The sequence below is a fragment of the Diabrotica undecimpunctata genome, chromosome 8 (genome assembly GCF_040954645.1).
Source record: "Diabrotica undecimpunctata isolate CICGRU chromosome 8, icDiaUnde3, whole genome shotgun sequence".
NCBI classification, from domain to species: Eukaryota; Metazoa; Arthropoda; class Insecta; order Coleoptera; family Chrysomelidae; genus Diabrotica; species Diabrotica undecimpunctata.
Window position 1 is genome coordinate 65,137,093 of NC_092810.1, and position 118,702 is coordinate 65,255,794.

General features: G+C 33.0%; 2 protein-coding genes across 6 annotated transcripts; one reads left to right on the forward strand and one right to left on the reverse strand.

Annotated features, from left to right (window-relative positions):
• Nucleotides 1–4,447: 4,447 nt before the first annotated feature.
• Nucleotides 4,448–92,699, reverse strand: Unr (cold shock domain-containing Unr). 3 transcript variants are annotated; one of them, XM_072540403.1, is made up of 13 exons: nt 92,622–92,699; nt 70,992–71,524; nt 66,318–66,640; nt 57,645–57,821; nt 44,911–45,113; nt 39,817–40,024; nt 38,303–38,619; nt 33,478–33,722; nt 25,734–25,966; nt 22,531–22,745; nt 21,040–21,349; nt 20,607–20,875; nt 4,448–10,166 (listed from the first exon to the last, which is right to left on the reverse strand). In XM_072540403.1, exons 2-13 carry the CDS (start codon nt 71,086–71,088, stop codon nt 9,998–10,000), a joined length of 2,766 nt encoding a protein of 921 aa, XP_072396504.1. In that variant the 5' UTR covers nt 71,089–71,524; nt 92,622–92,699; the 3' UTR covers nt 4,448–9,997. The 3 variants fall into 3 exon arrangements, with proteins under 3 accessions (XP_072396504.1, XP_072396503.1, XP_072396506.1); XM_072540402.1 differs by having other exon boundaries at nt 57,642–57,821; XM_072540405.1 differs by lacking the exons at nt 66,318–66,640; nt 70,992–71,524; nt 92,622–92,699 and adding an exon at nt 59,928–60,017 and having other exon boundaries at nt 57,642–57,821.
• On the forward strand, nt 79,326–108,439 carry LOC140447644 (ataxin-3-like). Of its 3 annotated transcripts, none has more exons than XM_072540406.1 (5): nt 92,695–92,795; nt 92,984–93,082; nt 93,135–93,258; nt 96,262–96,657; nt 108,094–108,439. In XM_072540406.1, the coding sequence occupies exons 2-5, from the start codon at nt 93,059–93,061 to the stop codon at nt 108,342–108,344; spliced, it is 795 nt and encodes a 264-aa protein (XP_072396507.1). In that variant the 5' UTR covers nt 92,695–92,795; nt 92,984–93,058; the 3' UTR covers nt 108,345–108,439. The 3 variants fall into 3 exon arrangements, with proteins under 3 accessions (XP_072396509.1, XP_072396507.1, XP_072396508.1); XM_072540407.1 differs by lacking the exon at nt 92,695–92,795 and having other exon boundaries at nt 92,802–93,082; nt 96,262–96,489; nt 96,568–96,657; XM_072540408.1 differs by lacking the exons at nt 92,695–92,795; nt 92,984–93,082 and adding an exon at nt 79,326–79,432.
• Nucleotides 108,440–118,702: the final 10,263 nt, after the last annotated feature.

Below are 118,702 nucleotides of genomic sequence, written 5' to 3' on the forward strand. Positions count from 1 at the left end.
AATGGGAGAGCGACTCACCACAGGAAGCACAGCAAATGGCCTGTATCGATCAGAAACCGCCAGGCTTTGAACTGACCCGGAGTACATGGACAACGCTAAACAGAATAAGAACAAGAAGCGGTAGATGTGCTGACAGCTTACATAAATGGGGAAAAGCCCTTACTCCGGAGTGTGACTGTGGTGCGCAACGACAGACCGTCCGTCACATTGTTGAAGAATGCCCCCGAAGGCGGTTCCCTCGAGTTTTTGACGAGTTCCTGAATGCGACCGAAAATGTTTTAGACTATATTAATGCATTAGATGTTCGTTTGTAATACTCCATGTAATGTTTTATATTGCTTTTTAAATATGTGTTCTTATTGTATGCCATACGATAAATAAATAATAAATATGTTTTCTTTCATATAAATATACTGTCTCACTGTTACCCATGCATGGGTAACACTGAAACAAATGACAACTTGACCTTATATATCAAATACAAACTAAACAAACCGAGCAATTTTCAAATTTGACTTTTTCTTTTGTAATGAACGCATGTGAGAGTACAATTCTGAAGAAATTTTGTTTATATATGTCATAGTAGTGGACTTATGGTTAAATGAAAAAAAAAACGTGACTCACTGTTATTACATATTTGGCAAATATAGGAAAAGGTTTCAGAATCTTAGAGAGAACGCCTCGTCGGCGCAGAGAACAGAGAGAGCGCGCATTCGGAGAGTAAAAGAGGGAAGACGTAAACGCTCGGTTTGGTGATAAGGTACAGTCTTGCTCAAAAATTATTTTATTTTAATTTATTATAACATCTCGGGTCGGTAGGTAGGTATCATTAGGAAGGTAATGAATTTATTGGGTTTTTAAATGCCAAAATTTAAATACTAAGAAACATTTGGATATAATACAAATTATACAAATACCTAGTATGGAGTCATTAGCAAGAACTATTTTGTTGAATTTGACGTAATCCATTAATGTCTTTTTAATCGTAATCAAGTTATACAGGAAGGTAGGTATTATTTAAAAAATACGTCAAACATTTATTTCTTATTCATTAGCTTTTTTCCCTAAATATATTTATTTTTACACTAAATAAGTAAACAATAATAATGAAATAAAACTATAAAGTAAATAATTTTATTAGAAAATAAAAACAAGTTAACATAAAAGAAGCTAATTATAACCAATAAATAATGTGAAAATATGACTGCTGTTATTATTGTTTTAATGATAGATTTCAAAGCCAAAAAATTACAATGTTAGTTACAAATTTACTATAAAGAATAATAATAAAAATTCTACAGTAAAAACAGATACGTTAGCTGGATTTAATAGTAATCTCATGACTATGGCAGGTTTCGTGGATATTACAGTGGCATTTGATAATGTTAACCTAGATGTTTTAACGAACAATTTAATTTTGATTGGATTTCTTAAACAATAATTAGCGAACTTTATAAATAACTACTAGCTGTACACAAACAGGAAAATGCATTTAAAAATAAATCAAGTAACGACTACATCTAGAACTACGAACCTTGGACTTCCCCAAGGCAGTATTTTAAGTCAAGTTCTGTTTTATTGCATTCAATGGATGCCAGTATTAAACTAGTAAAAGTATTATATTTACAGATTGTAAAAGTGTCGTAGAGAGACTAAAAAATATAAGTACGTCCAAGAACTTAAATCATCTAGAAGCCATCTAATTAAAATATTTATATATATATATATATATATATATATATATATATATATATATATATATATATATATATATATATATAAAGAGTATAGAGCCTTAGAAATGGACAGAAAAGAAAATTTTTAAATTTCGCGAAGATAGAGCAATAAGATATAATAATTAAGAAGAGTAAAATGTTTACAGAGGCTCAACTCCTGAAAAATCACTATCAGACTCAGAATTATCATCACTGAAATCACTACTACTGTCTTCGTCAAGATAAATCAATATTTCATCAAAAACTAAATCTAAAACAGGTTCTTTTTCCCTAAAAAATTGTTCGAAACTTTTAGCGTGTTCACACCGTTTTTTCCACTCTTCATTTGAAAAAATTCATAGCAAAAACGATCCAAAGAACTAAACTTAAAGTCAACGTTTTTATCTTAAGAGCGTTTCTTAAGAACTGCCCATACTAATTCTATGGGGTTATCTGGATGATACGAAGGCAGTCGTAATACCGAATGACCAGTATTTCCCAGTATTCTGTCAATTTCCTACACCTTAAATCTGGTTTTATGGATACTTTTACCATCTCTTCTGAAAAAGGCAGTTTGCGTTGTCTAAGCCACTCTTTCATTACATTTTTCGTTGAACTCATATTAGGACACTTTTTCAACTTGCACGTTGTGATAAGAAGCATTGTCAACAACCAGTACACTACGTGGAGGAAGATTGGGAATAAGCATTTGCTGAAGCCATTTTTTATAATTTTCGTAATTCATTTCACTGTGGTAGTCACCTGTTTTTGTGTTTGATTTAAATTTCAAATAAGCATTTTTCACAAAACCGTTTTTACCACCTGCATACACTATTATCAGTCTCTGACCTTTTGAAATCGGAGCACGTAATCCCTCATTGGAATTGTCACTCCAACTTTTCGAGTGATTATGGGAAGAATGAATGTAGGTTTCGTCCATGTATATGATCTTCTCTTCTTGGTATTTTTTAATATCTCAAGGAAAGTTACGTATCAACTGTTGGATTTCCGGTTTTTCCATTAAGTTTTTTATTAGTTTTTGTTTTTCTCCAACGAAACCCTATATCCCTCATTGCTTTTCTCAATGATTCACGTGAACCATTGTAGTTCTACTCAGTGGCAAATTTTCTATGTACTCGTCGTAAAGTTGGAACTTGTTTTTCGCCAGTACAAAAATTAATAATAAATCGACGAAGCACCCCTTTGTCGCACTCATCCAACTTAGATTTTAAAGCCGACTTACTTCTTTTTTTATTTGGAGTACTAAATGTTGATGCAGTACCATCTACGATGCACTTTATTTCCTTCGAAATGGCTTGTATGGCGGATAAACTTACACCTGTTGTTCTTACAACACGTTTTTGCACTTGTTTTAAGTCTATTAGAGGTACGTTGCCCCTTGCTTCTTGTTGCATAAAATGCATAACACTTGCTATAATTTTTCGGCTTTGACCGGACAAAACTGTCCGATTTAAATTCCATTTTACGTCACTGGGACTCTCTATTCTTTAAGAAAACTCTGCCGCAGACTGTACCGACCGAAGCACCCCTTTGTCGCACTCATCCAACTTAGATTTTAAAGCCGACTTACTTCTTTTTTTATTTGGAGTACTAAATGTTGATGCAGTACCATCTACGATGCATTTTATTTCCTTCGAAATGGCTTGTATGGCGGATAAACTTACACCTGTTGTTCTTACAACACGTTTTTGCACTTGTTTTAAGTCTATTAGAGGTACGTTGCCCCTTGCTTCTTGTTGCATAAAATGCATAACACTTGCTATAATTTTTCGGCTTTGACCGGACAAAACTGTCCGATTTAAATTCCATTTTACGTCACTGGGACTCACTATTCTTTAAGAAAACTCTGCCGCAGACTGTACCGACCGAACTTTACACGTTGAATTGTTGACTTCGACTGGTATATTTCCGATAAATTTAGTGCGCATCAGGTGGGCGTGGCGATTGTAAGATTTTCAAACTTCTTAATATGTTTGACAAATAATACCCAGTTTCCCCTACTCCTGGCGCACTTTGTAAATACTCCTTTCAGAAACACCACGCATTTCGGACAGAAACGTTATATTTGATAATAAATCATTACCACGGCGATCCAAATGATAGTTCGTAAGATTAATGGTTATTTGCTTTTCTGAAACGTAGCCTGCGTTTCCATGGAACAAGTACGTGCGCCATTACTAAATGTATTAAAACTCGTAAAAATAACACAACCGACACTATAGAAATAATCGCAAGTTACTGCAACTCTATAGATTTTAACACTATCAGATCATTATGGGAAACGCTATTAAATATGTTTTCTATTCCTAATAAGTAATTATGAACCGACTAAAATCCCATTATTCATTATGGTAGTCATTAAAAAGAAATTGCTTACTATCCATGTTGTTCGTGCAACTGTAGAGCTGTACAAACTGGTACGGGGTTCCAGAATCTTGGAATGGGTATCATGAATGAAAGAAAGATGAATAATTATCCAATTGGCTTCAATACGACCGATTTATAACAGACGGTCACATAAAAAAACTTCGGCCAAAAATTTGCCAAAGACTTCAAACGTTTTATGGAGATAATTTTCTACAGCTTCAGCGATTTTTTGTATGTAAGGGGCGCTTCTAGAGAGCAAAAAATCAATTTGAATTATTTTTTGAACTATACCAAATACTAAATAAAACTATACCAAATACCATAAATAACAGAAATAAAAGACATTTATAATAGTTCACTTATATATTTACTTCTTTCAAAATTAAAACAATTTACAAATAGAAAGATAATCCACATTGAATAAATGTTTTGTAATCATTTTTTCAAGAACTGCATCACAGTACCCACAGCAACGCAAGTTAAACAAAAAACGTAAAATTACATTACAAAATTACTTAACTACATTAAATAAAAAAAATAGATAAAAAATGGTTGAGATGAAGATTTTTGTTTATCGATATTTAGAAATGAGTTATTTTGGTTGGTAATGAATAATTTATCACAGAACAACGTAGCTTGTTTTGTTATCTAATAACTCACTATTATCCCATTCATGGATATATAAAAGTCAGTTCATATTTTACAACAAATATATTTCCATATAATATCCAAGAATGGTTCTAATTTACAAAGTTAATTTAAAGTTCATCGTGACATACTGAGGTTCTTAAAATTTATTTACACAACTCCAAATTGTTCCAAACTCCGCGCTTTTTGATTTAATCAATTAATATTATTAAACGAATTTGAATATTGTACTAGTTTAGATCACATATGTGTTAATAACAGCAAACACAACATAAAAAAGACGTCTAACAAAACACAAAAATTTCGAATGTATCACATTGCAAGAGCTGCATAAAAATAACATATTCATACAAAAAAAAACCCAATATAGTTAAGATAGACGCACCAACGTAATACTTAATAAATAATTTAATATTTGAACAATAACTTTGTAACTAATTAGTCGATAATATTCAAATTTGTTTAAAATATTACTACAGACCGGAGAATATTAAACTGTTTTAAACAATATGAATGATGACAAATATATGCGATTAATATTTTTAATATAGTTTTTAATCTATGAGTGATTTTCTTTAAAAGAATAGTGAAAATTTATAAATATCCCTAAAATTATCCGATGGTCTTCACTACACAAGACATAAGCCAGAAAAATATGGACATAATCAACTACAATAATAATTAATCTAGCCATAACAGAGATATCACGATACTTTTTGCCTAATTCTCTGAAAAACTTCCGATACGAAATGAAAATGGGCGATCGATAGAGAATTAAAAAGTACTCTCAATATTGTCAAAACCAGATTTGCGTCATTGACGCGGTTCATAATAAAGCTTATATGTATTATAATTTGAAGGTAACGGTTGTTAAGCGTTTTTTTATCAGATTTCTCAGCTAAACTGAGCTTTCATTTTCTTTACTGAAGTTAAAAATCACACTGGAACAAAGTGCATGATATAATTTGTTCGGCTTCATTGAAGCGCTTTTCGTCCAATCAAGAAGCTATTTTGCGACCCTTCAGAGAAACACCACACAGAGGTGAAAACGGTATAGTAACTAGACGAAATATATTGACATTAGAGATAATGTTCAAAATAAATATTCTTTGGTAACATAAATTGCCGTTTTCGCCATCAGATCCAGTAATATTTAGACCACTCATACGTAATGAGAAAGCTCAAATACTCTATTTCCATTTTTGAACACAACAATGAGAAAATTGTTTTAGGTGTCGGAACGGCCCACTTACCATTAGAGAAAATTTTTTTCCATACAAAGTAACAGTTGTGCAATAATTAAAACATACTGAATAAATAAGAGTAGTGTAAATGGATCAATAATTTCATTCAACAAATTGGAATCGATGTTACTAATGAACTATTTTGCGCCATATGGATGGTTCTATTTATCAAGGTAAACGAACAGGCAAAGTGTGTGGAGTACTGTAACTCCTTTGTATATTCATACGGAACCTCATTGGGTTCCTCATTCTTTGAAAATTTAAGTATATTGCAATTTTTTAGATGTGGGTTGTAATATCCTTTTGAAACACACACTATAATACTGTACTGCAATACTGGAGCCATTTTAGATTAACTTGATCAAATAATAAACGGATATTTTTAATATATGGCGCAGTCGCGCATTTATCACCTAACTTTTTCTTCTGGGGTGCATCAAAAATGAGAATGAGAAGAAATGTTACACTTTGAGTTTGGCAACATGATTAGAAGAAATTGAATTATGTATTCAGCAACAGAATAAACTTTTAACTTCGTATTTCACTACGTTTCATTATATATTTCACTGTATAAGTCATAGTAGAGAGATTTGTATATGCTGTATAAAGATACACACAAACTAAATTACGCCTGATGTAAATTTTGTTTAATTTCATAATATAGTAGTCCTAGTATATAAAGCACTAAATTATTTTGTATTTGTGATCTTTTACATCCTCTTATAGTACCAAATGCTCTTCCAGGCATAGACCTGCAACTGGGTTATTAATTTATTAATATTGAGACGACAAATATACACTAGAAAATTTCAGGAATATTTAAACTTCATATTTAGTTTGTTAATTGTAATATGTTAATTTTAAACAATAATTGTTTGGAAGCTTTCAATGAATTATAGGATTGAATAAAAAGATGATGTAACAAAGCACTAAGTTATCCAACAGAAAGTTCCAAACTGTTTTTATGAAAAAAAAAAAAATGTAAGTTTCCAAAAAAAAAAAGAAAGAAATTCATAATTATATCGACAGGAAATATTTCACACCAAGCAAACACCAAGTATAAAAATGGTTCATTGTAAAAACTTCTAAATCAAATCCTCTTTTAACATCTTAAGAGAATAATTGTTATCAAAGTCTTAGGAAGATAGTTGATGTATAACATATGAATTGAAAATAGGAAGGATCATAACTCAGCGGTAGAAAGAGTAGGAGGTGATTCGTAACTCAGTTTTGTTCTACAATAAGGCAGTTAGATAATTTATTTTAGAATTATAGATTCTAAAACTTCTGACTCACATATTATAATATTTGAACGAAATGGTCCTTATACGGCGACACATATATTCTTCTCAAATATGATTCTTATCTAATATGATTAGATGCATTATGCATTATCAATCATATTGTAAATATGCTGTTTTTGTCTGTCAAAATCTAATTACATTTGGCGCTTGCTCGTCTAATATGTTTCACAATCTCATGACCTCTAGAAATATACATGCGTGAACACTTAAGTAAGCATTAAAAACACTGACAGGCTACAGATTTCACGGTAACTTTTCCATCCCCTATGGCACCAGCGTCATGAGATAATGAAACATCTACAGCCATTTACACAGTGAATTTCTTCTGACGATCAGAAAGGAAAACTACATAAACATTTATAATCATATCTAATTTGCCTATTGCGGTGAAAATATTTGCAAATATATAGCGACCCTAAGTATTTAGGAATAGCTCCACAAATTCTGGCATAAAGAGCTGTTGCGGGTACTGGCAGACTGCAAACTAATATTACACCTAAACGGGTTCTAAATAAAAATTACAAAAGGTCTTATAATGTACAGTTTACTTATGGATGCAGTCTTCTCTAGATCATATTCTAATACCTTAACTCTGTATCCTAATAATAAATTCATTGTATTTAATATTTGTCAATGGATTATCATTTTTTTTTTTGGTTTCTAAGCAGTGTTTAATTTGTTTTAAGTTTTAAATTTTTATCAAGCACAGCATAACTTGTTTTTGTTCACAATTTCAACATGTATAAATATTAGCTACTACTATTGGTGTATATTTTAACCAAATTTGACCTTTGTTTAGATTTTGTTGCAATTGTAGTGGAGTATTTTTTTTTAATTCCCTTTAATAATCGACGAAGCAGATTGCCATAGTAAATTGTAATCATTCCAGTCTATGCTACTTTCGAGTAAAACTATACTGTACAAATTTGGAGATTTCTTTTATTGCGAGACTATTTAGAAACTAAATATTTAGTTAAATTTTTTTAATATTATTTGTTACTGATTTATGTCCATGGTTATGACCTGTCGAAAATTAAAGTTAATGGTAAAAAAATTCACATTTAACAGTCTGCTTATACTACATACAAGGCAATATCCACAGATATAAACTGCTTTTGTTTAGAAAACTTTTATTATTTAAACCTTTTGCTCTAAACTGGAAACTATGCACCAAATCTTCGCAAACTATAGGGAAAGTTGAGTATAATTCTTATTTTGGACTCCACTGAAGGAACTTCTAGGCAAGAATATTAAATAAATAAACCGTTAAATATCATTACGCGATTTTTGTCTACAATTTAAAAATTTCTGCAAGAATCTTACCAGTAGGTAACAATAATATTGATCTATGAATTACTCCTATTTCTTTTAAACAATATCTATCAATTATTGTATAAAAATGTTCTGTAATAATGCATCAACGTATTACACTTTTAAAAAGCTGTCAGTAAAAAGTCCAACATACTTTAAATTCTACGCCTTCAATATCGTTAGAGGTTCATTTCTTGATCAGGTAAACACTATAGTTATCTACCAAACATTCGATATAATAATACAAGTATAGTACAGGTTAAGATACAGTGTTCGTACGCTTTTCAAGGGTGTTGGCACGTGCCGATTGTGCTTTATAATAAGAATAATGTGGGGCCTTAATCAGCACGTGCTAGATTAATGGCGTCTAGCATTAAAGGGGGTTTATAGTTGTAAAAAGATTTAAAAGTAAAGGCCATAAAACACCTATCTTGGCATGCACTATACTGCACCGACGCATGGTAAGCAGCACACCTCTCGCAATACTAGTAATATATTTCAATGTGAGGTAATATACGAGCAATGTACTCGCTAATGCGTAATCTAAATATGAATCGCAGCATGCTGCGTTAGGTGAATTGTTCTACACTGGATCGTACATATATGTCCTATGGATGAGACGTTTTACACGTTGTTGGGACAAGAAAGTTATTAATAAAATTAAAGTGCATCATGCGCTATTATACAAAAACCAATTCAATTGGATATTTAAAGAACCTGTAAGACCTAAATAGCAACAGTTGCACTAACAAGAAACAACCGAAAAATATTTTACAGTAAATATATTCAATGAGGTATTTTCGAGAAACAGTATAAAGTATGTTTACCAACTAATACTAACTAATTTGGGATAAGTTTATGATTCACTGTAGATATGCTAACAGATGTTAAGCTAATAACACACTTGTTAATTATGTTAACCGATCCTATTCTACATTCATTTGTTACATTCCGAAGTGTTTCATTTTCTAAGTGATTATGATGAATATTTTCTAAAGGAACTACACCTAAATTTGTTTAAATTGTACTATTTAAATAATAAATGATACTTCTTATGATGAATTTTTACTAATGAAAAATATTAGACCTGCCTATTCCTACTAGGTAAAAACTATATACTATATTAAAATATTCTTTGCAGAAATCAAATTTAGTTATTATCAAAAAGGTGTTTAATTCACATATAAACATTTAAACTCGTATTATTATTCTTGCCTAGAATCGAAAAAAAAAATTGTTCTTACTTATATATGGCTTAATTTATATAATACATTACGTTATTCCAACTCCAATGCTACGAAACAAGAGTAGTTAGTTACTAGTATTTTTGTATATGACATGAATGAGAATGAATTAACCTTTGACTAAGCAGTGTCTATCAGAATTATTATTTAGGTACGGCACCAGGTATACGTTTTACACGTGCCTCTGTTAAGAATCCCTTGGAACCATCTGGTCCTTTCGGTTGACGAACCACAGTTAATTTAGGTCCAGTGTCATCTACTGATATGGTACGTAGTCTACTGATTAGTCTTTCTGGTCTAGCTTGGACATCGCTAAAAAAAAAATAACGATTGTTAAAATTATATTGTACAATATATTGTAACGAATATGCTTGTGCGACGCCGCTGGTGATCAGAAAGCATCACCAGTTCATCTAAAAAGAACAATATGAAAAACCAAACATCCATAGAAAAGTTATTATAAGTGTGTTACCTCAAAAAGATATGTAGCAGTCAATGATATTAAATATGTAAAGAAACTTACGACAATGGACATTCAGCCCTATTCTGTAACTACAAATCGAATAGAAATGAGTCAAATCGAATAGAGGTCAGCAAGTCGGATCGGAATTGTAGGAATCGGTATTCTGTAACTCATCTCGACCTCTACTATCGGAATGTTGTGTAGAAATTGATTTCGACTAGACAAGCTCTGTCGAGATCAAGTTTCGACATCGAAATTGGTCTTGACGTTTGTTTTGACATTTATTTGTTGACTTATTTAGTCTGACATTTTTTAATATGTGGTGTTATTTATTTAGATAAAGTTTACTAAATAATTTAACTGCTAAGCATATGCCTTTTTCTTTCGTGTTCCCCTTGCCATTTTGTATTCTTGTAACGAACTATTTAAACTTAACCAAAACAAATCAAAACTACTTGACGACAAGCTTGAAATATAATCTTCTTTTTTGATAAATTTTTGGCGCGCCTAGCCTTTCCAGTTACATAACGTCACAGAACACTTATTTCTCTTTTTAGTGCGGGGTTGCCACCAACTTCTGAGCGCGTCAAGTAGAAGTTGACGTTTTCGATTTACACCGATTACGATGTAAGTTACAGAATGCCAATCCAAACACAAAAACGACGCGATAGATATCCAACATTCCGATTTCAGGTAATTACGATTCGACTTGGTCATTTCTATTCGATTTGTTAAAAGTTACAGAATAGATCTGATTATAACGGACATGTGGTAATTGTACATGTATATAAAAAATATGTAAAAAACTTAAGTAAAAAACATTAATTTGCAGAGAACTAAAAAGATCATAAGATGCACTTCCAACAGTATATTATTAGTTAAATTTAATTTTAACTTTAGGTAACATTATTAAATTGATTAAGATTGAAATATAGTGATATTTAAAAATATAATGAGGTTACCACTCTTAGCTGCTGCCGGTTAAATGGAAGCAACAAGTAGAAACCACGCCAAACAACGAGAAAAGACAGTGGCCTTGAGGTCAAAATATGACAGAACAGCAAGGCGTATTGAAATAGTCTACGTTGTGGCTGAATAGCCAGCCAACAGGTGAAGATTGATTCAACTTCCAACAGTCCAAGGTTCATAACATTTGGAACTGAGACTAATAAAGATTCTATAAATCAATTTTAATTATAAAATTTTGTTAAACTATTTGATCAGAAACAATTATTTCACATATGTAAATGTAACATTGACAAAATAATCAATAAAATGTAAGTTGAATGAATCTAAGTTAAATAAAGTAAGAAAATATTTTATTTTATTTTTATTTGAAATTATTTAATATGAAAATATGATAGAACATACACCTTAGGGGACAATTTTAAAGTAAACAACATATTAAGCCTAATATCCGTTCTCTTATTAAGAGCGTTAGGGTGTTTAAGTATTGAACACATTTCCAAAAACTGCCTTTTATATATATATATATATATATATATATATATATATATATATATATATATGTATATATATATATGTATATATATATATATATATATATATATGTATATATATAAAGAAAAAAGAAGTACTTGTGACACGTTTGGAAAAAATATATGAATATGTTTTGGATGGGTTGGAGCCATATAAATAGCCCCTTTTATTGACTCCAACCCATCCAAAACATATATATATATATATATATATATATATATATATATATATATATATATATATATATATATATATATATGTATACATATATATACATATACATACATATATACATTTAACTAATAATTTAATTTTGTCTAACTTTTTAGGTTGCGTGTCTGGGACGACTTTATTGGATAGTACCTTTACCTCTTTGACCATGAAAATAGCTTATGTTCAAAGAAAAGGTGGGGACGGACTAGGATGAAGACCAGCTATCAGAAGTGAAACATATATCGTCTCTTCGTAAGAACGTAGGCTTCAGTCAAAATTTGACGAAATTGACTTATTAGTACAGATCTACTAAAAATCAAAGTATCTATCGCGTGAACAAAGATCTATTACGTTAATAATAATAGTCGCTAAGAGATGGCACCGAGTGACTATATTTGTTTGGCGCGAATGTAAATAAATACAACATTTTCGTATGAATACAGTCTGAAGTTAGTTACGCCGAAGACTGTGAAGCAATTGCGTGTTTACTTCTGGTCAAGGACGACCGTTCTTATATCTACGACTGGTTTTTGTGAAATTTCCCTCTAAAATAAGGACCCTTTTTTAATTAGGTCAGTGTTGTTGAGAAAGTAAGTACAATCTTATGATATATTTATATTTTACGTTAAAAGTGAAACTGGAACAAACCATGAAGTGGAGATATCCAGGAGTGGCTAGTATACCTGTTGAATACAAAGCACGTGGTGTTCGTGTGTATTAAGGTATAAAAAATGCTTATTAAAAGCTTAAAATTTTTATTTTAAAGAAGATCTTTTCGGAATTGAATCATTCCATCATCAGTTTAATAAAAAGTTGTTAAAAACATTGTATGGCCACATAAAAACATTGGAATGACATCCGTATTAAAAAACACTTAATTGTTTGAATACGAGTGAGACACAATCCACGCATGTTGGAGTAGCGAGTCTAATTTTTAAACAGTGTTGCAAAATTTCTGTTACATAATTCCTTCTAAAACATTAGTCGGATACAAGAGTGTTACATAATGTTTAAATCCACTACAGTTCATTGTAGAATGAAAATTAATATTGCCCCAACAAAACTTACATGAAGTAATCATGTAACTGTTATTTTTTAAACGATTATATAATTACTTGATTAATTAACAAAGAACACTGAATTGAGAAATTGAGATACGACAACAGCGTGAGCTAAATAAATAACGCACTTCAGTAGACAGACAAATAGTATAAACGGTTTGCCCTCTCTACGATTTCCCCTCAAAAGAATAGGCGGCGCTTATCTGTGCAGCAGGTTTAAGGTCAATAAGGTAAGAAAAAATTGTTCAACTTTGTAGTCGAGTACAAACAAATCAGCTAAATGCAATGAGACTCAATGCTAATTGCTGGATTCGGATTTTGTTTAGCGCAAAATGGTGGTTTGTTTGAACATTTAATTGGTTAGAGATTTTTTTAAAAATGCCCTTAATTTTAATTATTTAGAATAATTTTTTTCTTATAAAAATATTTCTGTTTTGTTAATGTTAAGTTAATTGTTTTATTTCCAAGCTACCACAGCTAAAAATCTAGAAGGATTGCATTTAAAACTCGAATATAAGTGTTCGAGTTTTTCTTAAGGTTTACCGACGGAAAGTTGGCGACGAAATAATTTTATGCAAAGAACTGCGCTCCCAATCAGTGTCCGATAATTACCGAATGCCGTCCGCGATGTATCGGTGTATGTGTATGCCGCTTGGCACTGTGAAAGAAGGCGTTGCTTAAAATTTTACAACTCGTCAGGGGAATAATGCGTTGTTGCCACACATAAATTCCTTAAATCAATGTTCTTTGTTAACTAATTAAGTAATTGATAGAATCGATTAGAAAATAACAATTACGTGGCTACTTTATTTGAGTTTTTTTGGGACAATATTAATTTTCATTCGACAATGAACTGTAGTGGATTTAAATATTATTTTAGACTCGTGTATCTGACTAAAATTTTAGAAGGAAAGATGTAACATTAATATAGCAACACTGTTTAAAAGTCATACCTACTCCATTGAGATGGTGACTGCCTCTCACTTCTATTCAAACAATTAAGTGTTATCTTTGTTCCACATACTGAATGACGTATACGGTAGTTGAAAACTTGCCGAATCTGTATACCTACATGTTAAGTTAGGATACAATATTTTTTGTGTGTTAGTAAATGCCTAAATATTTGTTGAAGTAAATGTTTCTCTGCAAAAAGGACTCAAATCTAGTAGGGGTTAACAATAAGATAAAATTTAACCATTTTTACACTTCATAAATTTATCTAGTTATCACAGTTTATATTTAAATATATTTCTAACAAAATTGTATAGGTAATTCCTTTAAAGTAACAACTTATTCGGAGTTATGTCCATAATCATATCTATAAAATTTTAAAATGCCTCTTCTCAAAAATCGTCTTTTTTGACTTAAGCCTACGTTCTTGCGAAGCAGCGATATAGGAAATGCAACGACGGAGAGAGATATCAGAGAAGGAGACTGGAAGGATAGAAAGCTGTGGAGGCTTAAAACGACGAATTCATGATGGAAAATGCCTAAGCAGAAAGAAGATATAAATTGTACAAATAAATTGAAATATTTAGGAACAATAATAACAAAAAAAAAACTGAAATCATAACAGAAGCTGTAAAATATATAAGATCAACATGGAGCCTTACATGGAGAATTATGGAATAAAAACCTAAGAATGATAAAAAAGATGATTTCATAGAAAGAAATGGAAGAGTTACAGAACGAATATGAAAAAATCCGTAAGGTAAAACTTAACTTTCTGAGACAAAGTTTGTAAATAGCATGAACAGATAAATGGAAACTAGCAAGAATATTGCGAAAAATATCCATCTAGTGGATATCTATATTTAGAGATACAGAAAACCATATATTACCATGGTATAATATAATGTAGACAGAATTTCCGAACCTAAATGACACAAGAAACTCCTCTAAAAAGGTCTCCACCGGGTAGAAGACTAGGAGGTACATCTATAAAAAGTAGTTCTTTCAGAATTATTCACTCATTTTAATTGGCAACGAATCTGGACCTGTAGCTTTTTCAGTAATTATTTGTTTAAATGTCCGTTTAATTTCTCTTGTTATTTCTGGTCCTGTCTCAATGTGAATATATTTCTTATCTGCATAATCTCATTGATCTTTAAACATTGTCCTATATAATCTTTACAACTTCTTAACGCGTCGTGTATATTATAACGTTTTCAAATGTCTACTATTGTCTTTTTTTTATTATTTTACTTTTTATGTGGGCATTAAAGCTCTTGATATATGTTTACAGCTTTTCAAAATCCTCTCATTTTCCCGTTGATGTTACACTAATGCGAAGATTGCATTTACACTCTCTCTCTCTCTCTCTCTCTCTGCTGACGTACTGAGGATTTGTATTGTAAGGGATTTAATATATATAGTTCATCCCAAACCCTTCTTTCAGTGCGTCATAGTTGATCGAATTCTCTCTAACACATTAAGCTAGAAGTGACAGAAAAAAACGTGAGTCTGTGATTATTATACATAGAACTTAGAAAATGATTTATCGTAAAGCTAATTCTATTCTAATATTCTATCGATGTATATTGGTTGGAGTTTAGAATACGCTAAATAGATATCCAATCAACAATGCGCATAAATATAATTTGACGCAATTGTCTCGATAGTGACAGTACTTTCACAATGTCAACTGATAAAATGATAATTGTCATTCCAGGTTAGTATTATCAGAGATTTTACAGTGAAATTTTGTATTTATTGTCATAAAAATATTTTAAATATACCGAAATATATCGAGAAAGAACAAGGACTAATATTAAAATTATTAAATTATTTTCAATTAGAAAAAGAGAGGTTACGATCCTACAACTGTCAAATTTAACTAAAATGTCATGCAATAATTCTCGACATTCTTAAAATCCTATATGACGTCAAAATTAGTGACGCACTGAAAGAAGGGTTTGGGACAGACTGTAATCATGGTACATTTCAGAAGACAGGCAATTTTAAGATTAACTAAAAGATGTAGAACTAATTGCATAATATATAGCCATTATTAAGTGCGTATATTGAACAGAACTTTTGTTTTTATTTTTCTTCGTTTAACCATCAAACTTACTATCGTATCTGTAATCCACTCTTTATTAATTATGCATTACATTGGTATCAGCTAATAAACGATTTCAAAACTGATAAAAGACCTGAAAATGATCAAGCATCCAGAAAAACAGCAGCACAAATGCAAATGCTAAGTAGCAGACAGAGATTGAATACAAATTTGCTTAATCAGTTAAAGAAGAACTTCTTCTAGTTTCATGACCGTTATCGATAATTGGATATCATTTTGGTTACCATATTCGCAATCGTGACTCTACTGACAGCAGGTCAAAATAATAATATAGTCGATTTTCTGTACCATTGTATTAGATTTTTCAGCCATGATGTCCTTCTTGTACCAGGACCACGTTAGCATCTTTCCCTGAATGATCAGGTGCCAAAGTTCATATTTTTCAGGATATCTCATAATGGGAGAGTATTCCAGCTTGCGTCTTTTTATTATATTGACCAATTGTGTCATTTGGTTCAGCGGTCTAAGGACCTCCTCATTTCTAACACTGCTTATTATTAATCGTGTCGTCTGTATACCCACATCTCAAAGACTTTCAAGCGTTTAAGCATAGCCTCACTAGAGTCCACGGTTCCACCGTAGCAATATGTCATTCGAAAACTAAAGTCAATACTAAGATCGTAGCTGCAAAGTATGTTACTTATTTTTACAAATGTAGCTCAGGTTCGTTCTCGAAAATTCGGCTTTTAATTTCTACGGTTGGATCCCAGCTCTCATTAATATTACTGCCGGGATACACGAGTTTCTCTACTTTGTCCAGTACGACATCTTCGACTTTTATACCGTCATCGTGTATATAATTTTGTTTGTTAACTATCATATGCTTAGTTTTCCTAAGTTCGCTCGTTTTTCTTCGTTGAGTTTTAATCGATACTGATCACAGGTCTGGTTTATTTTGTGCATTAGATTTTGAAGGTCTTCTCCGCAATAAGCCAGCAGTAAGATATCGTCGGCATATTTCACGGTTACACCATTCACAATAATATCTTATGTTGTCTTCACTATAGCTTCTTTAAATATTTTCTCTGAATACAAGTTAAAGAGTAAAGGCGAGAGTATACAGCCTTGTATCACTCCTCTTTTTATATTTATTTCATCTGACCGTGCTAGTGCAACTTTTATCCTTACTACTCGATGCCAGTAGAAAGATAGTACGAGAATTTATAGCAATGTGAGCTCTGGAAGTTATAGTGAGATGGAAATTCAAATAGTTTAGAAAAAAATATATAAACACAAAATATAGTCTAGGAGTCATTTAAATAGTGCCTTAAAAAACAATCTATATGTATTTTAAACAAATATCTTCAAAATTAAATGTACAAAGATCCACACCAATGCAACATTAAACCAAAAACCATCAATTGATTTAACTACCGTCTTAATATTTGCTTAAGTTAACCATGCCATTTAATAACATACAATTCGTCAATGAAAATCCGTAAAGGCGTATCTCGATTTTTGCAACTTTTCACTAGAGCGAAAAAACGGATCTCCGACTTCTATTTGCTTCCATTTCAGAAAAACTGGACTGAATATAAAGTTCTTTCTTTGTGATAGTAAAGAACAATGACTAAGAAATAGTACTCTATCATTTAAATATTGACTAAATTATTATTTTTTGGGGTTAGTTTGAGATACGCCCTTTTGTAGAGCTAGCAACAATAGCTTTGATGTGGGTTCTTAAGATACGCCTTCCGCAAACAACCAGTCGATTTGGATGTTTTTTACTAAAAACTGTTTTAGAAATGAAAAAAACTGCTAATATATTTTATTGAATAGGATTTAAGATGACTGAACAACAATAAAAAATTAATTTATTATTGTAAAGGAAACATAGTTGAAAATACATTCCAAAAAAAAAAACATTATAATTCACAAAAAAGAGTATCAATAATAAGAAAACTAAAATTTATATTTAACAAAAACTGTATCAAAATAACCATTATTAAACACTTGACTAAAACTAAAAGGACGAAGCTAAAGGGTTTCGTCTTAAAAACAAACATATTTAAAAAAAAAATTAGTTTTAAATTTTCATTCCGCTGTATGAGGCAGAGATTTATAAAAATTAATATGTTCTGGTAACCGTATCACTGGTGTGTTACCGGTACAGAGAGTGTTCAAATCTTTATATTTTGCCATCGATATAGGTCGGGGCTCTGTGTTTAATTTATTTAGTGGTTTAGTTAGGAAAGGAGTATTTTGTCGCTTTAGAGTGACTGATCGATAATTTTCTTCTAGGTGACTTGTTTTAAAGAAAATTTTTTGTAAATCGTTTTTAGTAACTTTGAACTCTGTTACCTCTGTCCATTTAAAGCCATTACCTTGATCATCTATTCGCAATGACCTTATTCGAAGATTTTCGCCTAAAGTTTTAAAATCCCAAAAGTCCCCAAAACTAAAGGTATGTACCTCATAGGGCTTAGCAAGTCTTGCAAGACGAATAACAGGTGTTAACTGGGACGGAATAAACAATTCGCCCGCTTTTTTTTTGCGACAATAATGCGACTCTACTCGCGGAAAACGATTAATATGATTTTCGATTAGTTTTCTTTTAGCTTCGTCCTTTAGAACGACGTTAGCACATCTAACACCACGATTGTCTTTTTCTATAAAGCCAGTACTATCCATTTTAGTTAGTACAGTACGAATGGCTTTTTCACTTACATTTAACGTATTCATAAAAAATGAACGACACACCTGGACAGTGTTTCCATCCAAAGGAAGAAAAAATAAGTTAGTGTTCTCACGCCTAGATTTGAGATTTGAAGTTGTGCAAATTTTTTTTTTAACTTGTTTAACGTGCCGCGCAATATATTCGCGTTGGAGTTGTACATTAGCCAATTTATAGAAGTTATCAAATATTGATTGCCTAACTTCTTTACTAAACTTACTGCAATTCCTACCGCCCTTTTTACACCACTCACTGTTACAGGATGAACCTAGTTTACGTCCGCTAACAGTCTTTTTGGTGTCTACTGAAACATATTGAGCACCACTTCGTCGTAAAACTTGAGCAACTCTCTTTTTATTTGTTCTCGTCAAGACTTCCCTTTCATATTCCTTTGATGCACCTTCTACGTTGTAATCTTCGGGCTTTCGATTATCGATCTTCTTTTTTTGCGATATCTCCTTTTTGACACAAACGAATCATCACTGGAATCTTGGTTGCGATGCTTATCACAAGTAGGCAAATCCTCCATGAAATGATTCCAGCAGAGAAGGATTTGACAACGGAATTGACAACAGGAACTGAACACTTCTCCTTTGCATTTTGGTACTTCACAGCACTGAGTATAAGTGGGATCGTTTGTATCGCTTAAGTCTATATCCGAGTAGGGATCGCCGTTGTTTAAATGGTCACTTGATTTTTTATTATTTTTTTCACTATTATCTGTATTATCTGATTCCGATCCAATCTCGGTGTTTGTCAAAGGTTCATTTTCTTCACTCGAACTGCCACCACAATATCCTTTCATATCAAGGATGATTCCAAAATACCACCTTTCATTATGTAGCATTTTAACACGTGTACCGTTTTTAAACGTATCGTCCTTGTTTACCACCTCTAGTTTATTTGTACATACCAAACATATTGAGCGATCCCTCCATTGCACCAAAACTTCCATCATAGTGTACCTGTAATTAAAATACGTCTATTAATCAATCAATTTTGTTTTGAATACGATAGTTTTAAATGTAGTTATTTAGATTTTATCTAGTTTTTAGTATTGTTTATTTTTAGCAACTTACAATGTGTAAGATGTTTTTATTTTTAACAAACCTTCTCTTTCTAATAGTCACAAATCAACTTAAAATACTAGGACTACAATTATTCAGCTAAACAACAAGTAAAAATACTCGTTATAATATTCATTCATAATACCTAAAAAAAACGAAAGTCATTTATTAAATAAAAGAACCACGTACTTACCAATGTTTACTTAGATTTTTTTGGAACACAAAACAAACGTATGAAGTTACACGAACAACCGCTCTGGATAAGTACATACGGTGAACTGTTCTTTTCTTTCGGTTTTAAACGGCCAATAGCAAAATTATACAAGCATAGACCTGCAAAGATCCGCCTGTATAAACATATTTACCTTTTCATGAAGTAAATACGATAGGGCGTATGTTAATATACGCCCCAAAATCGGTTAAAAAATTATAGTTTTAAGGCGTATCTTAAGATGCTCCCATACGTTTAAATTTTTTTTTAAACTTTTTAAGATACGCCTCAGTAAAAGCATTAGGTTTTAATGTGAACGGTATAAGATTTAGTTACGCCACTTCTTCACATCATGGGACCTATAGTTATGATATCAAATACGGTCCTAACTCAATTTCGTCAAATTTTGAGATACGCCTTTACGTGTTGACACCGACGAATTGTCATTGTATAATTAGACAAATTAATAAAATGTACATACTTGACTTTCACAACATTACATGCTGACGATTTTCCACTTCTATGGTTGGTGACAAGTACAAATTCTACAGTATCGCCAACTTGGAGACTAACATTATCTTTGACTTCTGTCATATGGAAAAACAGTTTTTTCCCCTCCTCTACTTCATACGCCAGAAATCCAAAATGTCCTTTAATTGCGTCAACAGTAGCTTTTAATTTTTTTCTTACGGCTATTATATTCGCAGCTCTACCAGTGGTATCTACTTGAAACTGAACATGATCACCAATCTAAAATTAAACATTAAACGAATTGTAATTACTGTAATATCTATTTCATTAAATACAACTACATCTCATATTTTAATTGACATTTGTATCTAGTAGCTCAGAAAGTTATTATATAGAAGGAATATATGTAAATGCATCCTTAACCTTAGAGACAAACCACTTACCTGAAGTAGTTCCCGTTTATTTACAAGTCCCATAATTCCAAATTCATATTCTTGAACTTTTTCATTTTGATTTTCAGCTTTAGTTCTAATTAGTCCGGAATATTCAGTCTGATCGGGATTCACAGAACGAAGAGGTCGTACCACTGTACCTTCTAGAATGTCTCCACGGAATTCTGGAAGAGCAATTGTACCTTTTGGGATTACTTTGACATTCTCTGCAGAGGAACAAGAACCAGAATTCCCACGGGTTCCCAAGTTATATTCGACTTCTGTGCCTAGATCTAAACTATTGGATTCACCCTCAAAATTACTAAAATTAAAGTTGGTATTAGTATTTTATATACATATTTCAGATTTTATCAAATTTATTGAAAATGCTGTTTTTCTATTAGGGAGGGAAACTAAGATAGGTTTTGTGACCTGGAAAAGAAGCCAGTAGGTTACCCACTGTAAAATATTAAGTGTGAGTGTGAACCTAGTTAACATCAACCAGAGATAGTGGGTATGGAGATAATATTTAATCTTGTAATGAATGTACTAACAGAGAAAGTAAGGGAGGGGGAAAACTAGGACGGGTAGGAGGCTTTAAATAACTTTGCTTCTACATAACGGAAAATGGTAGATTAGATTGAGAAATTGTCCACGGAATACTGGCTGGTTGTTTCAACTGGAAGCGAATGAGAGGGGTACTCGTGATTGAAAATCGGGAAAAAGATTAGGGTGACTACAGTCTCAAAAAAGGTTCAAGAACAATGATTGCAATGGTTTGTTCACGTCAGATGTTGAAATGAGAACTATTTGAGACGAAGTATAGAGCTGTTAGAAATTGAGGAAAAGAGAAGTAGAGGAAAATATAGAGATGTTAGAAATTGTGGAAAAGAGAGGTAGAGGAAAACCGAGGAGAAGATGACTGCGTGGCAGAGGACTTGAGAAAAAAGTTTAAATGAAGAAGACACTTTGGACAAAAAGTGAAAAAGAAAAGTAAGGAAGAGCGACCCCAGAAATGGAAAAGCTCAAGAAGAAGCTTGATTTTTATATTGTATAGATAGTTATATACCGACAGGAGTAAATTTTCAAATTAAAGTAATCAAGTAGTTCACTTGAGCTTGACCTACTTGATTCATGCATATTTTGCAAACACAACATGAAAAGGTAGATTGTACGTACAACAAAACAGTTACTATAATAAAGATTAAAAAGTATCACTACAAAAAAAAAGAAATCATGGCCTAGTACTGTACAAGTAAAAAATTATATAAGTATACAATTAATAGGAGTAGATACTACCAGCTACAGATAGAAGATAAAACTGCAGGTGCAGCAGAAGAATAAAAGGTTGAATAAAAAAATAACGAATTGAAGACAGATTGTAAAAGGAATTAATTCAGAAATGAAAGGAAGTAACCATGTGGAAGATGACCTCATGCAGCTAAAGTCGATTAAAAGTAATGCTAACACTCCTACAAATAGTATTCCTTTTATAATAATTACCTAAAATGGAAGAAAACCTCCTTGTCATGTTGTATAGTTTCTATAAATCCAAAACCATCTTTTAATGCAGCAATAAATCCTTGGTAGAGTGGCCCTCCAGAGGTTCTAGAGATGCTGTGCTTAATTCCATTTGTTTGTACAGCTGGTTGTATAACTTCTACATCTGTTGCAATAAATTCTTTATTTCTTTTAACTTGGTTGATGTTAAACTGAACCTATGAAAATAAAAAAAAACTTCACTTTGATGTTGATGTTATTTTAAAAACGCAAGGAGATGGAGATTTATTAGAATGTTACAGTTAACCATTTTTAACCATAATATTAGAAACATTCTAAATATTAAATTAACTATTAAAAGGGAATTACCTCTACGTTGCGTTGTATGGGCAATCCCATCTAAATGCAGAGGTAAGAATCGAAGCAGAACACCACCTACTGCAAGAATTAAGCGACACTGGCGCTAATAGTCGCCCCATTTAGACTTCCAGAATGCTGCCACCCAAAGGAAAACTATCTGCGATCTCAACTCATCTTGTTCCTGAAGCTTGCCCAAGTAGGGTGTTCATTGCGGCCAAAAGCCGCCGCACGTGATAAAGTACAAAGGTATATACATTATATTGTTGCTGATACACAAGTAGGTTTACTTGTATAAAATTGTTTGTTACATTATTATACAATTATTATCTGTTGCAAGTTTACAATTACAATTACTTGTTGCTGGACTAGTTTACATATTGTGTCGCGTTGTGAACATTATACCCGTTTAAAAACATTTTCTATTTACCGTTTACCAAGTATTAACTTTATCGCTTCTACGAATATGTATCACTGATTCTATTTTGATTTGGTTTTATTAGTAATTGTATTAATTTCATTTCACTTTAAATAAATATTTGTTGTAGTACGGGTCATGCCGCATATTTTAATTTTGTAGAAATTAATAAGTTAGAGTTAAATGTATATGTATGTAATATCTTCTTCTTTTATTTCAAATACAGTCCACTTGCTTATTTCTCTTGTATTTCGTAATATACATACTCAAGGGGAGGAACCAGCTTTGTTCTAGACTGCATGTATATACCCATACTACCTTTCTGATGTCCTAATATGTTAGATAGAGGCCACCATATGATCAGAAGGCCACAGAGAGAAAATTATAGCTTTAATCTACATAGAGAAGTGAAAAAATAACCGGGATAAGGAAAAACCAACAGATCAGTATCACAAATGATATAGATAGGAAAACTTATAAAATTACAGAATTAATTATTCGATGATGATAGGCCGAAAGAAGCCCTAAACGAGGTCATAAATGGGCAATCAGAAATTTTATATTCGAAAGTAGCTTATGGAATAAAATAGGAAAATAAAATTCAAAATTCTAAAGGAAGAAAATCGGCAGGGCCCGACGAAGTACCTATAGAGTTGATAAAACTAAATGACGATGAACCACTACATATTAGTCCAACTTTACAACCATATAATATATTCGACGGCCATAATACCTAAACAGTGGTTGATATCAACGTTTATTCCGATACCGAAAAAGATTACTGCTATTAAACGATTCTCCTTATGAATAACTTTCTGAAAACTTTTTTAAAATATATCCACAACCAGATGTACAATCTCAACTAGGGTTCAGCAATGTAACTGGAACAAGAGAGGCATTGTTCGACATGAATGTGCTAATACAAAGATGTTTGGATATGAATCTGGTTAGCGAAAGGCACTGAGCAAGCAAAGGAGATAAGATGCTCTTATAGAAATAGCACAAGCCACCTCTTGGAAATGAAAAGGGTAATAATCAATAGAGACATAACCTTAGAAGAAATGATTAAGAAAAACCTTATTAAGAAAAAGACTATTAAGATGGTATGTATTCTCCATATTATTGTATGGTGTTGAAGCATGTACGGTGAAAAAAAAAGGTCCTACATAAATTATAAGTATTTGAAAGGCGGTGGTGCTAAGTAGAATGTTATGTATACCATGGATAGACTATTACTAATAAAGAAGTGTTACAAAGGGTGAACAAAGAAGAGAAAATAACGCGAACAGTGAAAAAAATAAAAGGAGAATTTATTGGCTTAGAAATTCAAGGGAGTGGTTTAATATGAGTTCCCCTCAATTACTCAGGACAGCTAGGAATAAAGTTATAATCGCCGTAATGATTCCTAATCTTTGATAGGAAAAGAAACTTTCAGAAGAACATATTTATGGAATAAAATAGATAAGATTAAAAAAGACTGGGAAAAGCAAACACATCGAAGTGTCAAAAGCTGTTATTAAGATATCTTCTTCTTATTGCGCAATCTCCTTTCGAAGGTTGGCGATCTAAATAGCAACTGTAGCTTTGGAAACTGTTGCACGAAAGATTTTTGAGGATGAGCGGACAAACTATATCCTCAGGTCTTTCAGCCACGAGTTCTGGCGTCTTCCAACTGATCTTTTTCCTGAACTTTACCTTCCAATATGATTTGGAGTAATTCATATCTCTCACCTCTCAACACATGACCTAAGTATTGTATTTTTCTCTCTTTAATTATGCTGAGTAATTCTTTTTGTTTACTTATGCGCCGAAGTACCTCACCATTGGTAACTTTTTGTATCCATGGAATTTTCAGCATCCGTCTGTATATATACATTTAGGCATCTATTCTTTTTTCTGTTTCTCCAGCTTTCAGCTGGAGTCCATTGTCCAACTTTCACAGCCATACAGCAAAATAGAGAAAACGTTAACATCTGATCATTCGAATTCTGAGCTCTAGACTAAGGTCTGATCTTGTAAAAAATGTTCTCATGTTCATGAGTGCTTTCCTCGCCTGTTCGATTCTGCATAAGATTTCTTTTTTTGGATTACACTGGCTGTTGATATTTGCTCCCAAAGATTTTATGGAAGTTAGTTGTTCTATTGATCTAAGATATGCTGCATGATAATCAGCAAAAGCAATCAGTATTCACAGGATGGGAATTAAATTTGACTCATATAATCAAAGGATGTAGCCTTAAATAAAATCCTCGCAGGTGTACTGTCTTAAGTTGATACAACACTTGGAACGTAGTTGTTGAATCAATGTGACGTTTATTAATAAGATAAAAACCAAAAAAACTTTTACGCCAGTGAAAATATCAGAGTGAATTTTTTGAACATGTGTCATGACAAGGACAAAGCTTTCAAATATTTATATTATAATACTTACTTTATCCCCAACTCTTGGAACTTGCTTAACAGAGCAATCCTTGGCATAGAATGAAATAGTCTTTTTGATTCCGTTAATACAGTAACCTATTAATCCACATTCACTATTTGTTTCTCCAGTCACACTGCTTTGGCTCTTTGTAGGACTTCTGTTGTTCCAATTGCTCAATGGTAAGTCACTCGTTACAATACCCGTAAGCTCATTCTCTATTCTAATTTCAAACTGTACAGTACCTTAAAAAGAAAGTTTTGTTAATTAAAGATATTCATTAATAATATCAACAAAACATAATTCGGTAATACGTTTGACTCAAAAATAAATTCATAAATTGAATTAATTAAATAAAGAGATATTCAGAGATGTGTAATTTATCACGAAGTAGTAATCTGTCTATGGATTAAATTATGGATTAAAAAAAAATTTTAACAACAAGTCTAGTTACATAAAGAACGAAATTAGTGATATACAGAACTCGTATCAAGCCCATCCTCACCTACGCGTCGGAAACATGGACGATGACAAAGAGCGATGAAGAATCCTCCGGCATATCTATGGAGGAGTACAGGAGGACGGATTATGGCGCAGACGCTATAATTTCAAACTTTACCGCCTGTATGACAAACCTGATATTATTAGGTCCATCAAAATAAACCGGCTGCGGTGGTTAGGTCACATAGAGAGAATGAATGAGATGGAGCCGTTAAAACATATTTATAATCAAAGAATAGATGGAGTGAGAAGGAGAGGCAGACCCAGAGCACGATTTAAGGATCAGGTGGAGGAAGACTTAAGAATGTTGGGAGTACGAAACTGGAAAGCCAAGGCGAAGAATAGGAGAGAATGGAGACTTATCCTTGAGCAGGCCAAGACCCACCATGGGTTGTGGAGCCAATGATGATGATGAGTAATCTGTCTAATACAGTTTCTCTACATTTAGTCGTTTGGAATCGGCGTGCGACGTTAAACCTTAAGTCACACATAAGGGTGAGTCATGAGGAACTGTACATACTCCTACCTCGTATGGAGGCCTCCATGGGGATTAACTAGTGACCATTAAAAGTGCCTGTTTCTATTGTTCAATAATATACAGGGCGAGTTGTGAATTTTGACTGAAATTTCTATTCGTCATAACTTTTGAACAGTAAGTTCGATGTGTTTTATATTTTGGTCAAACGTTACGCTACTACCACCTAATCAACTAATTTATTCAAACTAAAAAAAATCAGGTCCAGTTTTAAAAAATTAGACAAATTATATACAATTAAAATTAGTTAGGCTGGCAAGGTGTATTTTCTTGACTCTGCTTTATGGGATAGAAGCATGAACACTTAACGCGTCGACTGCTAAAAAGTTGGAAGCATTTGAAATGTGGATGTATAGAAGAATCCTGAAGATATCATGGACCGAGCATGTAACAAACAACGAAGTCATGAGAAGAATCAACAAAAGAATGGAAGTATTGGAAACCATCAAGACACGAAAGCTGCAATACCTGGGGCATGTTATGCGTAATGAGAGATACAACCTACTTCAATTGATTATACAAGGGAAAATCCAGGACAAGAGAAGTGTAGGAAGAAGAAGAATCTCATGGTTACGTAACTTGAGGGAATGGTACTGATGCACATCAATTGAACTATTCAGAGCAGCAGCATCTAAGATCAGAATAGCCATGATGATTGCCAACCTCCGTCGCAGAGATGGCACGTGAAGAAGACAATTAAAATGGCATATTTATGTTTTTCTCACACAATAGATCACATGCATGTATTTGTTTTGGTATTAATACGTTAATCTTGCAATCTAGCACGGATGCCAGTTTGCCTTCTTAAAAGTGAAATCTTCTTCCGAATGCTGGATAGACTAGATACCGATTGTTCTAAGCTGCGTTTTTGATAAGCGGGCGTACACCACTTTAGTACATTTATCTTCGAGGTTTATATTTGACAACCAGCTGTCCAGGTCGTTTCTACCATTTCCGGACTTAACTCTGTAAAGATTTCACCCAATCATCAGAAGCATTTCACTTCTGTTTATTATTTTAAACATATCACTCTAATTGATATGACCACTGATGGCAGACAATTTGTATTTGAAGAACGATTTCTGAAGTGGAAATTGCAACATCAAAAAGGTATTTTCAATTAGAATTTTGGTTAATTCCCACGAAATAAAGTAGATAACGACAGTTAACAATAAAAAACACCTTAAAAATATCCACCTGAAACATTGGATCACGAATGTGCTCCTATAACAGCTGCACAAGAAGAAGAGATCAACAGGTTCTATGGTCAACATCATCCACGGAGATTATACACATGGCGCAGACCAGACGGACGAACAAGTAATCAAATAGACTACATCCTAATAAGATCAAGATGGAAGTCGTCGGCTGTCAACTGTAAAACATATCCAGACGCAAACTGTGGAAGCGATCATCAACGCCTGGTATTGAACGTTCGACTTCGTTGTAAAGTCCCCAAAAGAAGACCCTTAAGAAGTCATGTCTCTAAATCCATCAAAAATGAATAACTTTCAACAAAACCTAGAAGCTCTTTCTTTAGACCAAGTAAATAGTGACTCTGAGAGCACTTGGATCTATCTCAAAGATAAGGTAATCCAAGCTGCAAAAGACATTGAGGCAGCGGTTTCCACGAGCCGTAAGCCGTGGATATTCGATAATACGTGGACTGTGATTCAACGCAGAAAAGAACATAAAACTATAGATACGGAACAAACAGAGCGTTATCGAAAAAAATCAGAAAACAGTGCCGCAAAGACAAAGCTGATTACATCTCTCAAATATGCAGAGATAGAGGAACATGGGTGTCGAAATGAACCGAGGGATTTATTTCAGAAGATTAAACTCCTTACCAGAGAATTTAAATCTCAAACGTGGTCTGTAATAGATAAGGAAGGTAATCTAAAGACCGATACTAACGAAATATTGGAAACAGCAGAAAATCAGTGGCCATCTGACTATCCTAGGGAACCTACTGTCTTACTCGCTGAAGTCAAAGATGCAATTAAATCGCTAAAGAGGAATAAATCCCCAGGCATTGATTCAATAGCAGGTGAAATACTACGGTTACTAGGTATCAAAGGATTACATATCATCCATTCTATCTTTGTCGCTGTTTGGAATTCAGGAAAATGACCATCTGATTGGTGTACCTCAATTTATATGACGCTACACAAAAAAGGAACTACTATCAGATGTGAAAACTACCGCACACTGTCACTAATAACACATGCTAGTAAAATCTTGTTGCATATCATCAAAAACCGATTAAAAACCTATCTACATTACCAAATACCTCAGGAACAAGTGGGTTTGTAAAGTTTAAAGGTACATGGGAACAAATCCTGAACCTGAGAGAACTCATTGAAAAGTCTACACTTATTAAAAATCTTTACCAGTCCAATATAGCAATAGTACGACTAGATCAGAAGTTCTCAAACCAATTCAAGACCGACAGAGGTGTTAGACAAGGATGCGTGTTGTCACCTGACTTATTCAACATTTATGGTGATCATGTCATGAGGATGGCTTTAGATGGATGGGCCGGTGGAGTAACAATGGCTGGTAGGAAAATCTCCAATTAAAGATTTGATGATGACACTACACTTATAGCAGCAAATGAGCAAGAAATGTTTAATCTCATGCGAAGAGTTGAGTACGAAAGCAATAAAGTTGGTCTGAAAGTCAATAAAGCTAAGGCAAAAATAATGGTGGTCGACAGATTCCACACTATTCAACTGACTAACATGTTACAAGAATACCAGATAGTGGACAGTTTTGTCTACCACGGGTCTAATATAACTAATGATGGTAACTGTGAAGTAAAAGTTCGGAGACGTATTGGCATAGCAAAAAATGCGATTAGTCGCCTAACTAAAGTTTGGAAAGACATATCTATTTCTCAAAATTTTAAGATGAGACAGGTGAATGCCAGACGCGAGCGCCAAAAAATTGATACCTTTGAGATGTGGTGCTGGAGAAGAATGCTGCGCATACCTTGGACAGCTCATAGGACAAACGTTTCCATTCTAAACCAACTCGAGATTAAAAAAAGGCTGTCAATAATATGTCTGCAACGTAATCTGCAATTTTTCGGTCACGTGGTTTACAGAGGTGACGATAGTTTGGGAGAGATTAATTGTTTCTGGAAACGAAACGTTCCGGAGTAAAGATCAAGAGGATCATCACCAACTAGATAGTCCGACCAAATTAAGAATTCAGCTGGAAACTCATTCTGTGAAGCTCTCAGAGCAGCTGAAGATAGAAACCAATGGAGAAAAATTGTTAGGAATATTGGAAAAAATCACGATCCTCAGCAATGGGAAAACGACAAGAGAGAGAGAGAGAGAGAGAGAGAATGCCCTGCTAATAAGATCTAATTAATTCCGCCTTGCCGTGCCGGTCTTAGCTTGTGTAGAGGAGGGACGCTGCTGAACTGAGTAGGGGTCCTTCAGTACTTTGTGCACGACAGACTGGGCGGGGAAGTCCTCAACCCCGACACGGCACGTCCCAATTACTGATAAGGAAAGTTCCTGTAGATATGCAGGACAGGTATGAATAAGGCTTCGCCAAATAAGTACCCGCGGATCAACGGAGGACATGACACAGGTCAGCTGCTGTGGCATTAGTGGCCCGTGGCTAAGGAATACAATTCCTGACAGGAGCGGTACCACAAAGTCGCGGGCGAAAATCAAATACTGATTTAACCGGCTGTGATACTGCGTAACTCAGCAACCCGTCCGGAAAGTGTGGTGTTTTAATGCCATTATACCCCTCAAAAAACACAACATGTTGAACTTGAAACAAAATGGGACGATACCCCAGGTGGGTAGAGCTAGCAGCTCAGAATCCCACACCGGAAAACCGGTCAGCCTCACGGATTCTGGGGGAGGCACACACACTTCAAGAAACCAGCAAACCGAAAATGGACGTGGATATCTCCCGATAAAAAGACAAAAAACGAGATCGATTACTTTTTGTGTGGGAACAAAGACATTTTTGAAGATATAACTGCTCTCAATCGATTCACAACTGGCAGCAATCATCGCCTTTTGAGAGCAAGGATTCTTATTAAACAGACGAAAACCAGTAGAAACATGCCACATAATTATTGTAATGAGATAGATCAAATTAAAATACGACAGAAGGGAGATAAGTACAGAGAAGTTTTAAGAAAAGAATTTGTAGAACATTATTAACAAGAATATTCCGACATGGACACAATTAATAAAGAAATGCAACGAAAGCTCTTGAAAGCAGGACTGACTGTTGCAAAGAAAAAGAAAAATAAAGGAGACCGAATAAATGAAGGAACAAAACGGTTGATGGAAAAGAGACGCACATTTCTAAGCGAAGGAAAGAAAAACATCAATGGTTTCAAAGAATTGAATAAACAAATAAAGAAGGGAGTAAAGGAAGATTTAAGGATCTATAATGAAAACAAGGATATAAGGATCTTGGACCTTGAATGCGACATCAATGAAAAAACTGGAATCATTCGAACTGTGGGTGTACAGAAGAATTCTGAAAATATCATGGACAGAACACGTCACAAACAAAGAGGTTCTGGGAATGATGAACAAAGAAATGGAAATTTTAAATACAATAAAAACAAGAAAATTAGAATATCTCGGACATATTACACGTGGAGAGAAATACACCTTGCTCCAACTGATTATGCAGGGAAAGATCCAAGGAAAGAGAAGCATAGGGAGGCGTAGAATGTCATGGCTGCGCAACCTGAGAGAGTGGTACGGATGTACATCAAATGAACTTTTCAGAGCAGCCGTCTCAAAAGTCCGAATAGCTATGATGATTGCCGACCTCCGCCGCGGAGATGGCACTTGAAGAAGAATGAAAACAAGGTAGAAAAAATAATAGAAAGGAACCAATATCAAACTTAGGAAAGCCTATAATAATCTCACTGAAGGATAAAGATGGAAAAGAAGTAAGAGAAAAGAACGAAATCCTAAAAGTTACTCATTTTACATTTTACCATTAAGAAATAAGAGAAAATAACGAAATCCTATAAGTTACTCATTAGACATTTTACCGTGATTTATATTTCTCAAACAAGAACCCAGATAACACTGCAAAGGAAGACCTTAAGAGAAAGATAACGAATGTCAACTCAGAAATACTCCCTAACATAGAATCCTTCGAAATAAAATAAGCTATAGCACAACTAAAGAACAATAAGGCTCCGGGTCCAGATGGAATACTTGTAGAAATGTTGAAGGAGGGGAATGAAATTATTCTCGAAGAATTGAAAAAACTCTTCAACGAATATCTTCACAGAGGAGAAGTCCCAGATGATTGGAATGAAAGTTTAACAATGCTTCTCTTCAAAAAGGGAGACAGGGGAGATCTCAAGAACTATAGGCCAATCTCCCTGATGTCCCAAATGTACAAATTGTTTATGAGAGTAATAACTAACAGGTTAACGTCGAAGCTCGATATCTATCAACTGGTAGAGCAGGCAGGATTCCGAAAAGGTTACAGTACAGCTGATCATCTTCTTACAGTCAGAACTCTAATAGAGAAAGCCAATGAATATCACTTGAACTTATATATTGGCTTCGTTGATTATGAAAAGGCATTCGACTCCATAGAACTTTGGGCAATGGAGAGAGTTATGAACAACTGCAGGATAGACTCCCGATACATAATGCTCATACACAATATTTACAAGAAGGCTACAATGAAAATACAAATTGATGCGAAAACCAAAGCTATTCCAATCAACAGAGGAGTTCGTCAGGGAGATGTTATCTCACCAAAGCTATTCACACTTGGACTTGAAGACGTGTTCAAAGACATTAACTGGGCAGATAAGGGAATAAATGTTAATGGAAGAAAACTGAGTCATTTAAGATACGCTGATGACATTGTGATATTCGCTACAAGTTTCGAAGAACTACAGACCATGATGATGTAACTATTTCAAGCTTCGGAAAAAGTAGGTCTTAAGATGAACTTGGAAAAAACAAAAATAATGACAAATACACCGAACATTCCAGAAATAACATTGAACGACATAAATTTAGAAACAGTAAGCGAATACATCTACCTGGGACAGATAATGAAAATTAACAAAGAAAATCAAACTGCCGAAATTACCAGAAGAATAAGGTTAGCGTGGGCAGGATATGGAAAACTGAGTTGGATCGTAAAAAGCACTAAAATAGAACAGTATTTGAAAACCAGAATTTACGATCAGTGTATCCTCCCTATACTCACGTATGGTTCACAGACGTGGACACTCACCAAGTCCAATATGGATAAAATAGTAAAAGCACAAAGAGCGATGGAAAGATCAATGCTCGGGGTGAGACTTATAGACAAAGTAAAAGACGAAGGAGAACATGCTGCCAAATTAAAACGGAGCTTTGCAGGAACAATGCCCGACATGGAACCACGAAATACAACAGTGGAGGCCATGGTTAGGAAAGAGAAGCAGAGAAAGACCACAAATGAGATGGGCTGATGACATTAAGAAGATCAGAGGACACAACTGGAAGCAAGTGGCGCAAAATAGAAGACACTGCATTGATTTGGGGAAGGCCTATGTCCAAAGTTGGATTACTTAAGGCTGAAGAAGAATCCCGCCTTGTGCTGGTTCAAGAAGATAAACATGACATGCATTTATATTTTACTTTTATTAAAAGATATTTCTTGAGTAATAAATACATGTAAAAAAATAAAAATATAATTTTAACTTACCTGGTGGTAACCATTTCATTCTAATGGCACTTTGTCGATTGTTAGAAAACATGCTCGAGCTTGTTTGATCTTGAACCACAGTAAATTCAAACTCGTCGTTAACTTGCACTTCGTTAGTGCGTTCTACATCTAGTATTTCATTAAAATGGAAAAACAGCCTTGCCTCCCTCTCGACACATTTTAAGAAACCAAAACCTTCTTTTACGGAGCACACCACGCCCTGTTCTCGTTTTTCTCCAGATACCCTAAACATTATAAAAAATTGTTGATATTCTTCAAATTTGCTTCAAAATTAAACTGATTTGACAGTTACTATCTATACACTTCTTAATAATACTAAGTACTAAACATTAAAATGTTTATTTTTATCATTTTCACAATTGATAATCTCGATAACAATTTATCTCAAACTATTATCTGATAAAAAATCTTTTTATGAGTTTACGTTTTTTCTTATTGCTAAATCCTAATCTTTAGGATGAATATTTTATAACATGTTGAGAATTTTCGTAGGGCTATACAAATAATTATAATACGTAATATTATGCTAGCGGTTTCACATAATACTGAAAAAGTTTCAATACTTTTTTGAAACATGTCGTCTAAAAAATGTTGAAATTAATTCTGTGTTACTAGACAGTTACTTATATTGTGAAATATTGAAATAGTGTATTGGTTAAACTATATAACCATTTAAAATGTGTGGAATGAATAACCTTGTCAATGTTACCACCGTAATTTTTTTAATAATGTGCGTCATATAATTAGGACTGAAATTCTATGAATTTGTGCAATCGTCTGAATAGTTTGCGCTGTTCCGGTAGATAATCCACGTGAGCTAGGCACCCAATCAGGATACGAGATAGCGCTGTTACGACAAATTGTAAAAGAGGTTTCTTTTTATCAGTTGGGACCCAGTCTAATTATTTTTGAAAATTTGCTTTAGACAGCATAAATATAAAAATTGTTTAAACTAAGTAAGTGTTTTACACTTGGGAAGTTTATAGTTAGGTTAATATTTGAATATTTTTTGCAATGAAGTACTTATGTGAAACAAAACTTTACAAATAAGAATAAAAAATGTTCAAAGGCACTACCTTCCAATAAAGGACAGGTGATCATTGCAACCAAAACCCACCACCTAATCTTAATGGGCGATTTTAACGCTAAACTTGGATTCAAAGAAGATAACGCAGAAGTGGCTATGGGCTCATTTGGATACGGTGAGCGAAATGATATAGGAGGTGTGCTACTACATTTTTTGTTGCATCATTCAGCTCTATGTGATGAACACATTTTTCAAAAAGAACCAACAACGTAAGTACACGTGGGCTAGTCCAGATGGCATAACAAAAAACGAAATTGATTTCATCATCACAAATAGAAAAAATATTGTCCAAGATGTTACAGTAATTAATAAAATCACTGTTGGGAGTGACCATCGGTTGGTTAGAGCAAAAATAATGATCAACATTAGACGAGAGAGGACAGCAATGATAACAGAGAGGCATTTTAATAAATGGAAATCGATAGAAGATAGAGTAGCTTATCAGAATCTCATAACTTCAGAACTGAAAGAAGTAGAACATCTAAATGAAAATGCATTAGATATAGAGGTGACAAACATGCGAATAAATAGTGCGATTCGAAACGCTCATAGAAAATATAAGGAAAAAGGAAAAAACAAGATGGATAAACTCACTCAAGCTACTAAAGATCTTATAAACAAAAGAAGAAAATTGAAAGACAAATACACAGATAATTTTATAACACTTAGACAGTTAAACAAAGATATCACAAAATCCATTCGAAAAGATGTCAGAAATTACAACACTGATTACATAACTCAAGCCATTGATAAAAATAAAAGTTTAAAAAGGAAAATACAGTTAAGATTCGATTTCACGTACAGGGCGCATCCGTTTATACGTATTTCGGCCCAATAGGCCTCATCAGAACGGCTTTCGCAATCGCTCTGAACGTGAAATAAATCTTTTCTGTCTTAGGAAGCAACTCTAACATGGCTTCGTATAGACGCAATGTAGCGACATCTGATAATAAAATCGTAGACTAATTTTCGAAACCAAATTCAAGAATTCCGGTTTAATCTGTGCCTTCTAAGAATTGCAAGGCAAAACAGACGTTGATAAAGATGTTAAGAGAGACATGGGGAATCTAAAAATTGCATTCCACAACATATCTCCTCAACTAAGCAGAAAGTTCTGCGCCGACAAATGACTGAAGGATCGAAAAATATTTGTAACCTTGTAAATAAAAAAGGAGTAACTACAACAAATAAAGAAGGTATTTTAAAAACTGCCCAAGATTTTTACTCAGAATTGTATAAGCGAGAAGAACTTCCAGATCCTGATCAAAATCAAATACCAAAAGTTCAAAATGTTAGCTCAGAAGACATCCCAGATATAACAACAGAGGAATTAAAATCAGCTCTCTCGGAGATGAAAAATAATAAATCACCTGGAGAAGATGGGATAGTCATTGAACAAATCAAAGAAGGAGGAGGAACGTTAGTAAATGTGTTGAAAAATATGTTCAATACTTGTTTGACAAAAGGCGTAACCCCCTCCCAGTGGCATAATGAAATAATAACCATAATGCACAAAAAAGGTGACATTTCAGACCTAAAGAACTACAGACCTATTAGTTTGCTCTCCCATACATACAAACTATTCATGAAGATAATAACAAAACGGCTTGTGAACAAACTGGATAGTTACCAACCTTGTGAACAGGCTGGATTCCGCTCCAGATAAGGAACAAATGATCATCTACAAGTTATAAAAACGTTAATAGAAAAGTGTACAGAGTATAACAAGCCTATCTTTCTTATATTCGTAGATTATGAAAAGGCGTTTGATACTATAGATCATCATAAAATGCTTCGAGCATTGGCTGACTGCCGCATTGACTACCGATATATCGCATTGATTAAAAGTATTTACGAAACTGGTACAGCTTGTGTCCGCCTTCATGAAGATACCAAGAAGTTTCGAATAGAACGTGGAATTAGACAGGGTGATACTATCTCCCCTAAATTGTTTACAGCTGTTCTTGAATATATGTTCAAGCAAACGGAACGAGAAGATAGCATGAGAATTAATATAAATGGGGAAGATCTGAAACACCTAAGATTTGCCGATGACATTGTTTTAATATCTGATAGAGTTGATAAAGCTACAAAAATGCTGCACACGCTCTATAAAGTGTCAGAAACAATTGGTCTTAAAATTAACACCTCAAAGACAAAATTTATGACCAACCTTGTAGTCAGCGGTAAAATTCTAATTGAGAGCCATAGCATCGATCAAGTAATAGCTTACAAATATCTAGGGCATGAGATTCGCTTAGGCCGAGAAAATCAGACAACTAAAATACAAAGAAGGATAGGTCTCACATGGGCTGCCTTTGGTAGACTGAATAACATTTTCAAGTCTGTTATCCCAGTTTGTTTAAAAAGAAAGGTTTTTAACCAGTGCGTTTTAGCGGTTCTTACATATGGTGCAGAAACACTGACTCTGACAAAAAGAACAATAGATAAAATAAGAGTTACACAACGCGCTATGGAAAGATCAATATTAGGTATTACCATCAGAGATAAAGTACCAAACCTAGAAATAAGAAGAACAGGAATCACAGATGCAGTTGAAAAAATAGCCATGGCTAAATGAGTTTGGGCCGGACGTGTTGCCAGATTAACGGATGATAGATGGACTAGAAAGATTCTGGAATGGCGACCACGGCAAGAGGCATATCGAAGCAGAGGTCGACCACCGACTAGATGGACGGATGATATCAAGCGCATCACCACAAACTGGATGCAAGAAGCACAAGATAGAAATAGGTGGAAAATTTTACGGGAAGCCTACGTTCACCAGTGGACAAATATAGGCTAATTGATGATCATTATTTTACATTGCGGTGGAGAAAATATGGGGACTACTGGTGCTCTCTACTCTGCATATCTTTATAAGGGGGAGGCGAGAATGGAATCCAGATACAGATCTAAAATATATGGTCTAAGTGGACATATGCCCAAGAAAGAGATAAGACAGAGAAAACACAATTCAGGCTGCAGGGTTATACTTGGTACAAAGGGTACTTGGGTCTAAAACGGTAGGAAAACCAAGTGTAAGAATATTCAATATGGTGGAAATATAAACATTTCTATTCCACTACTAGAACTACCTCTGTATTCCAGGCAGATATTTATGTTTGAAGTTTTATTAATGTTTGAATTTTGAGAACGATTTCCGAAGTGGAAATTGAAACTTCAATAAACTTATTTTAAACTTCGATTGTATCTTATTCTCATTAAAATAATAATTATTGGGTAAAAAAGCCTGGATCCGCCGCAACATAATTCGCACTGGGACATACTCCCGGTCAAGCATATAGCAAATTGTATATTGGAGGAAAATGTGCTAATAGGGCTAAAATATTGCAGAAAACAAGTAGATAATCTAAAACAGTCAACTATATCTTGCATGACAGCGAGGCAGTAGATCGCAGCCTGCAAACACTTTTTGAGTACCTCCAAAACATGTGGTACCCATCCATTAAGGGGTGTAAAAGCTGTTACAGGGTTCCAAAATTCTGAAATGTTGTTAATAAAAGGTGTAGGGACATTTTTAAGATACAGATTTTAAAATAAATGACATAAAAAGTCTTCTATAACACAGTGCCAAGCCAAAGGTTAAATGGAACCTCCTGCATTCCACAATGAGCAAATTGAATTTCACATGACTACGTGAAAACTTATAATGGAATCATTGAAGGTATTTCAAAAAACTGTTACGATACTTACTTAAAACTTTCGTCCAACAACAAAATATGAGTTGCCCTGTCTAGAGCATCCCTTCTATCAGTTGCAATTTGAAATTGTACCCAATCACCGTGGCGAAGAGTGAAATCACCCATTTGATCTTTTTCACTAAATGATATTTCGACTTCAGAATGATCGGGAGCTCTATATCTAATACGGCCCGGCAATGCGTCATTTGGATTTCGTGGACCACGATCTATGGGTTTTAATACTTGGCCTTTTAGTATATCGGGCTTCAGATCTTCAAAAATTACTGTACCGGGAGGTAATCGAGTAATGTTGCAAGCTACCTCTTTTCCCTAAAAAATATAAACTGTTAAGAAAGTATCACATAATTGAAGAATTTCAGTTGGAAATATGTTTATTTTGGCGTTTCAATACAATTTTATCTGCCTCATTCATCTTGACAATTCAGACATACATATTTTAAAGTATATGATTTTAAAATGATATTGCCATTAAAGCCATTTACTTTAAAATGTATTAATGTCTGACTTGTCAACATGAATGATGCAGATAAAATTAAATTACAAGAAAACATCGACAACGACCTGAGCACTGTGAGCAAAATGCTCACGCGCAACAATCACGTTACATCTTAAGGTGCATTTAAATCAAAGCGAACACAAAGGAACGAACGAATTCGTTCCTTAAAATTATTTTAAACGGCGAATCAAACACGACCGAATGAAGTCGTTCGCGTTCGGACATGTTCCAACAGATGTCGGTAAATCAGCGAATCATCAAAGGAAATCGGTGTTCAGTGAGTATAGTGGATGGATAGAACGTAGCGAACGAATTCGTTGAGAAATACTGTTTTAATACTAATTTATGCACAAATTAATTTGAGAGGGCTGTTTGTTGTGTAGTGCTGATTACTTATATCCGTAAATAATTTTGCAATATGGAATGGACGAATAAGAAAGACAAAAAGAGGGCTCTTTAAAAAAGTCAGGTTATGGGACTGACACAATTTATAATTTTATACTACGTGTTTTGCTTTTCAATTTCATTTCAAAATCATCCATAGACATTTGTATCTTGAATTGATACAGATATTTGCCCCTTGACCTAAATTGTCAGTCATTAAATCAATTAACAAGTTATCATCTGGTTTTTTTTCTCTTTTGTAACAAATTTAAACACCACACTCTTCTTCCTTTTTGTTTCGCAAAGTCCTGCAGTAACTATAAAACTAGCAGCGCTAATGATTACATCTTCGTCTGTATCCGACATTGCGGACGGATCATCAACGAATGCGAACGTTCGCTACAATGTAAACCGTTCTACTTTGTAGAGAACAAATGACCAAGAAACATCTACGAATTCGTTTCTTCGTTCGTTCGTTTGTGTTCGCTTTGATTTAAATGAACCTTTAGATAGCGAACATTGACAAGTTAAAAAATAATTAAAATAGAACAATTTCTATAGGGTATATTTTAGGACTTTAATAATTTATAACTTTAGACTGTTTTTAATATATGGACAATACTTACATTTCTTGTTTGAATAATGTATTCAACGTCGTCCCCTAATCTTAATTCTTCTTTGGTTTTTGCTTCAGAGAAATGAAAAAATATTTCTTTCACCACATCTGCTCTTTCTATAAAGCCAAAGCTCTCTTTCATAGAGCAAACGACTCCTTGATATTTCACAGGATGGGCTGGGTTTTCTAATCTAACATGACAGGCACCAAGGTTTCCACTAAAAATGAAAGATATAGAGGATGGAGCACCGAAATCAAAACAGAGGAATTCTCTCAGAAACGCTCAGACTCGTCGATTTTGTTTTCAAAGTTAACAATCATAACTGCAGAACCCGATAATACCTGTAACCCATCTAGGAGGGTGTATAACACCAGCCCTAAAATCTTAATTAGAAAGGTGGGTCGAGTGATACTTCATTTTAAAGGTTGTTAGATTCTCTTTATATTGATATCATATGATGTATTTACGATAGTTTTTGAATTTTACGGACTTACGTGCGGCGACGTTGTACGATATATGGACTCCATTTTCTTCGATATTTTCATTGTAATCCTCAAACTCATTGCTTTACGAACACTCTCGTTCCTTTCCTTGTTTGGGAAATATGTTCTCGTTCATTCTCTGAACGTATCCATACCAGATAACTTGTTTCCTTTCAATGTCAGTACTGATTGTGTCCTGAAATTCCATCTGTTCCCGATATTTTTATTTCTAACTCTCTCCGTTGTTGATATTTTAACCAACCTTATAAATTTATCCATTTCGGTCGCTTCCATTATTTTTTACTTTTTTCCGTTAATCTTTAAGTTTCTAAACCGTGTAAGGGACTACTTAATTATAGTGTTATATATTGCATTTCATACGCGTTATATATTTGCTGTTTTGTCAATTGTAATGAGATTTTATAAAAGTTTTTGACAGCATTGAGTCTGATTAATGGGTGTGATTTGTAATACCCCATAGCTTGCTAGTTGGTATATTATCATAGACGTTTGAGAGATCAATGAATAGAAGTTAACTGCAGACCTTTTCTTTATTATCTGTTTTATATATAATATATTGTCGGTGCATAATCTTCAGCCTCTACCACTAACCACTGTTCTTCTGATACGTTGAACTGATACTTTTTCAGAACCCGTTGATCTAACTCTATTAATGAGTTGCCATGCTTCTATGTATTTTCTTCCGACAATATATCCGTCTATTTACTGACATTTTATATCCCACATCTCATTTTTTAGGTATTTTATTTTATTTCTTACTTCTTGTTCAGCCCTGTTATATGCTTCTTTGCTTTGAATTAATTTTGTATTTAAGGCTGTTTTAGCAGTTCAAGCATACTGCGATTTGAAATGGGCGTATCACTTACTTTTCTACACTGCTTACGCGAGACCATCTTTACTCAGTGCCGCCGGCCGACGGGTAGTTTAATGACAACAAATACATTATTTGCCATTCAAATTAGTTTTAACACGAACTAACTGACCGTACGTTCATGAGATTTGACGTCACGAAGGCGATAACGATGAAACTAAGCTCCAATGATGAGTAACACGTTTCACTATTAGATTTCAGTACTTTTTAGTAATTTTCTTTAAAGTTGGAACACGCTTTTCTCGATTATTACTGGACACAGAAATGTGAAACAAAAATCAACGATTACAGAAAAAAAACTCTTTCGAGTGATGGGCGTAAAAAGTTTGGTTATAATACAACGTTAAACAGTATATTCCAATTTTTCCACAGAAATTTCAAAAAAATAAAAAAAGTAAAACCATCAGTTTAAAGGCAACATAATTTCGAATAACGTGTCCAAATTTCGAGACATTTTATCGGTAAATAACAGAGAAAACACTGTCCCTAGGTTTTGGTGCACCGATAAAACAGCCTTAATCACTTCAGGTAATGCTCTTAGTTTCTGTTTATTAATTCTTCAACTTTACCTGACCAACAGAAATGATTACTTTTTGTAGTTGTTTAATACCTATAATACTTCCTGCGCTGCTTTATGTATTCGCTGTGTGCAAGTACTTGGAGGGGATACGAGAAACGATCGTGTGCGTGCAGCGGTGAAATCTTGCAACTTTCGCAGCTAACAAAACAGCATGTTTCATAAGCAGTTATTGAAAAAAATGGGATTTCACAAATGCTGTGTTATAAACTTTAAAAATACAACAAAAAATAGTAAATTCAAGTTCTATCGGTTTCCAATTTCTAAGCACAAATTAATACAACAAGAAAAGTGGATTTATAAAGCAGAAGTAAGTAACATAACCCAACTTTTGCATTCTTACGCCCGATTTCATAATAAGTTTGACGTGAACATTACATTAAAGTTTATTTTAAAGTTTAAATACAATGGATTTAATGGTGATGAAATCCGTTTCGAAGGGACTGTTACAAGTGATGAACAATTAACAGATCTTGCTGGAGTATCTTTTGATACTTTTAACTATTTATTAAATAAAATAAGTATTACAAAAAAGGTTCAGATATCCAAAAAAATTAGGCTATTTATCTTTCATTTAAAAATAAAATCATTTGCAGCAATAAGTTTAATGTGTTCTATTCATCGAACAACAGTATCCAGGATCTTTTATTCAACTTTAAATAATTTAGCTGAAGTAACTGCAACATTAGTGTTTTGGCCAGATAAATCAAGTGTCCGAGTAACAATGCTATATTGCTTTAAACCAAAATGTAGCAATATTCGTATCATTATTATTGTACTGAATTTAAAATTGATGTGCCTTCTGCAGTAGATGATCGTGTGTATTGTTATTCTCATTACAAAAAAGGGGTTTACTCTCAAAGTATTAATTGGTATCACTCCCAGCGGTTTCAAAGTCACCAGCAGCGGGTGGTAGAAAAAGTGATTCTCAAATAACAATTGAATCAGGTTTAATTGATTTACTAGAAGAAGAGGATGTAGTATTGGCAGATAAAGGATTCCCAGATATCCAAACTATGATTGACAGTCAAGGCAAAAAATTCTTCTTGTTATGCCACCTTTTTTGGAGAGGAAAAAAGAATTTTCTCAAGAAGAAACTGAGCAAACTTATAATATAGCTAGAGCCAGGATACATGTTGAAAGAATAATGCAACGTCTGAGGACTTACAGTATTTTAAATAAAATACCTGAATATTTATTTGACAAAGTTGATGACATAATACATATATGCTGTGTATTAGTAAATATACAGCCTCCAATATTTGCTGACAAAAGTGAAAACAATGATTGATAATCAGTAGAAATTATAGTCTTTATGACAATTTCATAATTATATTATATATATATATTTTATAAATATGATTGTGAATAAAAAATTAGTTATGATTTAATAAGTAATAATTATTAATACAATAAATATTTGTTTAATTAATTTTATACATTATTAAGCTCTATATTATTTTATTTCACTTTATTTGTAGCTAATATAAGATAAGACTAACATATTAATAGTGCTAACGCCTTCGATGATTTCTGCCACTAGGTGCCGCTCTTCGGAACTTGCAAATAGCGAATACTAATACTTTGTTGCTATAACTTCCTTCAAAGGACATATTTTCAGATCATTTTAAGTACTCATCTTAGCGTTTTTGGTACAAGTACTTGGTAACATTTAGAAGACTTTCCAGGTTGTATTTCAGGTAATTTACACACTTGTTGCTTCTACTTTTTGTGTTAGTTGTCCATCTTGAAATTTGTATTTTAGCTAGTAACAATTTATGGTTAGTTCCACAGATTGCTCCTCTTTAATGTCCTGTAAATGTAAGTGTGTTGACTGTCTCGTAATTACGTAAAATATTATCGACTTCAGTTTTCTCCTTTGTTGTTCCCATATGAATTTATGGATCAGTTTATGTTTGAAGAAACCATTTGTTATGTATTTGTTTATATATTTATTTTTTTTGTACAGAGGTTGATCAGTCGTGTTCCGTTATAATTTATAGTTTCTTCTCCATGGGGACTGCCTACTTTATCATTGTACTTTTTACCTATTCGGTTATTGAAATCGCCTAGAATTAAGATTTCTCTTGTGTTTCCAATGCTTGACAACACTTCAATCAAATTTTTCCAAAAAAAGTCCTCCCTTGTTATTACAGGTTCGTTGTCCGATAGTGCGTATACCCAAAGTAACAAATTAAATATATTTGTCTCTATAGTAAAATGTAGAGCGACACGACAGGAACTATTTATATTGGCGTTGTAGTAATTTTTTTAACGTTAGTTGTTAATAAATTTATTTCAAACTATACTCAATTTTTATTTTTAAACATTTTATTTTGTTTATATAACAATTAAATTTACTATCAAATGATATTTATATATATTTTACTATTAATTTAATATTTAGTTTGACTTTGAAGAGTCTGTCAGAAGCAAACAACTTATGCTTGGCAATAATACAGACGAAATATACGGCGTAACTTTGTTGATACGTTAGCAGGTGGTGCTGGGAGCAAACAATAATTTATGGAATTACTTAATTAAATTTTAAGAAAACATAGTATGAAGCTTCACGCTAGTCTACAGTGTACTGTACCACCTTTTTTATTTATCTTTAGAATTTCAATAAATTAATTTAAAATTAGTGTTCAATATTTATTTTTACGATACTTGCTTGCCAATGTATGCTTTAATAGACCTCGTGTAATATGAAGTAAAGTAACTACTTCAAATGAATTTTAAAACTTTACATCCAAAAAATTAAAAAACTATTGAGCGTAAGTACATCATAGATATCAATGTAAAAAGAATCAAACAATTTTTAGAATGAGGTATCACTTGCCACCCTTTCTATTTAAGATTTGTTAAGTGGTAGCACCTCCTTTTAACAAGCAGCAGATAATTTTTCACGTAAATTAATTAGCTTCCCGAAAATAGCTGTTTCGTTTTCGGTGCACGGTTGTTATGTGTAATATGTATGTTTCATTACTATGCATAATAAAAAAATATAAAATACATTTTTTAATCTTTTACTTAATTAAAAGCAATCGACTGATTGTTCAAATATAATTAAGAGATACGTAGATTGATTTAAGCAGATGATTACTTTTTAAAACGAATAATATAAGATAAAAATATAAATAACTTTTTACCGGTTATTAGTAGCAATTTGGAAGCTAACTTTATCGCCAGATCGTAAAGTAACATTTCCTTCAACATCATCTTTGGTGTAAGGCAAAAAGAAGCATTCTCCCCGATTTTCGTAACTGATTCTCCCTGTGGTGTCTCCAACTGAACCCTCTGCAGCCCTCAACTCAGTGGTAACCGTTCCTGTCACACGCTCTTCACTCATAACCTAAAAAAATTAAAATTCCTAACTCGAAAGAAACAAAAAAAGTTTTATTTAAAAAAATTTAACTGTTGTGCTTAGAATTTGGCAAATGTTTAAATTTAAAACAATTCCTATATTATATTTATGATAAACCAATACAACGAAGTATCGAAGGTCCGACAGAAAATTAAGCGCGAAACAACTTGTCTTAACCTGTGGAATACTGGCAATGTCGGACGAGTATTTTAACATATGTACCTTTTGACCCTAAGTTTTTACACCATCTATCACGTTTAAAAATCTATGTCGTCCCCGTCTGCATTTATCTGTAACTTTGGTGGACTTCGATCTATTGAATCCAAATTCAATAGAGCCTGCACCTTGGACAAAGAGGAATCTATGCACCTCAGACAGAGACACAATCTCAGAAAGGACCTATCAAGTTCTTAATAGTGTTCAATATTAGATACTGAGCTAAAAGAATATCTTGTAGTTTGGGTAAACAGTATTTAATCATAATACACAACATAATGTATGTACCTTCTCTATGAGTATTTCTTATAGCTAATTATGGGCAGAATTTATATTTTAATAAATTAATTATTTATATAGGGACGAGTACAGATTTAACGATTTTTTACACCATCAGATTATGCAACCAAATTGTACAAACAATTGTACTGTTTGGTGTCAGGTTGTGTAACTAGCTGTTAAAATTTAAAATGGTTTGAAATTACTTGCCCAACTGTTGCACCAAGTATGGAATTCAGCGACACGCGCAATATATGCAGTTTCTTTTGAGCAGATATCGCTGTTTCAAAAGCTGTAAACCAAAAGTAAATTCAGACGACACATACATGCAAGGAAATAGAAGATCTGGATAAAATGTATGATATTAACTTAACTGCTTTAATTTACACAAAAAATCATAGTAATGATGCACAATCCCTAGATAATGGCTGCAATCGATCTTTGTAGCAAAACCCAAAAAGTCAAGTGCAACAACCTGCTCAGATCACAGAACAATAACTTTAATGAGTCACACACTTGAAACATTTTTGAAAATAATACACAACAAAATTGTTAAAACTCTTGAATATGAAATTACTGACACACAATTTGGCTTTAGAATTAATGGTGTGGACACAAGAGATGCTTTGTTCAACTTGAATGTGCTGGTAGATAAACTAAAAAGCAAAAATATTGACAGTCGTGATATGAAAATTATATCTAATCTATATTGGAATCAAACTGCTAAGGCAAGAAATGACAACCAGAGCACCCGAGATATCAAAATACAGAGGGGAGTCCGCTATGGTTGCGTGCTGTCCCCACTACTCTTCAATGTCTACAGTGAAGCGGTATTTACAGAAGCACTCTCAGATCCAATAGAAGATATATCTATCTATCAATGGAGAAGTTTTGAATAACTTATGTTTTGCAAACGATACAGTAATAATGATTGATTTAATGAGCAAATATGATTAACACAAATAGAGAATCTATGGTGATCTGAAAGTCATTGCTGTTCTCTTGTGAATGCAATTAGACTACACAAAACATTGCAATTTTTTAACTATGTGATATAGAAAATCTCATTCTATAAAAACAGACTTTCGTGGATTCGGAAGATATTTTACTTTCATCCTACGGCGTGAAATGGAAATGAACGAACCAAGGCCAGGCCTTCAAATACCTAACATTTAAAATACCTAACAAAACAAATTTCCTTCACTCAGTGATGCACAATTCATAAGGAAAAAAATGGTATTCTTGTAGGACCCCAAATTCGTTAACTCATGAAGGATGCAGAATTTCAGCATTTGATAGTTTTGAAAGTTAAATAAAAAAACTTGGGAATCTCTGGAGGAAGATATTAGTGGGTTCTTAAATAACAAAAGTGATGATAACTACCCTAATTTAGTGATAGCATTACTGGACAAATTCCAACAACTCGATGTAACATGTCACTTAAAATCCACTGTCTTCATTTTAACATCGACTTTTTTCTCTAACTGAGGAGATTTGAGTGATGATAATGGTGATGTTCTTACACTTAATAATTTAAAAAAGTTAACAATATTGGAACGAAGCTAAGCTTGCAATTACTGCTAGTTTGTATGTAGATATACCCCGGAATTCAGAAAAGATAGACTAAAAGACGGCGATCAAACCTATAAAAACTTTGCTTATCGATTTAGAAATTCAAATGGACTCTTTTACATTATGTAAAAAAAATATGTGTTTGATCTCTCAATATTTTAAATATAACATGTCATATCTATTGTATATAATAAAACCCGAGTAAACAATTTCAGATATGCCGATGACACCGTCGTTTTTGCCGACACTGCTCAAGGATTTTTAATGAACAAAGTAGCTTAAGTAAGTAAGAAATATGACCTAGAAGTTAAGAAATATGACCTAGAAAAAAAAACGATAACGCAAAATCTACAACATCAATATAAAAGTAGCAAAAACTTATTTAAAAAAAAAAGACAAGTCATTTTTGATGTTTTAACAAATGGTCAAAACAAAAGATATTTGTGGAGGTACAGTGAAAATTCTTCAGTACTTCACTCAAAGATCACATAACTTTGTTGCAGGAGTATGGGAATCCCAGCAGATAAATCATCCATAAATACTGTAGATTTGATCTCTCCATCTCTGATACTCTTCATAATTTGATTTCTCCTCTTTTAGATTTCTTTGGCACGCTGAAAAAGTCACACTACGTTAAGATCTTCTTCTTCTCGCATTTCTTATGCCCTATAAGAACGTCGCATCTTACATTTGTTGGACTGTTTTCCCTCTCTTGGTTTCGATTTCCTGGATTTGTTGCATCCACCCCTTTTACGGTCTGCCTTTCTTCTTCTTGCTTGTCTTTTTTTACTAGTCTGTTCTTGTCCATTCTAATTTTGTGTCCACACCAATAGAGTTTTCTTTTTTCTATTTTTTTCTCTATTGGTTTCTGTTTTAGCTCGTTTCCGATGTTTTTGTTTCTTTCTCTGTCTCCCCGCTATCTTTCTAGATGCTTCATTTCTGCTACATTTATGGTAGTATCCTTTATTACTAATAATTGCGTTATATACATGCATATTAGTTTCCTGTTACTTTCTGGATTATTTATTGCACAGTATATTATACACAGTATGTTCTTTTTTTGCTTATTTGCAATTTTTAGGTCTAGCTTTCCATCATCTGATATAATCGTGCCCAGGTACATATATAGGCAGTCACCATCTCTAATTCTTGTCCTTTACAGAACATTCATGTTTCATCTCCAACATTCTTCCCCTGGTCAGATATTTTCATAGGCTTACATTTTTTCATGCTTATATTATAACTTCATTTTTTCTATTTCCTCAGTCACTATGTCAATTAGTCGTGGCATCTTTTGCTGGTTCCACAGAGTGTAAGTGGACTTACACTCTGTGGTAAATTCTTCTAATCACATGTAATAATTGCCCTGACATTCCTAGCTCCTTCATTGTGTTCCACATTACTTTTCAGTCCACTAAGTCGAACTCAGCTTTAAGATCTATGAATCTATATGTTGTCTCCCTAAACACTATTTTTTCTATTATATTTCATAGTATGTTTATGTCTCTACCTATTAAAACTATTTGTCTCTTGGTTCTGAAAGCTGTTTGTTCGTCTTCTAATTTTGCTTGTACTTCTATTCATAGCCTTTTTTCTATTATACTCATATAGGACTGAAACTCAACTGATGATAGGCAAATATCTCTATATTTCCTGTATAGGGTTTCTTCTCTTTTCTTGTATATTGAGATCAATAAGTTGTCTTCCCATTCTCTCGGCATTCTATTTGCTTCTCTCAAGATTTCCTATATTAATATCAGATTTTTATTATCATATTAACCACAGAATTTACTATTTCTTTGTTTTATATACTTAAGTCATGTCATACAGCCTTTTAAGCACAGGCATGCAAGTTTTATTTACTCAATTTGTTTAGGTCTCCATTTATTTATTGTGAATACGAAGTAACACAATGCAATAATAAAAAAAAAACATATTCAAATATTTGGGACAATATTATTGAAGTATAACATAAGATAATCTTTAGGAAAACAATATATGGAAAAGTAAATAACCTTGATGAATCACTTACCTGAAGAGGAAGGTACCTTCGAAAATACATTGAGACTAAATAAATGCGAACCAGAATCAAATAGAAGAAACCCAAAATAACTGATGTTATAGATTAAATACTATACTAAAATGGCGATTACCCTGATAATGATCCCCTAGAAAAGACAAAGTAAATTAAAGAGTGACTAAACCCAAAAAAATATTGAATTAAAGAAATACCATAAATACAAAAAAAAAAGACTCTTGAAAAGGGAAATCTATCCATACGAAGAAGGTCCACTCCATTAGCAAGTCTGCAGAATACCGCATTTCTGCATTATTTTAACATTAAAACAGATTCACATGTACCGAGTGGTCCAATAAGCCGATCTCTCGGCTATATATCAGAAACTACTCATGTTATACCTTTAGGGGAAAAAATTCCTTAGTAAAAGTGGCCAAGAGAAATCGCTGGAAATAACTTCCAACTTTCTGGGTTAACCGGTAGGTTAACCTGTGAAGAAAAATTTGAAAACCAGTTTTTCGTGAAATATGCCCAATTATACCAAGTGTTAAATAAGTAAACTAGAAAGAGGCCTAAATTCCACACAAAGTTGTTCAAGTACTTTTTTTTTATTTTTTCAAATAAAGAGTGGGGGAGACTGGGAAAGTAGTTGTGGATAAATACCTATAACTTTGGTTTGGATCAACCGATTTTAACGAAATTAGTGTCATTATAAAGAGTGTGGATGATTTAATTTACATCTACTATAAAACAATTGCATTTAGTTTTAATTGTCATGGGTACTTTCGAATAGAAAAAATTAAAATTTGTTTTTCTTCAAAATGTTTAATGGAAACACCTATTTATTGTAAATTATAATGGAACTGGATTAAATTCGTAACAAAATGGCGCAAACTGCATGTTGATAGCTTTTGTCGAACTAGAGATATGAATAAAAACGCATAAACATAAGTAAGTATAGTATTGACTCACCCTTTATTATAACTTAAAATTAAATATGTGAAAGATCATACAAATATCTTGATCATTAAAACTTAATGTCCAATTAAATGTTCAAATTGTTTTCTATCGTTCTCCACATAAAGATGTAATCTTTCGCGCGTAGACATAACAGCTGCTTCAATCTCTGATATATTATTTATTGCGTTTATAATGCGCTGTTTCATGTCGTCTCGCGTGGTTGGTCGAGTTTGGTACACTAAGTCCTTCAACCTTCACGAATAAAAGTCCAGACATGTTAAGTCTGGAGATCTAGCTGGCCATGAAAATATGCTTCCCCTTCCAATCCATTTATTTGGATAACTCGCATACAAATAATCTCGAACTCGTCTGGAAAAGTGCGCATCACACCCGTCATGTAATATCATATCTCTTCTTGTTTGTAAGGAAATATCTTCCAATAAAACAGGCAACTGATTTTCCAGAAAATCCAAATATTTTTCGGCATTTAAAGGTCTATCAAAGAAATATGGACCTACGATCATTCCATCAACTATACCACACCAAACATTAAGACTCCATCTACCTTGAACCTGCACCTCATGTATCCAGTGCGGATTTTCTTCAGCACAATAATGTATATTATGCAGATTAACACCACCCGCACTATTAAACGTAGCCTGTCCACAAAATCTTTGACATGATATGCGGTTGTTCTTCTAGCAGACCTAACGTCCAATTGTAGTAATCCAGCTTTGCATCAAAATCTCTCTCATGTAAAGCTTGGTGGAGAACTACAAAATAAGGATGCAGTCTAAAAAACAGAACAACAAATATTGGTGAAAAAGAAACCACTATATTTACTAAAACTCAAAAAATCTTGAAAAATCCACAATTGTTTCACAAGATAAATCGTGCATAAGTATTTTTAAGAAACGGATAAAAGGATAAAAGTGCCGTTTTGCCGTTTTTATCGGAATATCAAAATAACAGTAGAATCTAAAGTTTAAAGGGAATTCCAAGTTTCTGACCTAAACGTTCACTTTATAATATGAAAAACCAACCTGTGATGTTTTAAAATCCTTAGAACAGTAGTTTTGGGTATGTTTAATTCTATAGATATTTGCCGACTACCTATAAGTGGATTCTGTTGAATTAAAGCAAGAACATTGATTGAATTATCTTCGGTCATACCTCTACTACGTCGTTTAAAACAAGGACGATGAAAACTACCAGTTTCTCTTAATCTTCTTGCCTTTCTTTCAAATACTTCTTTGCCATAATGTCTTTGCCAGGATATCTTACAGAATATATACGTGAGACAATAGCGTCATTTTGGTGACATTCGAAATAAACTCCAATCATATCATACAATTCTGCATTTGATATACTCATCACGAATTATTAGTACTAATAATGATTTACAACTAATATTACCAATATTAATATCTATTGAAAAAAGTGCAATCCTTAATTCGAATTTGAATATAGCACTTCTTAACAATGTTTTGACTGCTGTCAATAAATAAACAATATGAACTCCCCGTCAAATTCATTGTCGTAGCATACCTACTTAGTTTCGAAAAAACTATTTTTAATCATATGAAACAACAATGGTCAAAATAGTATCAACCTTAAGATTCTTCTGCTATAAAAAACTTTGAAAGCACCTACTGACCTATTTTTTAATTTAATTTATAATACAGGGTGAGTCAATACTATACTTACCTACTTATGTTTATGAGTTTTTATTCATATCTCGAGTTCGACAAGAGCTATCAACATGCGGTTTACGCCATTTTGTTACAAGTATAATCCAGTTCTATTATAATTTACAATAAATACGTGTTTCCATTAAACATTTTAAAGAAAAACAAATTTTAATTTTTTCTATTCGAAAGTACCCTCTAGCTATGACAATTAAAACTAAATGCAATTATTTTATAGTAGATAGTAAATTAATTCATCTACACTCTTTCTAATGACACTAATTTCGTTAAAATCAGTTGATCCAAACCAAAGTTATAGGTATTTATCCACAAATACTTTCCCACTCTCCCCCACCCTTTATTTGAAAAAATAAATAAAAAGTACTTGAACAACTTTCTAGTTTACTTATTTAACACTTGGTATAATTGGGCATATTTCTCAAAAAACCGGTTTTCAAAGTTTTTTTCACAGGTTACGCCCCCTGGCGGTTAACCCAGAAAATTGAAAGTTTTTTCCAGCGATTTCTCTTGGCCACTTTTACTAAGGAAATTTTTCTCCTAAAGTTATAACATGAATAGTTTCTGATATATAGCCGAGAGTTCGGCTTATTAAACCATCCGGTACATCATGCTGTAATACATTTAATACATATACATATGTACTTTTTATGAGTAAAATTAAGTGCTTTATCTGGAAATATCCGTTGACAATAAAATCAAGTCACATATAATAATTTTCTTTGCAGCTAGTTTCATCCTAATTTTTCATTTTTCTTTGATATGGGTACATGTGGATATAAACTCTATTAGTAGTTTCAATTTTCATTGTTTCGTTGGTCTGTTTACTCTTTTCATGTATCATATTTTAGTTTCGTAAACTTCTTACACTATATGTTAAATTTTCTGATATTATCTGACGCCGAGTTTCTATGTATTACGATATACAGATAATAAACTACTTCCTGATTTTAACAATTTCAACAATCACAATACGAAAACACATAGTGTCAATACGTATCACAAAGGATTGTAACAGCAAAGATAACAATAGAGAAAGAAAGCCTAAACATTATCAGAGCACAGGGCTCGAGAAAATAATAAGCCTCAAAGAACAAGGGAAATGTTTGACGACGAATTACAAGAAGTAGATGATAATCAAGGGGAAGATGATAATATGAGGGATTTTAATGCTCGAATAGGCAATCAAGTAATACCCGGAATTCAGCAAAATCATAACGAGAATGTTAAAAATGAAAATGGAGTACTGATGATAAACTTCTGCACAAATAACGAACTTAGAATAAACTACCCATTTTTTGACCACAAAGATCAATATAAATATAAATTCAATAATACCCGTGATCAATAATCAACAAAAATATACATCCATTAAAAATAATCGATGTAAGATGCCTAAACTCAGCAGATGTAAGTAGCGACCATAGCTTAGTATTATGTAAAATAAGAATAATCATGTAATAGTTCACAAGCAAATGACGACAAACGAAGAAATAAATAATGAAGAGGAAGAGGTAAAGGAAGCATTAAGGAAATTTAAAAATAGAAAATCATCAGACATAATACGACATAATAATGAATTCTTAAAGTATGAAGGAACAGATCTGACCAAACAACTATTAAAACTAATCCAAGAAAATAATAGAACAAAACAGAATACCACAATGGAGATGAAGCTTCCTATCACCTCTCTTCAAAAAAGAAGGCAAACCGGACCCGGAAAATTACAGAGGAATTTATTTATTAAACACAACACTAAAATTAACAGTGGCAGAGGAACAACAAGGTTTTAGGTCGGGAAGATCATGCACCGACGCTATATTAATAACAAGGTAAGTACAACAATAATCGTCAGAATAGAAAAAATCGACATGTCTTTATTTCGTGGACCTTAAGAAGGCATTTGACAGAGTTAAATTAAAGGACGTAGCCCACTTATTGTACGCAAGAGAGATACCTCTAGAAATAATCAAAACGATCGAAAATATCTTCCAAAACAACACAATCAAGGTAGAAGAAGAATTGACCCAACTGAAGCTGACAATGGGATAAGACAGGGAGATTCTCTGAGTTCTCTGTTGTTCAACCTGATTATGGGAATAACGAAAAAAGTAAGAACTAAAAAAGGATAACAAATTGGAGAAAAACAACAATAATCTGCTACGCAGACCACACAATACTCTTCTCTCAAAGTGAAGATGATTTACAACGTATGCTGCACCAATTTAATATAACCGCCAGTTAATTTGACATGTTAATTTCCCTACAAAAGACAAAATTAATGGTTATAACAGTAATTTACTAAGATATAATTTAAGAGCTGGAAGGCAGATAATAGAACAAGCGATGGGGTTTAAATATCTGGGCGTCACACTACCTAACTACGGAAAGATCGAAACAGAAGTGGAAGATCAAGTGAATAGAGCAAACAGAGCCGCAGGCTGCCTGAATGAAACCATATTTATGAAGAAATAAAAATATCAGGAACGAAATGAAAGGCAGAATTTACAAAAGTCATCAGACCAATAATGAAATACGCGGCAGAAACATGACACAGACGACCTAACATAGAGAGGACAAAAAGAATGTTACAAACAGCAGAGATGAAAACTCTTATAAAAATGGATGGTGAGACACTATGGGACAGCTAGAAGCATAGACATACGACACAGATGCAAGGTGGAGAACATCAAGGACTGGGTAAGAAATAGAAGAGTAGAATGGAACAATCATACAAGCCCAATGACAACAAATAGAGTAGTAAAGATGGCGAGAGACGCTTTCCCAATAGGAAGACCCCGAAAATGATGGAACGTCCTGGAAGTATATTGGAAAACAGACAGTGATGTCTACATAAAACGAAGAAGAAGAGGAAAGATAGAAGAAGAAATATATATATATATATATATATATATATATATATATATATATATATAGCATAAATGAGACGTAACTTGTTAAACAATAATAAAATTTTGCCAATTATTCAACTAAAATTTCTGTCTTTTAAACATTTACAAAATTTATTAACTAAAATATTAACATATTCTTTTCAAGAAATTTATCCAAACAGGAATATTCTTCAAAATTTGTTCATATTCGAAGGAGAAGATTCTAGATCTGAGTTGTTTATTAAGACTAGTGTTTTTTAAGTAGATACAGGTAGTAAAATATTCTTCCTCTTAGACTATATTCCAAAAGAATGTTGACAATTGAGAGTCTGCTCTATTCCAATAGTCCTACTTTGCGAAGATTATCCTAATCTAGATCCTTCTAAAAAGTATGGAAAAAATACTAGGCATCGGAGACGGCATTATATAACACCATTTGAATCTATTAACGCTACCTCGGTAAGAAAAGGTATACCCCCTATATCCGAGATCAGTCAAACGTTAAAAGAACCGTAAAAAGTTATCCTCAAGGTTATCTTATAACCTCTGCTGTTCAATATCTCTTGAAATATGTTTAATAGGAAAATTACTAAAATGGACACCTTGACACTATAACCGCTAAAGCAACAATACTATAACCACTAAAGTAACAAGAATACTATGGACATGTCGTAAGCTTGGTGAAATCAAACAACGCAGCAAAGCGCAATAAGACAGTCGTAAAAAGTGCAACGACTCTTTTGTGTAAAAATCGCGGGTACAATGACATTGTGCTTTATTGAAGCTAAGAAGGGTCGCTCTACAAAGTGTCCATATACAAACACGGACACAATATATTTAACCTGGCGACTTAATATCTGAAGGTTTTAAGGATTAGAACAACGCAATCCATGAAGATGTCCATAGTCACTATGACTGCATAAAAAATTTCGACATTACATAGTTAACCCTTTCGATACTGTTGCCGTAAAAGTACGATTTTTATTTGCAGCTTGCAAATTAATCTCCATTGTTCAGGTTCTGTCACCGTACATTTTTAATTATTTACATCTTTGAAGAGCTATAATCGTAATAGTACGTTCTACATTGTCCATCTTGCTTACTAGTACCGTTAATTTACGTTACGATCCGCAAATACACCATACTGATGCCGTACATCACTCACCCTAGCGCCGTACTTTCTGAATTTTTTTTTTTGAAGTTTTACGAAAAAAAATTTCCAGTACTACGATAAAACGAATATAAACAAAATGTCGACAAACGAAAAACGATTTAACCACTTCAATATAAAGAATGTAAACTACGGAGGGGCCGTCTCTATCGCGAAGTGCACAATTTTCCCGGCGCCGTATATGAGCAACGCGCAACCGATACTTGGCCCGTAGCGAAAGGGTTAACACAACCAAAATCACTCTCCGAGACTTTCGATGAAGCTTCAGAAGACAACTAAGATTTATCCCAAGTGGACATTGCTTTCTGGAAAGTGGAAACATAGTGAGCTATGGATGTAAAACTTCAATATAATTGTCAATGTAATTATTGACCAATGCTATAAATACCCGGAATATGTCTTTTTGAAACCTAATCAGGTGGCAAACGTATCTCCAAAACGGCTAATAGGCTTTCGTAGAAGCCAAGATATTTTAGACATAGATGTAGAGTAGACAAAAAATATCATTCTGGTCTCGTGGAAAGGTCTACGAAGCCAAATATTGTACTCGAAATTTATAACCAACGTTTATATTAACGGACCTTAGCTGTCAAGGTCTGGTTTTCATATTGGAGAAAATTCATTCAATCTCGAAAAATAAAGAAGTACCTTGGGTAAACTATATATAGGTAAGTGGCTGCTGTTTTTCATACACATTGCTATTACTCGCAAGCTACAATATTCACGATCTTTCATCATATACTAGAGAACAACATACACCTGTACCGGTTTTAGAATGTGAGGCGTAGCTTTAAGCAGATCCGCGAGAGATAGACTTGGTTTCGAGGATTTTATACCCGATACAGCGCATCCCGGTAATAATGGCTAATAGGGAAAGTCATATGGATATATAGAACATCTGTGAATAAAGTACAGTCAATTGGACGCCGGCGGATCAACTGAGAACATGGCATAGGGGCTGCAGCTATGTCATTTACAGTAGATTTATTGATTGGAGGTAACTCACACATAAACACATGCAAAATCAAAAATATACATATATAAATATACACACATACACCATGATAAATAGACAAATTCTGTCTCAGAGCTTGTGCTGCTTGCCTATCATTTCCACTCGTGGAAATATAATGGACAAAGAGACAAAAGGAAATAGAGATAACCCAGAAGAGGATTCAAAAATGAGTGACTCGCGAGCCTTCAAACAAAAATATAAAGGGAACGGGCAGAAAGGCGACCTGGTGGTACACTCCGTTTCTGCACTAAATAGCACTTATAGCCAATCCGGGGCTTACAGACGAACCTTCAGCACAGTAAGGCAGCTTAATCAGAACTTAAGTGCTCTGAGCCCTGCATATGGGGCGTATAAAAAACGAAAATAAATATTCACCCGCGAGCTCGAAAAAAACAGCTATGTTATGGTTATTTTTAAAATTCCACGATATATACTCCACATATAAAACATTGCCCTTTAATAAATCGACAAACCTAAACCTTAATAACCAACTTCACCTCAACTAAATTGATTATTCACCAACAATTTCTAAAGAATAACCTTTCGAATTTGATCGCTTGAGAAAAATGATTTGTCAGTGAAATTGATGGTTTTTGTAAATATTTAAAAAACAATAATTTTCAGTGTTTTATTTATATAATGAAACGCCATACAGAATTCACATGCATCAACAGTATGGTGTTACTTACTACCTCTGGAGCAATTTTAGTAACAGCACTGGCAATTGGTTTTCCAGTACGTCTATCATAGGTCATTTCAAATTCAACAGGATCTCCAATTTTTAAATGCTCTATATTACCACTAAATTGGCTGAAGTGAAAGAACAAACGGGCCTGACGTTCACAACATTGTATGAATCCATAGGAGTGCTAAAACAATAAATATAAGTTATAAAATCATTGTTTTTAATTAATTCCATTTTAATATAACTGATACTGGGGGTAAAATAATTGCGTTTTATTTTTAATACATTTTTAGGTTTTATTAGGCCAATGTTGCTAAATAGAAAGCTATTTCCATATATTGTGTTTCTCAGGCTAATATTCTTACACATATAGGACTTAATATTACAACCAGACATGGAATCAGTCTATAAATGCTTAAGTTAACCAATCAACATCTGCTTACCTATTTTTAAAAGTACTTAATTCAGTTTAGGATACTGTATTTAAAAATGTTGGTCATATTACCCGTTCGGTAATTACTTACAATTAGTGAGGATAGTCGGATTAGTCTGAAATTTGGACAGTGGATTATGTTTTATTTTTTATTCACTTTTCAATCTATACATTTTTTTACGCTGAGCTATAGGTTTTCTGTATTTCGCATTTAAAAAACTGATATTTTGACATAAACTTCAAGATGCCGCCGCCATTACAACTGCTGTCAATGATGTGCGTGTGCGTAGTACATACTTCTTGATCCAATGTTGCCACAATTTTTAAATATAAATATATTGTTTATTGTGAAAATAGTAATTCTCAAGCTTCTCAAGTACAATCATAAACGAATAATGATAATGAGTATCATTTCCGTTTTCTGTTTTTAAGGGATTCATATAACTGTATTTCATTTGTTATTCACTTATGTTATTACATATAGATTATAGTTTATTTCGTTTTATGTTGTATGTAGTTGGATGCATTAGTTATTAACTTCTTTATTAATTTACTTAGTTAGATGTGATTATATTAGTTATTAGTTAAGATTGGGTTTTAATTTGTTTTTTTATTGGTACCCCATTTTGCTCATTTAAAGTACCTACGCCGTAGCGTGTTTAAATTCAACTTTCAAAAACGCTCGTGTTTTAAAGTTACCCTGGCAACATCAACAGTTTTAAATATTTAGATGACCTGACAGGAGTTCATAACTTGTAATGTTAAACAAATAATATAGGAATAAAATATTAGTAACAAATATTTCAAAAGCTTTATTCAAATATTTGGAAATCTCAATCGTCCCAATCTTTTAAATGAATGTGAAAAGTGCAGTTGGTATTCTTTGAAATATTTATACTACTGTTTTTTCAATCAGCGGAAATGCTGTTCAAATTTATACTACCGACATTCTCGGAAGCCAATAGGATTGTTCTTCCATTAATGGCACTCTCAATCACGGTTCGTAGACTTACTACGGTTAATATTAACTCATATGTAGTATACTCTTATTAAAACTTAAATTCAATATATTTACTCTGCAAAAAAAAACAATATTAAGCCGTATGGAGTCTCTTATTAAAATTTAAATTTAATATATTTACTCCGAAAAAAACAAATGTATATGTGGCAACATTGAACCTGCGCAGAATATTGCATATTGTGCGCAAACGCGCTTGACTTGTTTTTCCAAATAAATGAATTTTGGCCATTTTACAATATTTTATATTTTTTAATAATTTAACGGGGAAAATGATTGGTATTTACAATTGATTTATAAATTTTATGTAACTACTAAGGCTATTTCGTATTTTGATACTATTTTTCTCTTGTTAATTTTTGATTTCCTATACTTTTTATGAATTTTTTTCAATTTTTGTTACATTTTTTTACTTTTTGTATGTTTCCGTAGACATAAACATGAAAATTTTGCCTTTTTTCTATTTTTCAGGCTAAGTCCAACAAAAATTCGCATTTTTGGGGACCCTCACTAATGTAAACAAATACCGTTCGTTCTAGATGTTCATTAAAATCTTTTACCATACTAAAGAAAATAGATATAGAGTGACAGATTAGCATAAGGTCATGACAATTGTGGACATTTGATATTTATGGGTGCTTAAAATAAGAACAAATAAGTAATAAAAACTATCTATACAGCCACACCGGAACGATTTCCGAAGTGGAAATTGAAACGTCAATAAACGTACTGTAACCTTTAATTGAGGCTTATTCCCATTTAAATAGTAATTATTTTTTTAAATATTGTAGCATCTCAAGAAATTTATAAAATATTTACCAAAAACAAATTGAACATACCTATTAAAATAATGTTTTAACACCAACAAACAATACATTCGAACACGGCATTTGCTTTAACATAAAATATTGTGGGCGTGTTTTTCAGAGCACTTTAAAAAACATAATAAATAATTATCCGGTCCTAGTCAATAATTAGGCCAGGAAGAAAGTGTATATAAATAAATTATGTTTGAATAACATCTTCGATCAAATCCCGACGACGCCGACGATCAGGACGGGATATTCTGTAATTTGTGATATTGCTTTTAGTTAAAAATATAGATGTCAAAGAGTTAGCTGCTTGTATATATATATATATATATATATATATATATATATATATATATATATATATATATATTTATATGAGGGTTGTCTTTTTAATTTTTCATATAGCCATAAAGACTAAAAATATATAGACTTAAAGTACTTTATTGCTTTTCAAAATATGTCCCACCAAGATCGATACACTTTTGAATACGTTCAAACCAATTGGTAAAACAGTTATTCCAGTCTTCCAGTCCAGGTGACAACTGAAAATCGTTGTTTTAAAGGCGTCGATGGCTTCTTCTGGCGACCGGAATCGCTACCCACGCATTAAATTCTTGATCTTTGGGAAAGTGAAGAAGTCGTTGGAACTTAGGTCGGGGCTATGCGGTAGATGGTTTAACAATTCGATGTTTTGAAGCTACAAAAACTGTATTGTTTTTTGGGCAGTGTGAGCACTTGCATTTCCTGATGTAGGTTGATTCGCCGTTGTGTGTTGCTTTGTCGGAGTTTCGCGATAACTTCTAGTAAACAAACGGTTATATACCAATCAGAAGTAACCGTTCTTCGATCTTCTAAGGCAATTCTTGCCACATGACCACATTTTGACACAAAAGTTGCGACCATTTTCTTTGACACACTTCGAGAACGGATCATTTTTGTTGGATTTTTTACATCGTGAAACACCCACATAGCGGATGGGAGTTTATTTTCCGATTCGTAGGAGTAAATCCAAGATTTATCGCTACTAACGTTTTTTGAGATTCCTTTGTTGAACCGTTCCAATGTTTTTTGACACCAATTGACGCGAACCGCTTTTTGCTCTTCCGCGAGCGAGCAAATGCGGGTTTCAACGAACAACCAACTTCGTAACACCCAGTTCTTCATGTAGGATCTTTTGGATCAAGGTCTTTGAAATGCCCAAAGACGCTTCTAACTCCCGGTATGTTACACGGCGGTCATCCTTAATTAGCTGACGAACCGCATTAATGTTTTGCTTGCCGTTTTTGTAGACCTAGCCTGGATTCGCCGCTGAGACTAGAGCGACCACGTTACCAGCGGGAAATAGTTGACTGGTGTGATGCTTCATTCCCAAACACAGAAACCATTTCAGCGAGACATTGCTGTTGGGATAATCCTCTCCGAAAATTGTAAAAAATTATTGCTCGAAAATGTTCTCGGCTAAGATCCATTTTTAGAACAGACTTGCTAATTTCAAAAATTCACTGTATGTACACGACTGTGTATTGTATCGCAATGAAACTCTCGATTTATGTCAACAAAGATTGCGGTTACATTTGGGTCGGAAGGTTTTATTGGTGGCGCCCTCTAAGCGGGTAACTATATGCAAAACTAAAAGGATAAACCTCAACGTAAATATGTCAGGCACGCGAGAAAACAATTTGGGATGCATTATTTGCAACGTTTTATGAGTAAAATGCAACAAAAGTTGCACACGACATCATGGGCAAACACACACCAATGAAACCGTGCATACGAAATAAAGAAAAACTATTATTTTAAGATAATTTTAATAGGCTTCCTTGGACCACCAACCGCTCCATTTTGTGATCTCTTCGATGGATATGACCAAAGAACTTTGAAATCTTGGAGTAAACAGTACTATATAGACGCTGATTAGGTTTAATTTCATCTAGAATCGAGACACTCGTGCGGTGAGCCGTCGATGGAATTCGAAGCAGTCGTCTCCATGTCCACATTTCAAAAGCGTCTATGCGTCATCTATCTGATTTTTTGACTGTTCATGTCTCGCATAGTAAGAAAAGACTAGAGTTAAAAAGAGTCTCTTCTTGTTTGTCATAGTAATGTGACAATCACGCCATATCCCGTTTAGTTGTCATTGCTGCTCTTGCTAGTTGTATGCGTCTTCGAATTTCGGGTTCACAACTGCCTGTGTTGTTAACTAGGGCTCCAAGATATATCATAGAGGAGACTACCTGACACCCCGCAATAGTTCAGGTTTAAGGAAAGTGTTGTTGGCGATCAATGGACATTTAAAAACTTTTCAAAAATGTCAAATAAAAAATACACCATATTATATCGAAAACAAACTATTTCACTGTACCACCGGTACTACAATTTTTAATATTTTTTCAGTCATTTTTTACGTACGTTCTCAAGCGTAAATGTATTCCGTTAATAAAATATATAATCCTGTCATTGGACCAATTATTAGCCATTTTATTCCTCCAAAATTTTCCAAAATAAATAATTACCAAAACAAAGTTTCAATTTTTTGAATGGTACTACCACCGGTACTACCATTTTTAATATTTTTTTCCTCATTTCTTACGTACGTTCTCAAGCGTAAATGTATTCCGTCAATAAAATATATAATCCTCTCATTGGACCAATTATTAGTCATTTTATTCCTCCAAAATTTTTCAAAATAACAAATAATTACCAAAACAAAGTGAATATTGAAGTATTTTCGCTCAGCAAGCGATCGTCAAGCAACTATTGTAAAACAATACTGGCGATACCAAATCTGCGTGGCTGTTACTGGCTGTATGGCAGGTTATTGTCAGCAATATTGCCAGCTGCTGTCTTGCAGCCACATATTGTAGTAAAAATATTACTCGTTTAGACGCACCTTTAATAAAACACCCTGTATAGAAATTGTTGATCTATCTAGGAAAATCTAAAAATAAATAAATTTTGATAATTTAATTTGTTGCCTTGATAACTGCACCATATAATCATGTATTAGTAAAATTATACAAAATAGCTGCAGGTCTTCTTATTTGTTTCTTTCGGAGCAGCGAAGTTGAACGACTGCGTCGCCTCGTGTGAGTACCGATCCCAAAGGACACGAATACTTCTGTGGCTGGAAGGCAAAAGGGGATAAGTCGATTTTTTGCAAAATAGTGTTATGTATACCATTCGACAGCATTTTTGATTCTTCACAATATTGGTAAAGAGAGTTAAGTGAAAGTTTACTAATTAAAATATTATTATTGATCAAAAAGGGGTAACTTGGCTACAATTTAATCGTTACGACTGTTTTAAGGATATAACTCAAGATATCTTCTGGAGAGCAAAATAGTAATTACTAGTAAAATGGTATATGTGCACATATTTTCTAACATTATGAAATTAACTGAGAAGCAAAACGATTTAAGTCATGTTAACTTGAGAATTATTCGAAATGTGTGCTAGTAAAAGGCATTAAATCAAGATATCCCCTTTTGCCGGAATGTGATAGAAGAAATATATATGAAAGTATTGCTAGGATATACAAAGTTATCCCTTTTTGCAAAAAAAAGGTGTCCACGCAAATCATATTCGTATCAGTTTCTTGTCAGTACCTGTCTAGATTGTGAAGAGAGCACCCGCAAATTTTATCAAAGAACCTTCACTACGATGGCAACTCGAAATAACAATTATTATTCCTCCACGTGTGGTATAATTGTTGATTATTGATCACTACATTCCATATTTGTTTTAGTAAAAGAAAATGTACAGCAAGATTTTGACTCAGACGACAGCGTAAAAGACCCGGCCTATGATCACATTCAAGAAGACAACCATAGTGATTCTGACACCGAACAGGAGAAAAATGGCTCAGATGAACCAAATTTTGAAAACAATGAAGAACATGGCCAACCAATGTACAAAATATTGAAACGAAAAGTAGGAAAAAGAAAAAATAGACAGGTTTTACGAAATACTGGTAAAGGATATGAAACAAACAAAGGAAACGCAATAAAGCTAGGCAGTCACGGTCACTGCGAGATTGTAGAAGAAAGTGTAAAGAAAAAATATTTGATAAACATAGATTATCTCTGTTTCAAAATTCCTGGGGAATGGGCAACTACGATAGGGGGGTAAGTTGTATTGCCTAATTAATTTAAATTTCTGACAAGAAGATTACTACTAACAGAAGTGATACTGATAAACCTTCAAAAAATAGGGAAAAGTGTTTTACATAATTTATAGAAATCCAAGGAGAAAGAATCCAATGCTGCAAGGTATGTTTTTGTGCTATTTTTGACGAAAGTAATAACTTTATAGAAACTGTTACAAAAAAGAAAATGTCATCCAACTGTGGTATTCCTATGGCTGATGGCAAAGGCAGGCATGAACCAAAAAACTAAATTTCCGAATCTAGAATGGAACTCGTCTATAGCCACATATCAAAATTTCCTGCCTATGAGTCTCACTACTCACGAAAACATACTAGTAAAAAGTATCTAGTAGCAGAATTAACAAAAGTTAAGATGTATCAATTGTATACTCAGGACATAACATCTGAACCGGTTTCTTATAAAGTTTACTCTCAAACAATCGATAAATTAGGCTTAAAGTTTAAAAAACCAAGCAACGATACCTATAACAATTGTGATATTTTTCACAATCATATTAATATCAGTAAGACAGCTGATGCAAGGAAAAAGTATGAGAGTTTATTAGCAGATCATCATATAGAAGCTGAAACTGCTTACGAGTCAAAGAGATTAGACAAATTAAAATCTATAAACAGCAAAAGTCAAAAAATATTTGTATTTGACTTACAACAGGTTTTTCCTACTCCTTACTTACAAACTAATACCGTGTTTTACAAACGACAATTAAATACGTATAACTTAACAATTAATGATTGTTCTGCAAAGGTCTCTACTCATTATGTATGTCATGAAGGTATCGCGGGACGAGGTGCCAACGAAATTGCTTCTTCTTTATTTAAGAGTTTTGCTAATTTACCTTCTGAAATAGAGCACGTCATTTTATACAGTGATACTTGTGACGGACAAAATAAAAACTCAATTGTGGCAGCAATGTTTACGCTTTTATTAAGTCAAAATAATAACTTAAAGGTAATTGATCATACATTTTTAGTGCCTGGCCTTACTCCCATGGAGTGTGAGGTAGATCACGGAACAATAGAATGATTTAAAAAAAATGCCCATTTCCTATCCATGTACCTAGAGATTGATATAACTTAGTAAGATCTGCAGGAACAAAATGTACAACTACCGCTAAACAAAAACAAAAAACAGAGGAAACAAACCAAACAGAAAAAAATAAGTTTACGGTAGTTGAAAGTACCCCAATTCTTTTTTTTTAATTTTAAAAATTTATTCAAAGGAATGTTAATAAAGAGAAAGAAGAGAGACAATAAGACTGAAATTTGCTGGAGAAATATGAAATGGCTAAGATACACTAAGGAATTTGGCATTATTAATTTTTGCCATTTCAAGAAATAAATTTTAGAAGAAAAAAAAAACAAAAAAAATACACCCATCGATATCAAGAACATTACTTTAGATAATTTGTATGATAAGCCAAGAAAAATAAGTGAAAAAAAAAGTAAGCGATCTTTCAGACCTTATTGAGTTAGTTGATGAGAGTGCAAAAGAATTTTATCGTGGACTTGCCCAAATCCCACTAAATTTACAAGATCTGGATAATACTGCTGACACAGATCCAGACATAGATAATTATTTTAGTGATGACGATTTTTAATAAAATATTCTAAAACAAATATTTGTGTAATTTATTATTTTAAAGAAACAGCTTCCGAAAAATATTTGTGTTCATCAAATTTTTTTTCTTTCTGCGAAAGCTATTCTATTCGTATTATATAAAACATATGTAAAACATTTCAACTATAACTTGACTTATCTCCTTATGCTTTCTTGAAATAATTAAAAATAATAAATATCCTAAAATATTTTTTTTAATTTATCAAAATATTGGACACATAGATATTAATTTAAGAAAAAACACTTAAATATATCTAACAGAATGTAAGTCGGGTCTAGAAATATACAAACGTTACTAATATTACGTCTATAAAGTAACAAAAAGACCATATGAACTAAAAATGTCTGTAGTGAAAAACTTCCAAATGAGAGTTATCCCCTTTTGCCTTCTAGCCACAGACTTATTTTTAACACCTCGACCGCCGAGATTGGCACCGCGACAGACCAAGTTATGATTTGAAATTAATACTCCCCTTACGCTACCGAGGTGGTAGTTGTGCGGTAGTTTAATAATTGAAAATTAAATGCAAAATAATTCATACAGACACTGCGAACATCGACTTCGAAAGTCAATGTTTAATAATACTCGTTTTTAAACAATGGTGAATTATATCCAAGAAAAAGTTTTACTTACCAACAACTTTTCAATGATTCCAGTTTCTCTAGTACCTAAATTCGAAGAGTTAGATGAGTCATTGTTGTAGCTACTACTACTGTTATTGCCATTTGAGAAGATGTTAGTGTTGTTCAAAGAATTGTCGCCACTGCTGTTGAAGACGTTATTGGTACTATCTATAGAAAAAGTACCAATAGGAAAACGAGGCGATGTTTGTGTAGTGCTTGAAGATCCATACAGACTATTATTATAATGCAACGATTTCTCTTGTAACAAAGGAAAATCGCCAAAACGAGATGATGATGTTGAACGAGTGAAGTTAAATGTTTGTGAAGGTTTCCCTGTGGAAAAAAAGATAGTGTTAATTTTTAGAACAAGAATATTGAATGTGTAAAGTTTGTATGAATAAATAATAAGTGCAATAATAATTATACATCGTTAAAATTAAAAACTATCAATTAAAACGTTTGTTATAACGTAAAAGTTAAAACGAAAGTTCACTAAACAAAAAGACGTCCTACAATGATTGTTCGATAACTAGGTACTGTAAAAAAGATGGTACGAATTGCAGAAAATTTTAAGTTCACTAAAAAAAAATAACAAATAGTTCCTGCGATGATTATTCGATAACTAGGTTCTGTAACAAACATGATACGAATTTCAGATAATTTTATTTACCATTCTGTAGAATCATCATACTGCAACCAGGTCTGTTACTAATAGTAGGCCAAAGTGAACATCCAGCTTTATTTTGTGAAGAATGGAAAAAAACCAAGTTGTGAGTAATAAAGATATTCCAATTTGACGTGGTAATGGGATCTACTGCTATGGATAAATGAAGATAATATTACTGGACTAGACTTTAGGGAATGTGAGTTAATTATGGCTATACCAGTTACTACAATTAGGGTTTAGAGGTAGCGCCTCATATAATGAGACCTGTACACTAATAGAATATGGCTCGGCAAGCCAAGATACTTGATTGTATAAAACGCTGTTATTCCTGATTTAGACATCATACTGCGGTTTGAAATAGAAAACTTTAAAAATACGATATCCTAACGATAAGTGATAGATCGCTCGATACTCAAATCAGATATAATTTGTAAAACGCTACATATATTGCAATTTTTATGAAGTTGAAACGTGGACGTTGAAATATAGGTACATAGATGATTATTACGAAGAACATTTTATCTTTTGTTTATGACTGGAGACAGAGGATCGCAGTCACTGAATCCTGGCTGAGCCGGCTTCTTTGTTTCCTCATGGTCAAGATCATTTCTACTGGGACAGACGAAGATGGAATTGATAAGATATCCATGGCCAAACGAGCCATGGCAGGAAATTCTAGTTATCTTTCCACCAAGATAAGATGTCCACGTTTCTGTCTTCTCGTTCATCTACTAGAATATAGATCCAGTTCGTCAAAACGCACCCTTTTCTTGAACAGTGACAAAATTTAGAGAGAGAAATATAATACACCCAATTTGTTAGTATTTGATAATCTTATTTCTTGCTGCTATAAAAGAGTATTTCAAATGAAATTCCTCGCCATTGTTTTGGTCAGTATTAATTTCTAATACTTTTTTGTCGAGGTAGTTAAGTAATAAATTTATGTACATGACCATACTCCTAGTAAGTCTGTAACTTTTTTGCAGTCTTTTAGGAACCTTCTGTTGGTTTTAGTAAATCCCATTCTGCTTCTTAGATTCTGAATGGTATTAATTTTGAATTACTGACACAGAAAAAGTACTTTTTAGTTATCGCGTTCACAGTTAGATTCACAGGTATCATATCAAAAGGTATAATGTCGGGTGACCGAGGTATAATGTTGGGAGGACCTATACCAAAACAATTTTTTGGATATCAGGCGTGCATCGCAATAAATCAAAAGGAATTGTCGAAAACACTTATAAAGTTTCTGTTATTCTAAATTATGTTTTTCTCTTAATTATGTTTTATAAATATAAATTATTAAAACAGAAAACCTTTTAACTTGTATAAATATTTTTACCATTCTCATAATAATAAAAGTATAGTTTTTGCGGGACGTCCCGTGGGAGAAAGCGCCAATCCCGTCCGTGCATCCCTAGGCTTGGGCTTAAACAATTTGTTAAGGAAGATCCTAGACATAGGAGAAAACTCTCGAGCGCTTGACCAAAAACTCGTAAATAATTTTTTCAGCGGTTCTTGGACATTCGGTACACATTGAAAACAAGGAAAATGGCAATACAGATGTGTATAGCCGCTTCTCATCACTCTAGAAACTTACGGACTTCTCCCAGTAGAATTACACATTTGGGCGGTAGGCGTTTTGACTATCCTGATAATAAAAGCTAACAACACACGAATACCCAATTATGTATTGAACAGTTACACAAACCTCACTGGCACAATAATTGCAGAAGTCGTCTTTAATGAAACAATTAACATGATCTTACCATCTAGAAAATAAGTAATTTCTTATACTAACGGATATCAAATCTGGTTCATTAAATGGCCAAAAATTGTTCATAGAACCGGATCAAGAGGTCCTTGGAGAGACAAATAAATTCAGCGAATGCTACAGTTTGGGTCAACACTCTTAATTCACGGCTAAGTATTTACACTGATAGCCTGGATCGATTAAATCGTTGGGAGGAAGGAGGATAGATGCCAAAAAAATAAAGATCTAGCAATTGGGCATCATAAGTCCTAGATTTTCACCCAACGTGACAGGAAGTCGACATTTGAACTCTTCGTGTAACTTTGCGTCGATTGATATACGATTTCACTAATTTTATCATTTTTGCCAAACTTCCTGTCATAACTTTTTAATCAGAAATGATATAAAAACCTGAACTATATATTTTTTCTCGTCTTGCTAAAGCGCGTCGAATAATATATCGCTTTTACTATTTCGGCGATTTCAAAACAGTACTTCCGGTTGCAATTCTGGAACCGAAAATCCGAGGTCAAATTTTCCACGTTTAATACCATATTTGGGTTATAAGTTATCATTCGACATCTCATCTGTCATTTTATCTATTTTAGTCACGGAGTTGTGTTCACGGACAGAAAGACATGGATAATTCAAGGGTTTCAGCATTTTTTTATTGTTGTATAATGGTTGAAAACAAAACTAATGCTCCTAATAAACTAGCAAGAGATAATTAAGTGTCTATAACACAGGTCGCATAATATACGTGGCTAGATACCTACTGTTAACTGAGGAAACACTTGTCAGCATTTGCCTAAAAAACCATGATACAGGAAATACGAAATGAAGGAAGAAACAGCGATCTGTGTGCTCTATGAATGTAAAATTTTTAGTGACATGGGGCGAGCATATATTAGCAAAACAAGCATTTATCCTGGAAAATTTCTTTAAAACTCCTTATACGATAGGTGCTTTACTTTATAAAAATTTTGATGAAGTTTAAAGAAAGGATTGGGTTTGGTAAAAATGTCTCACGCCCAATTTCCAGATAAGTAGTGCCGTCATTGATTTCAGCGTGGTCGTATGAGTGCTAATAGTGAAACCTTTATTTTTTACGACGTTTCTTAAACGCCGATAAAACGTGCATTCCACTACATTCCCGAAACTAAAAACCAGTCCCATTTTCTTCGAAATGTTATACAGTGAACACAGGGAAATATATTGAGAAGCTTAAAGTGTATTGCAAAAATATTTAAAATTATGCAGACTGTTTCAAAAATGAAAAAATTCTAGATCCTTTGGTTTGCAAGATTCACTGGAGTAATATGACCCTAAAATTATTTTCATATGGCATCTTATGTTGTACTTAAAAAAGACCGAAAAAACGATTTCTGAGCTAAAAGTTGAAATGTAAAAAATAAAATATTTCTAATTATATTTGTGGTTAATTCTCTGAAAATATAGTAGTTTTCACTCGATTAATATTATTGAACTAATTTTAGAAATGTTTATGCTGTTTCTATTTTGATAGATAGCAAAACTAAAAAATATGTAGTTTTCATTTCATTAACACGTTAAGCCCCATTTGCACGAAACTGGTGGACAGCATGTTTTTCCTACAGACAATCGTACCGATTTGGACACAATATATTATCGTGTTTAAGCGACTGTTGCCACGTGAGGGATGCAGTTTCTGTATGGTAAATATGATTTATGGTATCATACCTGAGAATATTATGATAAATTAGAAGGATCTAGTTTACAGAAAACGGAAATCTGTCTTAGTTTAGTTAAACCTGCCTCTAGTTTTTGTATGTTAGGATCTTTGTGACATTTTTATTTTACTGTGGTATCATCGTGTGCAACAATTTTATTTATTTCCTGCAGTAGGAAAGTATTCATAGTTCCGTAAAATGCACAAAGAAGTATTAACAGATGATGAACTTCGTCGAATATTAGAAGAATATTTCAGTGAAAAAAAAAAAGGTACATACAGGTTGTCCAGGCTGCCCCCAACTACGTTTATAGTGTTTTTTTGATGCCCATTGCAAGTACTTTTAAGAAGTAAATGTAATAGAATATCATATGTAATATTTGTTGCAATATATTGTTTATAAATTACAGAGTGTGTGATTTGGTGCGGTTTATGTATTACAGCTTGGTACACTGTCTATGCTTTGGTGCTTAACGTGAGTTGCCTTATATTTATAACTATAAAAAAACTCAATAAATGCAAGAAATCACATAAAAATAAAGAAGCACAATCTTACCGGTACTGGTCATTGATTTAAAATCCATGATGCTTGTATCCTGAGTGAGAGTGTCAGGGGGCGGCTGGAACGTCTTCCACTGAGGATTCGTGGACATATTTGGTACAATGATTTTTCCTTATTTTTCGCACTTTATCGCTTCTTAAGTGTAGTGAATATCACAGAACGGTTAAAATCGGTATTTATTTAATAAATACACCCTAAAGTCAATTATGGCAGCCGAATCAAAATATTACCCACTTCAAAATTATTTCGTTCACAGTATACAATAATTATACTTAATTACCAACAAGTTCACAATATATCAAGTGAAAAGACAATCCAATGATATATAAAATAAATAACAACTCACAGTCACTCAAATTTTGTATGAAACGTATGAAAAATTAAATAAAAATCCTCAGATGTCTTCAATGCGTGCTGGGTGCGTATTGTGCTGTAATGCTCATAATTTTTGCAAGGCCCGTAGTTGCGCTAGATACTTGTTACTTCAAATTTTCTATTCTAAATTTTGAGGTTCTTAGTTACACAAGCTGAAAAAAATAAAAAGAATTATAAATCTTGTTTAAATATTATATCCTTCAATAATAATAAATTCAATCAAAACTAAATTCCTCGTAGTAATCTAGATAAAAATGCTGAATTTCTATTTCTAAATCAAATGCAAAGATAAAGAACATTCTTCTGTATCAAAACTAGTTAAAACATACGATTTAAATCTCAAAATGGGATGAAAAATGAGAAAAGCCTAAGGCTTCTCATTATTTCTCCCTATGTTGTTGAAATATGGATCCATAAAGGACCAACAACGAAAAAGTATTTTATAAGTAATAAACACTGTTATTATTACACATTTAATTTTCACTACAAGATTGTAGATTGTAGATTGATTTGATATGTTCCTGTTTCATAACGTCTTAATGTCTTCTGGTAGGGATCAATGAATGTGCGTCACCGAGCCACGAGACTATTTCTTCCACTTTTAATTTTATACTTCTGCGTTTGAAAAGTGTTGGCTGGAGGGTGGCTCAAATCATGAACCTAGTATATTATTCACTTTGAAGTGTAGCTAGGTAGCCAGCCGTGGAATCAGTAAATTCTGTCTTGTCCACTGGTTTTTGACAACAGGCACAGCGATTACAATACTAATAAATGTTGCTCAATCATATAAAGCTATACTAAAATTCAATAAGCTATGCAGGACACGTAAACATTATCAGGTGTAGGCTTCTAACAGGACCGCATTTAGGATTATCTTTTAGTTTGGCCAGAAAAATGCGAGACAAAAAACCTGGTCGTTTTTAGTTGATAGCGGACAATAGAAACCATTTGTACAGGGCGAAAAACCAAGAAATTATTTTTTATCTCAAAAACGGCAAAAAAATTTTATATACAGGGTGTTTTTTTGTTATAGTTGTTTGTATGATTCCAAAAAGGTAAAATATTGCAAAACGGTTAGTTTTTCGAATAAAAATACAAAGTGGTTCACAATTCGTTTGAGTTCGGCGTAAATATATGGCAGATATCGAGACCTCGGCTACTTTTAAACATTATTCTGATAAACTGGATAATATGTCACTATCGTCAACATTTATAACAAGTGGTTCAACATGTGTTTCAATTATATTATCCAACCGCCAAATTTCCTTTTCTACTTTTTCTTGAACATGTAAAAAGCAGTTCTTCCATATTTCTGGTGTATATATATATGTATATAAATTTTAAGGTAGTGTTTTTTCCTGTACTATAATTTTTAATATTTGCCCAGTAGGTTCCATGGGGTTTAACTCACAGTGATACGGAGGAAGTCTCAATACCAGTTTATTCTGGGTTTTTGCCATTTTATGTTTTTTACGATTAAAAGAAGCTATACTTTAAGCATATGTTCATCAATTTTTATATTTTTGGAACAGGGCCAATTCTGGATATTGTTTTTTTTTAGATGCAATTGTTGGTATTTTATCTATTTTACGAGAATGGTACGGTGCTATGTCAAGAACAATGATATATTTGTGTTCTAATATTTGTTAGACATTGGAAATTTTCACCAATTTTCAAAACATTGAGCTGTCTCTGAAGCTGGATCTGACCATCTATTCATGGTAATCACCAGACTTATTTGACCCATATGTCCAAAGGTCATTTGGAATAAACCCATTCTCGTTGCTAATGTGACAAATATGAAAGTCTTTTACCTTTTCCCCTTTTCCTAAAAATTTAAAGTATTTGTAAATTTTAAGATTTGAAATATGTAGAATGTAATAAATTACTTGAAACGATTTTTAATACAGTTGGTTATACATCCAAAAAAGCTTGGTTAGATGATTTGCCAGATAAGCAGATATGATTTGACAGATAATAAAGTCCTCGTCGCCACACCACAATGTCGTCTCTGTCTAATAAAAGGCTTTCCGCGAGTTGATATTGAAAATTAAGTTTTTTAAATATTCTATAAAATCTGGTTGTCATAGAATTTGGCAAATCAGTTATCGTTCACCTCCTTTAAAACCGTATCCATGGTAGGTATTTCGTTTCTCATAAAAAATTATCAACCTGTCTTCTAATTGCGTTTTTGGTCCAGCGAACTGATGATTAGTTTTATATTCCTTAATCACCGTAAATACACTTCGATCACAAGCTCCTCCAACTTTACTCGCCACGTTTTTTTACAATATCTTCAACCACTAACCTGGGTTACACTAATACAACACTTCAATACCAAAATAGTAAATCTGGTCCGAGCCTGTATTAGTTGCCGCTGACAACGAGAAGCAATATTCATTAAAAATTTTAAAAATTGGCTACATTTAAAATAAATGAACGGAGCAGAACTGTTCATCGGATTTTTAAGAAATTTATATCGACTTATCTGGCCGTTAAGATGGTCTCAAGAATGGAGACAGGAGGAGAGAGCAAAAGAGAGATAGGAAGGGGGAGATACAGCAATAACACGGAGGAAGCCTTAAAATAGAATCATTATTTATATTAAATAGAAAAATTATATATATATATATATTAAGAAGTTGTATATTAATAACATTCGTAATTAACAGATTGGCCAACTTTAACAACCCTCGATTATATCCTATCACTCCACCATGATGCTTCTTCGACTCCACCCTAATACCCACCCAGCACCCGCCCACCCTATATTGGCATAATTTGTAAACTGTAACATCTTATTTTTAGTGATTAAGTAACCTTATCGGGGAAGTGACGATAGGCTATAAATTGTAAAGTTAGAAGTATAATAAAACCAATTTATAGGGACTCATTTAACCAACAGAAAAGGGACTCACATGTACAAACAATTCATCAATTAAAATTACAACTATATAAAATAATCTGAGTTAGAAAGTCATTTTATATTAAAAGTAATAACCTATATTTTTGTGTCTTTAAATAGACGTTAGGATTATAATGTAATATTTGTTTGTTATATTGATTTTATAATAGTAACTATTAAAAAAACCAGATTAAAGTTAGGTCGCATTGCCTTGAAATTATTGATGTTATGGTTTACATGTAATCAATCCAATTGTCTTAAACATCAAATCATAATTAATGATTCAATCTCTCACAACTATATACTGGGTTGACCACTCAAAATAGTCTACCCTGATATTTGGCAATATTCATTGGATTTTGTGAAAAGGCTGAACAGGTCGATTTTATTCTAAATGGTTCATCTTTTAACGATGTAGACATCTGTCATTTGTCAACCCCTTCCCTTCCAGTATCATTACCCTTAATTTTTAAATAGGGAATAGACCATCATTAGACAGGTATTTCGCTGGAGAATTTAGGCATCACATTTTTCTTTCATGTTAAGTCTATTCTTGTCAAAAAGTATCAATTTATTTAAAGTATTACACCTCTTAAAAACCAAACGTAATGCTCATGTTAAAAATTTGCCTTCACGCCAAAAACTACATTGAAAGAAATTTGCAAACAATTTAGTTATTTGAACAGTTTTTGGTAGCGTTTAAAAGCGACATTAAATGAATATTTTTAATATTTTTCGAAATGGTCTATTCTATCGAAGAACGAGTGGAAATTATTTCTTTATTTTTTGACAATGGAAAGTGTGCAAGGAGAAAAGCCAAACCAATTAGTTCGAACGAATGTACCAATGTTGAATCCACAATAGAAGGAAGTGGACGTACATAAACTTCCACTACGAGGTTGATTCAAAATAATAATCTTCGTCATCGTAAGGTTTGCTTTGAAGGGGCTAATTGATAATGTTTACTGTACTTGTAATTGTGTACTTGTACTGTATACAATTTTATTTTCTTAAATATGCCAAATAGGTATTTTCTACACTATGGGTTTTCACAATAAATCATATTAAAATAAACTCCTTTTGAATAATATGGTTCTGAAACTATTTTCTTGTGACATTTTTATGTTATCTAGTATATTTACTGTGAATAAACCACAATTTTTATTGAAAATACTACCCTTGGATATAGGGCTCCGCTTTAAATTTTCAGTGCCAATTACTACCCATCGTTGCTTTGATGTTATCCAATCTCCTTGTGTCTTGGCGTTCGTGGTTATACCGATTACACTTTTCACAATTTTCTCCTTTGTTATGTCCACATTTCATGTATGTTCTCATAATTTCCAGTTGATTTAGCAACCCTCTAGTGGTCCTAATCTCTTAGTAGGTGTTTGTCTTAACATACCATCAAGAATCCTTTATTCCTTCTGTTACAATCAATAATTTAAAACACGCTTCGATATCATGTTTGCCACCGATATATAAAAATCGGTCGAAAGGTTTCGTCTTTACAAGATTACCTGGTCATAAAATATTTCTTCCTCATATCGGACCCGCTTTGTAAATTCTTTAGAAAAACAGGTATTAATGTATTAGGAATTATTCTTATTTAAAGGGTAATAAATCTTTCAGATTATTGTTTTATTTATGCATTTTCTTCGTAAATATATGGCAAGTTTATGTCAAGAAATAACACACTGTATGAAAGTTCGTTGTAAACCATTGAATTTGACGGTTTGCTTTCTTCATGTAAATTGTTGGATTGGAGCGGCATTTTGGCATTCTATAACCGCACCTCACCACGGGCACTACGCCCCAAAAAGAATTATATGTTCACGACTCAAACGAGACACTCTCTCGCCAACAAACATGTAACGTCGTAACATGTAAATTCTCGGTCGTTTTGCAATTTATACGCGTAATACGTAAAACTCTTTTCGTACATAGCAGAAAAATAAATTAGAGTTAAAACTTATCAAACTTTACTACCAATTCAACCTATAAACTGTTTCGAGGAAGGATTCTTCGTCGAGACTTCAAATCTTCATATTCAGCCAGTTACAACCTTTGGCTCACTACTCATGTTGTAGACAAGAGACGATTCACAACAGTAGGCTTCCGGATTTCCATCCCATAAAACACATCTATTAGGTATCATGATATCCATGCCATATATCACACCTAACTGGTAGAATACATGTATTGTATATGCACTAATTCACTGTTATCACTAGAGTCGTCATCTAAATTAACTATCAATGAATTAATATCCCCAATAATATCTGTTTTGCGCAGATCGTCATTAATATCTAATTGCGCAGACAGTCACATACTTCTTCTCTTAAAATGATCAAGTAGTAATGTTGAAATTAAGAACAACTCATAGAAACTTAAATATTATGCTCCAACAAGTTGCAAGTCTGAGTAAAAAATCAAAAAATTTTACAACATAGATGAAATAATGCGACTGATAAAAAGGGGTGAGATAACGATGATAATAGTTGATTTTAAGGCCAAAATTGGTCGTGGTGCTGAAACAATAGGGAAGATAGACTTGTACAATTATGCATAGAAAATAACCTGTTAATAGTCAACACCTTCTTCAAACAACATTCTAGAATGCTATGCACTTGGAAATCACTTGCAGACAGAGAAAATAGAATTGAAAAATCAAATTGACTTCATTTTGCTCGATCACAATTTTAAGAAGTACACAAAAACTACTGAAACATACACTGTAGCTGACATTCATAGCGATCACGATCTAGTTATATTGGATTCTAGACTAAATATTTGTTAAAAGAAAAAACGTGACAAGAGTAATTGGCATCCACAAGAAAAAGGCTGAAAGGAAAAAAGAAATAAATATCAAAGTAGAGACCGAAATAGAAACGATGAGAACTTAATACAGACAGACGTTAAAGTAACATAGACTGCTCGAAAAAGGAAAATAATAAAGATACAAGAGGAAGACATCGGGTTCCACGAAAAACAAGAATGGATAACGCAAGAGATCATGGACCTCATAAACGTAAGACGAAAACATAAAATAAACTCAATAGAATACAAACGAATCAATAAAATCACTAGAAAAAAGTTCAGAGGAGCTAAAGAAAACTGGAAGACAAAGAAAGAAAGAGACAAGAAACAATATTAAGAAATAATAACGAAAGAATTATAGGAACAGAAGACAAACTGGAAAGATGGACAGATCCTCAGATGATTGAATAAATGAAAAAGGTACTGAAATGTTATCGCAAACCAAAGAAGTTATCCACGCAGACAACGAAAGTAAAATTCTAGAGTTAAAAACATCACTATTCAATAAGGTATATGACACAGGTAAAAATACTATCAGATTAGCTAAAATCAACATTCGTAACATTACCAAAAAAAAAACCAAAATCCTCACAAAGCGATGACTGTCGAATATTAATCTTGATGACTCATGTCCATAAAATTTTTCTTAGAATCATCCATTCATACATGAATAAACAAGAAGTGTGGGTTTCAAACAAGTGACACTCAATTTTGATGCGGAAATGGATTGAGAACACAAAAAGCTCTTTTTGCTTTAAATGTGTTAACACAACGTGCAGAGACATGAATGTAGTTGTATGTGCATGTCTTATTGATTACCGACTAACATTTGATTACATTAACCATCGAAAGATTTATTCTGAGAACAATTGGAATTGATAAACAATACCTGCGAATTATATCAGAACTACATATATTGGCACCAAACAGTAACAATTGAAATAGAGCACACAATATCTGAATATATACGAATCCGACGAGGAGTACGACACGGTTGCGTCTTGTCATCGCTATTATTTAATCTATTTTCGGATCTAGATTCAGAGAAGCATTAGAATAGGTCCAAGGTGGAATCACGAACAGCGGAATCAGCATTGATAATATCAGGTACACTGATGATACCGTCCTAATATAATCGCAAAATCTTTGGTTTAAATCTAAATGTTTCCAAAACCAAAATTCTAGTATTTTTAAATATATCAATAAACATAAATTTGTCGTGCAGCAGTTTCCAAAGCTACAATTGCAGTTTGTATTTCGCCTTCTAAATATTTGTCTTCTACTTTGACAGTATGATTACATATGTTTCCATTCATCTGCACTTATATTTTTTATATCGTCAAATTTAAATGTGACATTCTCTATTCTATTTACCCCACTATATCATTATGTAATCGTCCAATTTTTTATTTTCTCGAAGATTCTTTTTGAAGCGAAGATTCCTTTTTACTGACGCTGTATTACTTTTTTCTCTATAATAAAATGTCGATTCACTACTCTTGATCAATTTGTTTCTAGTCATCATATATTTATTCTAAGTAGGTTTTTTATATTAAAAACTGCATGAAAATAACTAAAAAAAAAAAATGCAGACACTAAATGAGAACTAAAAAATTACAAGAATATATATCAATGACATTGGATTCGTTACGATTGTCAAAATTTAAAAGTCATAAATGCCATCTAATTAATAACAATATTGAATCATCTGTTTAATTTTTATGACATTTCTCGTATTACAATTTCATATAAATATATTATGATTTTAAAACATCTTAAATTAAATTTACTAATAATTAATGACATTTATTTATATTTTATCATTAATTTAATATGTCGTCTGAATTTGATAGGTCTGTCAGAAGTAAACAATGTATGCTTTGTTAATACGTTAGAAGGTTGTGTTAGGAGCAAACATAATATTTTTAAACATATAGCTAATATATTTAATTTTAAAAATAAAGAAAACATAGTATGAAGCTTCGCGTTAGTCTATTGTACCGCCTACTGTATCATCTGTTTTTGTTTCCGTTATGACGGCGAAGTCTATCTTAGGATCATTATTATCTAATGTTACATTTACCTATCCGTAACACTAGATTAATAAATGCAAGCTGATAAATAAGCATAAGATTATCCAATTTTTATTTAATTTAGATAAGCTTGATAGGGAACTAGCTGATTGATAAGAAGCTTATCAACTTAATCAAGAGTAGGTTAGGGGTTTGCCAAGGTTTATAATCATATTTATTTGTAACGAGCCAAGAAGAAAGTATTATGGTGCATTTTATTTTTATCATATTATAAGTATTTTAGAGTGCTAGTAATTTCCTGGGTAAGTGTTTATAAATTACTAGTAATATACTATTATTAGATTTACGTATCATCTGAACTATTATATGGTTAACTGACCTTTCTCAACTTGAAGACGATGCTTTAATGCAAGTAATAACTTTTTTACCATAAATTATCTAAAACCAAGGGTTTGGAAAAAATATTTAATTTTTTACTTAAATATTTTTTTATTATTTAAATATTTTTAACTACATATCACACTCAATTATTAATTTCATTTTTATTATATTTAAATTTTCGTGCATAACGCAGGAACTGTTTAGATTACAGACGCAGCTTGGGCTTGCATTAGATCGGCATATGACCACATTCAATTATTAATTTCATTTTTATTATATTTAAATTTTCGTGCATAACGCAGGCACTCTCTAGATTACAGACGCAGCACTAAGCCACTATACTATATGCCGCCTAGACATTTGGAGGGCTCGCATTAGGTCGGCACAGAACGGTCGGCTCGGCTAAGAGCAATCGGCAGATTTTGCTATACACTAAAAATGAAAATAAGAGCCAACGCGCACCGCTTAAGAACTTTCGACTTGGACCGGTACGATCGTATCGGCAGAGGACGCTAGGAGGGGCAAAATCTGCCGAACGGTTCGATGCCGTTGTCGGCGTTGTTGTCTATTTTTAGTAGTATTTTATGCATAGAAAGGTAGACGAATGAATTTTAATAAACGCACTATTATGGCCGACGAACTTCTAATAGAAGTTGTGAGGGAATATGTAATACTATATGATCCCCAAAATAGGTACTATCATGACAGCAATCGAAAAGAAAACGCTTGGAATGAGATAGCAAAAAAGACAGGAAGCTCCAGTAATATTTATTTATTTCACCACATATTTATTTATTTCACCACATATTTATCCAATTGTTGCCATGCCACATTTCCTTGGATGGATTTGATGCAAAATATTGTTTAAATTTTTGTGATATTAAAAGCTTTCCGCTGAAAATTACCACCGATATAAACCAGATTGTCAAGACCTTTAGGCACCTCCTCATCCTCAAGTTCTCCAGGTTGCCAAGCACAAGAATCGTTCCTTAAAAAGTTGTGCAATGCAGTACAAGCTAAAGTAACTGTATCTAGATGGTCGGGCGAAATATTAAATAAACTTCTTAAAAAAAATTCGTCAAAATTCCAAATGCGTTTTCACTTACACGCCTAGCTCTGCAGTGGCGATAATTATATATTCTAATTGCTTCATTATTGCTTACTTGGCTTTCTGGATACGGTCTCATTACATTAGGCAATAAGGGGAATGCTTCGTCCCCGACAATTACATGGGTTAAAACAATATCTGTTTGAGACAACGTTTTATCTGTAGGTAAATTTAATTCATTTGTTAGCAGTTTTTTCCCAAGGTGTGATGAACGGAATATCCCCACTATTTTGGCCAAATGACCCAACGTCTACAGAGATAAATATGAATTCCGGATCCACTACGGCTAGTAAAACGATGCTAAACTCCTTTTTATAATTGTGGAAAAGAGAACCTGAATTCGGGGTTTTTTTTCAAATACCACGTTTGCCATCTATTGCCCCAACACAGTTAGGATAGTTCCATTTTGTACGGAATCCTCCTTCTATTTTTCGCCACTGTTCAAGTCGGGGTAGGCATAACAATAGTGCAAGAGTAGTCCATATTTTTGACATGTATCATAGATTATTTATTTTACTGTTGTTTCTCCTAATCAATAACTAAAGCTAATTGTAGAAATTGAATCGCCATAACCCAAAAACCTACAAATAGGAAAATATATTAATTGGTAATAAAGAATAATTACAGTCTTCCAATGATATGGAAACACCACTATAAATCTTAGAATAAGAATGTAGGTATACATTATACATATAAAATTAGTTAATGTAGACTTTTTACAGTTCCAGCTTGCAAAGAAAGGTGGACAGCGCTTAGAGATGCTTTCTGTAAAACAATTAAAAACAGTCAGTAGTCAAGGGAGTACCACAATAAAAAAGTGGAAGCATGAAGATATGATGTCTTTCATAGTCCCCTTTTACTCAGGAAGAGAACAGAAGTTAAATCTGTCAGAGACCCAGCCAGAAGAGCATTGTTCAAATAATTCCGACGATGAAACAGCCATACATCATGATACTGAGAATTCTACGAATTCCTCGGAACATCCTCCTCATGACAACAATGTTATGTCACCAGTAACTTCAGAATTCAGGGCTTCTACATCTAAGCCTCTGAGGCAAACACCGAATCAAATGGCGCAAGTGTTGAAAAATTATTTTGAAGTTTATGCTGCACCAAAAGTCGCTAGAAAAGCAGATCATTTACAAAATTTTTTTTAAGCTATGCAGGAAACTGTAAGTAAGGAAATTACAAATAATCATCCAGTATATCCTCAAGTACTTTTAGTAGACTCAAATAGAACATCATCTTCTGTATCCTGTTCACCTCTTTTAAGTCCAATCAATGGAGACAATAATACAAGTCAGCGGCAAGCTCAATCCAATATACTTCACCCCAAAGACGAACACCTACTCCACAGTTACTTTTTAGCCCAGAAAATGAAAACTCCGATATTTATCAATTATAATTTAATTTAAAAAATTTTTTTTTCTGTAAATTATGTATTACCTATTTATTTTAGTTGAAAATTAGGGTAGTTACTTTAGAGTAACCTCTAGCCTTACTTCAGGAGATATTGATTTTCGAAAGTTTGTTTCCTGCTTCCTAAGGGGTAATAGCTCGACCAGTTCATAAAATTTAACACAAGACATTCGAAAATACTTGAAGAACTTTTCGTCATCTTCGAGTAGGTCGGGAATAACATCTTCTTCAGACTATTATGAACTAGAATTCATTTTTAAAATAATTTAAGTCTGTCCAACGGTTGCCGATACGAAACTGCCGGTGTTGAGGAGACCGAGTCAGTGCGTGGTACACTTTGCCGATCTGATCGTACCGTTCCGAGCCGTCCGATCTAATGCGCGCCCTCCTTTATGCGTGAAATCATTAATTTTTACCCCAAAACCTACATTTGACTGAAAGTAATTAACTAAAAATGTAGTAACTGTACATAAATCGCGCATGGTATGTACTTATACCTTTTATATTAGGACTAGTGATTTTGTCCGTTTCATGTGACGGGAGATCCAATCAATTGACTACAGTCACTCATTCACTTAAAAAAAAAAGAGCGTGGCACTTGGTGAGTACCGACAGAAGTGAATACTTCTTATAGCGTGTTTTGGCTATATGTATGTAAGTTAATGAAATTTTGTCTGCTTATTACTGAATTATTAATATTTTTTACAATTACACTACACATCTAAGTTTTTTAAAATTTAAAAAAATCTTAATTTTTTTCTATAAAAATTTTGTTTAATCATTATAGTAATTTTCAAAATTTGTTATAATTTTTTTTACTTTTATAAATTTTTAATAATTTTTGATATTTTTTGTTAATTTTTAATAATTTTTTTAAATTTTTAATATTATTTTTATTTATAATTTAATTTTCTTAATTTGATTTAGTTTAATTTAATTTTTTTATATTTTTTATAATTTTATTTAATTGTATATAATTTAAGTTAATTGTATGTATTTTTATTTCATTTTTAAAATTTTTTATAATTTTATTTAATTAAGTATATTTAATTTTTTTATAATTCTATTTATGCTACACCAGTTTCGATTTTTCGAATTACTCAAAATAGGATTTTGCGCAATTCCAAAACATCATACTGTGCGATAAGAAGTATTCGCTTCAAAAAATAAAAACGGCGCGTGGCACTTGGGGAGTTCCGACAGTAGTGAATACTTTTTATAGAGCGTTATTACTGTGGGTTAATGCAATTTTACGTCTGCTTATTATTGAATTATTAATTTTTTTTATAATAAAACCACACATTTAAGTTTTTTAAAATTTAAAAAATCTTAATTCTTTCTTTAAAAATTGGGTTTATTGATTTTCGTAATTTTTAAAACTTAAAGTAGTTATTATATAGAATTTATTCATCATCTACATTTTCAGTATTATCTTGTATTTATGTTTCATTTATTTATATTTCATTAGGATTATCATTACATTTAATTTAATTTTGTTTAATTTTATTTAGTTTTAATTAATTTTATTTTTTCTTTATTTTATTTATTTTACTTAATTTTGTCAAATTGAAGCAACCGATACACAAATTGGTCATAAACAATTTTAATGCGACCATTAAGTTTTGGGAGGGATTCCATGAAATCCCATTCCACAATAAATTTTCAAATTCAAATTCATTTATTGATGTAATTTTGCCAGTAGCCTAACACATGTCAAAATAAAAGCAGAAACAATAGTTCTATTAAAAAAATCTTAAATTCTAATTAAAATTTCCTCAATTTTATTTTTAAACTGAGTTTTGCGAAAATCTTTTACGTTATCAGGCAATTTGTTATAAAATTTAATTGCCCAATACCCTGATTCAGTTTGACACCTCTTTAGCCTCCAGTAGGCAGGACCAAGATCACATATGTGCCTAGTGTTATGATTGTATATATTGTCATACTTTTTATTTCCCAACCAAAGAAAAATAAATAAAAATATCCATCGGAATAAAATTTTAAGATATCATTATAAACAAAAATGTATATAGTAATTTAAGATAAGATTTAGTGTAGATAAGAATAGAAATTTGTTTGGCAAACGACCTTTTTCCGTTTCAAACAAAATTATCAAAAAACCTTTGTTTAGAATTAGAAGACATTTTACCTGTAAGTTAATCTTTTCATTGTTTGTATAGTCGAGTATTAAATGACCATATTCTAATCTTTTGAAATATGTATAAATGATGTATTGACAAAACCAATTTTAAAGTAAGCTATTTAGTTTTTCTCTGAAACCGAAATTAGGCTTTTCCAAAATCATGGTAAACACAATTTGAGCTTTTGATTGGACGGTCGTTTTTAAAATGGGAATTTGTGAGCCGATCAGGAGACCGGAGGGGTTAGTGATAATTTGGTCATTGACAGAAACAGTCGTTTGTCTCAAGATAGGGTGTGGTTCGTGAGTTTGGATACCGGCGTAACGAAAAGAAGTGAATAGTTTGCAGAAGGAGATAACAAGTAGATTAAAAGAGGTCCTTGTATCTACCGTGGGCATTTTATAAAATATAGGTGAAAGTATTCTTACGGCATCAAGTTGACAAAAGGAGGTCCTGGTGTCATAAATAAGTAGCTGAGTTTGGAGAAGTGAATCAGGTGTTTTTTGTGTAGTCTGCAGGAGGTTTGCAGAGACGTTAAGAAGGAGCCGAGGTGCCAAAGAGGAGAGATCACATCGTTGAGGAGACTGGACTTTTCTGGGTATGTTCCAACATACAACTCAAGAAGAAAATAAGCTGTAAGTGTTTGTACAATTGAATTTTGTATCTGTGAAGGATCGGTTTGACATCATGGTCATTAGCATTCAAATTTAAGAACTGAGGTTTTATTAGGCTAATCAAAAGTTTAAAGTTTTGTTGTTTTTTGTTTCAAGTAAAGAAAATTTTAAGTAAAATTGGTTTTCACGGAATATAAATGTATGTAGCTTTATAATCTTATTATTATAAAAATTTGATTTATTTTTGTATGCTGATTGATAAGATAACGACAGAATTTAATAATTGTTTTATTCGTTCATATAAAATAAAGAAACGTAAATCTTTGTAATATAATATATTTGTATTCTTATCCTTTCTTCTCTATCCCGATAAAAGACAACTAGAAAATCTTTTGAATCCATCGAACACAGATAATATAAGGATTATTTTACTTTTGATAACAAATAAGTTATAATTCTTTTTTATTGGCTCAATAAACTAAGATTAAAGTCAAAATAAACAATCATAACAATATATATATATATATATATATATATATATATATATATATATATATATATATATATATATATATATATATATATAAAAGCACAGTAAGAATTCCCAAAGTCTCATAGGCCAATCTGCAATAGTTCTAAAACCCAAGACCTGCAAGAACTCTTATAGCCTTAAGTTGCAAACCAAAGACTCTTAGCATTCCCGCCAAATGCCCCTAGACCAAGATTGCATATGTCAGATGAGAGTGAAAAATGGCATAATAAGCTGTTCGTAAAACCTTGTGTGAATTGCCTGATGCTAGATTTCTGAGCACATATAAGTTCTTTGATAGATTTTTGCTTAGATAGTCAACATGTTGACCCCATTGAAGCTTGGGGTCTAGGTGTACTCCAAGGAACTCCACACTTGTCACATTTGCGTTTTTAGCCTGGGTGTCCCTAAGAGCAAAAACAGCCCTGTTGGTTTTTGCTTCATCAAGCAGGCATTAACACAGAACCTTTAGTATCTGATAGTGCAGACCTGGAACCCCTAAGGGAGTCCTCAAGTGAGTCAGCTGTGAAGGAGACTGTGGTGTCATCAGCAAAGAGTGTGTATGTAGCATTTGATTCAATACTTGTAAGGTCATTAATATATATTAGAAATAGTATAGGTCCAGGGACGGAGTCCTGAGGAACACTAATCTATGAAACTCTGTGGACAAAAGTTGTACCTCTGTAGTTTTTTCAGGAGTATCCCATGGTCCATACAATCAAATGCCTTACTCAAGTAACAAAACACAACAGTATTAAATTGCATTCTATGAAAGTTTTCCAAGATGTGGCACACTAGGTCAAGAATGCCAAGAGTTGTGCTCCTTTCCTTCCTGAAACGTTCTCAGTTCTAGTTCTCAAGGATGTCAATTTCCCCTTTTTTAAATATGAGTGTTATAATCGCCCTTTACATTGATTTATTTTAATTTTATAAATAAATTTTAAAAAGTCTACAGCCAACCATTTAGAGGTTGTAATATTGGCAGCTTGTAAATGTCTTCTGAGCCTTCGTATTTCTAGCAGGAGGTCTGCTTCTGATACCCATGGTAAAAGTCACAAAATGTTAAAAAAGCTAATTTTAACTGTTCACTGAAAGCAAACTATATGTCTGCACAACCTCGAATAATGAAGCCATATCATGAATGGAATTTGATCTGGTTTCAAGTTTCATTGAATCAGTGAAAACATCCGAACATATCCTTTTTAAGTTTGGCTCAAAGTTTGTGTCCTGTATTAGTAGCTAACTCACTATCCATTCGCTTTTTATGTCAAATTCGTTTTTTGGTGGGAATGCCATAGTCTTCACATTCTTTCGTGGCAAAATCTACTGCTCTATCTATAATATGACCATGTTTTTCTTCAATACTAAGACACATTGCCCCTATTTTGTTCGCTGATTGATCAACGGTTATGTCTTTACTTTGCAATTCAATCTAATAAAAATTTATTTCTCTTAGTACACTATTCTAAAAGAAAGGATAACAATGAAAGGTGAAAATATACAGAGCGGGCCTAAGGTTATGTGCAGCACCTCTAGTGTCTAAATTTTCTTGTTGATAACATAATTCCTCAATTGCAGTAACAACACTATCAAAATGTTCTGTCAATACTTTAACTGCAGCATAGTGACCACTCCAATGTGTTGTAGAAGGTCATTGAACAGATGCTTTGCTGTGTTTAATAAGCATTTCCTAGTGGCTAGTGGAAGCAGAAAAAAAAATTAAAAATTTCAGTTTGGTGTATTCAGAAAATTGAGTAAAGTTACAAATTAACAATTCACTCTTTTGTGATCAGGTCTCTTGGGTGTCACCTGAACAGGTAACACCCGGTGTGGACCTCCCCTTCTGCCCCTCTCTAGCTGTGCAAATGGATGACAAGCTTTCAGTATGGCATTATCCTCACATTGTAAATATAATCATATTAGAAGACTGTGATTTCTCATGTAATTGTAGTAGCATTCCCTGATGATGTTGGTAACCATCAATGAAATATTGGAATTAAAGAATAAAGAGTACACGTATAGCCTATATTCTTTTCCAAAAAAAAAGTCATGTCAATTTGTTGAAAACGTACATATTTATAAATGTAGATACAGAATTAAAAATATTATTTAACTAAAAAAAGTAGATTACCAAAAATAAAAATAAATTTCAAAAATAAAATAATACACTCTTTTTAATTTGAAATTATAAACAATATTTGGAATAACAAATGTATTTAAGTATAAATTTAATAATTCAAATAATACCTATTGAACACAAACAACATTGATGTTAATAAAACATTATTTATTATCTGCACAAAACCGGACTTTCAGGAAAAATCGGTAGACGGAGCAACACTGTCGGCGTGCCACATATGCTACTACAAACCACAGAGCGTCGGCTTAGTGACACAAAAATGTATCTCAAAAATGACTACTTTTCAGGAGAGCTTATTTAAGGTTAAAAAAAAATAATTTGCATTTTGTAATGACGTGTAGTTTATTCTCAACTTTTTTGTTCCGAATTATTAATCTTAGAAATGTATTCTTTACTATAATACAATCATGCGCAACAATGGATAAATTGTGTTTTTAAAAACATCAACAATTAGATAAAGTAGATACATTTTTGTGTCCCTAACTGAAAAGTCTCTTATTATAGAATAGAGACTTACGTAGGTATCATTTTATTTTAGAAAACTATTACAAAGTCATTTGTATTTGAGTAATATTGATAAATTTCGAGAGATGAACATACTGAGTGGCAGGTATAATAATTAAAAGTACAATGGATTAAAATTTATTAATCTATACCTGGTCCGAAAACTTAACCACGCCATTTAAATACAAATGACTTTGTAGTAGGATTAAGACTAATCTTTTCTAAAATGAAATGGTACCTACTTGAAATTCTTTGTTGCTGTAGCATTATAATCTAATTTCACAACCGAGGGTTACCCAATTTACTAATAATAATAATAAAAATAATAATCATAATTCATTTTATAACTTTATATTGTTTTGAAGCTATTTTCTTGTGGCATTAAATACTATTTAAACATCTAGATGGGATAACCACAATATATTTATTAAAAAAAGAAACTTTATAAAATGTTTAGACAATGATTTCTGTTTCAAATAAAGTTTCTTTTTTTTAATAAATATATTGTAGTTATTCCCATCGAGACGTTTATAACTTTATTTAAAATCATAAAATATATACATATTTTTTAATTAAACGTGAACTTTAAAAACATTTTCAAACAATAAATTTAATTATGTCAATCACTTTGCACATCTGATTGATTGTCCTTATTGTTGGTGAGCAACAACTTATTGAAAGAGATGATACTGGGAAGGAATAATGCCTTTATTGCACAGCTCTTCTAAATCATTATATTTTTCCTCTTTTATTGGCCATTGTCCTTCATATGCCGTTGTTAAGTTTGGCATGGAAAATTTCCTATTTTCTTTTCGGATAACCTTAAAAGACCCGAAATTTTCATTTTCTTTGTTTTATTTAAAAAATATATGTTTATTATCGTCTTTTCTGTACTGCAGCCATGTTAATCTTAGCCAATTTATACTACTGCCATCTATGTCCACCTTTTCGTTTTTTATTAGAATTGTGGCAAAAGCTTTGAAGTCATAATTTCTTTCTGTCCAATCTCGTGTACAGTGTGCTTTGATTTCTTTGACGCAGTGGAGTCAAATATATCCACATTTTTTATACTTTCTCAATATGACCATGGACCAAGTCACATTCCATCATCGAATAGCCAGGTTCAAAAAAGCAATGGCCAATTTTTGGAATCTCTAATGTCTGAACAGCGTACAGCAACATAGTAGGTACATTTACATTGCGGTTTTGGCCACCACACGTGTCGCTTTTTCTTAATCACCACCAAAATATATCCTCACATTGTTCATATCCTGATACACTAGGTTCACTGGTAGAAACATGGGTTGTGATGAGAGTGGTAAATTATGACTGTGTTTTATCATCTCCTACTGACTTGTTAAGAGCTAACAAAACTAACTTCTTCCTTCTTGAATCCATTATAGTGTAATATTAAAATTATAAAACAGTATTATAACGATTATTATAACAATCTCTACAATAATTAACTTAAAACTGATTTACATCTTCACAGTTGCAACAGAACTGGAAATGTAACGGACCACCCTGCTAAATATAATAAACAAATTATCAACTGATTCACGTGTTTCACAACTGCAACCGAACTGCAAATACAACGGATCACCCTGCTAAACATAATCAACAAATTATCAAATCCACAGTTGCTACCTGCAATCACCATTCAGTGCAATAAAATGAATGCCACAAAAATGTAACTCAATATCAGCTTATTTATAGTACGAGAACATAGTAGCACAGAAATGTAACAGCATTTCTGTTAATAACAGTTACATTTCTGTGACACTAAAAGATTGTTAAGAAATGTAGTTACGAAAACTCTTTACTGGGGTTTTAGGTGTTCGGAAAGATACAATTTTGTGTCACTCAATAGAACTCACTAAAGTAAGTTCAATGATGTAGATATCTCAAAATGGAAAAAAATGTAGCTACATTTTTGTGTCACTAAGCCGACGAGAGGAAAGGCAATCTAGTGGAACAAATAAATTAGTTATAAAACATCACGACGTTATATATAAATTTACACTGGTTAATTCCAAATCAGGGGATCTTAGTAATTGTATTAAAAATCCTATGTTCTGTAAATAAAATTCCAAATATGTATATATATATATATATATATATATATATATATATATATATATATATATATATATATATATATATATATTAATGTAAACACATACTAACTATTTTTCTGCAACAAACAAAACACCACTTTTGTAACTTTTGTGAGTTTTTCCATGTTGTGAAATGTTGATGAATAAAAGAGAAGTTTTTTAAAAGACCATGCAAAAACATTACATATGTTTAAGTATCATAATTAAATATCTAGTTAAAGATGTGATATAAAAGCTCCTATTTGTTAGTCTGCCATCAAAAAATCAAAGATATTGAGTCTTTATTCTGGTTGTGTGTTGTTAAACCATCATTTCCATTTTGAAATTCATACTGTTTTGTGACTAGCTGTTTACTTTTGCATCTATACTTATATGTTATATTGCATCTGCTACATTGTTATAAGATGGTGTTGTTTATCCTCGTTTAATCCATATATCTTGTGATTCAGTTTTTTCTAATTGAAGAGATGCTGTTTGGTTTGAGTAGAGTTCTATGATAAGATGTAAGTCTTGTTAGTCAATACCAATTGATCTTAAAATTTCTATCATGGTTGATGGTTAACGCAATCAAATGATTTTCAATAGTCTATAAAAACTGCATATACATCTACATTAATGTGTCCGCATCATTGTGAAGTACATTTAAGTAAAAAAAGAGCTTCTCGTGTTTCTAATTCATTTCTAAATCTGAACTGAGTGTTATCCATCTGATATTAACATTTCCTGTAAATCCTTATATGGTTGATTCCAAGAAAAGTTTAAAGGACACGAAACATAAGACTTATTAGTACATAGTCCTCGCATTGTGAGGAATTAGGTATTTTTTGGTACTGTTACAAATGTTGATTTTAACCAGACATTTTCTAGCTGGGTCAGTTTGTTCCATCGGCATTACCCTACATGGCTTACCTACCTCAGACATTTTATCTTAATGTACAGACATAAAATATATATTAATGGAAGGTGTGCAGTAAACTACTTACCTGAAGTAAGTATGACAGGTACAGAACAGATAGCTTCCAAAAAAGAGAACTAACCAATACTCTGTCCACCATCAATAAGATAGGTAACACAAGCAAGTGAGCAAAACAATGTGAATTTGGTTAAAAAAGATTCAAATCTACACTTCCTGGTATAGAAGCAGAGGTTTTACAATGATAGTTTGAAAACAAAATCTCAAACTATTAAGAACATTTTTGTGTATTCCTTCCATACAAAATCATTTAAATTATGGCTTTTGATCCAGAAATCCAGAAAGAGAATATGAATTTAAAAATTTTGGACAATTTCCATCACTCATGGAAGGAAATATCATTAATATAGCAAATAGCAATGGTATAAAAGATGATTCAGCTACAGAGTAAGCTAAAATGCAAAATAAGTATTTTTTTTAAGTTCTTTTTATCTGAATTTAAACTAACAGAAAAATAAGTGTCATACTTATGTATATATATAATTAGTTATAACTTGATCAGAATAAACCCAAATCAAATTATATTTGTAATGACTTAAATTTGATTATAAATAATTACTATTTTAAGTATCTATAATTCTTTATTTAATATTATGATTATGATTTAAATAATGCTGGTACTATTTTTGGGGTACTTATTTTGGTTTTACCATAGAATATAGTATGAAAGAATGTAATAATTCTCTTGTTACAAGACACAAAAAGTTTCTTCCAAAATATTTGCAACAGAGAAGACTTCTGTAAACATAAAAATGTTTTTATTATTATATTTAATGAAAACAATCATGAAGAATGGATTTTGAAACAGTCATTTTTTAAAACATAGATACTATATAATAACTTTATACAATATCCTAATGAGTGTTGATGTATATACATTTTAGATAATTACTTATATATTACCCAAGGCTGTAAATAATTTTTTACAATGAGAAAATGTAATTGTACTGCAGAAAATAAGTTTGAATACAGTTACTACTAGGAGTTAAACAATTATGTAGCACATAAATCATTACACATCTAATATAAACTATAAAACAAATATAATTCAGTAGTAATAATGGAAATAATATCTAAATATTCAATTAAAACCTAAGAATTTGTTATAGTTTTTATGTCCAATGCGAAATTATAAATATACCAATTGTTTTTTTCATATTTTATTTTACAAAAAATTAAACTCAGGTTAATAATCCTCTCTATATCTAAAACCGAGAGTAATCCCAGTAATGGAGATACAAATGTTCCTGTTATTGATTTATTTGTAGTTCGCATTTTTTACTTTTCTGTTTTATTCAATAAGCCATATCTGAGCCGTTTCTATTTAAACCTTTTATTAATTTAATGTTTAAAAAAACAGGAAATATTACAACTACGTCGAGACCTGCCGCACAAAAGAAGCAATGTAAGAAGCGTTCAGGGAATCGGTTTATCAGAATACCAAGTCGTCATTTTCCTTAATTATTAGTTTGAACGGTTTTCTTACAACATAAAGAAAAAACGTACGTACGATTTAATGAAATGTTGGGGGTTTTATACAAAAATTTGATAAAATTTTAACTCACCACGACACAGCACAGCACTGACGACATGCCGCCATGTTGAATGTCAACATGTTAGGAGAAAAACAAAAACCCACAAAATCCCAAACTGTCAAGATATGCAAGGAAGAGCGAAGTTGCATGCTCACAGTGTCAACAGCAACCATCTTCATTGGTTGAAGTTGAAATTTATGTATGGTATGACAGTGACAGTTTCTTTTAAGATTAAAATTTGGGTTAAATCTTTTAACATTAAAAAAATAACAGAAATGAAAATAAATAAACGTGGACATGTGTAAATGATAAAAGTGAAAAATAATATATAATTTTAATAATCATGTATAAATTTATTATTCATTTACAATAACACATATATATTCTTTTAGGTTAATCTATTTATAATTTTGAGTCAGAGGAAATAGAAACAAAAGTTTTATTTAATTTTGCATTTTAAATTTACCATGGAAGCAATATTTCATGAAAAGGTGGTTTAGTTAATTTGTAAATGCCTATGTTTAATGAAAGTATAAATTTTAGCAAGAGGGTTCTCTATGTGCACAACACTGCTTGAATTCATTATTACAAGGATCATATTTTACAGCTGTAGATCTAAGTACTTTAGCCGAAAAGTTAGATGATGAAGAAAGACAACGGATGGCAGGTCAGTAAATAAGAAATCTTAAATAAAGAATAAACAATTGTGATATAAAAAGGCAGTGGATATAATTTCTTTGAGGCAAGCAATATTTGAATGAGATAACAACAAATTCTTTTTTATATCTTAACCACCTTGTCTGACGCCATTTAAACTATTCTAACTAACTAAAAATCTGTTATCTTAATTTGAACTATGTCAAATTTGAGATTGCTAGATTTTATTAGCTGCATTTAGTGGTGGGATGGTGACTCAGTATTTGGCTTTTTTTTCTTTTTAATTATACTATGCCATAAAATTCTGATCTATTCTATCAATATCCAGTGTTTGTAGAGGCCATGTGAACATTGCACTTACATGTGAATTGGTATTCTGACCAGCACAAGTATGAGAGTAGAAGATGCTGTGTTTTACATTTCTCTATATGGGGGTCTATAGATGTTTATATAAACAGAATGCAATTTGGTTAGCCCTTTGAGCCCCAATTTTTTGTACTACACATACCTCACTGTTCTTCTGATTTTGTAGTAATATATATTGTTAGGTTGGTTGTAAGTCCATACTTGCCTTTTATAATAAGCAACTGAGGAACTGTCTGATCTCCTAACATCTTATGCCTACCATGTTCACCAACAAGTTTGGCTTCAGATTGTTTATCTTTAGAGAGTTGTATTTGCAATGAAACTTATTATAAGAAATGATAGTTTCATTTTGTGGAATTCTTGTCTAATTTGTGGAATTTTATAATAGTCTACCATCTGACATTCGACAGGAAATACACTACAGAGGTTTTAAAAGAAAGATTTTTCAACACCTAGTTAACATTGAGCCCTATACTATGGGGGAGTGCCTGGCCTATCCTTCTTCCTGATCAGCATATTTAATTTGTAATGTTAATATATTTTAATGTTTGATGTCAATATATATATATATATATATATATATATATATATATATATATATATGCATATGTGTATATGTGTATGTATGTGTATATATATGTGTATATATAATTTTTTTAATCTGTGATTAATACTATGATGTTATTTGCTCAATTATGTTTAAAAATTTATGCAAATAAAAATTTACTTTACTCTACTCTACTTTAAAATTAAAAATCAATATAAAATGTTACATGAAGTATTACAAACGAACATCTAATGTATTATTAATATAATGTAAAACATTTTCGGTCACATTCAGGAACTCATCGAAAACTCCAGGGAATCGCCTTTGGGGGCATTCTTCAACAATTTGATGGATGGTCTGTCGTTGCGCACCACAGTCACACTCAGGAGTAAGGGCTTTTCCCCATCTATATAAGCTGTCAGCACATCTACTGCTACTTGTTCTTATTCTGTTTAGTGTTGTCCATGTATTGCGGTTTAGTTCAAAGCCTGGCAGTTTATGATCGATACAGACCATTGTGATTCGCCACTGAATATGAGTGATGTTTCATGGAGCTCTTATTGTTTTGTGATATGCAGTTTTTCCTTCCCTATCAGATCTGAGTTTCCGACGCTCATGACCAATATTGGCTAGTACGTTTATTATTGTTACAGGGATAACATACGAGTGATATCCATAAGGATCTTTATTGTAGTGGTTTCCCAGTGCCTTCTACATCTCAATACCTTTTGACTATTTTTGTTCTTCTGACTTTGCAGTTTTACAGCTCCAGGGAAATGAAATGCCCTGCCACGTGTCAGTTTTTCCAGCCGTAGCTGCTGAACAACTAGTAGGGGATTAATTATTTCTGTAATCATTCGATTAGGGGGGTTAGGGTATGCTTATTTAACGGCGGCAATACTCACCATGTCTCGATACTTTCCCGGGGCTGTTGTAGCATGTTTTAAGTTATGCTTTCCTAATTTACACCCACTACTCTCTTCAGTATCGTTGCTGCTTGATTAGGGACTGCTTATTTAATATTGTCGCAGTTAACATTTATACCTGAAGGCCATTGAGTATCCGCCGCCTGTGGCCTCGCTGGTAGCCTGCAGCTCAGCCTCAGTATAAAAGTATGACAAACTAATAAAATAGAAATAAACATGTAGGTACAAATATTTTGTACCTCAGTTAATGCCTATTTTCAATTAGGCTGTTTTTTAATTATTATCGTTCAATTTTACCAGGTAGCTCCAATTTTCTCTTTGTCATAAACAGAACATTAGTGGTTATGATTGAAACTGATCAAATATGATTATTTGACTCGCTGGTTTTTCCCTTGGGGAAAAATTTGGTCCTTGGATAAATAGGTTCACTTTTTTATACTTTTTTGAAGGACCACCCAGAAAACTGGGACAAATGAAAGTTTCACAAAGAACATTTTAACAAGTCTATTTAAACAATTACCACAACGTATTTTGGACGCCGATAACTGGCTTACGAGAGCTGATTTACGAAATTTAGTCGTCTTGAATTTATGTGCAGAAAAAACTAGATAACTTGTCGGTGATGCAATATTGACACGAACTGAGTAAAATTATTAATATTCCGGCTGTGTTAAACTTTCTGAAGTGCTAGCGCGAACAAGAGCTTGGAGCTCACCCAATGCTGGATTCGAACTGATATCAACTCGCCCCCTTGAATCACACTCGGCTCATAACGGTTTCTTAAAATTAAGAAATCGCCCCTCTGACTCTCGACGTATATAAAGGATCTGTTTACATTTACATTACCTTCAACTCTACTTTCATTGGTAAAACTACCTGAGGTTATTTTTAAACTTTCCTTTCTGTTGGGATTTTTCGAATCACTCAACCAATCATTTGGAAATTACTAATGATCGTTTCATTGTTATACTAATTAATAAATAGTACTAATTAATAGTAAATAATTGGTTAACTAATATACAGTGTGGTATGATGATATGATACAAAATTTAATAAAAATATTAAATGTTGTTGTTACGCAACATAGCTCACACATAATTTTTATCTTTACAACATTTACTGATTTTTTAAGTCAACATTTTATCACCATGTAGTAATAACGTGATTTTTTTAGAATGTGGCGAAGAAAGTGAAGAATATCACAAATTTCTTCAGCAGCCTTCAGGAAATATGGATGATAGTGGATATTTTTCTGTACAAGTAATTAGTAGTGCCCTTCAAGTATGGAATTTAGAATTAGTGCCTTACTCTAGTACAGACCAAAGACTTAATAGTGATCCAAGCAAAATGACAGCTTTCATATGTAACTTCAGAGATCATTGGTTTACTATACGAAAAATTAGTAATTATTGGTTTAATCTTAACTCTCTTCTCTCCAGACCAGAACTTATTTCTGATACTTATCTTGCTTTGTTTCTAGCCCAATTAAAGAATGATAGTTATTCTATATTTGCTGTACTTGGAGAACTGCCCCAATGCACTGCCGAAGAAGCATTAAAAAATAAATCAAGTAAGCGATTATGAATTTTTTATTTTTCTTAAATTATTTATTGTATTAGAATGATGTTATGAAAGAATTGAAAATAATCGACCTAACAAGATCCATTGTGATACCCTAAAATCTGTCAGATCTCTAAGAAGCCAATACTTGCTGTTGTTAACTAGCTTGTTAGTACTAATATTCCTTTTAACAAATGGAAATAATAAGTAATCATAGTAACAAATTTTCTAGTACTGTGCATTACCTAGATCTAGATTACTGAGAAATAAACCTAGAACATTAATACACTATTTGCTCGAAGGAACCAATTTACCGTTGCTCTGGTAGATTATGGGCGGGGTCAGAACAATGGGGGGCGTAGAACAATGCAAATATTAAAATAAAATATGGTAAAATTCACTATATCAAGATATATCCAAAAATACAACGAATATCACAAAGTAATCAAGTAGAGTAATTAAATACATCAAATAAAATTATATATCACAAACAACATGAGAACCGCCTTACTAACTTAAGTCCTCTTTCCGATTGTATTGAACTGTAACTGTATTGAAAATAAAACAGAAAATGCAACTAAATGATAGATACGCAAAAAGAACTCTGGTAGCTTGTAATTTCTTAACTGGAAAGTAACATCACTTGAATCAGCTGAGAATAGAAGGAAAGTACTTAGAAGGAAAATTATATATAAAGTTGTTAATCAGATCAACTGGATGTTGACCTCGACACTAGCCGAATCTTGAATAAAAGGGACTCTATGCGTAGACCCTGGAGGAAGTGAACTCCCAATTAGGAAAAAAAAATGGATTCTCAATGGAGTAACCTGGGACTAAATACGGAAAAAAAAATGGATTACCAATCATAACCTGGAACTAACTGGGAACCTTAATTAGATGGAGAAAATACAAAGCCAAATATGCGAAGAAGCAAAAGATACATATACAAAGAAACAAAGGTATAAAAAGGATCTTATCCTTTGACAGGGCTCTCTAAACACACTTAAAACTCTCATTCATTTTGATACGTTGATTCTGCACAACGAAAAATAAAATAAAATTGAAAATGTATGCCGTTTTGTACAAAAATTTTTAAATATATAAAAGCATACTTGGTGTTTGCTGTGTGATCGCAATAGACAGAAATTTAGGGTGGTCTTAACGGAATATTTTTTGGTATTTCGATAAAAGATTTGAAGGGAAATGGAAATAAGCAGATTGTAACGGCATTTCATGATCGTATTAAAGCAGCAATTTGGTACAACCTTTTAAGGGATTAGTTTTTATGTTTGCAAACAAAGGCCAACGGCAAGTTAGTCAAAGAATAACGGGAGTTTTATGCAGAAGATTCGCAATACATCATAGAACGTCATAAAACGATAAAGCACAGAATATTTGTGTAAAAATTATACTTAATGGTAACAATATAACAGGAATTTTATTAGCATGGCCAACAAAATAATTTCTTTAGAAAATTTTTACAAAACTAAAGTCATGTACATTAATAAAATAAACGAAAATTTGCACAAGATATAACGCACCGAATTTTTGATACGTTATAGTACTACTTGTTGAAATTTTTGTATATCACTTAATAAAGACGCCGGTCGTGACAATATCAGTAACTCTTCATCCTATCATGCTCCTTGCCAAGCGAGGGAAGGTAATATGAGATCAACTTTTTTAAATTGTGCAATACTTTTGGTATACACGTGAATAACAAAATTCCACAAGGAAACTAAGTTCCTGTAACTGGCTGTATACCATGTATCACAAAAATTTATTTAAAAATTCCTTTATAAAAGGTATATATTAAAACACCCTATCGGGCTACATCACAGAACGTTTTCGGAATTAATATTCCATCATCAGTGCTATCTAGATGTACATGTTTGAGCCTCTAAATACTTGGGTAAAAACCCGTTAAATGTTGTTAAATTGAATTTATACATTATTTCATCTTATATACTAGGATGTTTAAGTTACAACAGGAATTGATAACATGGCCATGTTATCAATTCCTGTTGTAACACTAAACTCTAAATGTGGTTTGTATCAGAGAGTTCTAAACACATTCCAGCATCTGGAGAAATTCTGAAAGCAAAAGCATTCGAATCGAAAGCAATAAATAAATTACAAAGAAATATAGATTTTCGTGTCGGTGTTGTGTGGCTGGAGAAATTTAAAGAGCGATTAGTCTGTTATTTTCAGGCGATTCTATATCGGGTGAAAAATTGTCAAGCAATGAATCTGCAGTGTAGTCATTTATACAGCATTTTAAATACAAAGTGGAAGAATTGGATCTTCTTCCTGACCAAATCTATCGTGCAGACGAGAGTAGGCTGTTTTGGAGACTGCGCACAAAAATTCGTATCCTCTTAAAAAGCGAGTGCGTCAGGTAATACAGAGAGTAAAAGATAGAATCAAATGTTCAAATATTAGTGGAACACACACATTCGATTTGTAAATGATTGGTACAGGTAAAAACCCCAGAGCTTTTAAAAACATTTGCCGGCCAGTCTGCTACAAGAATAAATTTAAAAGTTGGGTCACGAGAGAGGTATTTAGTAAAATGGTTCCCTAAGGATTTTGTCACAGAACTAAAGAAGTTTATGAAATGATCCAACTTGCCCACAAAAGCTTTACCCGTACGCCATACTCCACGCCAACAAGAACAAGAACTTAGATCCAATGATGAGTATATCCAAACCATCTTCCTACCACCAAACTGCACACTTTTATTGCAGCCGATAGATTAAAATTTTATCTAAAAAGTGAAGTCCTTGTATAAAAATAAAGGTCATCCATATTATTTCTCAGGATGGTGACATAACGCAGAGCCTCAAACAAATTAATTTAAAGGATGTTGTATTATATATTATTTATTATACAAAAAAGCTATGGCCTGCAATGTATGCTGTATCACAAGAAAGAGAAAAATGCTATCTTGACGATATAGTCCAGTTACTGAGGCTTAAAATATGGTAATACCTCTGAATTTTTTATAACTGCATCGATTTCTTTAAAAATTTCAAATTAAGCTTATCTTACCCTCTACTTCAAAAGTTGTATACGCTCTAGGTGCGCTTTTTGTTTTTAAGGGGTGAAAACTACCCCTTATTGAAGAAACTGGGAAAAACACGGATTTAATTATTTTATGCACTTAAATCTAGTTTATTCGCATAAGGTAAATATTGTAATGTGGTCTCTAATATGAAAATTAATTATTCACAATTTTCAACCCTTAAAAGCTAATACTTTTTATAAAAATAATATAAAAAAAAAGTCGTAGCAGCTTGAGACATTTCAATTATGTATTTAAATACAAATAAAAATTAATACCCTAGCTATACAATAATATTTTATTTATTGGAAATTTTCAACCCTTACAACCACCCTTATGACAAAAATGAATTAAAAGTGCATTAAAAAATATTTTTATCGGTTTGAAACATTTCTTGAGTGCATTTTATTTAACGAAAATTAATTTTTTGCATATAAAATAACTTTTTATTATAATTTCAACATTTCAACCCTCACAACCAACCCCTTTTTTAAAAAATTAATTTAATATATTTTTATTGGTCTGAAACATTTCCTGAGTGCATTTTATTAAACAAAAATTAATTTCTTGCTTATAAAATAACATTTTATTATAATTTCAACATTTCAACCCTCACAACCACCCTCTTTGTCGAAAATGAATTAAAAAATATTTTTAACGATTTGAAACATTTTAGAGTGCATTGTTTGTAGACAAAAATTAATTTTTTACTTATAAAATGAGTCTACTTTTTTCAACCCTTACAAGCACCCCTTTTGATGAAAATAAAATCCTTAAATCCCTAACTTAGACATGGACATAAATAGAAAAAATTTAGTTTATAATATATTACAATTTTTTTATTTTCCAAAAAACTAAAAATATTTATATAAAACGAGGTATAAAATCAATGAATAAATGTTTCAATATATACTGACGAAAAAGTACATAAACACATAGAAAAAAAGCCGGTTTAGTTATAGCAGATGTTCCAAATAGAAAGATCCCTACCTGTTTCCAAAACTTGTTTTATAAATATATATATATATATATATATATATATATATATATATATATATATATATATATATATATAGAGAGAGAGAGAGAGAGAGAGAGAGATACATAGATGCTTATGTATTTTAAAAAGTACAGTATACTCCCTCTATAACGAACACGGTTATTACGAGGTTTCGCTTATAACGAGATACATTAGATGTCCCGTGAAATTTCTATTGAACTATAACCGTCTATAGTGAGGCAAATTTGGTTATAACGAGAGATATATTATAAATAAGATCCAAAAACGTGTTTTTTACGTTTTTAGTCCGGTCGTGACTATAAATAAATACCTTTTCAAACAGCCCCTCAATAAACTTAACTGCAGCCCGCAATAAACTTCTTTACAATGAATAAATACAACTGTTTCACATCTTTAGAAAATATATGATAGAGTGATACTGGACCATTTAAAGCAGTTAAAAATAACAGAGTTCTTAAAATTGCAGAAGCAATAGTTTATGTTATCCTTGAAAATACGATTTATACATTATGTAGTTGGCAAAAATTTAAGTACAGCTTTTTTGTTCTAACGTATATCATTGATAATAAAAGTAAACAACTCTTTTATGTTTTAATATATTTCATTGACAATAAAAGTATAACTTTTTTTCAAAAACGCCATTCAAACAATATTTATTAGCATCTTATACTTATTGCTCCGAATGGCTTCACTATAGAAAGTTAACGGTTTAGAAAACTACTAATTTTTCGAAACATTCAAGAAAAGGTTTTTAAACAAGGACTACAAAAACAAACTTAATTAAAGATTATTTTAAACTATGTCAACTGTGTAATTAGTTAAATGTGACATATGTTAAAGTTATATATAAAAAAAGATGATACAGTAGACGGTAAAGTAGATTAACGCAAAGCTTCACGTATCAGCAAAGCATACGTTATTTACTTCTGACAGACCCGTCAAAGTCAGACGAAATATTAAATTAATAATAAAATATAAATAAATATCATTTGATATTAAGTTAGATTATTATATAAACTAAATATGATGTTTAAAAATAAAATTTGAGTATAGTTTGAAAGGAATTTATTAACAAATAACCTTAAAAAACTAATACAACGCCAATATAAATAGTAGTAACGTTTTCGTGTCATGGTGGATCGTCACGACACAAAATAGTTTGTGTCGTGATGATTCGCTTTGCATTTTGCTATAGAGAAAAATTAATACACCCGTTTAAAAGCTTCAACACTTCAGAACATGATCACAATTACATACGTTGTACCTATTCCGTTTATGAAATGCTTTATTTTATTTATTAGGAATTTTTCAATACAATCCAGTAATCCGAACGTTCCAATAATCTGGCGACCTCTGGTTTTTAATAGTGCCGGATTAATGAGATTCTACTGTAGTTCTTCCTGTAATTTGCCATCTATAATCCTTTATATCCTGCACATCCTGTAATGTGCTATTTTGCCCAATTCTAAATGTTCTCTTTCCAATGTGTGAAGCAAACTACAAACTCATAGCCTAATATGCCACTGCAGGATCACTACGTTCATAACGTAGTTAATCAAACTCACATTTTTACATACGGGAGACCGGGGCTAGTTGACTAAAGGGGTTAGTTGACTAATTGCCTCTAGTTCCTCTAATATGTAACAGATGTCGAATGTAGACACAATATCTGAACTGCAAACTCTTGCTCCATTTTACAATATCGCTATTATGGTTGCTTATGTTTTGTGTCGGTGAGAACGAGAAATCTAGAATAAGCCTTCGTAAGTAATTACTTTGATTCCCAACATTTTCGTATTATTATCTATAAAATCTTTCGTCACAAATTTCACGAATATTTTGAGAAGTAACATACATTGACTATGATTTAACGTGATTTATTCGTATCTAAGTTAACGCGTGTCTATCATACGACCCTCGGAATGACAGGGTGATGCATGGCGCTTGTCGACTAAGCCGTGCCGGGGTTTATTGACTTAGTCGACAAATCTCGTCATGTACTCAAATTTGAAAACTTTTGGTAGGCATTTTACAATGGATTAATAAGTTGATAGTGATATCGAGGCATTTTGAAACTATTAGCAAACTGTTATATTGCATATGTTTCTCCAAATGTAAATCTATCTGAAGCATTATATTTGGAACGTTGATGAGACGGGTAGCCCAACTGTTTAGAAGCCGAATAGAATAGTGGCACGACGTGGCTTCAAGCAAATAGGCAAACTCACGTCGGCAGAAAACGGAACCCTTGTATCCCTCACTGTTGCAGTTTCAGCAAGTGGTAATACTGTTCCTCCGTTCTTCATTTTTCAGAGGGTAAACTACAGGGACCGCTTTATTAGAGATGCTTCTGTTGGAAGCCTAGGCGATGCAAAGCCATCAGGATGGATGAAAGAACAACATTTTGTGAAATTTCTCAAGCATTTTCTGTTTCACACAAGATTTTTTAAGGAGCGCCCTATACGTTTGCTGCTCGACAACCTTGAATCTCACCTGTCTGTCGAGGCGTTAGATATATGTAAGCAAAACGGAGTAACAGTTTTTTCTTTTCCTCCGCACTGCTCGCATAAATTGCAGCCAATAGATAGGAGTGTTCACGGACCCCTAAAAATACTACAATTCAGCTATGGATAACTGGATGGTGAACAATTCAGGACATTCAGGTAAGGCATTTTCCAAATGTGACGTTCCTGGCATTGTAAATTTGAGTCTGCCTCCAGCTGCTACGCTAACCAATATAATGGATGTGTCTTCTGAATGAGGGTATCTTCATAGAGAGTGACTTCTTGCCATCATATGTTACAGACAGACCTACACCAGCAAACGAAGAAGGAAACCTTACCGAAAACAACAGAAACATTTTAACAGTGGAGCAAGCTAAAATCATGAAGAATCCACCGAAAATTCTAGAAAATTTCCCAGATGTCAACGACAATTTGTCTGCAAAAACAGACGCATAGAGAAAAATAGAACTTGCAAGTTCGATATTACTTTCTCCTGCAGAAATAAGGCCGTTTCCAAAACCAGATCTTCGATAAAATTGGAGAAAATCACGAAAGAACAGACAAACTGCTATTTTAACCGATACTTCGATAGAAGACGCTCTCACGGAAGAAATGCAGAACGCGAAAGAAAAGAAAGATTTACATTAAAGAACAACATGCTACCAAAACAAAGACATCAAAAACACGAAAATTAGAGACGGTCGAAAATTTCTTTTCCGGGAAGAAAGCCCGATTCCATCTACGTCTGCAGCTAATCATGACCTAGATCCTCGGAATCTGAGGGTGAAATTGAGTGCTTAGTATGTGAAGAACCCTATCGTGATGACGGGGTGCAAAGATAAGCACGAACAAAAGTAATATCACTTTTTTCATATGCATCAATTGTGATTCAGATGATTATTTTTGAGTTTCGATTTTAATTGTTGGATTTTTTTAATGTCAATGGTCAAAGTAAATATAAAAAATTGAATCTTCATTTGTTTTTGGATTGTGCCACTATTATTACCCTTATGATATCACTAAGAAAATATTGACTCAACTAACCCCAGGCCGTTAGTCAACTAAACCCGCACCCGGGGTTACTTGACTTATTTAGCAAGGCAGTCAAAATTTGTTTGAAACTTTTTTCTACGGAGAACTCGAATTGATTAAAAATGTATGTACAATACCTGAAGGAGTATAGAATCAGCTGACATACTTGAATTTAACAGTATGCAAAAAATAAATCAGTAAAAATTAATTATTGAAAAAATAAGTCAACACACCCCGGTCTCCCCTACATTTAAAATTAGGAGAACACATTGATAATAGGTTGCTAGTCAAAAGGTGACCGCAGATATTTTTAATCCATTTAATGGTAATTCATTTTTGACAAAAATTTTATCTCGTTTATTTATTTTTTAAATAAAATCCGTTGCTCATGATGTATATGTATGTTTTTTATATTAAATTAAAGCTAATTTTTTTTAAAGCTAATATGATGATATAAGTTTGCCTGAGAAAAGATAGTCGAAAATTTCTAATTACAAATTGCCCGCTGTTAAAAATGCGAGATATCAAAGATAAAATAAAAGACAACTAGCGCGCAATGCGACTGGTTTGAAGTGTCAGTTGTATGAGATTTTAAAGTATGCGTCGATAGATACAATATATATTTATAATAATATACATATTATCACTTGTCAAATCAGTGTTGTTGCACCCTAACTCTATTTGACTTTATCTTTGATACCTCGCGTTAATAACAGCTGGCAACCCTTATTTTCGACTATTTTTTCTCAGGCAACCTTATATCAGATTAAGAAAAAAATTAGCTTTAATTCGGTATAAAAACATGCATTACGTAATGAGCAGCGTATTTAATTTAAAAAATAAATGAACTAATAAATAACTATGTTATGAACGTAGTGATCCTGCAGTGGGATCTTGTACTATCAACACGTTTTGTACGTGGAATCTCTTTCGTGAGAGAGTTCAACTACTTGTATAAATTCTCATTGGACCTTGACTAATAAATTGATCTGGTTTCATAATGATCTACAACTCTACTGGCTCTCAAAACTCATTTCAATACTATTCCATTGCTGTAAACATGATGATGAATTTGTGGTGGAATAAAAAATTAACCTAAATAAAATACTGTGCCTTTTTATAGGTAATTTAATAACTGCCAATGTTCTGCAGAGCTATAATAACAACATGTTTTCTATCTATAAAACCCAATCATTTGTAGACAATTCCTGTAACAAAAATAAAAAAAATTAATGGAATAATTTATTTTATAAGTTTGTTAAAAACCTAACAGATTTTTCTTCAAGTCATTTCGTTGTCTGTCCGTCGCACCAATGTGACAAAAACTTTGAATCATTTTCAAGAAGAAATAAGAGGAGAAAATTTATCTGAAATAAGAAATCTCATCCAAATCTTATACATCAGCAAATCTTACTGAAGATAAATCATAAGGATGAGTTTTTCAAATACCCGTTCTCTTATCAACAATAATCCCAGTTCAATTGCTTCATTTGCGGAAGGCCATTATTCGGTTTCATTTGGGTACTAATCTTGTGGCCCATGATTACTTGGAAACATCTGTTGCATAGTATACATAGCATTAACGACATCAGTTATCTTTCTGCATGGAATCGCTTGCATTCATTTATATAATAGTACCTCTTGTCTCCACATGGTATCGTACGATGAAAACGGTTGATATTTTTAGTTGGTATTGAAATCCCGTTTTTACATAGTTAGTGCTAGTACTTGGCCAGTGCAGCTGCGGTTTGGTAGAAATCTTGCTTGTTCCACAGGTATATGTTGGAGTATTGCTTGGCTAATTATATAGCTTTTTTTTTCAAAAAGCTTGTAGACCATACTTAGAAGTGCAATTGGTTGGTTATTTTCTGGTAAATTGTTAGGTTTTCCTGGTTTTTAAATGGCAACAATTTTTGCTCTTTTTAGTTGATTTAGTTGATTTCCCGACTGAAGAATGTCTGAGAAGAACTTTACAAGCCATTATCTAATAAATCTGCCACTGTGTTTTAGAAACTCAGCATAAATTCCATCCAAGCCAGGGGCTTTTTCCGTTTTCATTTCATTAAGAGTTTCCGTGATTTATTCATAGGTCAAAGTGTTGGAATACTCTGTTTCAAGTGTACAAGTGGATTTTAAAGCCTTGACATCTTTTTTAACTTGAATTGTGTGTAGGCGGTTTTGGGGTGAAGTGCTCTTGTGATATACATTACATGGGACGCCACTTGATTTGGTGTTACTAGATTAGTTGAGCGGCTGAGTGGGTTACTGCCTCTTAGTTTTCTCAACAGTGACTAGACTTGCCTACTCGAGTTTTTAAAATCTAGATTTTCGACTGTCTCGGTTACAATTCACAGAATTTTTCAAACAGTTTTTCGCTCTTCTGAGACCATCCAGGAATATACTCTTTGCGGTACCCTCTAGGAATTGCTTCGTTTGATAGCCATTACTACTCCCGTCAATCTGTCGTAGTTTTTTTTTATCAAGATTACTAGAGGAAGCAGGCTATCCTGAAGTTAAAACCTGGAGCGTGAAAACGATCTTATACCTGTAATGATAATGCCGATTTTGATCAGAATAGGACGGTGCTGGCTATGAGGAAAATCAGACATACCTTTCGTGGTGCTGGTAGAGGTTGGTCTTCGTCGTCAGTGATACGAAAACAAAGATCGGGGTTATTCTCTTTCTTTCAAGCTGTGGATTTGAAAGTGCCTATATCCTTGGCTTCGAATTTGCATGTTATTCTGACTACTTCAAAAGGGACGAGTCATTTTTGTTATTGTCAGATTACTGCCACATCTCATGGTGACTGGTAAAATCCTCTACGTATATGATTGGGTGTTCGTAAGAGTTGACATGTGCAGGTCAGGTGAGAGCAGGGGGCTTGTAAATATTAGCTATTCTTTGTATAGTATATATTAGCTTTCATAGTTACCTCGTGGATGTTGTTCTTGGTAGAAGTACAAATTAAGGCTACATTTGCTGTTTGTGCGTACATATGTTTTATATATAGCATAGGATTTTTCTTCTTGCGCTCAATTGGATAATTTTCCCCTTGTATAGCGACCAGGTCAATACCGTTTTCTTTTAATAAACTGTGCAAAATTTACCATTTTGCTTTGCTTAAGTCTTCTAAATTAAGTTGGCGAACTCGTACACTGTGTCCGGGTTCTTTTGTAAATAGGTCCTTAGAAGGTCCATCTTTGAAACGTATAATTTCTTCTTACCAGGAGATCTTGTGAAAGATTGTCTTGCGGCTCTTGTGCTAGTTCATTTAAATTACTTAGAGTGCACGTGCAGTATTCTACTACGGATGTGAACTAACTGTATACCCCATTTACTTATTACTAAACATTTTTAATAAAATTAAAAAAAAATATTTGTCAGGTACTAAAAAACACAAGTCTAATACTCGTACTATATAGTTTTTGCAAAGAAACCATATTCCAGGAAGCTTGTCAGACAGAAGGCATTAACAGGCATCAGGCTTTAACAGAAGGCATCATAAGATTGGTTCGAATAGCAATGAAACCCGTCCTTTGTATTGCCCTCGACATGCACATTACACGAACTCTGTAACTTTTTACCTAATTAAATGTTTCTTTAATATATTAAGGGTACAGAATAACATTGTAAATTAGGTTTTGACTTAACATTGTGAAAATTAGATATGAATAGACAGATTCTATGCAGTTTTTCAGATAAATTGGTGTAGAGACAAATTATGTACACTTTTAGTATACAGCATAAAAATAGTGTACAGCTGGGGGATAGTCAATATCAACGAGGTTGGCATATTGTTTAACTAATTCATTTTTAACTTTTTAGTTGTACATGATCCTTTACCCAGACCTCCATTAAGAAATATTTCTTCAAATGAAAGTGATCCCGACCTAAGAGCAGCGCTGGAATTAAGCATTGCGGATGAAATTAATTTTATTTCTCAAACTCAAGAATCTGAGGATAATGACCTGCCAGAAGCTTTAAGGTTAAGTATGCAAGGTTTTGCGACAACTTCCGAAGAAGACGATGAAGAAACGCTCTTAAGAAAAGCCATTAATATGAGTTTACAGTGTTAAATATGGTTAATATGATTGTGACGATATGTTCTGTAAATAATATAAATAATATTTTGTTGGATAGTAACTTGAATCATTAAATTATTTTTATACATTGTCTTATTATTATTTGATAAATGGAAATATCTGACATAACAGTAAAACTGGCACAATTTGTTAAAAATATTCAACTCTAAAATTGATCAAAAGAACAAGTTAATCGCAGTAATATTTTTGTATGTTTAATATAAATAGTTTTTTAATAAATGGAACATTAATCCTTCACTCACTAGGTCACTGGCTAAACTAATAAAACGACCATTAAGCAATTTCGACCTTTGATGTCTCCTAGGGCGATACAGCGATTGTAATGCTTCTCTAACAACTCAAAGCCTTTTTAGTAGAACAATTTATCTTTATTCTCAAAATACAAAATACGTCTCCGTTTTCGCAATAGCATCCTTATTTGATCAAAATCTTTTTACCTGGAAAATTCTTTTGAAGTCTGCAAATACTCAGTGGTCACTGGAATCCAAAGGAAATAGTTGTGTAATATATAATGAGTAATAATAAGGTGTAATAAATATTGAGACTGTTTAATTTTATCAATATCTTTATTTTCTAACAACTACATCCTAAATATTTATAATTTATCATAGGCAGTGCTACTTTCTACATAAATATTGTCAACTTAATTTTACTGACGGAGGCGCACAAATATCCATATAAACGTTTACTACTACACATTATGCAATATACAATATATGTACAATCAGTTGCGCACCCGGGGGGGGGGGGGGTTGGGGGTTAACCCCCCCCCCCCCAGGACCCTATTCCGACACTGTTATTCACACATTTTAGGACTCAAAATGGAGGTAACATCATAAAAAAAAATTCGGTGACCAACCAAAACCCCCCCCCCCAGAGGCAAATTCTAGGTGCGCTACTGTGTACAATAATTGTATTACATTCCCAACAATAGGTATATGGTGCAGGCTGAAATAGTTCAAACTAAAACTCATGTAATTTTCTCGTCATTACGATCAAATCGTAAGATACGGTGCATGGTCTCGGTGAAATACCATTTTAAACATAACTTTCTGATCAGTGGCGCACTTAGAATTTTCCTGGTGGGGGGGTTGGTTGGGCACCGAAATTTTTTTTATTCTACCTCTTTTTTGAGTCCTTAAAATTTGGGATCTAGTTTAATTTACAGTACTAAAAATAGCAGTGCGAAAGATCCAGGTATCTGTTATCCTGCCTACCAACTAAAACCGCCCTCTTCTACTCGTCGCAGTTGACTGTTGCATGTACCGTACTCCGACAGTGGGATGGCCGCTGTAAGGCCGACTACATTTTTGGAACTCTCCCTTCTCTTATCTAGATATTATCTCTGTGTCCGGTTGATGTTTCTTCTTGTTCTTTCTTGTTAATTACTGTTCTTGAACTGCTGTCAAACAATAATTATCGTTTATCATTTATAAAAAAATAACTTCACAAAAATAAAACCCCTGGGGTAAAAGATTCTTATAAATAACTCTATATTATGACAGAATAATTGACGAGTTTGCAGAATTAAAAGTGAGAAAAAGGCAATATAACTAATCAATCTGAGTTATGTTGTTCAACTATTATTGTTTGTTTTAATAAATTAACTATGTTAATTTAACATGTATATTATTGTTATCCATTTTTTTTGGAATCATACCGTTAAATAGAACTATATACATGCTATATGCTTTAAAACCAAACTAGCAAACGCAAAGTGTGTTTCATCTCATCACTAAAAAATATGCACGGAATAACAATGTTGCCTAGGGCCCGCTTTAGCTTTAGTCCGCCACTGGGCTGAGACCAAAGGTCTTCCAAATCGGGGTTTTTAGTGTCAGTATCCTGCGATATATAAAAAAAGGATTAATTTAACACAAAGTTGAATAAAATATATTAATAATATAGTTCCATAGACGGTAATTCACACCTCCAAAGGACTGAGCCCTGTCGGATACGTAGAGAGCACTTCTACTTTAAATCAAAGAGTATAAAAAAAGAAAGACTCTTTACTTTAAGTCAAGGAGACTCAATCTTAAATTTAAACCCATGCAAAGAGCCGAAAAGATTTTCTTAAAAACAGTACAATCATGAAAGCCTAATGAACAAATATTAAAATTAGCTATGAAGTATACGGAAGACAAACGAAATTCAGGTCCGTATTCGGTTAGTGATCGAGTTTAAAAGTAAATTGTATAAACATATTTTAAATAGTCAAACACGCTAAGTTGTTTCTAAGGTGTTTAAATATATGGAGGAAGAAAAAACGTCTGGGGTACTGAATGTTCCATTAGATCAGTCGTAGAAAGAGTGATCGCTGGTGTTTCAGAAAGAAGTATTAGAAGAATTGTTACGAAGCAAAGGGATATAGAACGTGGTGCAAGTTCTACTTTTAAATCGCCAACTAAAACGAAAAATAGGATAAAGCCTAAAGCCGATTTATACAACGCAGATAAAAGTTTGATACGTAGAATTATTTTAAATATTTATACCACTGACAAAACTGTGCCTAGAGTGCCGAATATTTTAAGAAAAATATTAATGGAAAGGCATGATATTCGTCACTTAAAAATAGCTTTTGTTCATGCCATGAAATCGTACAGTCAAATAAAATAAATTGTATATATGGACGAAACTTATATTCATGCTTCGCATACCATTGCTACTTGTTGGAATGACAATTCCAATGAAGGACTAGCTAGGCCTATTTCAAAAGGGCAACGATTAATTATTGTTTATGCTCGCAGAGAGAAGAGCTTCATTTCCAACGCCCAATTGATTTTTAAATCCAATTCAAATAGCGGAGACTAATATCACGAAATGAATTTTACAATTTACAAAAAATAGTTGGAAAAAAAATTAATTCCTAACCTACCTATAAAGTCGGCCGTGGTTATTGACAATACGCCTTATCACAATGTTCGAAAAGATAAAGCACCGACTTCTAACAGTAGACAACATGATAGAATGGTTAAGGTCTAAGAATATTTATTTTGACACGAATATGTTAAAAGATTTGTAATCGTAGAACATTATTAAACTTCATAGGCTAAAATTTAAAACGTTCGAGATATATGAAATTTTAACCCTTTCTTTACCAGACCTCATCAGAGACGCAGTGCCACCGTTCCCAGGGTTTTTGAAGTGCCAACAGTACCAGCGACGTATATATACGGTTGCTCATTAAATGCAAAGAAAAACTCAGAAAATGCTCTTTATTGTTCACAAAAATATAAAACGAAAGTATTTTTAATAACTAACTATAAACTAAATATGAAATGAATACGAAAGTAGTCAATAGAGTTGTTCCTGGGTATGGTAAATGCCAAAGCAAGGATGTGCGCAGAGACCCACGTCACATTCCCGACACATGTACCTTGATTCGCGCCGTTTCTTTGCTTGAGTCTTTGTTGCTGAGCAACAATAAAATTCATGTGAAACTGGGCCAATGGTGTTTTCTCTGGGTGTTGTGTAAGGTATATTTCATGTGCATTTAGAATAGAGAGGTCCAATATGTGAAAGAAGAGCTTTTTTATACCATTTGACGGTTTTCCTGACCCTTTCTGTGGAACTTGATAACATGTCAGTCCTGTCCACTGCTCCCATATTCATATTGTAATCTATTACACAAGCTGTTTTTTTAATGAATTCGTTTGTCTTTCTGTCTTTTTTAGCCAATTCTACCATTTTGTCCTGATGCATGGTAGAAAGCATAGTGACCTCTCTTCTATCCTTCCATTTTAGTGCCAACATATTGCAACTCAACATTAAGGAAGTTGCACCTTTTTGTAGTTTTTCTGCTAAATTAGGCATGTGTTTGCTGTTGACCCTGACTGTTCCACAAGAGTTAGTTTTATGGTCAAATAGGTAACTTGACAAACTAGGAGACGTGTACCAGTTATCAGTAAAGAGTGAGTGACCCTTGTCCAAGTAGGATTACATAAGAGTGGTAACCACAAATCCTGAGAGGCCGATAAACGATAAAGTCTAACACATAACCCGTTTCACAGTCACACAGAAGAAACAATTTTATTCCAAATCGATGACGTTTGGTTCTTATAAACTTTTTAAACTGCATTCCGTGCTTTGAATAGAACCAAACTTTCGTCGATTACCAGATTTTGGAATGGCGTAAAATTATTAGCAAATGAGTTTTTTACCTGCAAAAAAATGCCTCGCACCTTGTAATAAGAATCCGCTTGGGGTTGATAAGCATTTTCAGCGAAGTGTAACATTCTCAGTATAGACTGAAAGCGATTCTGGGACATTACACTAGAAAATATGGGTGTATATAGCAAATCGTTTGTTGACCAATTTTCTGTAAGTTTGGCTTTTCTATGGCGTGCTGCGAGCAATAGCACAGCGATAAATGTAAAAAATTCATTTTCTGTAAGTGGCGACCAAGCAATCTTTTTATTTTTTAAACTTCCGATGCAGCAAAATTATTTGTTTCATGTATAAAAAAATTAACGGTACCTGGATTTAGAAAGGAAAGAAAACAATCTATTTCCCTGGCAGGATTCTCAATATTGTTTAAATGGGCACCTGAATTTGTGTCATCAAACTCGTACACAACAGGAACAAATTGCTGTTAATCCCACTGTATACTAAAATCATCCGCTACAGCTCTTTTGCTTTCCTTATCAGCACTTTCATTTTCAGAAATAGCTTCATCATTCACATAAATAATATTAACAATCTCCTCCACTTCTGAATCATCGCTATCTGGTACATAATCGCTTTCACTTTCTAGAAAGGCTCTTCATCGGAAACCACGCATGCCAGTTTATCATCATATTCTTTTTGCGTTAGTCCACATAAACCACTTGTATCGCATGAGCGTCTTCTTTTTCTCGAATCAGACATTTTCATGAAATTTCACAATACATTTGCACTGCAACAGTAACAGCAGAATACTGACGTGCTAAAGAAAGACGCATGCTAAAAATAGATCAAAAACCCGACCATATCCGGCAGTTACCGAAACGCCGTATGTCAGAAGCTGCCGTATCAATCGGCAGTGAGTTCATCACAATGCATGTTCGAACGTACCAATACGGGATTGGGGCTGATGGCACTGTAATAATACCGGATAAATGCGGCAATAGGGCTGGCAGAGGTGAAAAAAAAATTAATGCCGTATACAAACGGCATGGTATTAAAAACGTTTTCACTCGAGAACGTATATATACGTCACTGGGAACAGTGACACTCTTCCCCAAACCGTATATATATGTCGCTGGTAAAGAAAGGGTTAAATAAACATGGTCACAATGCCTTACGATTACTTCCCTACCATCCAGATTTGAATCACATCGAATTCGTTTGGGCAACACTGAAGCAAAACATGGGACAAAGAAATTTATTTTCGTATTATAAAAGTTCAACAATGATGCAAAACTTTTTTTGACGAATTTAGTGCCGCAGATTGGAAAAAACGCTGTGATCACGCAAAAAGTGGGAAGGAAAATTCTTGGAAGCGGGACCTTTCATTGACGAAGTAACCGAAAATCTTATTATAAATTTAGATGAAGATTCTAGTTTCGAAACTGAAAAAGAAGACAGTGATTTCGATTCTGACTAATTTTTTAGGTGGGTATAGTTATATTTATTCCGAGATATTCCATTAACTCTAAATTATTTAGTGTATACAATTATTATCATTAATTTATTTTTATTGGTCATATTATTAAAAATTATTTTATTATTAATTTATTATTTGCAATAAAATTTTATCTCTTTATTTACAAAAACCCAAATGGAAGAAAAGTCGTTTATTGTTCACAGGAAAATATAATTACTGTGTTTGTTCTTAGAATGTTTAACTCTTCATCAACTGCTCTTATTATATCTACATGAACCCAAATGGTATTTTAGTATCCATATATTGTTTACCCCTTAATCCGTCCTATGTAAAACTACAAGCAAAATATTCATAATTTAGCCAACATGTGGGTTTGGGCATTGATGTGGATAGTGCTCGGGTCTCGAAGTCTTCCATCAACATATTGCCACTATCCACATCAATGCTCAAACCCACATGTTGGCTACGATATGTTGACGATACATTCGTTATTCGGCCTCATGGTAGGGATGCTTTGGTGTATTTTCTAACCTGTCTGAATGGTACATATCCTAGTATCCAGTTCACGATGAAGATGGAAACTTATTCATCCCTACCGTTTCTTGACGTTATCATAAAGAAAAACTAATTCCAAAGTTTTCATCACTCTGTATGCTATACTAATTATACTAATCGTTAGTTGCATGCCAACTCTCATCATCCACGTTCACAAATTAGGCCTCGTCCAAAATGGTTACTGCGAAAATCACATCAATAGGAACATCCACAGACATCAATCTCCCACTCAATTTTAACCCAAAGACTCAGGCCCTCATCATACGAAAGCTTTTCTTCTTTACATCAAAGGTGTCACTGACAAAATAGACAAAAGTCTTAAATCAAGAGGAATAAAGACAATATTTACTCCCCAATAAAAACTTTCATCTCTTGTCCGATCAACCAAGGACAACATTCCAAATCAACAACACGAAGTTTATGAAATTCCTTGTGCAGACTACCCTCGATCTTATATAGGCCATACAAATCGTAGAATCCAAAATAGGATTTATGAACATTCCATTTTTGTTCGCAATTCCGATTCAATTTCAGCTCTAGGTCAACACCATCTTCATACAGGTTACAAAATTGATTTTGAAAGCTCCAGAACCATAGCCCCGATCCGCTTCTATAAACCAAGAATTACACGAAGAAGCCATAGACATTAAAAAAAAGGCCAAATTGTCTCAATAAAAGAGATGACGACATACGTTTACCTTCGACATGGAGACTGCTTTGATGAATTGAGACGCCGAATATATAAAAATATACGGCGAAAGAAACAAAATTCGCCAAACTCTCCGTGTATGAATTGGTATCAATAGACTGTTATAACGTTATTTCTGTATGCCCTACGTCTTCAGATATTGAATAATTCGTATACCCTCCAATAAGAATATTGGCAGGGCCCAGGTCTTCCTGGCCTTTCGGCATACGACTGTAAGCGGAACCTCTGCCCCTACGAGTCCGACACCATTTGAGGGTGGCGTGATTACATAAAGTAACACGGGGCTCCACCCTCCCCGTAGTACCTGTGTTGCGATACGCACACCCTCCGTTAATCCCCCCCCCTACCCGGGGTGGAGAGGTGAACGCAGGTCGAGGCTCGACCTCGCACGTTTGACAGGTCGCCACTGAGGAGCTCTTCTCTGCCACTCATAAATCTCCCAGGTGGGTACGTGCCGTAACCCCACTCCCTTAATGGGGAAAGGGCGTATTAGGGACGCAGCACGTTCAACCTCACCTGGTTCTGTGGAATGAGACTAGAGTGGTCCCACGAGAGACTCGTCTCGGATACTCGGAATGTAGACCGGTGACCGTAACGCTGAAGCGCCCTGCGTGCGTTTCTACAAACCCGACACCTCGAGCGACGGCTCTCTGCCTCTGCCTCTTCATTACTTCCCAATAGTCGCCTCTTACGACAGACAGGGAAAATCGCCTCGGCCGTATTCTTATCTACGCGAGCCGAACGGAGTACGTCTTCAGACAGTCGGGAAGATACAAACTCAAACACGAAAAGCTAGCCAATGTGTCCTGCTATTTCCACTATTCTAGTGTAATGCTGCAAAAAGCGTCACCTGTTTTGAGCTGTACAAAATGTGTTAAAGATTTACAAATTTCAGCAAGTGCTTTGCTACGGCTTTGATGAATTGAGACGCCGAATACATAAAAATAAACGGCGAAAGCTTTCATACATTAGCTTTTTGAATTTTCAATTTACCGGTCAACATCCTAGAGTCGGCCGCTAGGTACTTATCGGTACTAATTCGGTTCATTATTCAATGTGTCATAAAATCTCAGGAACAGGAAGGAAATGGCAAAAGAAAGTTGGTTAACTGAGAAAATGAGGATAGTAGATTTTTCGTATTTTTGATGTAATAGTTGTGTATATTAAGGTAAATATTATTGACATACTCTTACGAGTTAATAAAAGAACGGATTTTCAATCGTTAGATTTGTTTGCCCATAATTTCATTGTGTGTGATATGCTTTATAATTGTTATAGAAGTAATTTATGTAAGTAGTTCGCTCTGGAGCAAAGTCCCGGAGTTAGATAGAAACAAAATCGCCCATGCGGGGCTTTGCTCCATACTGAAATTTAAAGTCGATTATATAAAAATCAAAATCCAGTACGTAGTCTTAATGGAAGAAGAAATAGTGCGCCATTATATTGACTGAACTCACAAAAAAGGGAGAACAGGCTTTTATTAAGGCGACACATTAGTATGTGACATGACTGCAACCGATATATGATATATATAATCCTATATTTATTATCTAATCTAACACAACATTTTATTAACTATCTAACACATTTTCAAAAATATACAAATACAGGCAAATAGAACTCACATTTGGCGATTTTAGATAATCATGTATCACACAAGAATTTGAAGGTTGTAAATTTTGCAAAATTAAATATTATTGAGATGCTTACCTTGCCACCTCAGAGCAATCACAATGCCCAACCTTTAAATCGGTGTATTTTCCGACTGCTAAAGGCTTATTTAAATGCAGCTGTGGATTCCTGCGTTGCCTCTAATCCAGGAGAAACATAATCAACCGTCCACTTCAGGTTTAATTGACCCTGGAGTAGATTATGATGTAGGTATTACAGAAATCCAAACCTGAAATATACATCATCTACAAAGGAAGATGATTATACTCCTCAAACTCAAATAGCAACTCTTAAAGATATAATTCCTTTACCTATAATAAAAATAAAAAAAAAGCATGTTAGAAAAGAATTGAAATCACAATTGTTAACTTACTAAACAGCTTTTGTAAAAGAAAGAAGCTGAAAAGGAAAAACAAGTAGCTGAAAAGGCCACATGAGTCTTGGAAAAACAAAAGCGTCTAAAACAAAAAACTCCCTTTTCCTACTATGATCCCAAAAAAGAAAAAGACGGACTCCAAAGAACAATCTTCTTAGGAATCCGATGCCAATTATTCCATTTTCTAGAGTAGTTCTGACTATGAGTTTTTATCCGATGAGGAGGCTAATATCCAAGAAGAGGAGATTGGTAAGTCACTGCAGGGCACTGAATCAATAATGATGTCAAATGACTATGCATTAGATAAGGTGCAAGGACAAACAAAAATTTATTTTCGTGGTTAGGTAGATAGGGTTATGGCTGTCTATCTAGGAGGATATGGTGCAGTATTTTACAAGCGTTTAACAAATACTTACAAGCTCGAAGAAAGAAAACAGAAGAGTCTTTCATTGCTGATGAGGATATACTTTTAAGAATATCGAAGGCTACTGAAATAAATTCTTTAAGATTTCATAATGCGATTGTTTTCCCATAAGATCTGACTAGTTTTACTATGTACTAAAATAGGTAATATGTACCTTTTAAGAAATATTTTTTTATTTTTCCCAAAGATCAATATTATTAAATTAAGTATACATCTATGAACTTTTATCACCATGAGGTGAAAAGCCTTCTTTGCAAAATATTTTATTTGTGATACTCTTTCATTCTATTAATCATTTCTTATTCTTAAACTCATTACTTTCCGAGATATTTTTATTATTAAATTAAGTATGTGTTCAATTTTTTCACATGCGAAAAATCATGTCATTTTTTCGCTGTATTACTAGCTACCATTCTACCACAATTTTACAATTATTTCCCGTTCTCCAACCCTTCCTACTCACATTTTAACCCCACTACATTAGAAATACAGACAGTTGTAAGATAGCAAAGAAAGTCTCACTCTCTTGCCTGTTGTCTCTCGATGATAACGGACACTCTCTCTGGACTGCTGACTGTTGCTAGAAACAGTCTTCCTCTCTTTCGTCTGCTGAGTCCTACTAGGCAGACGTATAATCTCTCTATCGCTACCTATCGCTTGGTACAGACTTACCAAGCTATTTCTCCACTCTAATTATCTCTCTCGCTTATAGTTACGCGAAAAATACCGCAAGTACTATTTTAAATCGTGTACAGACGCAAATGTGCTCTACATCGTGATCTAAGTGTTAATACGCGAAACACGTGTTCAGAAACCGGTAACCGGACAGTTTCCCCGTATGAATAACAACCGCGACTGAAAACCTCTAAATACCGCGAGTGTGTGTATATGCAGCAGAAGAATTGGTAAGACTTTATATAAACTTAATTCGCTAAAATCTGTATAACCTTTTACCACACATCCTAATTTATTTGAACCAGCCCTATGTAATACAGTCCTCATTAACTGAAAT

What these genes read in the sequence shown, in the direction of transcription:
- LOC140447644 (XM_072540406.1), top strand. Translation starts at nt 93,059, where the DNA reads ATGGAAGCAATATTTCATGAAAAG. An exon ending in AAGCAATATTTCATGAAAAG is followed by an intron (nt 93,083 to 93,134) that starts GTGGTTTAGTTA and finishes TATAAATTTTAG; the next exon opens with CAAGAGGGTTCTCTATGTGC. An exon ending in AGAAAGACAACGGATGGCAG is followed by an intron (nt 93,259 to 96,261) that starts GTCAGTAAATAA and finishes TGATTTTTTTAG; the next exon opens with AATGTGGCGAAGAAAGTGAA.
- Unr (XM_072540402.1), bottom strand. Translation starts at nt 71,088, where the DNA reads ATGTCCACGAATCCTCAGTGGAAGACGTTCCAGCCGCCCCCTGACACT. An exon ending in CAAATTGCTACTAATAACCG is followed by an intron (nt 40,025 to 44,910) that starts GTAAAAAGTTAT and finishes TTTCATTTTTAG; the next exon opens with TGGAAACCTTGGTGCCTGTC. An exon ending in TTGTTGGACGAAAGTTTTAA is followed by an intron (nt 33,723 to 38,302) that starts GTAAGTATCGTA and finishes TATAATGTTTAG; the next exon opens with GGTATCTGGAGAAAAACGAG.